We start from the raw sequence: 143,230 nt of genomic DNA on the forward strand, positions 1-143,230 counted from the left end.
GGGTCTCATTCTCCTAAATAGCCTTGAATATAATCTCAGGGTTAGGATGAAAGAGACGTTACTGGGGCCTGCTCGAGGCAATCGACGAATAACAGGATGATGAAATGAAAAAAAATGGCTTTAACATATGTCCACAACTTAGATGACACTTTTCTTGGCATGTCACTCCCCTCCTCTGTGTGGAGGTGGGCGTCGAGGCTCCTTTCTAATGAGAAGCATATGAAAAAGGGAGCATACAAAAGTAGCAGCTTGCGGTGACCAAGGTCACTCCCCAGTGACAGCATGCTGTTATGTCCTCATGGGAAAGGATTCTTCCCTCCCAGCCCTTCCTCCTCCAAGCCCACAGCAATAGGCTTCCCATGGAAAAATGTCAGAATCCCAAACTGCTGGCATTCTGCAAAGACCAAAGAGAACAGGGAAAGGGTTAGAGGCTGTTTCCATTTCAGGCTGACATAAGCACCATTTCAATTTATTTATTGCTTTTGGGGGTGTGGGAGCATTCAGCTGTGCTCAAGATTTCCTTCTGGCGCTGTGCTCAGGAATCACCCCAGAAGGGCTCGAGGAACTCTGCAGTGCCAGGGAATCAAACCGAGGTTGGCCTCGTGCAAGGTCTTAACCACTGTGCTCTCTTTCCGCCCAGCTGTATATATGTGATTCACAAGCTCCTGATAGAGTAGGGGGGAAAAAGAAAACTAATGGTATATTTTTCAAAAGTCAACATTTTAGTTGATAGTGCTCTGTCAATGTTAATTTTTTTTTCTTGTGAGCAATGTACCACGCTTACGTAAGACAGAAGCTTTGGGAGAAGCTGGGGAACAGCTTCTCCCCAAGAGCCTCCTGCGTAGTCTTTGGGGGCTGTGCTAGCAGAGGGCACAAAGGGCTGGAACTTCTGCATGCAGGGCCTCCAAGTTCGATCCCTGGCACCGCACGGTCCCCAGAGCCCCACCGGGAGCAGCCCCAAATCCACAACAGCAAATGTACCATCTCGGCAACTCTTCTGTAAATTATTTCAAAGTAAGCGTTTTAAAGCACGGGCGAAGCAAAGCTGGGAATGAAGCCATCCGCGCTCACCCCACCCACCTCCATGACCGAGCTTTCGCTCCTTCTCCTAAACTAAGGACAGAATATACAGTGTGCGTCCGCACTGCTCTTTTTGCCTGTTCTTTGCCCATGTTGTGTGTGAATGTGTATGTTCCGTCTCCCCCGTGACTCTACAATCACCTCACCTACTGCAAAATATCTTATTTTTTTTTTAAATTTTTATTAGTGAGACACCATGAGGTACAATTGTAGACTTACAAATTTTGTGTTAAGTCCTTTGTCTTCACCCATCTCCGAGCACCGGCCCAAGCCCAAGCAGATCAGTGAGAGTTGACGTCAGTTGACAGGATCTCAGCGTTTTAACACCAAAACATGTCAAGTAAGTTTTTTTTTTTCTTTTGTTCAGGAAGTGCCGCTCAGGCTTAAAGTTGATAACAGTGTAGATCCCACATTCTGAGTGCTGGGTGCACTCAAAATTTGTGGGCCTATAACTGTACCTCATGGTGTTTCACTAATAAAAAAAGAAAAAAAAAGTTCATAATAAGATAGAGGATAAAAAAAAAAACAAACCAGTGAGAGGGTCCGGGCTCACAGAGGGGTGCGGTGGGAATGAGTCCAACCCCCATCTGCCCTCCAGCCCACTCCCCCTCTGTTCCCGACGGGTGGGAAGTGGCAGGGTCACCTTGTGGAGTGTGCTCATCAAAAGAGAGGTCCTCTTCCACTCCCAGAGGTGGGTTCTCATCTCCTTCTGGAGAGTTCCTGAATCCCCAGGATCCAAGGAAAGGAAAGAGGGGAAGGGGGAAGGAGTGAGTGTGGCTGAACTGGAAGGAAGGCAGTAACCCCCAGACCACCACTGTCGGCCGTGGCTACAGAAAGGGCCCCAGTGCCAGGCAGCTCAGTGGTAGGGTAGTTTTATACAGCTCTGCATCCATAAAGAACTGGGTTTGAGTCCTGGGCACTCTTCAACGTGGTGCTGGGTGTGAAGCTGAGGTGGGCTCGTGGGTGAGCACTGCAGACCGAACCTATGTGTCCCTTCCACCTGCAAGTGTGAAAACTGAGCCTCAACATGAGAGTAATTTCATTTCCAGACTTTCTGTGTTATAGATAGATTTTTATCAGGTCTGAGCTATAGCACTGGCCTAATGTTAATAAATTAAACTAGGAGATCATGAGGAAGGTATCTTACTCAGAGACACACGTACAAAGGTTATACATTAATCTGCTGATGAAAATGCTGTGAACAGAAGCTTGCAGGACCCAATTCTAAACTGCCCTTGGTAGTAGTGGGATCCTAATTCAGAAGTGTGAATGGTTCTAAACTATAACTGAAATGGGCCCAAAAGGGATTAAGAGCTGGCCTAAAGGACAGGGCAGGGGGTGGAGGTGCTATAGCCCCAAGGGCTGGAGCACACACCTCACATATGTAAGGTCTAGGTTCTACCCTGGGCACTACATGATCTTCTAAGCACCCCTGGGTAGAACCTTGGCGACCTCATATACCACTGGGAGGCCCCTTAAAGGACAAAACAACATGTCAAGCTTCCAGAGGGCTGAAAACTAAAACTAGCAAACTTTCTCTGGGTTTGGGCTGATGAGAATGCCAAGAATGTTTGCTCAAGGCCTGAGTGATAATACAGTCGGTGGGGCAGATGCCTTCCGCCCAGCCATTCATATGGTCCCGCAAGCACCACCAGGAATAACTCCTGAGTGCAGAGTCAGGAGTAACCCCCTGAGTATTGCCGGGTGTGGCCCCAAAATTAAAAAAGAAAAGAATGTTTGCTTCCCCCAAAAAACCAAGCCAAGAAAGATAACAAGTAAGCTCAGGCCTTCATCAGAAGGTCATCAGAAATATTCTTTTCGATTTAAAGGTAGTTGGGGAATGGCTCAAAGCGCCTGTCCATAATGAAATTTACTGAGCACCTGAGACCCAGAGGTCTGCAACTTGCCCTTTCTAAAAATAGTTCTTCCTGTTTCCTTGCATGCAGTGCTTGCAACAGCGTGAGAAGCTTCTGCAACTTCTGTCACCTTGATGGTTTGGTTCCATATCACTTAAAGGCCAGTCAAGCAAGAGACATAGTACTGGGTCTAGAAATAGCCTAATGGCAACATGCCAACACGTTGAAGATGGCTGTTTTATTCTTGAAGCATTCATTTTGTCTAGCAGTCACAAGAAGCGTCTGTTGTTTGTTTAGTTGTTGGTTTGGTGGCCACACCAGGCAATGCCCAGGGCTGACTCCTGGCTCTGTGCTCAGGATCACTCAGGCTTGGGTGACTCTATTAGATGCTAGGATAGAACCCAAGTAGAACCCGGGTGATCATGTGTAACGCAAGTGCCCTACCACTATACTATCTTTGTGGCCCCAGAAGGGTGTTTTGTTTTTTGCATATTTATTTTGTTTTAGGGCCACATCTGGAGATGCTCAGGGATTACGTCTGGCTCCTCACTCAGGAATTATGCTTGATGGTGCTCAGGGAACCACATGGATGCCAGGGATTGAACCCAGGTCAGTTGCATGTAAGGCAAGTGCCCTACCCGCTATACTAATCTCTTCAGCACCAGGAGGGTTTTTTTTATAGGGAAAAATAAAGGGAAGGAAAGATGGGTTGCAAACCAGTGGGTGCCAGAACAATAAACCTCACTTTTGGACTGACCTCCACGGCATATCTCATCTTCTGTACAAACCTAAGCAAAGTTAAGACGGTATGAAAATTTTTTCCTAATATTTAGGTTTTAGAGCAGAGGGGAGAGTAAGACAAGAACAAGTGTCCTTGCACAGGGGCTGGAGCGATAGCACAGCGGGTAGGGCGTTTGCCTTGCACGCGGCCAATCCGAGTTCGATTCCTCTGCCCCTCTCGGAGAGCCCGGCAAGCTACCGAGAGTATCTAGCCCATACGGCAAAGCCTGGCAAGCTACCCGTGACATATTCGATATGCCAAACACAGTAAGAACAAGTCTCCCAATTTGTTGTGAGATGTTACTGGTGCCCGCTCGAGCAAATTGATGAGCAACAGGAAACTACAGTGCTACAGTCCTTGTCTAGGAGTTTGCTGTTTTGCTAATTTTCTTGAACCCATTTTAATCTTTTGCAATGCCAGCTTGTTTGCTAATAAAGCTTTTTGTACCTGTCACTTTCTCGCTTGATCAATTGAGCCAGTGGAACAGAATCTTAGAGGTCCCATAGCTATGGTGAAACACAAAAATAAATCATGCTTCATTCTTACATGAGTAGTAGAAATACTGCACAAAATTAACTCAATTTACTCATGGGTATTGTGTTTTTAGTAAGAAACTTAGACAGATATATGTACGTGTGTGTGTGTGTGTGTGCGTGTGGCTTTTATTTCTTTGTGCAAAGACTGTGGGCTTTTCCTAAGTGTGGAAAGTCACAAATGTCCCTTGTAGGCTGTGATGGTAACTCTTAGGCTGCCTGCTAGGAGAAAAATCTATATGAATAGAGAATTGGAGCTTACTTCTTTTCAGGGGAGGTGGGAAATTTGGGGGTGGGGAATACCTGGCGATTCTCAGGGCTTACTCCTGACTCTGTGCCTAGGCATCACTCCTGGCAGTGCTTGGGTGTACCATATGCATTTGTTGGGGATGGAATTGGGGTTGGTCACATGCCAGGTACCTTTGAAGCTTTCAGTCCCCTTATCTGACCTCTGGAGAAGGCAAAGTCGAATCTATCACCAACAGCCAATGAGGTCATCATCTCTGCCCCCGTAATGAAGCCCCCATAAAGTCCAAAGGCTTTTATAGAGCTTCCAGAAGTTGGTGAGCCAGAATGCTTCCAAGAGGACTGAAGTTCCTTCAGTTAGTTCCTTAGTGTTCTGCTTTAGTGAATTTTGTTTCGTTTTGTGTGCCACCCCTGACAATGCCCAGGCGCTACTCCCAGCTGTGTGCCCAGGGTACCATGTGGTGCTGGGGCTACAACCCAGGGCTCCTACCTACAAAGCATGGACTCCCGCCCTTCGAGATGCATCTCTGGTTCAACTCTTTTATTTGGGATCTTGCCTCACAGGTTCACGGTCCTCCCGTTGTTCATCGATTTGCTCAAGCAGGCCCAGCAACGACTCCATCATGAGACTTGTTGTTACTGTGTTTGGCATACCGAGTACGTCACGGGTAGCTTGCCAGGCTCTGCCGTGCGGGCGAGATACTCTTGGTAGCTTGCCGGGCTCTCCGAGATGGGCGGAGGAATCGAACTCGGGTTGGCCATGTTGGCTACGTGCAAGGCAAATGCCCTACTGCTGTGCTATCGCTCCAGTCCCTTGCCTCACAGATTTTTTTATATGGCTATTGTCTTATATTCTTTACCAATTGTAATCGGTCAGTGATCTAGTGAGTAAATTGGTTTATTGGGCCACTGATATAGTAATTCAGAAATGGAGCATTTGTCTTTTTGCATCTGTGAGATCCTGGGTTCAATCTCTGGCACCATACACACACACACAAAAATAGAAAGAAATAGATTTAGTGGTGGGGGCTGGAGAGATAGCACAGCGGGTGGGGTGTTTGCCTTGCACGCAGCCAACCCGGGTTCGATTCCCAGCATCCCATATGGTCCCCTGAGCACTGCCAGGAGTGACTCCTGAGTGCAGAGCCAGGAGTAACCCCTGTGAATTGCCGGGTGTGACCCAAAAAGTAGATTTAATGGGGGCTGGAGTGACAGTACAACAGGTAAGGCATTTGCCTTGTTCACAACCTAGATTCGATCCCTGGCATCCCATATGGTCCCCAAGCACTGCCAGGAGTAATTTCCTAGTTCAGAGTGAGGAGTAACCCCTGAGCATCAACTGGGAGTGACCCCCAAACAAGCAAAGAAATAGGTTTATTGAGCTACTCTCGCAAATTAACCAAAACCGAGGAGGATGTTATAGGAACCTCTGATTTCTAGACGCGCAAGTAACAAACTGGACTTGAAGTTGGCATCTGAAGTAGGTGGGGGCTCAGGGGCAGGTGTCTCTCTCCAGGTGGGGAATAAAAGAAAGAAGTTGAACTGCCTGACACCAGCTACTGTGTGAGAATTATCTCCCACCCACAAGTTGGAATGCAAATCAGAGCCTTAAACTCCTCTTCCTGGTACATTCCTGATACTCTCTTCACCCTTGAGTTATGAGTAAAAAAGACCAAGAGAAAACACACACACACACACACACACACACACACACACACATTGGGGTCAGAGAGGTAGCAGAGTGGGTCGGGCACTTGCCTCGCATGTAGCCAATCAGGGTTCGATCCCTAGCACCGGATATGGGATCCCCTCATCTTCTCAGGAGTAATCCCTGAAAGCAGTCAGGAGTAAACCCTGAGCACAGTTGGGTGTGGCCCCCACAAAGACAAAGGAATAAAGAGAACTACAGATTGTCTGTTTTCCCCTTTCTTGCTTCCTCATTGGTTGCAGCATAAGTAGTTAACAGTTTCCCTCATCTCTGATTTCACTTCCACAGTTCCAGTTTTTGACAGTGAAGTGTGGTCTGAAAATATTACAAACAAGAAGATTGTTGTTGATGATGAGGATGGGTTTTTTTTTTTTTTTGGTTTGGGGTGGTGTTGATTTTGGGGTTTTGTTTGGTTTTGGTTCACACCCCGTGATGCTCACAAGCTTGTTCCTGGCTCTGTACTCAGGGATTACTACCCAGCATCAAACCCAGGTCAGTGTGCGCAAGGCAAATGCCCACCCACTATACTCTTGCTCCAGCCCGTTGTTTCAAGGATTAAATCTAAGACCTCCACCTGTAAGGCATGTACTTTACCATTGAGCCACATTCTTGGGTACAATATTTTGAGAGTGATAAGCGGCGGGGAGGGGGGGGTATATTCACATATTCGCCGGGTGTGACCCAAAAAGTATAGATTTAATGGGGGCTGGAGTGACAGTACAACAGGTAAGGCATTTGCCTTGTTCACAACCTAGATTCGATCCCTGGCATCCCATATGGTCCCCAAGCACTGCCAGGAGTAATTTCCTAGTTCAGAGTGAGGAGTAACTCCTGAGCATCAACTGGGAGTGACCCCCAGACAAGCAAAGAAATAGGTTTATTGAGCTACTCTCGCAAATTAACCAAAACCAAGGAGGATGTTATAGGAACCTCTGATTTCTAGACGTGCAAGTAACAAACTGGACTTGAAGTTGGCATCTGAAGTAGGTGGGGGCTCAGGGGCAGGTGTCTCTCTCCAGGTGGGGAATAAAAGAAAGAAGTTGAACTGCCTGACACTTCTAGTATGTTTGCATTATTCTATCTTTTCTATTTTTGTTTGATAAATTAACCTTTATCACAGATGTAAGCTCGGTGACCCCAAAATCCAAACAGGCATTCTCTACCTCGGACATTTGCTCGCATCTTGACCTGAGATGTGTATTCCCAATCCTTTCTCTGTCTCTTTTCCTCTTCTCGTATTTGTCTAGATAAAAGTAATCTACCTTGCTTCCTCCTGAAATTCCTTTCTAGGAGGAAGCAAAAATCCTGGAAAACCCAGGCAGAGGTTAGGGCTGACTTTCCCTTTCCTGCCCAGAATCATTCCTTATTTCAGCCTGAGTCTGTGGTTCCCCAAGATCTCAAATGCTGGCAACTGGTTTCCTGTGGTGTATAGATCAAGTGGACTTAAGGCCCAGCTTGAGAGCTGCCACAGTGGGTCATCAGTAGCTATGCCATGCAGGTGGTTCCAGCAGAATTTTTTGTTTGTTTGTGGGCCACATCCAGCAGTGCTCAGGGCTCACTCCTAGCTCTAAACTCAGGAATCACACCTGCCAGGGGAATCGTGTGGGGGTCGAAGTCAGGTTGGCTGCATGCACAAGTGCCCTACTTGCTGTACTATGTCTCCAGCCCCCACAACCGACTGTTCCAGTCCTCACATCACCCAGGAATTTTTTTGGGTGACAAGTAGACAGTGGAAACACTCTTCTCTTGGGGCTACCTTCCTTACCGCCCATGTCACCTAAATCACGTGCAATGCATGGTCCACGGCCCCTTTATGACTTCAAAGCACATACCTCAACCTCTGACCCATGGTCACAATCCATGTCTGACCCATCACTCTCCTGTCATCTCCTGTGACTACATCAGGCCCACCCAGAGAATCGAAGTTAACATCCCCATCTCAAACCCCTTCCTTCATCACATTGCAAAGTTCTGGTTTCCATGTCAGAGAGCATGGAAGCAGGTCCCAAGGACTCAGATATGAACATCTTGGCAGGGTACTTTCTTTGGTCTGCCACAAGTACACATTTGAAGACAAATACACCTGATAATCTTGCAAGTCTTGTTATGAAATTCAGAAAAGTAGAAAGATATAAAGATGTGTACAAACACAGGGAAACGCAAGCCCAGCTGAGTTTCAAAAGGAGAAACGAGAGTGGAAGACTTTCAGGTCTGATACCTTTGCTGGTTTCCTAATAAACGGATTTAGATCACGTGCAAGATACAGTTTCTGTTTAGAGAAAGCACTTCCTTTCTCAGAAGTCACAGGAAACATTGAAGCTGAATGCAGTTCCCCATGAGGACCCCCAGTCCTCCAGGAGTTAGCGAACTTGCACATAAGAGAGGCCTCCAACTGGCCAGTTATACAAACTTGCTGAGTAACCCTCTCTCAGGTGCTAAATCTTGGACAAAAGGCTTGAATTTTGTCTCGTGTCCTGGACAGTCCCGGCTCTCTAAAAGAGGGTGCAATCCATTAGTAATAATTGCAGATCAAGACATGTCTTCAGGTATGATCTCCAATTGCAGAATCTGTCATGAAAAGAATTCAGTTCAATCCAATTAGAGGTCAAGTTGGTTGTTAATGTTGTCTGGGTTATCTTTTTGTTTTGTTTTGTTTTGGCCGGGGGTTTGAGCCACACCTGGCAGTGTTCAGGGATGACACCTGGTGGTGCTTGGGGGGACCATACGAGGTGCTAGGACTCAACCCAGAGCAGGCCCCACAGAAGGCGAGCACCCTCCTTGCTGTTCTATCCCTCCAGTCCCCCAAGTTACCTATATTCTTATAAACATTTGTTCCACTTCTCTATTAATGACTTAACAGAAGTCAAATATTACTATCTTTCTCTTCTTTCAGGTCTGCCCAATTGTCTTCCCATATTTTGAAATTATATTAGCTTTTTTCCTCATTTTTAGTTTTCTCTCTTGGTAATTATTACGATCTTGGTATTAACAAATATGCTCTTTATTGCCACTATTTTTTTCTTCGAAGCTTTTTTATATGACATTTAATATAACCACTAACCTTTCCTTCTATCCTGCCTGCCTTCCTTCTTTTCTTCGACTTAAAAATGTTGGGCAGGGGCTGGAGTGATAGTACAGTGGGTTGGGCACTTGCCTTGCTCGTGGCTGACCCGGTTTTGATCCCGGGCATCCCATACGGTCCCCCAAGCACTGCCAGGAGTAATTCCTGAGTGCAGTTGCCCAGGAGCAACCTGGGGGGTATCGCTGGGTGTGACCCAAAAAGCATAAAGTATAAAATGTTGGGCCACAGAGATAATATAGCAAGGAAGTCACTTGAATTGGATGTGGCCAGCCCACACTGTCCCCTAAGCACTTGCCAGGAGTGATCCCTGAGTGCAAGGCCAGGTACTTTTAACACTAATCACCACTAGGTATAGCCCAACAAATGAAAATGTTGAACTTTTTTTCACTTGTGGGGATTCCCAAGCCGTACTCGGGATCCTGGGGACTACTTCCAGCAAAACCTACCCCAGTTGTAAGGCACTGCGTGTAATTTGGAGGCTTGATGCTCTGGGGCACATGCAGTGCCAGACAGGACCAAGGACCTCACATTTGCCAGGCCTGTACTTTACCATTTGAACTGCATCCCCATCCCCACACAACAGACTTTGTTCTTCCTTCTCTTCCTTTTGCTCTTACTGTGATGGTACTGGGTTGAGTTGGACCAGAGAGGCGGGGCACAATATCACACATAGATGTTGAGTGTGATGCTCCCTGAAGTGAGCCATCTGGAGTGGTGATGCTCATGTACACTTGGCTGTGCTCCGGAGATTGGATCGGACTCTGGGTGACCCAAGAGGTCCAGACAGTTGGACCTCCGGGCTCGTCCCAACTAGGGGAATGGGGAATGGGAAATGACCAAGTAATGGCAAAGTTCTGGGCATAGCTAAACTAGCCCCTCTTCTTTTTGTTTTGGGGCCATATCAGGTGTTGCTCAGGGCTTCCTTTGTGGTCTGCTCTCAGGAATCACCCCTGGCAGGACTCTGGGGACTAGCTGGGGTATTGAGGACCAAACTCAGGTCAGACGCATGCAAGGCTAGCATCTTTCTATCCCCCTGGACCCTCTTTTCTTTTTTAGTGAGAAATAACTACTTGCTTTGACTGCTTTACAATCACTTCAAAACAAAGCAGGGTAATGATACTTAAATGGTTGACTTATGTGTGCATATAGACACAAGTATATATATAACTATGCGTAGATGCATATGTATGTTAGTGACGAATTTAACACATGACAAATGTTGACTCTCAAAATAATTCAATCAACCCAAAGTAAAAACAAAAATCACTTAGCAAATCACTTCTCAATTACACACTGTTGCACAAAGAACGCAAGAAAAACTACTTTCGCCAAGAATCACAAGAATCGCTCAGATATTCTGATACAGAGCAGCTGGTCAGCCTCCTTTCATTTGATGGCTTATTATAATCATGTCCAATGAAATTCAACAGCGTGGGAAGAATCACCAATGAAATTCAACAGCTGGTAGAGACCCGGATCAATTACAGGAAGAAAGATATAATCAGTTACAAGAAGAAAAACGTGGTCAATTACATAGGTCAGACCTCCTCACACCTGAAAACAGTCAATTACATGAGGACCTCCTCACACCTGGAAACATAGTCAATTACATAGGTCACACCTCCTCACACTTGAAAACATAGTCAATTACATCAGGACCTCCTCACACCTGGAAACATAGTCAATTACATAGGTCACGACCTCCTCACACCTGAAAACATAGTCAATTACATCTAAAGTTTAGCTAGGTCTGAAACATGTGAGAAGGGGAAGCTGCTGCTTTGTGCTGCAGGAGTTTGCTGGCCACAGAGGGTCAGTTTTGCCTTTTCCATATCAGACTCTCAAGCTTAGGCTCACCCACTTAGTGCAATTTGGGGTTCTGGTTCTGCTTCCTACTTGCAGAGCAGCGTTGAAGGACTCCTCTTCATGCTATGGTTGGGCACCAACAACACACCTATATATTTTTTCTACTTGGGGGGTAAGAGGTACATACCTGAAAGTGCGCAGTGGCTCTTCCTTGCTTGGTGCTCACAGAGCATACACTCAGCTCTTTGAGCTGTTCTCTCCCATCCACATCTATACTTCTTTAACCAAATACGGGACACTGCCATAGCAAAGAAGTCACCCACACAATGCGCCGCAGAGGACATTTCATTCAAATATCCTTGGTAGAAATAGTCACAGAACCTGCTATGGTAACTTTATAATGGGAAAATCCTGCCTGTGCAGGACTCAGCACGTCACACATCTGAAATTGCACCTACGCTACCACCTTCTCACATACTCTTTTTGCATATAATATGCAAAAAGGAAAGAAAGAGCAGATTGTTGGCATATCATGGTTTGAAAATGTGGGAAAGCAAAACGTTCTATGAAGAAAAGATATCAGCAACTTGAGAACACTTACATTTTTTACATTGTATAGGAATTCCATATCACGAATCTTGGGGGTTCTTAGGGTGGGGGCACATCCAGAGCTGTTCAGGGCTTATTCTTGGCTCTGGCTCAGAAATCACTCTTCGTGGTACTCAAGGGACCATATGCAGTGCTGGGGACTAAACCAAGGTAGGCTGCATGCAGAGCGAATGCCTTAACTCTCTTGCTCTGGTCCGAAATGTTTTTATATCGTTAAGGTCCTCAAAGCAATGCTGATCCTTAAACTCTCATCACCAGATTCAAGAAATGAAGAACTTCCCGAGTCCTATGTTTTATTTTACTTTTATTTTTTGGTGTGGGGGGATCCACACCTGGTGTTACTCAGGGCTTACTCCTGCTCTGCACTCAGGGATCACTCCTGGTGGTATTCGGGAGACCATCCGGGGTTCCAGGATTGGTCATAGGCAAGGCACTCCTGGTGGTATTCGGGATTCCATCTGGGGTTCCAGGATTGGTCATAGGCAAGGCAACCTGGGTTGGTCATAGGCAAGGCAACTGCCCAACCCTCTGTACTATCTCTCCAGCCCATAGAGTCCTACGCTTTAATAGCAAGTATTTATAAATTTAGATTCCCGGATGCATATTAACATTTTACTACTCTATGTATTTTTTTACAGCTTCCCCTTGCCTGCACTTCACTATTGCTGCTGCTCCTGCAAGGGTCACACACACTTGCTTGCCAGGGGCTCCCGCGTCAGCCCCCACACTTCGTTTGCAGGAAGGTCTGGCTGGAGGTGCACTTCGGAGGTGGTACTTGCAGGCGTGAGGTTGCAGAGCATCAACACTCTGGGGGCCCGAACAGCAGCGAAGCTCTGCAGGGGCTGCACCCAGGGATGTGGGACCCGACAGCATGTCTCACTCCCTAGGCGGGCGCTCTGCCACTGTGCCACCCTGGAGCCCGTTTCAATTTTTTCGGTTTTGTTTTTGTTTGTGGAAGGCCACATTTGGTGCTTCTCAAGGGCGATTCCTGAGCCGGAGAGATATTACAGCAGGTAAGGAGCTTGGCTTGTAATGAGGCCAATCTGAGTTCGATCCCCAGCACCGTATTATGGTCCTCAGAGCACCTCCCTGAGCACAGAGTGGGCACAGCTAAGCCCTGCTGGGTGTGCCCCACAAAAAGAGCTGCTCCTGGTTCAGTGCTCAAGGAGTTGCTCCCAGTGGTTCTCGGGACCATGCAGTGTCAGGAGTCCAACCTGGGTCTCCCATCTATCCAGAGCACTTAGTCAAACCTGTCCAGCTATCTGTAACACCCTCTTTAGTTTGGGTTTTGTAGGGAGGTCACACCCAAACTTCTTAAGGGGTATCGCTTATACAGATTCCTGGGGACCATGCAGTGCTGGGGATCAAACTCCCACACGCCTGACTAAACTTTGAGCTTCTGCATGAGGCTCAGACCTGGGGTTCTGCCCGAGCTCCAGCCACTTGGAGGCATCTCCCCCACCCCTTAAGTCCAGTTTTGGTGTCTGTTCCTTTGTACGTTTGTAGGCTTTGTCTTGCCACACCCAGCAGAGCTTCAGGGTAACTTCAGGCTCTGTGTTCTGGGGTGATCTGCGGAAGTGTTCAGAGGACCGTGTGATTAAACTCCAGCCTCCTGCATGCAGGGCACACACTCACCTAACTCATCCCACCCCCGCAGTTCCTCTATAAAAAACTTTTGGTTGTTGTTTGGGGGGAGGGGGAGCAGGAGGGATTTTATTTTGCGTGTGTGTGTGGGTGAAGACCATAATTTCGAGTAAAATCTCAATAGACTAACTTAAAGCTGATGCTTTATTTGCTTTATTTTCTTTTTGTTTATTCATTTATTTATGGTTTGGGGTTCATGTCCAGTGGTGTTCAAGGGACCCTATGCGGTGCCTGGTATTTAACTCAGAGCCAGCTCACACAAGACAAGCCTTTTAACCCTTGTATTGTCTCTCCAGGATTTGTGTTATTTTAAAAGAACCATTTATTAAAATGAAGTGAAATTCAAATGAGTTTAAGTTGCTCACTTTCAAAGCAAACAATTTAGTGGATTTTAGCACTATAATGTTTTGTATACTTCTCTTTATAATGAGGTCTGTTTAAAATCCAATATAAAATATGCATATTAGCATATTTAGGTGATTTACAGGTGATAAAGTAACTAGTATGGTTGTATTTAAAGTTACATTTTTAGTGCTTGTTTCTGCTTTTCCCTACTTTTATTTTTGTCTGCTTGCTTTTGGGTCACACCCAGTGGTGCTCAAGTCTTCCTCTTGGCTCTGTGCTCAGGGATCACTCCTGCTAAGGCTCAGGGGTCCACATGGGGTGCCAGGGATAGAACCAGGTTGGCCACGGGCAAGAAGACAAGTGTTCTATCCCCTGTACTATCCTTTCTCTTGATTTTTCTTTTTCTTTATTTCCTCTTTTATTTTTCTTTTGCTTTTGTGCCATCTTTTCTTTTTCTAATTTATTACTTTATTATTCATCTTAATGAATTCATTTTGTACTTTTGTATTATTAAGTATATTATTAGAGTTGCTCCAGGAACACATATATATTGACCTAACTTTTCACAGCATACTTGCTTACCATTCTGCTACCTGATGTAATATACAGAAGGTTTTCATCTTAGGCATCCTTATCCTTCCTCCCTAGTCACAATATGTCATATGTTATAAGGACATGGGAAACTTCAATGAACAACAGATAATTTTCTCTTTCAGTTATACAGATCAAAAAGAACTTGTGAGGAGAAATTTAAAGTTGTTTACATTTGGTTGGAGGAGGGTCTCCCAAGAGGTACTCAAGAATGGGGGGGGGTCACTCCTAACAATATTTGTTATTTTTTGAAACCACACATAGTGATTCTTACAGCTTACTCCTGGCTCTGTGCTCAGGTCACTCCTAGCGGGACCATATTGTATGCCAGAGACAGAATCGGGCAAGACGTGTGCAAGGCAAATGCCCTGTCAGCTGTTCTCTCTCTCTCTCTGGCCAACTCTTGGCAGTATTTGACCAGTCTTGCCTTGTTGTCTTGTAGTGGGAAAATTAGGAGCAGAAGTGGGAAACTGGAGGCAGGACCTCTGAGTGACCTATTCTAGGAGCTGGGCAAAGATGAATAGGCCGTAAATCATACAGTCATGACTACAACAGAGCAGAAGAGCCAGACCCATCTGGTTGCTTGAGCAGGAATGGAACAGGTCACAGAAATAATTAGTAAATGTTTATACAGACATTTCACTTGAGTGAATTAGTCACTGCACCAAGCACTATATACATTTAGCAAACTCTGTGTATGTTAGATGAGAGGCTTATTCTCAGACCATCAATGTATCCATATCGAATATATATAAGCTCCGTGTGCGCTGTGTCCATGGCTCAAACTGTTTTGGAGTTAGCCAGGTAGCCTCCTCCTGTTTTGACTTAAAGCTGGCTCTCCCTCTGATCTCTCAAGCATCTGAGCCTTGGTCCAGTTTCTGTAACAGATTCCATTCTTGGTACTGAGACTGTGGAGCCACTAGGTTCTTCGGTGCTAGGGGTAACCATGGCCCCCTGTCAGTGACCAGGACTTCCAGGCCTACAGCAGCCATGCTGAGGGGCCATGTGATGCGAGGGTCCAACCCAGTACAAACATATGCAAAGCAAGTTACCCTAATGCTGAGCTATTTCCCTGGTTCCACAAATTAGACTTTAGGACCACAGCAATAGTACAGAGGTTAAGGCACTTGCTTTGCATGTAGCAGACCCTGGTTTGATCCCTACTACCACATCTGGTCTCCAATCACACTGCCAGGAGTGACCCCTGAGCACAGAATCAGGAGTAAGCCCTGAGCAGAGTCAGGTGTGACCCAAAGTCCTACCCTCACCCCGTAAAATTAGACTTTTGTTACCAAAAAATGCAACACTTCATTGCATTACATTTCTTTTATTTGTGAAACTCTAGGTTTTCTTTAAAATTATTTCCCTTCAGACTGAAAAACTTTCTTTGGCATTTCTTTTAGAACAGGGCTATTGAAAGCAAATTCTCAGTTTTATTTTATTTATGAATATCTTTAACACCAGACACTGGTTCAATGGACTAATCACATGATTCACATGCAGAAGACCCAGGTTTGATTCCCAGTTCCACATGGTCCCCAGCACCATTAGGATTGACCCTTCCCCATTACCAAACCCCAAATAGTCCCTGAGCACCACCAGATATGCGCCCTCCCCAAAAAGAGTTCTTTATTTGGTCTTTCTGGCTGAAGAATTTTTTTCCCTTTTTGTTTTTTGGGTGGGGGGGGTCACATCTGGCGATGCACAGGGGTTACTCCTGGCTCAGACACTCAGGAATTACTCCTGGCAGTGCTTGGGGATGGGGGGCGCCACATGGGATGCTGGAAATCTAACCTGGGTCAGCCGCATGCAAGGCAAATGCCCTACCCACTGTGCTATTGCTCCAGGCCCCTGAAGAATGTTTTTTGTTGCTTAGAGAATTCTGGGTTGAGGAATTTTCTTTCACCACCTTAAAGATTTTCTTCCTTGTTCTGGCCTCCATAGGTCTTAATGAGAAATCTGCTGTTAATCTGTTATCCAGGGAGTTCACTTAACCATGCACAGGAAGAAAAAGATTTGGAAGGAAAACAAGGAGATTTTAATCCCCAACGTGCTGAGTCCAGACAGCCAGGGTGTCTGAGGACATCAGCAGAGAGCAGGGGTCTCACAAGCCATTTCATAGGGCATTTCTGCAAACTCATCCTTTGGATTCATGCTCAGCATTATTCGTTAGCAGTGTGGGGGTTCACTTCCATCATGGCATCAAGACAGCAATGACATAGGGGCTAGAGTATGGCAAGGACAATGTGAGGTAAGGGGCTAAAATCATGGTTACCTCAAGATCATTTAGAGAAAGAAAATATTGTGGTTTTGTAGTTAACAACATGTATGAGGAACTTCTTTTTTGGTTGTTTGGTGTGTGTGTGTGTGTGTGTGTGTGTGTGTGTGTGTAGGTGGGAGGAGCACACCTGGAAATTTTCAGGGGTTATTCCTGACTCTGCACTCAGGAATCACTCCTGGCAGGCTCAGGGGACCATAATGGATGCTGGGGCTCAAACCCAGGTTGGTCTTGTGCAAGGCAAATGCCCTCCCCACTATACTATCGCTCCAGCCCCTCCCTGTACAAACAAATCCTGAATCACATATGAGAATTCAAATTGCTGCCTGGTGGCTAAGTAAAGAGGTGAGGAGGGAGGTGGAGCTAGGAAAGAGTGCCCCACCTCTCTGTTTGACCCACCTTGGTCTGGAAATTCCCAGCTTGGGTCAGGGCTGGTGAGGTCCGGTATAAACATCTGCATTCTACCACGCCCACAAGGTAGCCGGCTACTTGGCTCTGCACCGCATGAGAGATGCCCTGCCACTCGGTTATTCGGGTTGTTGTGGACTCAGCCTAGAGTAAGGAATTGCTCTTTGTAGGAAAATCAGTCCTAATCTCGGCAGAGGTTTTTGGCTGTCACAGAAAAGAATTCCAGGCAGAGGCGAAATTGTGAAGAAAGATAGTTTGGTTTTTGTAGGAAACTTACTTAGAAAGACACAAGGGGAGAGAAGGAAAAGAATATATGTTCAAGAGGGAACATGAGATTCATGAATGGCCATAATCCAGAGACTCACAAATAAATCTCGCAAGAGAGCAACATGCTGCAGAGATGTCTCCTCATCCCAAAGTCACCATCGAGTTAAAAATTTAACTCCAGCTCTAGCACTGTGGCACTCTCCTCCCGTTGTTCATTGATTTGCTCAAGTGGGCCAGTAATGTCTGCATCATGAGACTTGTTACTGTGTTTTGGCATATTAAATATATCATGGGTAGCTTGCCAGGCTTTGCTGTGCGGGCGAGATATTCTCGGTAGCTTGCCAGCTCTAGCACCCTATTTAAAATTATAGAATTCCTGGAATTTAACTACTGATATACCAAGAGTACACACCACATTGGTTGGATGGGGTGTAAAGTAGAAGGCAACCGATCTTGATTACAAAAAATTTTATATATACATGTATATAAAATTACACAAGGCTCAACCTGTAACAACATGTTAGTGATCTTTTACACAGGGGATTAATGGTTCCAAGGTGAGATACAGTAATTTTCACACACTTTCATCTAAGAACATTTTTTGGATCATTTTTAGTGGATTGTTCATAATAACCAATATCTACCTTTGGGGTGGGGCTGGAGCGATAGCACAGCGGGTAGGGCATTTGCCTTGCACGAGGCCGACCCGGCTAACTCGAGTTCGATTCCGCTCTCCCTCTCGGAGAGTCCAGCAAGCTACCGAGAGTATCTTGCCCGCACGGCAAAGCCTGGCAAGCTATCCGTGACGTATTCCATATGCCAAACACAGTTACTGGACCTGCTTGAGCAAATCAATGAACAACGGGAGGACAGTGCTGCAGTGCTACCTTTGGGGCAGGCTTGGATGGTGATGGGAAATTTTGAAATAATGGTGGTGGAATTGGTGTTGAAATATTTTTTCTTTTTGGGTCACACCCAGCGATGCACAGGGGTTACTCCTGGCTCTGCACTCAGAAATTACTCCTGGTGGTGCTACATGGGATGCTGGGAATCAAACCCGGGTCAGCCGTGTGCAAGGTAAACAACCCTACCCGCTGTGCTATCTCTTCAGTCCCTGGTGTTGAAATAATGCAATAAATTATTGTGAACACCTTTATAAAATAAAATAATAAATATATAGGAAACATGAGCCTGAAAGAGCTAGAAAGCAAAGAGAGAAACACAAGTGTGATGTGTTTAAGAGAGAACACAGGTGTGAGTTCAAGTGTGGGTGCATGACACATTCGGTGGCCTCTCCAGCAGAGGAAGAAAGAGAAGGGGGACTCATGGATAGATGGTAAAAATGGCACATTTAATGCAGAGCTGTTAGCATACTTATAGAACATCTGAGGGAGTTCGAGGTATAGGACTGCAGATACATGTGATTGATCATTTACAAAGGTAAAATGACTTACTGAGGCAATTCTCTAGGGGGAATTAACTCAAGGAGACACTCTGTCTCCCAGGGACATCTATTTTGCTTTTCTCTTTCCCTTTAGTTGTACATGTTAAACAATTTCCCTTTAATTGTATAGATTAAACAGTTAAGTTTACTACTTCTTAATGCTTACACTTGTTTGAATAAATACCGTAAGAGATATAGGTTCAAAAACTTAGTTCTCTGCACTCCAAGGACAAGCAAGGCTTTTACCATAAACGCTAGACTAAGTCCTTAGGCTGGTTCAGCTTGTCCTTCCTTTTGGGGTCCTCTTTCAAGTCATAATGGCTTGCATCAAGACCATGCCTTTATGCTTTCTAGACTGTCTCATTTAGATGCCCAGGTAGCTTTGCGGCTCACCCCAGGTCCATTCAGGCCCCACAGAGGAAACCCCCCACCCACACACTTTGTGAGGTGTTAGGAACTACATCAACCGAAGACTGGGTTAAGTAATTATGATGGATGCCCAGGAGTAGATATATTTCAGAGCCAATCAACTCCCAAATATTAGAAGCATAACATTAACAGTCTTTCTGTGTTTAAGCAAAGAACTTCCGGTAAATATGAAAAAGCTATGGGGGAAATAGAGAATAAAGTAATTCACTACAAATACAAAGTCCAGAGTTACCAGAAAGTAACCAAGCCTGACTTGAGGAATCAGGTAGCTAACACAAAGGAAAAAGTAAAGATAAACTCAGGGGATTAGGGGTGCTCATAGGAGCACTGTAAGCTTCTCTGGGTGTGTGTGGGGTGGGGAGGGGCAGTTCACTGATGAAGCCGAAAACACTTAGGGTTAATATACAGCACACTGGCTTGAAGAGCAAGCCCTGAACGGCTTTCAGGAGAAGGTTCTATATAGTTCCTCCAGTTGGTGTTTTCCTGGTGTTCTCTGCACACATAGTTCATCAGAGCATTGTCACAGGAAAACTCTGCACTGTTGATTGTCTTCTCATAATCTTATTCCTTGCAAAATTGGTGCTCTTTTCATAATCTCATGGGTTCTTCTGTAGCTTTGCCTTTCCTGAGGGGTCCATCCTTCTCAGGGTAGGGGGCCTTGGATTTCTGCATCTGGATGGTGCCTCAGTTTCTCCTCTCCAAAGAGCTCAGGGATTGGTATTTCAGAAGGATGTGGACCTCATGTCTTTGGGCTATTTGGAGGGGCTAAAGAATCTCTTGTGTTTTATTATTTCCCCAAAGTACATGGCGGTGGGGGGTAGGCTAGGGGGAGCTATCTAGCTGCCTGCTGCAAAATAAAGGATGTAAAAGACAAAGTTCAGTGACCAGGCAGATAACTCAACGACTGGAGCATATTCTTGGATGCAGGAGCCCCAGGCTTGGGCCCTAGCACCTATGATCTCCCCAGCACTGGTGGGTGTAAACAGTGCACTGCACATTGAACAGGAAATAGTTCAGAGTAATTCCTGGGTGTGGTCCAAAAACAAACAGAAGGAAACGCAAAGTTCAGTAGATGAAATTTCTAACTTTGCCACATAGTCATTAAGTCCTGAGCCAGGGTGTAACTCAGTGGTCGATCACTTGCCTTGCGTGTGAAAGACCCCAGGTTTGAGCCTAGCACCACTCCTGGCCCCCAGAAAGGGCAAGCACACTGTCATCAAGTCTTGCTAGAGAATGTAGGCTAAGTGTCTATGCCCAGCTAAGACTTGGTGTTGAAACACCAGGGACAATTGTTTTTGGTTTTGAAAGATGATCGGGCCATGAGAATGTAGCTCTCCTGAATGGCCTGAGCACCTTTATAAGAGAGACGCCCCTTCAGACTTGAGAGAGAGATAGTACAGGAATTGAGGCACTTGCACTGTATCCTGCCAACTGTGGTTTGAATCCCCAGCACCACATATGGTCCCCTGAGCATTGAGCAAACTCCTGAGTATCACTGGTGAGATGCAAAACCAAAGAAAGAACCTCCTGGGAACCCCCTCCCCCGCCAAAAAAAAAATACTATTCCAAAATCTTTGATACTTAAAGTTCAGCCTTCCCTCACGGATGCTCAGGTCTTCAATCCCACCCCCTCCCCACCCCCTCACAGTTACCTTAACAGCAAACGTGATCTAGTACTGGGGGGGTTGAACATTATTAAAATGTTCATTCATTTGCTAAAAATGTCCTTCCAGATTGTGTACTGTGTGTGAGACATTCGCTAGGCCTTTGGGGTCAAACCGAGTTGTGGAGCAGGAGGCGGGAGTCAGCTGATCAACAAACAGGGTGATGACAGGTTGTGAGCAAGGCTTGTGTGCTGTGAAGAAAAGGAACTAAGCCAGTGCAACTGAAGAAGCCACTTTACACAGAGGGGCCAGAGGGGTCCTCTGTGAAGGCTGAACTTTGAACCAAGGCCTGAGGGTAAAAAAATTGCTGGTCAGGAAGAGCTTCCAGAAGGAATCACAAGTACTAAGAATCACAAGTACATAGACCCAAAGGCCGAAAGGGCCTGAGGAAGAGAGAGGTGGCCTGTGAGGGCTGGTGTGTGGGCAGGAGGAGAAAGGAGGGAGGAGATAAGGGCTGTCTGAGGTAGCACCTTTTAGGTCACACTGAAACTCAGGCTTTGGGTTTTATTTTATTTTATTTTGCTTTTTGGGTCAGTCATACCCGGTGATGCACAGGGGCTACCCCTGGCTCTGCACTCAGGACTTACTCCTCAAGGTGCTCAGGGAACCATATGGGATCCTGGGAATCGAACCCAGGTCGGCCGTGTGCAAGGCAAATGCCCTACTCGCTGTACTATTGCTCCGGCCCAATTTGGGTTTTATTCTAATTGCTCCAGGAGACACTTCATAGTTTTATGCAAGAGAGAGACGTGCCCAAAGCCCACTGGCACAGAGAACATCATGACGGGGGTCAGAGTGGAAGGAAGCAGTGGGCCAAGATGGCCTCCCGCAGAGACAGGGCGATGCTCGACCTGGGCCTGAGGCTGGGGACTGCAGAGGGGAGGAGAGGCTGAGGTGTATTCCAGAGGTGCAACTGACAGCAGGAATGATGCCTGGCTTTGCAGTCTCCGGGCATCTATGATGAGTAGAAGCCGCGTCATCACCTGGAAAGGGAAGAATGGAGAATCAGGTCTTGGCCCCAGCAATGATGAACTCTGCTCTGATGCATCAGTGAGATATCTGTGAGTCAAGTAGGGAGGCCAAAGAGATCGTTAAATGGCAAGTCTGGAATTTGGAGACTATGAGGGAGACACAGAGAGTTTAAAGTCATAGAACCAGGAGTTTCCCTAGTGACTGAATGAGAATGGCAGAAAGGGGAGTAGACAAGGTCTCAGCTATGAGGCTGAGATCATCAGAACTTGAAAACTGGAGGAAAGATCCAAGACTAGAGGTGCAATGATGGTGGGGAGACCCTCAGAGTACATAGTCCAAGAAGCCATGCGAAGGCCCCTCAGCCAGGGGGATGCTGAGTCTGTGGCCAGAGATGCTGAGAGGTTAGGTGGCCAGGACATGGGCATTTTCTTTTCCTATTTTTTTTCTTTTTGGGTCACACCCAGCAATGCTCAGGGGTTATTCCTGGCTCTGCACTCAGGAATTACTCCTGACGGTGCTTGGGGGACCATATGGGATGTCGAGGATCGAACCCAGGTCGGCCGCGTACAAGGCAAATGCCCTACCTGCTGTGCTATCGCTCCGGCCCCTCCTATTAGTTTTTGTTTGTTTGTTTGGGGTTTACACTGGCCTATGCTCAGGATTTACTCCACTCTACACTCAGGGATCACTCCAGGCACGCTCAGAAGGCCATATAGGGTGCCGAGGATCAGACCCAGGGCAGTCACATGCAAGGCAAGCTTCCTACCCACTGAACTATCTCCCCGGCCCCATGGTTATTTTATTGAGATATGCCAACATGAGAGTATAGTGACTTCAATTTCTCCATCTTTAAAATGGGTCATTGGAATGATTATAGATTATAGATTATACGACATCGTTAGTGTACTTTCACATTATTTACTTTTAGAGCGTGGAGATAGTTCGTCAGTAAGACACCTGCCTTGCATTCTGCTGGCCCTGCTTTCCTCCCCCATCCCCCATACGGTGCCCGAGTACAGTTCGGTGTGGCCCCAAACTCAAATTATTTTACCTTTTTAAAATTTTTCTTTTGGTTTTCTGGGCTCAGGAGTCACTCCCAGGGGTGTTCAGGGGACCATATCAGTGCTGGTTAATGAAGTGGGTTTATTTATTCTTAAGCCCATCCCTGAATTATACTGCAGTGTTACTGTAGTGTTCTCCAGTAGTAACACTATGAGTGAGACTGAACTTAAATACCTATTAGAAAAACCTGGACAGCAAGTTCAAATATGTGTTTTTCTGAATTAGCAGGTCTTAAAATTTGTATTCCTGTTATTCCTAATGGGCTGGAGCGATAGCACAGTGGATAGGGCATTTGCCCTGCACGCAGGCAACCCGAGTTCGATTCCTCTGTCCCTCTTGAGAGTATCCCGCCCACATGGCAGAGCCTGGCAAGCTCCCCGTGGCGTAGTCGATATACCAGAAACAGTAACAACAAGTCTCACAGTGCAGACGTTACTGGTGCCTGCTTGAGCAAATCGATGAACAACGGGAGGACAGTGCTACATTCCTAACAGCCTCTATCTGTTTGACAAATAGGAAATATCTGTCTTTGCCAGGCGTTCCCTTCTGCTCTTGCTTTTGAGAATGTCCAGAGCGCTGATGGCCACTTGCTTAACCAGTTCACTGTTGAAAAGTACATGAAATGCCCCTCAGAGGCACCCTTCCGATCGGATCACCCTGGCCCACTGGCTCTGCCCCTGCAGAGCTACCGACACCAGCTGCCATCACTGCTAAGGATAGTCCTTCAGACCCGTCCCTCCGCAGGGCTGGAAACCTAGCAAGGGCACTGCTGCCCGCTACTTGGATTAATCCCCTGCTATTCCGAGGAAATAAAAATCTCAATTACCAACATCCAAAGGCCTTGGTGGAGGTGACTGGAAAACTGAAAGAAACTTGCCCCATATCCATTAAAGCCAGGCAGGGTTGTTCCCTGATGAGGTGACCTGGCTCAACTTCAATTTTCTCTACATGAGATAGAGACAGAGATAGAGATAGAGATAGAGATAGAGATAATTTCTTTCTCTCCGCTTCATACCTCTCCCCGACCCTGCCCAACTGGCGGATCAGCCCCTCCACCTCTGCCACTCTCATTCACTCTCAAAGCACACTATATACACTCTATACACTGCTAAGGGGATTCCCCATTAGGCCTTTTTTCTATTTAATTCGTCCCCAATCCCGTTGGGTCTTTTTGTTTGTTTGTTGGTTGGTGAAGGGGGCCATACCTAGTGGTGCTCAGGGCTTACTCCTGGCTCTGTACTCAGGGACCATTCTTGGCAGGGCTCAGAGGACCTTAGGGATGCTGGGGATCAAACCCCAGTTTGGCCAGATGCAAATCAAATGCTTCCCTGCTGTGGTACCACTCCACCTCCCTAATCCTATTTTCTCTCATAGGCATTTTCTCCAGGGAGCTGTTGTTTCCTGATACCTCACTTTGTCTGGGCCTTTTGTCTTGACTTGGTAGCTTAAAACCTCAATGACTGAGAGTTCCTATTTCCTCACATTTGTGGGATGAGGCCATTTATAATTCAACTTCGGGCTGTGGTCAAAGATACACGATCAGTTTCAGGGAGCAGAGTGATAGTAATGTAGGTGGGGAACTTGCCTTGCCCTCAGCCGACCTGAGTTCAATTTCCAGCACCCTATATGATCCTCCAAGTCCTCTAGGAGTGATTCCTGAGCACAGAGTCAGAAGTAAGTCCTGAACAACGCCAGGTGAGTCCCAAAAACAAAACAGACAAAACCCCAAAGATACACAGATTCACCCAATTCACCATTCCTAGCAACTACACCACCTGAGCAGAGGCCTTCCTAGGTGGAGGGCGAGGATAAGGCTGCCTGGGTGCTCTGCCGGACCTGTGAAACATCATACCACAGTCCAGGTGTTTAATAAATGAGAGTTTCTGCTACTGTTGCCTGTTTCTCCCCTATAAACACGTTCTCCACTAACCAGTTTCCTGTCAGGCTTCTCCTCCCACCCTCGGACCACAGCCCTAATCTTGGCCTCATTCTTTATACCCAGGTTACTCCCGACCTCTGATACCGATTTGAATCACTCTCCCAAGCATCTCGCTTTGTCCCCCCCCCAGTCTTCCTCATGTTATTCCTGAGTACAAGAAACAATGGCTCCCTCTTTGGAACCATTCAGAGTTCTTTCCTGGCCCTCAAACCTCGCTTCCTTATGTACCACGATTAGCATGGACTCCCCCATATTTACGCAAGCAACTGCGTATTTAGCACTCTCAGACACTGGGGCCCTGAGGACTGCTCGTCTCCATGACCCTGTGCATACTAAAGGGGGCAAACGTGCCATAGGCTGGTTCCTAAACCACGTGACAGGGCATAGGCTTCTGGAACCAGCAGGAGGCTGGCTGAGGTTCGAGAAAAGGCATTTTAGGCAGAAACAAGACTTTCAGGATGCTGGAGAGATAGCACGGTGACTAAGGTGCTGGCCTTGAACACAGGTGAGCTGGGTTCAATCCCTGGCACCCCACAAGGTCCTCCGAACCCACCAGGAGTGAGCCCTGACCGGAGTCAGGAGTAAGCCCTGAGCACTGCTGGTGTGGTCCAAAAAAAAAAAAAAAAAAGAAACAACAAGGTGTTCAAAAACAAAATAATTGCAAACAGGGGGCTTGAGAAGTAGTATAACTCAGGTCACTGCAGGTCACCGGATCTGGAGATGAGAGCAAGAGTAAGAATTTTTAAATTAGTAGGTATAGGGGCTAGGGGTGTCCTTACAGGACTGGAGGGCATGCCTTGCTTGTGGGAGTCCTGGGGTCTGCCCTCTACTACTAGGAGCACCGCCAGGTGTGGCCCCTAAATGTGTGTGTGTGTGTGTGTGTGTGTGTGTGTGTGTTTACAATTTATCCTAACGGCAGAGGCTTCAGGGCCACACTTGGTGTTGTATCTCTGTTCTGTATTTTGGTGTCTTTCTTGGCTGTGCTCAGGGGAATCAAAGCCAGGCCTCCAATCCACAGAAAAGATCCAAGATCTTTGCTTGGATCTATGCTCCAGTCCATTAAGCTATTTCTCTGATCCATGGGGAAATATTTTCATTTCAGTTTTATTCATTCGTTTGTTTGGGGGCCACACCCAGATGTGCGCAGACCTCACTCCTAGCTTTCTGCTCAGAGATCAATTCTGTTAGGGCTCAGGGGACTGTATGGGGTGTTGGGGACTGAATTCAAATTGGTCACATACAAGGCAAGTGCCCTGCCCATTGTATTATCACTCCTGCCCCATCAATTTTATTTTAGTAAGCAGTTTTGTAATTGCTCTGATTCATAGGTAAGTCTAAATTAAGGGACTTAAACCTAAAATGTTTTAAATATGTTGCAATATAGAGGGATTACGTGTTCATGAATATGAAAATAAAAGCTTAAGAGGAGAGAACAGTATAGTTTAGATTACATTGGGTTGTCCCATATAGGATAATTTTCAACTATTCCATCAGAAGATGCCAGTCAAAAGCCATGAAGACTCTGGTCTGCTCTCTTAAGGAGAACGCCATGTATCTGCAAGAATTCATTGTAAACTCATTCAATGCTGACAATCTTGAGCAAGACTGTGTATGCTAGATGAGAAAGTTGTTCCCATAGAGAATTGATGTACCTTGTATCTAACCTCACGTGAATCTTGCTTCTTCTTGGTTTATGGTCTATACTGTTAGAGTTTTGTGTATTGAAAAACAGAGTAGATGAATACTTTTAAATATAGTCTGGGATATATAGCGAGATGTCCCCAGGAATAACCAAGCTTTAAGCTTAATCTCTTACTGTGTTCATACAAAATGACTAGAAATATTACAAGAAGTAAATTTACCATGATTGGTTAAATGGATTACTAGCTGAGGAAAGACGAAAGCAATATACCTTTGGCGGAATCTCGCCCTTAAGCGGATGTCCTAGTAATCTAGAGTGCTGAGATGAGATTTTGTCCTTGAGCTAATCTCCTAGAACTTCCCCTGACGGAATGGCTTTACATCTGTTTGTTGTTATGGCAATGTTCAACCCCACCTATGTGTACCCCCACCCTTTATGATTTATATATAACTATGCTGTAAGGGGAAAGAGGGGGCTACAGCTATGATGACTATGATGACTATTACTATGACAGACTATGATGGAAAAAAGAAGAGAGATTATTATGCTGCAAGGGAAGAGGTTGAACTATGCTAGGGAGAAAGGAAGAGAAATTACTATTCTCTGTTCCCCTGGCCCTTCATCTGTCTGTCCGTCCATTGCCGTCAGCTGGCTAGGGGAATGGTTCTCGGTCATCCAGTGCGCTCCGTCCTAGTGCCTATGCTTTTTTGAAACTCATACACACACACATATGTTTGGGTCACACCTAGTGGTACTCAGGCCTTACTCCTGGCTCTGTGCTCAGGCATCACTCCTAGCAGGACTTGGAGGTACTGAGGAATGGATCTAGATCAGCCCTGTGCAAAGCAAGCACCTTAGTCCTGTACTATCTCTCTGGCCCTTAAAAGGTATACAATTTAACCACAGTAAAAAGTACATTTCTTCCCATGTTATAGGAATCTGACCAAGAAACAGATTGGCACAAGACAGATAAGAGAGAGAGCACTGTAATTACACGTGACCTGGCTCACGCCCAAGTGAGCTCAGTTCACATAGAGTTTATATAGGTTCCATTCACATACATGGACTCTATGGGAACAATTCTCTCATCTATTTAACATAGTTACTTATATACTTCGCGATTGGTACATCAGTGATCAATACATTATTTCTGGTTCCATGGAGACTGTTACTAATTGCTTCTGTGACTCTGTTCCATTCCTGCTCAAGTAACCAGATCAGCGTGTTCTGTGCTGATCCTGACTTTATGATTTATGGCCTATTCGCTTCTGCCCAGCTCCTGAAATGGGTCACTCAGATGTCCTGCCTCTAGTTTCCTGCTTCTGCTCCTAATTTTCCCCACTACACCCATATAACCTACCAGCTCCCCAATCTCCCTACCCCACCCCACTGCAGAGACAACTTTTTCCAGGTTATTGGTGAATTCTCCCAGAGCTCCTCTATGAGAATCAAATGGGAGATTTTTATCACATTCTTTTGTTTGTTTTTGGACCACACCTAGCAATGCTCAGGGCCAACTCCTCACTCCTGAGCTCAGGAATTACTGCTGATGGTACTTGGGGGACCATATTGGATGCCAGGGATAGAACCCAGGTCAGCCTCATGCAAGGCAAAGGACCAACCCACTGTACTATCACTCAGGCCCTGTAACATTCTCTGCATGTCTGTATATATTAATACACAGAGGTGCCTAGAACAAAGCAAATCATTCTTTTTAGTGACAGAATGGAACTCCATAGGACATCTGTACTATTTTGTATCTTGCCATGAGAGTATTCTTGTCTCTGTGCCCTTTTGCTCATGTATAGTTTCAGATGAGAAATTCTCAGTCAAAGCAAAGAGATGTTTTAAGCATTTTTATTTTATTTAATTAATTAATTTTGCTTTTTGGGTCACATCTGTTGATGCACAGGGGTTAATCCTGGCTCTGCACTAAGTCACTCCTGGCGGTGCTTGGGGGACCATATGAGATGCTGGGAATCGAACCTGGGTCAGCCGCGTGCAAGGCAAACGCCCTACCCGCTGAAGCATTTTTAAAAGCAATTTTTTGTAAATAAAAGTTACACATCATGGGAGGGAACCTGGGACACTCGTACTGGGAAATGTACACTGGTGGAGGGATGGGTGTTGGAATACTGTATGACTGAAATCTAATCACGAACATCTTTGTAATGGTCTATCCCACAGTGATTCATTTAAAAAGTTAAAAATAAAAAAAAGTTATACATCATTCAGTGACAGTGACACTATCACACAAATCTGACCAAGAAATAGATTAGCACTTAGAGAGAGAAGGGAGATTGGGGATGGAGTTCCAGTTGAGTGACACATGCAGATTCTATCTGGCTACTGCCAAAAGGGTTGCCTTAAGTGCAAAGAACTTTTATGGGTCATTTACAGACTCCATGTTTCTAAGGGAACATATACAATGGTTGCTCCTAGACACAATAATTGGTACAATCAGTGATTAATACAATTTGCTTTACGTTCCACGCAGACATTTACTAATTGTTTCTGGGATCCCGTTCCTGTTCAAGCAACCTGATCAGACTTGCTCCCTGTTCTTGTCATAACTTTGTGATTTATAGCCTATGCATCCCGAGAACAGATGACTGGTTAAAGAAACTCTGGTACATTTACACAATAGAGTACTATCTAGCTGTTATAGCCTATGCATCTTTGCCCAGATTCTACAATAGGTCACTCATATGTCCTGCCTCTAAGTTTCCTGCTCAACATGTTCTTGAGAAATCAGTCACTGGTGATTTCATACTTGTACAAATGTCAGAGTGCATACGACCAAACCTACATGACAAAATCAACTCTGTACCTATGGTGAACTTTGGAGAGCACTATTTTTGAATGTTATCCATCATTGATCAAAATGTCATTAAATAACGCATGACTGTATAGTGAAACAAATTTCAATCAGTACCAAAAGTGAATGATGGAAGTCTCTTTTTGACCTCAGATATTCTGTGCTTAATTACTGAGGTTTTTTCAGAAATTTTTCAATTAAGTAAGCAAGTGTGCAAGTATACAGTGTTTCTATTATATAGTACGCCCCTTACCATGTTTTAATTTTTATTGTTCTGGGTGCTACACCCAGCGGTACTCAAGGCTTACTCCTTCTCTGTGTTCAGGGATCACTTCTGGTGGGCTCAGGGAAACATATAAAGTGCCAGGGATAGAACCGGGTGGGCCACCTGCAATGCAAATGTCCTACTCACTGTACCATCTTTCCGGCCCTGAGAGTTTTATTTTCTAAGATTCTTTTACTTTGGTCAATCACAATTTAAAAAGTATCGATTTGCTCGAGCAAGCCCGGTAACGTCTCCATTGTGAGACTTCTTGTTACTGTGTTTGGCATATCGAATATGTCAGGGGTAGCTTGCCAAGCTTTGCGCTGCCTGCGAGATACTCTCGGTAGATTGCTGGGCTCTCTGAGAGAGGGGTGGAGGAATCAAACCTTTTAAAATCTTATCTCGCCGAAGGTTGTGTGTTCACGGGCTCACTGGATGGCTCTCTCTCACTGCCTGCGTTTGGTGCTCTTGAGCCCTGTGTGTGGCCTGGATCAGGACGGATGTTCTTTCTCTCAAGTTTGAGCCCCTCTCACTCTGACTCTCTCCTCCCCAAGCTTACAGTCTTAGTTTATATAGCAATCACGTAAGGCAGTGACATAAAGGTGGGTTGAATATTGACAAATCAACAAAGAGAGGTAAGACCACTCCTCCAGGAGATTAACTCAAGGATAAAATCTCATCTAAAGAGATTACTCCAGATTACTAGGAGATCTGCTCAAGGGTGGGATCCCAACAAGGGTGTGTTCTTCCTTCAGTTAGTAATCTACTTAAATAGTTGTAATAAGTCTACTTCTAATATTTCTAGCAATGTCATTCTGTATGAGCACAGTAAGAGATATAAATTTAGTTTGGTTCTTCCTGAGAACATCTCACTATACATTCCGCAGTCCTCAGGCCAGGTTAATCTTCCTAGCTCCAGCAGGGTCCTAGTCTCGTCGTTACTTACTTTTGGATCATGACAGCATTTGTCCATGATCATGCCCTCAACTTATAGTTGAGTATCGTGGCGCTTTGGCTTGGCCCATTTCGATGCCAGGGTAGTTCACAGCTTGCCCTGGGTCCATTCCGTCCCTTGTTGGGACCCTGCTTTTGGAGTGCTAGGAACGAAGGGCAACTGAGTCAAGAAATCAGATGCCCAGGAGTAAATATTATTCGGAGTCAATCAACTCCCAAGTTACAGAGCATAATATTAACTGTCTTCATGTGTCCATACAGAAAGGACATTGCTTACAAACAAGTTCAGTGTCCTTAGATGGGTGTGACCCAATAAACCTAAGGTACCTGAGGAAAGACAAAACAGTGTTACCCTACAGAACCCGGCTCAGCCGGGCCAGCCACACACAAGGCAAACGCCCTACCACTGTGCTATTGCAGTAGGCTACATTATATTTTACTGCACTACATTATTACAGTAAAGTAAAGTAAAGGCCCTCCCACTGATCATCAATTTGCTCGAGCGGGCCCAGTAACGTTTCCATTGGAGACTTTGTTGTTACTGTGTCTGGCATATCCAATACTCTCGGTAGCTTGCCGGGCTCTCCAAGAGGGGCGGAGGAATCGAACTGGGGTTGGCCATGTTGGCTGCGTGCAAGGCAGATGCCCTACCCGCTGTGCTTTCGCTCCAGCCCACATTATTACATTATTATCTCACATTATTACATTTTAAAAATATTTTATTCTTTGTGTTTGGATGTGGTGCTGCGGATCAAACCCAGAGCCTGACACATGCAAGGTGATCAATCTTCCACTGAAGCTCATCCCCAGCTCTATTTTATTCTTAATTATTATTGTTTTGTTGTTGTTTGGGGGTCATGTCCAGCAATACTTGGGGCTGACGCCTGACTCTATGCTCAGGGATTGCTTCTGGTGGTGCTCCGGGGACCATATATGGTGCTGCCATAACCATGCAGTTAACTTCTTATACTTGTAGCACTTAGCTTGTCTCCTTTCAATGCGAGGAGAGCTTACAGTTTGCCCTGCGTCCATCCAATCCTTTTGTTAGGACCCTGCTTTTGGAGTGCTATGAACTAAGGGCAGCTGAAGCTTAAGTCAAGTAAATATGATGATGCCCAGGAATAAATATTATTTTGGAGTCAATTAACAAAATATTACAAAGCATAGCCTGAACTGTCTTCCTGTGTCTATACAAAAAGGACATTGCTAAACCATGCAAATGACATAAAGGCAAGAGAGAAGTGATATAGGATTATTAGTGCTTGATGGAATTAGGTGTGCCTCTGGAGCACTGTTGTGGGAGTAGCTCAATAACCTAAGCTCCCTGCAGGAGGAGCAAGGACAACCCAATGTTAATCCAACAGTGCTGGGGACTGAACCCAGGTTAGCTGCACGTAAGACAAGTGCCCTACTTGCTGCACTATCTCTCTGGTCCCAGTTATTAGTGTTAATGTGTCTGTTTCTGTGCTTCATTTCTGAATTAACCTTTACCAGAGTTAATTAAGAAATGACTCACAGGAACCTTTGGTAAATGGTAAACTAACCTTTACCACATATTGGGGAGAACAACAACGTACTGTCCCATTGAAAGCATCCTCTAAGGGTCTTGAAATGCCTCCCCTGCAGACAGCAAGGGATACTGTTCTTGTATTTTGGAAAGAGAAGTGTCATGGCAGACTGGAAGGCAGTCTAAAGAGAAGGCAAGACAGAAAGCCAACACACCAGGGAAGAGTCTGCGGCAGCAACTTGGAAAAAGCGCTGAAGCCGAAATTTAGCAGAAGCAATGGACTGAAAGAGAAAGTGTAGGCTGAGGTAATCTTTAGCCAATAGAGCCAGTAGGATTTCCTAAACACTTCGAGGTGGAAAGTGAGACAAGGGAAAACTCCTCATTAAATCCAAGGGTTCTTCAGTTGGGGCGGGGGTGTCCTAAGTGGTCCAGACAGTGCTCTGAGGTCCTGGGGTGGCAACAATGATTCTCAGACAACCAGGCCAGAGAATGTAGTGCGGTGCTGGCACACAGGGCGGGGGTATCCTGGCCACTCCACAGGACTGGGGGCCTCCAGGACCACCGCTGGTGGTGCTCAGCGACCTGGGGGTGTTGGGAACCCAGATTAGGAGCTTGCACCCTAACTCCCTTACTGCACTATCCAAGATTAAACTCCAAGATTTCTGATTTCAGTAGGGTGGATGCAGGATGCAGGGCCGTATCACCCACTAAGACAGAGGGTGCAGAGAAGGAGGGAATGTGTGGGAAAGGTGATAATTCCACACCTTGGAATATTGAGTTGTTGGGTTTTTTTACTGTTTGCTTTTGTTTGGGGGTCACACCTGGCAGTGCCTGCTAGAGGTTTCTCCTGGCTCTGCACTGAAGGATCACTCCTGTTGGGTTTGGGGAACCAGATGGGGTACCAGGAATTGAACCCGGGTAAAGTGCCTCTGGATGATCCCAGTGAAGATTGCTATAGATAGTTGTTGAATAACATTGGGTTGTCTGTACTCCCACAGGGAGCGTAGGTTTATTGAGTTACTCTCACAACAGTGCTCCTGAGGCACACCCAATTCCATCAGGCACTAATAATCCTATGCTTTTCTCTTTCCTTTGTCATTTTGCATGGTTTATTTAGCAATGTCCTTTCTGTATAGACACAAGAAGTTCATGCTATGCTTTGTAATATGGGAGTTAATTGACTAATATTTTCAAATATGGGCATTATCATATTTACTTAAGTCTCATTTGCCATTAGTTCCTAGCACTTCAAAAGCAGGGTCCTGATAAAGGGAATAGATGGACCCAGGGCAAGCTGAAAGCTACCCTGGCATCGAAAGGAGGCAAGCTAAGCACCATAAGTATAATAAGTTAAGAGCACGGTCATGGAGTAAACTGTCATGGCCCAAAAAGAAGTAAGTGAATAAGAACCCTGCCAGGATTAGGAAAGACTAACCTGGCCTGAGGACTGTGGTCTGAGATACATAGAGGGTTGTCTCCAGGAAAAGCCAACCTTTAAGCTTAATATATCCCTTACTATGTTCATACAAAATGACTAGAAATATTATAAGTAAATTTACTATGATGGTTTAAATGGATTACTGACTGAGAAAAGGAGGAAGTCACACACCTTAGATGGAATCCCATCCTTGAACAGATCTTCTAGTAATCTGGAGTGCTGAACCCTCAGATGAGATTTTGTCCTTGAGATAACCTCCTAGAACTTCCCCTGAAGGAGTGGCTTTACCTCTGTTTGTTGTAATGACAATGGTCGCACCCCCCTTCAAGATTTCTATAAAACGATGCTGTAAGGGGTAAGAGGGGACTAAAAAGAGAGGGACTTTGGGACTTTGAGGTCTCTGAGGACTAGAGGGAGTTTGAGGACTAGGAGGAGGACTAGGTGACGACTATGACTGGAAGTAGGGAACTAGGAGACCACGATGAGACGAGGAAGAAAATGTAATGGGGCAGAGGAGTTTGACGTCTATGAGGAGACTAGGATGATGGAGCTGTGATAATTGGGACTACGACCAAAACTACGACAATTGTGCTGTAAGGGAGAGATGACACTACATGGGGGAGGAGAGAGAAATAAACCAACTACCGACAAGCCTGGGGCCCGAGTACAGTTTCTCCATTCCCCCAGTCCTTGTCCATCTGTCCATCCATCACCGTGGGCCGGCCAGGGGAACGTGCCCACACGCCTATACTTTTTCTTGGAAACTCACAGATCGTTGGACAGAGAACTGGGTCAAAGATACAGATCAGATTGGAGAGTCACCACATAATAATTAATTCATGGTTGAAACCAAGGAAATGGTGGCAATCTCCCAGACAGTGTGTAAAGTAAGAAAGATGAAAGCTATTTCCCCAGCCCCTCAATTCCTTAATAGGTAAGAAAATCATATACATACTAAGTAACTAGAAAAGGACAAATTCTGAGGATAGGACTGAGGGGCCGAAGAGGTCATACAGGAAGAAAGGCATTTGCCTTGCTTGCAGGAGACCTGGGTTCAATCCCCGGCATCCCATAAAGTGCCCTGAACCCGCCAGGAGTAATTCCTGAGTGCAGAGCCAGGAGTCAGCCCTGAGCATCGCCAGGTGTGGAGTAAAAACAAAAAACAAAGAAGCGAACAAACAAAACACCCAAAACAAATACAGGACCGAGGAATGAGAGTACAAAGGTTAAGGCACTTGGCTTGCATGCAGCAGACCCTTGCTTGGTCCCAGCACAACCTGGCTTCCTGTGCACCTCTTGGTGTGGCCTCCAAAACAGACAGAATCTAAATATGTAAGCATGTATCGGCAGGTGGGTGTGTGAGTCCCAGCCACTGTCACGGCAACAGCAGTGAAGGGAAGAGAAGAGGCACATGTTTTCAAATCTCGATTTTTGCTTCTCTTGCAAATCAGAGAATGTAGGATTAACGGGCTGTGCATTCCCTCCTGATGAGAAAGAGCTGTTTGAGTGGGAGGGAACAAGGGTCACTCCTGACGGTGCTTGGGGTGGGTGGGGAGGGCATGCGGTATATGGAATAGAATCTGGGCTTCCTGCATGCAAGGCGTGTGCAATGACCCTTTGAGCCATTGCCCTGGTCTAGGGCATATACTTTTACACCTGGCTTGCCACATACATATACGTTTACTCCATAGGCAACGGAGTTTATAAACTTGGCTCTTTCTTTTTTTTGGGGGGGAGGGGTAGGTTTGGGAACACACCTGGTGATGCTCAGGGGTTATTTCTGGCTCCACACTCAAGACTTACTCCTGTCGGTACACGGGGGATCAGATGGGACGCCGGGGTTGAGCCCAGGTCAGCATATGCAAGGCACATACCCTACCCGCTGTGCTATGGCTCCAGCCCAGCAACCCCATTTCTAAGCGTGGCTTGACACTCGGTGCGCATTGCCTAGTTGTTTATCTTTGCACTTATCAAGCCTCTCAGAGCAGCTTCACATGCTTTCCTCCTTGGGATTCCCCACACGGACTAGCAGAGCCACCTTACAAGAAAGATCACTGAGTGTAAAGTAGGTGGTGATGACAATGGGAACTGACTGACTTCCCTGTTTTTGATTTTGTTTGCTTTGGGGCCACACTTGGTGGCCAGGAACTATTCCGAGCTCAATGCTTGGTCAATTGCTACCAGCGGTGCTTAGGGGACCAGATGGTGCCAGAGATCAAACCCAGACCTCCTGCATGCAAAGCATATGCTCCAGCCTCTTGAACTATTGCCCCAGATCTAGTCAGACTTCTCCTAACTAGCCCAACACCAAAACCGTAGCTACTCCATCCCAAAGTGAAAATCCAAGGGGGGCAAAAATCTACGAATTAAGTGAAACAGCATAAGAAAGCACTAGAAGAGTGGGTGTACTGCTTGATAGAATGTGTGCTTCTTGGCACATGTGATGCCGCAGGTTCAATTCCCTGCCCAAAGGGAGTGAAGGAGGGAGGAAGAAAAAAAATAGTAAATTATGTGAGCTGTGGGGGTGGGGGGAGGGAAATATACACACATATATACAAAAATACAAAGGAACTCTAATCATGATATCATCCAATTTCTCAGCAGAAATTATACAGGCTAGCAGAGAGTGGAAAGAAGAAAGTCTTCAGAGCTAGAGAGCTAGTACAGAGGTTTGAGCACTTGCCTTGCATGTAACCAACTCTGGTTCCATCCCCTGTACCCCAAGCACCGTCAGGAATGAACCCTGAGCACAGAGCTTAAGTAAGCTCTGAGCACTTCCAGGTGTGACCACAAAACAAAACAAATGATGGAAATAATAAATGCAGGCTTCATCTTCTCCTTTTTCTTTTGCCACACTCAGTGGCACTCAGGGTTTACTCCTGGCTCTTCACTCAGCCCAGAACGCACCTTTTTTTTTTTTTTTAAGATAAGGTAATACTCAGAGACTACTCCCAGTTCCTTGCTCAGGGGTTGCTCCCGGATCATGAGGTACTAGGGGTTGAACCCAGGTTCCCTATATGCAAAGCTTGTGTTTAGCCTGTTGAGTTTGCTTTGGCCCAGAAAGGGACTTTTTTCCTCTTTCTCTTTCTTTCTTTCTTTCTTTCTTTCTTTCTTTCTTTCTTTCTTTCTTTCTTTCTTTCTTTCTTTCTTTCACAGCCACACCCTCAGTGCTTAGTTGAGGGGTATTTGAAGTCAAGACTGAACTCAGGGCTTTGCATGCTTCTTGAGCCATCCTCCAGCAGAGAGAATAATTTTCGTAGTGTGAGGATGCTAGAACTTTGTTGGTGAGTGTAGGAGGCTTAGAAATGTACTCCCTAAAGAAAGGGATTCTCTTTCACTGCTGGTGGGAATGCTGACTGGTCCAGCCTTTTTAGAAAGGACATTATGTATGGACATTATGTATGTATGGACATTACTCAGAAAACTAGAAGTTGAGCTTCCAAACGATCCAGCAATACCGCTCCTGGGAATATACCTTGGATGCCCAAAAACACAATACAGAAAAGGCATCTGCACTCCTGTGTTCATTGCAACATACTCACAATTGCCAGAATCTGGAAATAAACCAAGCGCTCAAGAACAGAGGAGTGGATAAAGAAACCATGGTACAGCTATACAATGGAATACCACGCAGCCATTAGGGAAAATTAGGTCATGAAATTTGCTTACGCATGGATGGACGTAAAGAGTATTGTGTTGAGTGAAATGAGTCAGAGGAAGATGGACAGACGCAGAATGATCACACTCATTCAATCACGGAATATTAAAAACAAACAAACAAACATAGAAACACAGTATGAGTAATACTAAAGACAGTGAAAATGAGGGCCAGCAAGAACATTCTAAGGTAGAAAGCTTGCCACGTGTTGTGGGGGTAGTGCAGTTAGGGCACAGAAGGGACCGCTGTGACAATGATCGTTGGAAATGATCACTCTGGACAAGAACTGAGTGCTGAAAGGAGGTAAAGGGATATTATACATGGATGTGGGAGAGAGGGAGAGAGAAAGAGTAAGAGAGAAGTATATGCCATAGAGGCAGGCTGGGAGGGGAGGGTGGGGGAAGGAAACTGGGAACACTGGAGATGGGAAAAGTATACTGGTGAAGGGTTAGGTGTTGGAACATTTATGACAAACCCAGTCATGAACAACTTTATGACTGTGTATCTCAGGGCGATTCAATTAAAAAAAAGAGAGAGAGACGTACTCCCCACGTTTTATGGTGTTGAAGACCAATGGTAAATTAATGTGTATTTTAGAAAAGATACCAGGGCTGGAGAGAGAGCTCCATTTAGGAGGCTTGGGTTCAATCTCTGGTACCTCATGGTCTCAAAAGCATTGCTAGGTGTGCCCTCCCCCCATCCCACAAATGCCCAAAAGACTGATATACTTTTTGTCTTTATAAAAAAATAGCACCAAATTTTCATGTAAAGAGGCAACAGAAGATTACGCAGGCAAGTATAAAGAACATACTATAAAGTAGTAGTTTTCTCCCTTTTCATGCTTTGAAGACTGGTAACTGGTCATTGACAGGCACTTAAAAATCACTGTTTAAAGGTTAATAGAGGGAAATAGAGGGATTTCTTTTTTTTCTTTTTGGGTCACACCTGGTGATGCTCAGGGGTTACTCCTGGCTCTGCACTCAGGAATCACTCCTGGCGGTGCTCGGGGGACCATACGAGATGCTGGGAATCGAACCTGGGTTGACCGCGTGCAAGGCAAATGCCCTACCCGCTGTGCTATTGCTCCAGCCCCGGAATTTCTATTTATTGGCAAACAATATTATGACTTTTTTCTTTTTATTTCTGGGCCACATACAGCAATGTTCAGGGATTACTACTGATTCCGTGTTCAGGAATTATTCCTGGTGGGTTCAGGGACCATATGGGATGCCGGGGATGGAACCCAGTTGGCCATGTGCAAGGCAAATGCCCTACAAGCTATATTATTGTTCAATGCCCCTGACATTTAAAAATGTTTCTATAGGGAGGGCCAGGGTGACAGGACAGCGGGTAGGGCGCTTGTCTTGCACATTCAACCCGGGTTGGATCCCCGGTGCTGTATTATGGACCCCCAGCTCACCAGCCATGATCTCTTGAGCACAGACCCAGTGTGGCCCAAAAGCGAGAGCGAGAGAGAGAGAGAGAGAGAGAGAGAGAGGAGACCCAAATTTATTAATATTCACAATTTTAGCGTCTTATCTTGAAAATACTGTATTTCATTCTAAAAGACATACAGGGCTTTGGGTCTGTCTTGAAGGGCTGTGAAATGAGATGTGTCTGACAATACCTTAGACTTGATGTCATGTAACTGTATGTATATGATTCTACAGCATCTAACTAAGGATGCGGTTTGACCCAAGGCTAGAAACCCTTCAGCTCTCTGAAAAGTTCAAATGAAAACTCCAGATAGTGGTTGCTAGGAAGCTGCTGATGCAGTTTGGTTGACATGGCAACCAGAGCATTGTCAGGTCAGACAGGGGCTGAACCTAGCATTCTGGCTTCAGCCTTAGAAAGGAGCTGAAGGCTCAGGTAGGTGCTCTGACCTGATACTGACCCTGTCCTGAGATTGTTGGGACTCCTTCACCGGGAGTAGCTAGTGGATCTAGTGAATTGTGTCCAAGCAGAAGTAAAAGGTACCTGGAGGCCCATCTGCTTTACCGGTAGACGTAACCTTTTCTGAAATTCGGTAAAATGCCTCTAACCATCATCTGTTGAGCTTGGTTACACACTCAACCCGAAGGGATCTTGGCTCCTTCTACATATGGATAAATATTTAAGTATACTTGCATACTAAAAGGGCAGATTCTATGCCAAATTAATGGCCATATATACGTACATATATATTATCAGGTATGAGATGGAGATTTAAATTATTTCTGTAAATATATTTTAATAGGTCCAGTCTTGTGTATTTTGTAACGAGACGAAATATGGTAAACATCCAAATGAGAAAAGACAGGGCAACATCAACAACTAAGCGAGGGTGACAGTTGGTAGTTCTCCCTTATCCTCCCCCCAGCCCCCAACTCACTTTGGTTTTTTGGCCACATCCTGCTGTGGTCGGGGATCACTCCTGGTGATGCTCTGGAGATCATATGGAGTGCTAGGGTCAGCCACACGCAGGGCAAGTGCGCTGCCCGCCTTACTATCACTCCCGTCCCCACCTCACCAGCTTTCTAACGACTATAAATTATTTTCCCAATACAAAAACTGCTAATAGAAATAAATGAACCCCCAGTCTAATTCCACGTGCTTAAATAAGCGTAAAACGTTTTGGGGGAAAAAGTCATATACTTCGGAATTAAATCCATACACAGTATGGGGTGGCTTATTAAAAAAAAATATTTTAAATTTAAAAATTTAAAAAATTTAAAAAATTTATTAAAAATTTAAAAAAAAAATTGGGGTCACCGTGATTTACAATCCTGCAGACAGGCTTTCACGCACAGTGCCCCAACTGTGCCCCTTGGACGGTTTATTAAGCAAAGGCTTTGGCAGGGCTGGTCCTCGGGGCTCCCTTTCTTCCTCATTGGAGCCCGAAATATTTTTGTTTTGAAAAAAAAAAAAAAATCAAAGCCGATTCAAAGAAACCGGTGGCTTTCGAAACGCGTTCCACGTAGAGGCAGGGCGGGGCGCGCGGGCGGCCGTGGCCGAGCTCCGCCCCTCGCGCGCCGTGACCCGGAAGCCGCCATCTTAGGCCTCGCCTCCCCGAGGAAACTACATCTCCCAGGACGCCCCGCGGCGGCCGCGGCGCGCTGACACTTTCACTGGCCGGGGGTCGGAGCCGAGCCTGTCGCCGGGCGCCATCTTTGACGCTGGCAGTCCGCGGGATTCTGCGGGTTGCTGCTGCTGTGAGGACGGCGGGCGGCCGCGGCGGCTCCGAGAGAAGAAAGACGTGGCAGCCAGTGGGACTCGGGGTTCGGTAAAGTTTCTGTTCTCTGGTAACTAGACCCGCTTTTTTTTTTTTTTTTGGATCCCCGGGTGGCTCGGGGCCGGGGAGGTCGGGGGCGCGGGCGAGGGGAGTGGCTGCGGCCTCCCTCCCCTCGCCCCTGGGTCGCGGCCTAGCCCGGGGAGTCGGAGCCGGCGGCCCCGCGCGCGCGGCCTCCCCGCCCCCCGCGGGCCGCCCCAGGCCGCCGGGCACCCCGGCCCCCGCCCCCTCCCTTCCCCGCCGCGCCCCTCCCCCACTTCCGGTGCCGCCGCCGCGCGCCCGATTCACCGACTCTCGTTCCTCTCCAGGGTCCGCGCGGCCCGGGCCAGTTTGCTCAGCCTCCACGCCCAGACCGGCCTCCGACCCTCCTCTGGTATCCGACCCTCCCCCGCCCGCCCGCCCGCGCGCCCGCGGCCGCGGAGCCCAGAGCGCCTCGGGGGCCACCTCCCTGCCGGAGCGGGGCGGGGGGAGGGGGTCCGGGACCGAGCGCGCCCCCCAGTCGGGTGGGGGGAGCGCCCCCGCGTGCTGGGCATCCTCCCGGGGCGGGGGCGCCGGGGGCGGGGCGGGGCAGGGCAGGGCAGGGCAGGGGCCCGGCTGGCGGGACGAGGCGGAGCGGGGACGGGGCGGCTAGCGATGCGCTGGAGGGTTAGTGCCTGCAGGGCTGCTGGCGGGGCGGGGGGCAGCCGGCGTCCAGGGCCTGGCCCGCTTTCTGCGGCTCCCGGCGGGGTCCGTGCAGGAGTGGGGGGCTGGATGTAAGACGTCTCCCTCTTTGCAGAGAATGCCGGGGAAGCCGGGGCTAACTCTGGCTACAAACCGCAGGCGTTGTTGGGAAGTGTAACTTGCAACTTTGTGTTACCTTTGGACTCCCGTTGAGCGTTGCTTTGCTTTGCTTTTTTCTTTCTTTCTTCCTTTGTTTTTCTTTTTCTTTTTCTTTTTCTTTTTTCCAAAAGTACCAAGTTGTATTGCTTCTTGTAGTCTGAACTGTGAGGTGGCTCCAGTGAGGTGCCCTTCTTGTTTAAATGACCAGTATGCGGAGTCACGAGTTTTAGCTTCCCAGAATTGACTCTTTGGGTTGTATTTGGCGAATCACAGCCCTCCTAGATGGTGAATGTTTGAATGATGCACTATGTTTTTTTTTTTGTCTGTTTACATAAAATCTTTCTGGAAAAATGACTAATTTTCAGAGTTAAGGGAAATCAGCCTTGCTATCTCATGAGGTTTCCTAAGAAAATATTTTATAAGCTGAAGGCATTTCAAGCAGATACAGGATTCGATGAAGCAGAGAGAACATGGGCCTGGGATTTGGAAAGCCAAACCCTAGCTGCTGGTGACCCTGGGAAAGTGGACCTCAGTTCTGTTTTGTAGAACATGAGAAGATTGTACTGCGTGAGTTTAGAACTCAGAAAGTTGGAGGCGATCTACAAGCCCTCCAAGAAAGAGTTTGGGAATGTTCTTCATTGCTGTCACTTTTCCTCCAACAATATCCTGGTGTGGAAGTCATTGGTTCAAAAGGAATTTGACTCCGTACAGAAATTGGAGGAAAGTTAATGCAAGTAGAGAGAAACAACTGTATTTCTGCCTTAGTAATAAACCCATGAACGGATTCCGCTACAAGTTTTGGAGACAAAAAGAATGAGTATATGTACCTTAAGTGTACCCGTTTCTTCACTTTCTCCTGGCAGAAGATGCAGCACTTTTAGTGGTGCCGGGGTTTTGGGATGTATTTCTGTTAATTCTAATACGGACGAAGAAGATGTGGTAGAAGGAAAGATGGTGGCGGAAGGTATGGATAAAGAGGCAAAATTGCCTGCTAAAAAGAAAAGAAAGAAGGGTTTGCGAATTAAAGGGAAAAGGCGACGAAAAAAACTGATCCTGGCAAAAAAGTTCAGTAAGGATTTGGGATCAGGGAGGCCGGTTACAGACACGCCTGCTTTGTTGTCTTCCAACACCTCTGAGCAGGATGAAGAAAGCCTTTTTGAGAGCAATATAGAAAAACAGATCTACCTACCTAGTACCAGGGCTAAGACCTCCATCGTGTGGCACTTCTTTCACGTGGACCCTCAGTACACCTGGCGGGCTATTTGTAACCTCTGTGAGAAGAGTGTTAGCAGGGGTAAGCCGGGCAGCCATCTTGGGACATCCACTCTTCAGCGGCATCTGCAGGCAAGGCATTCACCTCATTGGACCAGGGCCAACAAGTTTGGAGTCACTAGTGGGGAGGACGATTTTACTTTGGATATGCCTTTGTCTCCCTCTTCTGCTGGAAGCAATGGAAGCTTTGAATATATCCCTACGGACCCACTGGATGATAATAGACTGGGTAAGAGATGTAATAAAGCAGTATCTGATGCCCTGCGGGCAGAAAGAGGGAGATTTCTCATCAAAAGTAACATTGTCAAGCATGCCTTAATTCCTGGAACTAGAGCCAAGACGTCTGCAGTTTGGAATTTTTTTTATACTGATCCTCAGCACATCTCAAGAGCTGTGTGCAATATATGTAAAAGAAGCGTGAGTCGGGGTAGGCCAGGTTCTCACTTAGGAACTTCAACACTTCAACGACACCTGCAGGCCACGCATCCCATTCACTGGGCTGTTGCCAACAAAGACAGTAGTGGTGCTCTTGGAAACGGGCTGGATGAGGTGGAAACTGAGAGAAATGATCTCTTGAGTGACACTTTGCATGGAGAAAAGTCTACAGGTAGCCAAGATTTAACAGTTGAGGACCTTAGTGAGACTGATTCAGAAGAACCTCCTTTGTTAGAGGTTGAGAATCAAAGATCTGAGAGTCCTGTTGGTGTTGCAGAGGAAGACGTTGTGGTACATGCGCAGGAGAGAGAACCAGCCTATTGTGGAAGTACTGTCTCAAGTCAAATAAGTCAGGCAATTATTCAGATGATTGTGGAGGATATGCATCCTTATAACTACTTTTCAACACCAGCCTTTCAGAGATTTATGCAGATTGTGGCTCCTGACTATAGGCTACCGTCTGAGACTTACTTTTTCACAAAGGCTGTACCTCAGTTGTACGATTGTGTCAGAGAAAAAATTTTCTTAACTCTGGAGAATGTTCAAAGCCAAAAGATTCATTTGACGGTAGACATATGGACCCATGACCCATCCACTGACTATTTTATTGTGACTGTACACTGGGTCTCTTTGGAAACGACACTGTCTTGCAGTGATGGCAGGGTCCCCAATTTTAGAAAGTGGGCAGTACTCTGTGTAACAGGTTTGGCTAAAGACTGTTTAATAACCAATATTTTACAAGAATTAAATGACCAGATTGGTCTTTGGCTTTCTCCTAATTTCCTCATCCCTAGCTTCATTGTTTCTGACAATTCCTCTAATGTGGTACATGCAATCAAAGATGGTGGTTTTACCCACGTGCCATGTCTCCTGCATTGCTTAAATATAGTCATTCAGGACTTTTTCTGTGAACACAAGAGCATTGAGAATATGTTAGTGGCCGCCAGGAAAACTTGTCACCATTTTAGTCACTCAGTCAAGGCCCGTCAGATACTGCAGGAGTTCCAAAATGATCACCAACTTCCATGGAAGAATTTGAAACAGGATGAAACTGGCCACTGGATTTCTACCTTTTATATGTTACAGTGGCTCTTGGAGCATTGCTACTCTGTCCATCACAGCCTGGGTAGAGCCAGTGGAGTTGTGCTTACCTCTCTTCAGTGGACTCTGATGACTTATGTTTGTGACATTTTGAAGCCATTTGAGGAAGCCATCCAGAAAGTGAGTGTGAAGACCACAGGATTGAATCAGGTGCTACCCCTAATCCATCATCTACTCCTTTCCCTGCAAAAACTCAGAGAAGATTTTCAAGTCCGAGGTATTACTCAGGCACTCAACCTGGTGGACAGTTTATCTCTGAAACTTGAAACTGATACCCTACTAAGTGCCATGCTCAAATCTAAGCCCTGTATCTTGGCTGCTTTGTTAGATCCTTGTTTTAAAAACAGTTTGGAGGACTTTTTCCCTCGAGGTGCTGATTTAGAAACTTACAAGCATATTCTTGCAGAAGAAGTTTGTAGTTATATGGAGTCTTCGCAGGAGGTCAGCCGTATTGCAACTTCAGAGTCTTCTGGTTCCTCAGTGGTAGTAGCAGCCGACTCGTTTACCTCTTCCTTAAGAGAAGGCGCCTCTAGCTCAGGATCTATTGATAGCTCAGCTGCAAATAATTTTGCCATGGGAAGCAAAAGCTTCATGTTTCCTTCAGCTGTAGCCGTAGTGGATGAGTATTTCAAAGAGAAGTATTCAGAGCTCTCAGGCGGTGGTGACCCTTTGATTTACTGGCAGAGGAAGGTGAGCATATGGCCTGCTTTGACCCAAGTTGCCATTCAGTATCTAAGCTGTCCCATGTGTAGTTGGCAATCTGAGTGTATCTTTACTTCAAATAGCCTCTTTCATCCAAAGCAAACCATGAGCCTGGACTTTGACAATATAGAACAGCTGATGTTTCTGAAAATGAACTTGAAAAATGTTAACTATGATTATTCTACGTTAGTCCTTAGCTGGGATTCCGAGAATGAAGTAGTTCAAAACAACGAGAAAGAAATATTATCTTAATTTCTTTTCCTCTCCATTTAAAATGAACAGTTTATTGCTATATTATTGGTCCTGATTGCTATAGTTGTTAAACATATTTTTACTAATTAATAAACAAATCTGGGGAAACCTAAAAACAAAAAGGGCTGTAAATTCCTCAGAGGCAATATAATGTTGGCAAAGTGAACATTAACTTTCAAGATTTCATATTAGTAATAACTGTCACTTAAAGTTTGGTTTATACCGAATGAGAAAAGCTTTTTTTTTTTTAATTTTAAAATATAGTGCAGCATTGAAAGGCCGCAGGCTATTTCTGGCTGATAGATTGAATTAGTAATTGGTTTTAAGTGAAAATTTCTTCCATCATGGGACATTTCATTGTTCTAAAACCAATGAGATAGAAAAAAGTAAACCAAGCTGGTATTCTTCCTCTCTCCCCATTTTCTGTTTCTTAAAAACCAAAAACCTAGTTTGTATTTATTACTAGGCAAAGATAATTATTTTATATTTGCAACTTGCCTCCTCATACTGGTCAGCTTTATAATTTCAGCTTCTTGAGTGTGATAGAGTTACTGTTTACATTTAATAGTGAATTTATATAAAAAGGAAATGTTCAGAAACATTAGGGGAAAAATTGGTCTTTGAAACATTGCCTTTAAAAGCTGCCTTTTTTAAGCCTTTATAAAATAGTGTAAACAGAATGTATAGGTACTTTTACATAATTCATGAGTAAATAACTTACTAAGAAGTTTACAAAAATTGAGAGTAAATGGGAATTGGAATGAACATGAGCCCCGTGAGCACACCTTGACAAACCAATACCCATTTCCCAAAGAATGCTTTTGTAATTTTGTGTCTTTTTGGATGTCTTTTTTAAAAATGCATGATGACTCATTTTCTTAATTTTGAAATTATTTTCACCACTACTGAAAATAAACAGCCAATATTTTCACGAACTAGGAATCATTGCCTCACTGGTAAAATGAGAAATTATCTCTGTGATCTTTCAGGTCTGTTTCCACTCTGAAACTAGGTTTTCGTGATTGAGTGAGAAACCAGAAAAATGACGACTTTTTAGTAAAAGTCTATTAAAAGTTCCAGACTGAATAACTAATGTAAGATCCCAATTTTTCCTTTTTTTCATTTTAGATTTGGGGATATTCCCTGCCCAAAAATTTCCTGGAAAATTGACTAGTATTAAGTGTGAGTAAAAGGTGTCCACTTTTTTTAAGTTTTAATTTTAGTTTTGTCTTGGATTAGTACTTGGCAAGGTTTAGCCTAGAAATTATGTAGCATTTATTAAATAAGAATCAAAATTGCATTGTTACTGGGCTGGTTTCAAAAATTAAAATTCATTTCTATGTACCAACATAGGTTATTTTTTTGTTTTTGAAATTCTTAAATGGTAAACGTACCATTGTAAAATGAAATTTCAACTCTGAAAGTTTACCCTTTTACTTACGGGTAAATAGATAATTACAACGTCTTTAGTTGTAGCTAACACTAGTAAAGATTTTGGAACGAGGCTGCAATAAGAAAGCCTTTGCAGGGCTGATATTGAATGTCATACCAGTGACCCTGGTATTTCTATAAAAGAAGAGTGAAACAAACTTCCCTTAGATAGAAGCTCTCTGTATTTGACAGTGCCAGTACAGGATGGCGATGCTGCTGCTCTCCCTTTTACAGCTTGCTGCACCCCTGTGTAGTTACTCTAGAACAATCCGTTTCTACCTTTTTTGGTTAAACACTCCCTGAGGATAAAGATGATGTTGCTATACATACATACCATACACATTGAGAGATTTGTAAGGGTTTCTCTTCACCTTTATTTTGTGGGCTGGGCAAAATTTACTATAACATTAATAAACTTCATATTTTTGGTATATGAGTAAGTTGACTATTTTTATAATGAACCAAAATCTAAAGACTTTTATAGTGTATTTTAAAAGGGAAAACTTACTCAAATGTTTTATTTCTACACATTTGTGTATATGTATGTGTATAAGCCAGTTAGTATATATGTGTATGTATGTTATATACATAAACACTATATTTTTACATGTAAGTGTGCTTTTATTTATACAGATAATAAAGATGGGGGAAGGTTTCTGTTTTTTTCTTAATAGGTGAAGAAATCTTGAAGACCAGACATTGGATCTTAATTTTGATCTTCTTTTTCTTTTTCTTCTTAAATTATATTGTTCGCCTATGGAAGATGGATTTTTTTTTTTTCCAAAGTAATCCTTTGAATCTCAAGTTCATCTTTAAGTGAACTTTTTTTTTTGTTATTTTGTTTTGTTTTTTTGTTTTTGAGGAGATAACTAGCTGTAGCTGTCTCCAATCTGACAAAGGTTATTGCAATGGACTTTATCTCCCAATAGTTGGGAGATGTTTTAAAAACACATCTTGTGTTTGAATTGTGGCTGAGAGGTTTCCTTGGCAATGTGAGGAGGAGGAAAATTCTTTCTGCCTCATTATTATTAATTCATGGATTGAGTGTTGGTTCGACCTACAGGCGTAATAGATTGGATCTGAGTGAAGACACAGACCTTCCTGTTGAGAGCAACCCGCTAATGTAAGTGTAGAAATGAAATTTTTTCATATATAAAGGAGTAGACATTTTTGTAATGTTAAGGTGTAATGTTCTGGATCAGTAAGAAGTTAAAAGTCATGGTCAACACATTTTTTTCTTGTAATTGTTTATGAACTTTCGGCATAGGAATGGAAATGTGTGTTTGTGTGAAGTTTGGTGGATTTTTTTTCTTTGTTTTTGGGTTAATACATACACATTGTTACCGCAATGGCATCTCCCTGTAATTTCAGCTCCTCAAAAGAAAGTGTCATTAGTAGCTTATCAATAGATAGTTCTCTGTTGATATACGTAACTCTTCCTTTTACCCCCTTTTTTAAAAGTGTTTGGGTTACACCCAGTGGTGCACAGGGCTTTCTCATAGCTGTGCACTCAGGGATTACCCTGTTTATACATTTTTAATTTTTGTTTGCTGCCTCACCCAGTGGTGTCCACGGCTTCTTTCTGGTTCTGTGCTTAGGAATCACTCCTGGTGGTACTCGGTACTCGGTACTCGGGAGTACCAGTGTCAGATTGGTGCAAGGCAAGTGCCCTACCCTTTGTATGATCGCTCCGGCTCCAGGGATCATTCCACAGTGTTTAGGAGACCATGTGTTGTGCCAGGGATTGAATCTCAGTCTGTAGGGCAGATGCCCTATCTGCTGTACTATTTTCCCATCTCTATTATTTTTTATTTTTTCATGACAACATACATAGGGTTCCTTTATGTGGCTGTGCTATAATTTAATTTAACCTCTGTTGATAAACGTTTGAGTTTTGCCTTTAGAAACAAGCCTGTGGACTGGAGAGATGGTATATTGGGTAGAGCACTTGCCTTGTGTGAGGCCAGCCCTGGTAATTCCCGAGTGCAGAGCTGGGAGTAACCCCTGAGCATTACCAGGTGTGGCCTTCCCCCACCCCCTAAACCCACTCCCCCAAAAAAGGTGGGGGGAAGTAACTTGGGGCTGGAGGATACAGTGGGTAGGAACTTGACTCATACGGTCTCAGAAGCCTCGCTATAAATGATCCCTGAGCACCACTGGGTGTATCCCCAAAGCAAAAAAAGCTGTTCTTAGTATAGCATAGCCTTTAGTGAGTGAGTCTCTTTGCTATGCTGGTTGATTAGTGGTGAGGGGTGGGGTGTGTTCAGTTTTGGGGGGGGGGTTCTTGGTCCACATTCAGCAGTACTTGGGGCTTAGTCCTGGCTCTGCTCTTAGGGATCACTCTGCAATTCAGGGGACCAATGGACAATGGGGTGCCTGGGGTTAAACCTGGGTTGATGCGTGTACAAACCAAACACCCTGCATACACTGCTCTCTCTTGGCCCTTCTTGAGCCTTTCATGGAACTTTTCTATGCAAAGTAGTGTTTTCCAAACTCAGTTTTGGACAGTTATTTCTGGGCTGGAGCAATAGCACAGCGGGTGGGGTGTTTGCCTTGCACGCGGCCAACCCGGCTGACCCAGGTTTGATTCTTCCACTCCTCTCGGAGAGCCCGGCAAGCTACCATGAGAGTATCTCGCCCCCACGGCAAAGCCTGGCAAGCAACTCATGACATATTCGATATGCCAGACACAGTAACAAGTGTCACAATGGAGAGGTTACGGGCCCGCTGGAGCAAATCGATGAACAACGGGAGGACAGTGACAGTTATAAATCATACTGATTTGTGAAGTCTTTTTATGTTAATCTGAATACTCATTTACATTTAGAAATTGTTATATTTCATTGCTTTTACATCTGTATTCGATTGAACATTACTCCTCTTAAAATTTTGTTTTCCGCAGTGTTCTAGGTGGTTTTACTATCTGTCAAGTTACAATAGAAAAGTCTTATTGGGATGTTGACTTGAATTGCTTTTGACGTATTCGTTATTTGGGGGAGAAGTAAGCTTCTTCAAGCTGCTGCTCATGTCTTTATCTGTTCCCTGATAGTAGTGGTCTTATTTTGTCATTTAATGTGAATCTTGTAGGCTTTTTGTTTTTGTGTTTTGGGGTGATCTCAGGGCTTATTCCTGGCTCTGTACTCTACTCCTGGCTGGCTTCGGGGACCACATGGGGTGCTGGGATCTAAACGCAGGTCAGCTGCATGCAAGACAAGCGCCCTACTGCTGTGCCCTTTGTTCTTATTTTCTATGTATTTCATATTTTTTTAGTCATGAATGAAAGTTAACCACCTGAAGAAATCCTGCTGATTTTTTCATAATATTTTGGCTGATTGTTAGATTTTGTGTTTTATAAGTGTATAATCTTCAAATGCTAAATTTTTGAGGTGTCCTTGTGGCCCTTAAACTCTCTTATTTGGTTGAGGCAGACCCATAAGTGCTCAGGACTTACTCCTGGCTCTGCGCTTGGGGATCACTCCTGGTGGTGGTGCGCAGGGTACCATATGGGGTGCAGGGGATTAAACTTGGGTCAGCTGTGTGCAAGGCAAGTGCCCTACCCATTGTACTATCTATCCCCCCAAGCCCCCTTAGACCTTTTTTACCTTGTTTACCCCTGAGCGGTATTAATGATAGTTGAGGGAATGTTTATTTTGTCTTCAGTGACCTTACCTCTAGGCTTTTACCCTGGTAGTTTGCTGATGGTTCCTGATGATGTGCACATGCGCCTAGGGGAGAAACCTTGTGTAATTCACTAAAATTTTTGTTGTTTTGTTTTAGGGCCACACCCAGTGGTGCTGAGGGCATACTTCAGGCTCTGTGTTCAGGGCTCATTCCTGGCAGTCTCTGGGTGCCATATATAGTTCAGTGTTCAAACTGGGAAGGTTGCATGCAAGGCAAGTCCTTCAACCCTATACTATCTGGCCCCAAGATTTAGAATTTTTAAAAAATATTTTTTATTTTAATGTAGAAAAAAGACAACTATTGATACAATCCTAGAATTAAAGTTAATTAGATAACAAAACTCCCAAAATTAAAAATCAGTGGGTATAAACAATTTATGTGAAAATTGTTACATCTGACCACAGGATTGTTATGTCCTTGTCTAAGAATTTATTAAGCTGTTTGTTTCAGGAGGTGTTCCTTGGCCACAACGGCCTCGCAGCCCAGAGACCTCAGGGTCTGTGGTCTACACCAATGGCTTGACATGGCGGTGGCTCTGGGCGATGGGTGTGGCTTTTGGGGCATCCGGAAGTATGGAGGGTTGTGGATGGATACTCACCCCAACTTAAGAAAGCACCAGAGTTCTCGACCTGAGCACCGGGTACCTGAAATTATTTGCAGGTTGGCATCTCTATGGAGAATACTTACGAAGCAGTGGAGTTGAGCCCTTGGCATGGCTGCAGTGGTGGGTTGTGGGTGATACTGCTGGAGCTTCTGTTAAAACATTGCCTGTGGCATGGCTTTATTCACCCCCCCCCCCCTTCTTTATTTAAATAAAAAATTTCATTTGAGGAAGAAAGCTCGCAAGCTGTGCTTGAGGGCCTGGGGGTCATGCCCAGTAGTACTCAGCCAACCAGATGGTTCAGTGGTAGGGCCCTAGATGCAGTGCTGTGTTGCCCGGGACCATTAGGTACACTCAACATCCCTGAGCCCCCCCGGCTATTCCCAGGTGGTGCTGGAGAGGAGCCGTACAGTACAGCCTTGCCTTTGCCCTCCTCACTTTTCATTGAACCTTTTTTGTGGGAGAGTTGGGTTTGGGGGTGGTACCTGGGCTGTTCTAGCTTATGCTCAGGAATGAACCCTGGGATAATTGGGGCATCGTAAATGGAGCTGGAGCTTGTTAGGGTTTTTGTAGAATGTAAAGGCAAGCACCCGGACCCCAGCTCTTGTGTCTCCAGCCCAGCTTTATTAAATTTGTCTTTCCAAATTCTTATTCTCAAAATTAGAATAACTTATTTATCAGTAACATAGCGTTATGAGTGTTTTACTTTTTGAAGTAAACCACTTCTTGAGATCTCCTAAAAATGAAGTATAAACAACTAAAATCTAAGATCACTTAAGTTCTTTATCTTTAGACATTTAGAGATTCAGCTGTGGTCTTCGTCAGATCGGAGTTTCTCTTCTGCTTTTTTTTGAGTTTGTAATTCTGTATTATTATTTTAGCATTTTTATCATCTGAGCGTAGTAGAGATGACTTTAAAGAAAATTTCTACGTGGCAGTTTCGAAGAGTGCCTTTTAGTCTAAAGACTAAAGGTCCATCCAGTTACTTTTATGTAGGTTTTTTTTTTTAATGTATAAAGTATTATCTGTACTAATGCCATTACTTTCTCCGTCTTTTAGAATTTCCATTGTAGGGCCAGGCATATGTGATTTGCATATGGGAGCCTCAGGATTGATACTCGCCACCACAAGTTGTTATTGAGTTTCAAGTGTACAGTGTTCCAATACCAAATGTCCCTCCGATCCCCCAGCCTGCCTTCATGGTCGGCAGTTTTTCCTTTTTCCCTTTTTCCACCCCCTCCTCCTAGGCACTGGTTTACAGTACTGTTGCTGATAGGGCATCATGCATATCGCTTTACCTCTTAACAGCCCAGTCCTGGTCCAGAGGGGCCACTTTTCTCTGTCATTGTTCCTTCTCTGACCTGTGCCCTCTCTCCCTCAGGGGAGTTTCCTACGAAGGACCTGTTCTCCTGCTCTTATTTTCTTAGCCTCTGGACATTAATTATCCCCCTATTATGTTTCTTTGAGTTTTGGAGTTTGGAGTTTATTTTCCATGAGTGAGTGGGATCATTCTGTGTTTGTTTCTCTCCCCAAGCTCATTTCATTAATAGCCCAGTAGTACTCCATTGTATACCTTCTCTATCCGGTCAACTGTTCTGGGTGCTTGAGTTATTTTCAGAAAAATAGTGCTGCAGTGAACCCAGGAGTGCACATGGCTTTTTCCCCCTGCTGCATGGTCTTTGGACCCTTGGTCTATATTCGCAGGAGTAGAATTGCTGGGTTGTATGGAAGTTCGAATCATAGCTTTTTAAAGAATGTCCATATAAAAAAGAATCTGGACCAGTCTACCTTCCTACCAGCAGTGAATGAGGATCCCTTTTTGCCCTGCATCCACTCCGACTGAGTTGTTATTTTTGGTGAGAGTCAGTCTCTGGTGTGAGGTGATGCGTGGTTTTGATTTTCATTTCCCTGAAGATTCCCTGTTTTTCATTTCCCTGAAGAAAAGTTACAGAGCACTTTTTCACATCCCTTTTGACCATTTGTATTTCTTCTTTGAGGAAGTTTCTGTTCATGTCCTCTCCCCATTTTTCAATGAGCAGTGTTTATATTTCTGGCAGCAGTTTGTCATACACTTTTCTCTGTCAAACTCTTGTAGTTTGTATGCATGGTACATTTTTAGAAATTCCACATTTTAGGTGTGTTTTTTTGGGGGGGGTTTATTTTATAGCAGCACCACATTTTAGTGCAGAATTTATAATGAGCATTGCATGTCCTCATGTGGAATATACCATAATTTTGTTAGAGACTCTACTCTTGTTTGTTTGGATTTTTGTTTCTATTTTTGGGCCACAGCCAGTGATGCTCAGAGGTTACTCCTCGCTGTGCGCTCAAGAATCACCCCTGACATTGCTAGGGGATCATATGGGATGCCAAAGATTGAACCCATATTGGCTGAATGAAAGGAAAGTGCCCTACCTGGTATATTTTCTCGCCAATCCCTATATTCTTTCTTTTTAAAATTATGAAAAAATAGATGATGAAGTTTCTTATGTAGTTTTAGGCAATCCTGCATATAGACCCAGGGTAAAATAGAATTGTCAAGGTAAAGGTCATGTAAATCTTAAAAATTCTAGTTTTTTGGCAGACTCTTCCTTCTAACCCTATACTGACATCAAATGTTTTTCATTATTGCCTGCTATCCTTATATTAGGAATTAGTAGGACATAAGGGATACATTAATAATTTTGAAACCTGATCTTCTAGGAACTGGAGTGATATAGTAGGTAGGGCACTTGTTATGCATCTGACCAGGATTTGATCCCTGGTACAGTGTATGAATCCTCTAATCCTCCAAGCGCCACCAAGAGTGGTCCCTGAGTTCAGATCCTGGAGTAAGCCCTGAGCACCACTGGGTGTGGCTGGGGAAAAAAAAACCTGCCTGATCTTCTGGTGTAAGAGTGTGTAAAAATTTCTTCCAGGTTTTTACTTCCATTAAGGTTTTCTTGAACACTTTATTGTGAGGACCAGGGTTAGCAAGGAAAGGAGAATAAATCCTTTTGAAAGAGCCTTGAGTACTTCTGCTTTCTATATATAACTTTGTCCATCATTGTATATAAGCTAGTTCTGCAGATGTTTTTAGAAGTCATTGTTTCTAGTGAAACAGTTTATCCTGTTTATATTGTATTTTGGATTTGGGTGTTTTTTTTTAATATTTTGGAGACTTAGCAGATATTGTGTATAAAATAATCTTGTTCATCTAAAATATAAATTGTTGAGTTAGCAATGCTTATTGATTTTTATGCTATAGCAGTGTAACAAGTACCATAGAGAACGCAAAAGAAAGAAGAACATGGCTATATATACCTAAAACAAGTTTTACATTACACATGAGAATATAAAATATCTACATAAGAATAAAATATGAGGCTGGAGTGATAAGTACAGCAGGTGGGGTCCCCAGAACCCCACCAGGAATGATCCCTAAGTGCATAGCCAGGAGTAAGCCCTGAGCACTGCCAGGTGTAGCCTACAGACCATAAATAAATAAAAATTTTGTTGGGTGGAGGCCACATCCTGTGTTGCTCAGGGCTTACTCCTCCCTCTGTACTGAGGATCACTCCTGGTGGGCCTCAGGGGATCATTTGGAGTGCTGGGGATCAAACCCCGGTCAGATGCGGGCAAGGCAAATGCCCTGCCCTCTGTATTATCGCTCTGGCTGAGTATAGGTTTTTGTTGTTGTTGTTGTTTTCTTTTTTAAAGAGTAAAATGCAAGGGACCAGGGAGATGGTGCAAATAACTGGATTGTATTCGTTGCTGTGGGACTCACGGTTCAGTCCCTAACACTGCGTGGCTCCCAGCCCATCCCTTCCCAGCACCAAGCAGGATTTGAGCCAAAAAACAATAGTACACACATTCGGGTATATGAGTAAACGTTCCCATGACCATAGACACTGGCACACATTCAGAAGGACAAGAACAACGAGTGCTGGTGGGGATGTGGGGAGAAAGGGACTCACCTTTGCTTGTGGGAATGCTGACTGGTCCAGCCTTTTTGGAAGACAATATGGACATTCCTGAAAAAACTAGAAATTTGAGCTTCTGTAATGACCCAGCAGTACTGCTCTTGGGAATATACCCAAAACCGCAATATAGAAAAGGCATCTGTACTTACTTGTTCACTGCAACACTATTCATTCACAAGAACCAGAATACTATGCAATTGTTAGGAAAAATGAAGTTGGGGAGTGCAGTCAGGACAAAGGCGGAGACCAATGTGGCAATAATTGGAAATGATCACCCTGGATAAGAACTGGAAGGTGAAAGGGGGAGATTGATATGCTTGATAACCCTTCAGTAACAGTGTTGCAAACCACAGAGCCTAAAAGGAAAAGGGAGGAGGGAGAAAAAGAAGAGAAGTGTCTACTACAGTCAGGCTGGGGGTGTGGGTTGGGGCAGAGAAATGCACACGGTGGAGGGATGGGTGTTGGAACGTTGTACGAATGAACTCAGTCATAAATAACTTCATAACTATCTTGCAGTGGTTCAGTTTTTTTTAAAAAATGTACTGTCACTCTGGTATAAACTAGTATCTAATATTTTGGCAATTAAAATTTGGTTTTAACAGTGCCATCTCGTTAAGACGATATGAAGGAAGAATTTGTCTGAAATTCTTTGTCTCATTTTAGGATTGCATTTTAAAGACGATTTCTGTGGTTGAATTGTCTATTGGAAGATTAACCCATTTCAAGAGGTCCTCATCTTGAAGCAGTGGCTTGTTTTCAAGAAGCCACTTCCGGTCTGAGGATCTACCCAGCATGCCTAATCAAGGAGAAGACTGCTACTTTTTTTTCTATTCCACGTGTACCAAAGTAAGAATTAGTATCTCTATATACTTTCTACTATCTTCTTAATAAAACTGGTTGAGATTTTTTTTTCCCAAGATGGATAGAGAATTGTTTTTGTGTTTTGCTCATTTATTATTTGCTTTTTTTTGTTGTTGTTGTTGTTTTTGTTTTAGTGAAAATATTTTTGGGGTCGAGGGTTATGGCTCAGAGTGGTCAAGCACATGCCTAACATGTTGGAGGCCCTGGGTTCCTTCCGCGGCACTTCCCCGGTTTCCTTGGTCACCATTGGTGTGAGACTGGTGGCTCAAGAGCCTTGCCAGCTTGGGACATCGCATTGCCAGGCCTCCAGGCTAGACTGGGCCCTATATACCCTACCGCAGTCCAGCACTGCTGCTGGTGGCCCCTATTAACAAAACATTATTGGGGTTGGAAAGATACCGTCCAGGGCTTAAGGCACTTGCCTTGCATGTGGCCGGCCCCAGTTCAGTCCCTGGCAATGCATATGGCACTCTTGGCGCCACCTGGAGTGACCTTTGTACAGAACCAGGAGTAAGCCCTGAATACAGTTGGATAAAGGTAAAGCTAAAAGCCCTCCCCCGTTGTTTGTCGATTTGCTCGAGCGGGCCCAGTAACGTCTCCATTGGAGACTTTGTTGTTACTGTGTCTGGCATATCGAACATGTCACGGGGAGCTTGCCAGGCTCTGCCGTGCGGGCGAGATACTCTCGATAGCTTGCCGGGCTCTCCGACGGGTCGGCCATGTTGGCTGCGTGCAAGGCAAACGCCCTACCGCTGTGCTATCGCTCCAGCCCAGTTGGATGAGAATTCAATTATTTATTCATTTTGCTTTTTTGGGCCATATCCAGGTTACTCATGACTCTGCATTCAGGAATCACTCCTCGCGGTGGTGGTCCTGGGATGCTGGGAATTGAACCCTGGGTTGGCTGCATGCAAAGCGAGCACTCTGCCTGCTGTACTATCACTCTGGCCCCAAGAACTCAATTTTCCCCCAATCATTTTTTGTTTTAAAAATGTTTTACAAAAGTGAAGTGGTTATAGTTAATGTTGTTTAGTGTTCTCTTATCTAGAATTTATATAGGGTGCCTTTAGAATTAAGAATACTTGGATCACTTGCTTGAGTGAATGGAAGTATTGTATTATCATTGAGTTGAATTTAAACTATTTCACATTTCTTTCTTAATATTATGCACGATATTGTGAAATGTTTTTAGAGGTTTTTTGCTTTGTCAAAAGTGTGTTTTTTTTTTAAACTATATTTATTTATTTATCTTTTGCTTTTTGGGTCACACCTGGCGATGCACAGTGGTTCCTCCTGGCTCTGCACTCAGGAGTTACTCCTGGCGGTGCTCAGGGGACCATATGGGATGCTGGGAATCGAACCCGGGTCGGCCACGTGCAAGGCAAACGCCCTACCCGCTGTGCTATCTCTCCAGCCCCAAAAGTGTGTGTTTTTAAAGCATGATTCTTGTGTAACTATTGAGTTAACCTGGTCTTATTATTTTATGAGTATCGTTCTTTTCTTTTTTTTTCTGGGACCATACCCGGCAATCAGTGGTCAGGGAGAGTCTTGACTCTGCACTCAAAAATTACTCTTGGGGGGCTGGAGCAATAGCACAGCGGGTAGGGCATTTGCCTTGCACACGGCCGACCTGGGTTCGATTCCCAGTATCCCATATGGTCCCGCTAGCACCGCCAGGAGTAATTCCTGAGTGCAGAGCCAGGAGTAACCCCTGTGCATTGCCGGGTGTAACCCAAAACGCAACAACAACAAAAATATTACTCTTGGAGAATTACTCTCGGTGGGAACTATATGAGATGCTGGGCTTGAACCCGGGACAGCCGTATGCAAGGCAAACACCCTACCCACTATACTGTTTCTCTAACCCCTGAGTACTGCCCTGTAGCACTGTCCTCCCGTTGTTCATCGATTTGCTCGAGCGGGCACCAGTAACGTCTCACCACAAATTGTGAGACTTGTTATTACTGTTTTTGGCATATCGAATACATCACAGTTAGCTTGCCAGGCTTTGCTGTGTGGGTGGGATACTTTCAGTAGCTTGCTGGGCTCTCTGAGAGGAGCGGAGGAATCAAACCCCGGAACCCTGAGCATTTTGTACAAATTTTCTTTGAAACTTCATATTTAAAATAGTGATGCTGTGTTTTTAAAAATTTGCTCTAAAATAGGCTCTAATCTTGAATTCGTTAATCAAACTACTTGAACAATTTGGGTTATATAAAAATTTTGAGGATCAAGTTAAAAAATATTTTCGAGGGATATTTAATGCTTCCATTTTCCATATTTCAATCCTGTACCGCTCTTGTACTGAAGTTGAAAGGTATTACTAAACAGAAGTGGGAAATTAAGAATTTGTTGACTAGAGTATTCATATAGCCCACCTTTTCTACCTTGTCTATTTCTCTTGTATTTCTCCTGTACTAATCATTGTACCTGGGATCTCTTTTGCTATGCCATAGTGCCTTTCTGTTTCGTTTTCTTTGTTTCAGGGTGACAGCTGTCCCTTCCGTCACTGTGAAGCTGCACTCGGAAATGAAACTGTTTGCACATTATGGCAGGAAGGCCGCTGTTTTCGACAGGTGTGCAGATTTCGGCACATGGAGATTGATGTAAGTGCCAATGTGTAATATTCTAAGTAGCCTGCTGAATTTCTGTTCAGTGAATGCTCCTGGCTCTTGACTGGAACATCACTTCTGGCGGTACTCGGGGACTATCTGGGATGCCCGGGATTGAACCTGCGTCCGCCATGTGCAAGGAGGCCCTACCCACTGTACTATCGCTCTGGCCCACAGATTTCCGAAAATTTTAAAATGAGTCATCTCATTGTGAGATGTCTAATGTAATGCAGGTTGATCAAAGGTTCATTTCTTTTTATTTGACACCTGGTTTGACTTTCTGAGTATTTGTCAGACCACAGGCCAGATAGTCCGTGGGTAGGACGCTTGGCTTGAATGTGGCCTGCCCAGGTTTAGTCCCTAGCACCCCAGAGTCCCCTGAGCCATGCCAGGAATGTTCTCTGAGCATAGTCAGGAGTAAGTCTTGAGTGTTGCCAGATGTGGCCCATACAGTTTACGTGTGTGTGTATGTATATACATATATATGCACACATACATATATACATACACATCACATGTACACACATATACATATATACCCATGAAAAGCCCTAACATTTCCAGCTTTTCATTCTAAGCCCTTCATCTTATCAGTGTCACTATCCACACCCCTCTAAGATACTGGTAACAGTCATCATCCTAACTGTCATAGAGAAGTTTTTTTAAGTTTGACTCCCCTGGCATTTAGAAATGGCATCATACAGTATGATAACTTTATATGTCTGGTTTTTTACATAACTAGTATTAAATGTAATAATTATTTTCCCATTATTGGATAACATTCTATATGTGAATATACTACAGTGTATGTCTATTCCAATGTTGATACACATTTGTGTTTTTGTTGGGGCATTATGCAGATTAGCTTTGAACATTCTTTTCGCATCTACTGTTTATGTTAGCATAGATGTATTTGTTTCTGTTGATCATGTATCTTTTGGGCAAGCAGTTTATTCTAGATGAGCATATATGTACTTCTTGTGTGGGTTGGGGATTCTGGGGATCCACGCATGGCAGTGATCAGGGTTTACTCTTGGTTCTGTACTCAGGCATCACTCCTAGTGGGCTCGGGACCATATGGGATACCAGGAATCGAACTCTGGTTGGCTGCATGCAGGGCAAGCAAACTTCCTACCCATTGTACTATCTCTGGCCACCTGTCTTTTTTTTTTTTTTAACTACCTTTCATGAGACTTAAAGTCTACTGAAATGGAAAAGTATTGGTGGTGGTGTGTTGGTTTAAAAGTTGAATAGGGGGAAAAATTCTCAGAACCTTAAGCTGCAGTTATTGAGTCCTTGATATCCTTGATGTGCTGAGTGTTTCTTGTGTGTTATTTCACCCAAATGCCCTTCAAAAGCTCTTGGGAAACTAGTATTTTGGAGATAACATATTGTCTAGGCATTGGGAGATAGCCCAGTGGTCAGAAAACTTGCATTGAATTCAGATGGATTTGAATTTGGTCCCTGCGCTACATGATCCTTCAGCACTGCCCTGTTGGTTTCTGACCCTCCCAGGTGTGGTCCTGGTATCCTCCTGCAACTGAATTGCTGGGACCAAGCAATAGGGTAATCTGGCCCAGTAGGAATATCGCTGAGAGTGACCTTTGGGCCTCCTAAGAGGTGGTTCCTCACCGCCACCCAGAACTGCTCAACTTCACGGTTGCTTATATGTAGATGTCATAATTTTAACTATCATATATTATCCAGCTTAAGTGTAGATATTTGAGGACATATGGTAATGGCAAGAATAGTAAATCAGCTATTCTTTTATTTCTCCATTGAGCTTAAAATATGCCACTTTCAGTATCCCTTCTTTCTCTCATCCTACATTTCTCAATTCTATGAACCCTCTAAGTACTTATCTATAAAAGAAATGACCAGAGGAATACAGGTTACATTTTCAGTTGAATTTGTTTCTCCTATTACAGAAAAAACGCAGTGAGATTCCCTGTTACTGGGAAAATCAGCCAATGGGATGTCAGAAACTCAATTGTGCTTTCCATCACAACAGAGGACGTTATGTTGATGGACTATTCCTACCTCCAAGCAAAAGTAAGGTCTACTTCTGATTTTAGAAGAGTAGTTGTGGGAACTAGAGAGATCCTACAGGGTGGAGGTGGTTGGTCTTACAAACTGCCAACTGTGGTTCAGTCCCCCGCACCATGTATGAACACTACCAGATGTGGACACAAACCCTCTGTAAATAAAAGCCACGTCTAGGGGGAGTTGGCTCAAATGGCTGGAGCACCTGCTTTGCATGGGGGAGTTTTTGGTTTAATCCCCAAAGACACGTGGTTCCCAAGCATCCAAGTATATGCTGCCGCTTCTTGTCGTCAAAATGTGGTGGCTACATGTATTCAGCTTTATTTAAAGAATAAATAAATAAAATATTTAAAAAGTACTACCTGCTACTTTGATGAGCAAAAAATATAGACTATTAGTATTAAAATTAAATGTCTAGAATTTGCGGTAACTGTGCATCTAGCTTCCCTTTTATGTGGACCCCTTCTAGTTGATGGACTTAAAGTGATAGCTACTGGCTAAAAGTCACGTTATCTCTTCATGAGAATATGGAACCTTATATGGACAAGTAATGTAGAAAGACGTGTCCGTAGGAAATGCACCAAACTTTCTTTAACTGTCCCCTCTTACTCTGTGTCTGGTTTGTGTAGCTGTATTGCCCACTGTACCTGAGACAGCGGAGGAGGAAGTGAAAACTAACCAGCTCACAGCTCAGCAGAACAAGCTGTCTGTCCAGTCTAATCCCTCGCCCCAGCTGCGGAGTGTTATGAAAGTAGAAAGCTCAGAAAATGTTCCGAGCCCAACACATCCTCCAGTTGTGATAAATGCTGCAGATGACGATGAAGATGATGATGGTAAGATTTAGCTCTCCTCTTTCTTTTTTCTTTTTTTTTTTAAGGCAAAAAAGTGATCAGAATCACTAGACAAAATCAGGGTTAAAACTGAGCATGTTCATGATTGTAAATTTGCCTTAAATGTTGATGCGTAGATCAATATTCTGAAGAAGGTGATGAAACCAAAGCCCCTCTCTTGCAACCGACTCCTGAAGTTCATAATGGATTACGTGTGACTTCCGTCCGGAAACCTGGGGTCAATTTAAAACAAGGTAAGGGGTGGGGGAGGTGCTTATTGTTGCTTGTTCCTATGCAAAAACAGTCTTTAATGTTATTGAATGTGTCTAAACCTTTAAAAAAATTTAAATTTTTTAATCACTGCCACTTTCCTGCCCACACTTTGCCCACCACCTGCTTTCTTTGCATTCGGAAACATTTGAAAGATTGTTGTAGTAAATGCAAACCTCATCCCTCGCATTATTTTTGTGTTTATCAGGTGAATGTTTGAATTTTGGAATCAAAACTCTTGAAGAAATCAAGTCAAAGAAAATGAAGGAAAAATTGAAGAAGCAAGGTGGTAAGTCAGTGGGAATTTGTGTGGAGGAGTCATTGGGCCATACCCAGGAGTGCTCAGGGCTTACTCCTGGCTCTGCTCAAAAATCACTCCTGGTACTGCTCAGGGGACTCTGAGGTACTAAGGGATCACCCCTGGGTCAGCATGTACAAGGCAAAGCACCTTACTCACTGTACTATCTGTACTTGGGAATTTAGACACAAATATGTGAATCTAGATAGGAATAACACTTCCGTTCGTAAAGATGCTTGATAAAGCTAAAATGACCAGATAGGTATTTCTGTGACTTATTTGAACTAAAATACTTTCTGGCTTTTGGGGCATACTTGGTGATAAGGCTTAAGGGTTACTCCTGGCTGTGCTCAGGGGACTACACGAGATGCCAGAGTTTGAACTTGGTTCGGCTGTGTGTAAGTCAAGTGCCTTATCTGCAGTACTGTCTTTCTGGCTTCCAGAATTAAAACACTTTAAATGATGGTTGCTTTCTAAAACTCATGTTTTAGTTCTTAGCTATTGAGAGCTAAACACATTTTAAAGAGCATAAAAAAATTCTTTTGGTGTGGGTGCACATCCTGCAGTGCTCAGGGCTTACTCCCGGTTCTGCACTCGAGGGTCGCTCCTGGCTGGCTTGGGGGATCATATAGAGTGCCAGGGATCAAAGCCAGGTCAGCTGTGTGTACAGCCTGCTCCCTGCCCACTGTATTATCTTTTTGGCCCTCTCAACTACCATCTTGCTAGAGTTTGTTCTATTAGAGATGATGGGATTATATTTGCAAATGATTGAATATAGGTGAAAAATGCCTATTTAGTTTTAGAATCTTCACTCTGTTTGCAACGGAAGTAGATTAAGTGCCTGTTAGGTATGTGACTTAATGTTACGAGCATGTGCCTCACATGTGTGAGGTCCTGAATGGGTTCACTCCCTGGCATTGCTTTTTTTTTTTAATTATCTTTACATTGTACCCAGGAGAGATAAAAAATGGGGAGTATATTCTCTTTCCCCTACTACCCAGGAACAGAAACTGATTGACTAACTTAGAGGGACCAGCGGTGTGTATTGGACTTGTCATAGAAACAAAGTTGGCTTGCATTAGCTGTATTTTCCATATATGATTCACTGATCTTTGACTTGGTTTGTTCAGAAGGTTCTTCAGGAGTTTCCGGTCTTTTACTACAACCGCAACCCGTTCCAGGACCTGAGAAAGAGAATGTCCGGACTGTGGTGAGGACAGTAACTCTGTCCAACAAACAAGGTGAGATGCAGGGAGTTCCTCAGCATTGTCACTCTAGGAGGGAGGTGGGAGACAGTAGGGTTGGGGTTGGGAACAGGGACTGGGGCTGCGGTTGAGGGAAGAGGATCTCTGGAGGGTGTGATGCCCAACCCTCCTGTTAACAGCATTGTAAACCGCAGAGCTGCAGATGAAATAACATTTGAAAAGTTTCACTTTACCTTTAAATAACTGATGGGCAAAATTCTTGGGCATATTTTACTTTGGAATTGCAGGGTGATTTTTGGGTTTTGTACTATTTGGAGAATTAGAGGGAAAATTTACTTCTTCCTGGTGGTCAAGGAGACATGACAGTGGAGTAGAATTGTCTTTTATCTGACAGACCAAAGTGCTCAGATTAAGAGCATCGTGCAGCTCTCATAGCCAGTGGTTGGAACATTGTTGCGATACTAATTGATAATAATCAGGACTATACCTTCTCTGTGATCTGTACATTTGTCTGAAAATTGTTTAATAGGTTAAGAGCTTTGTTTGTCATAGTCTTCCTTAGGATTGGACTGTTGTCTCTCCAGACTGACTGGGTGGACTCAGTACCAAAGCATACTTTGGTAGCCCTGAGAATTTACTGAATACATAAAATTGACTGATGGTAAAATCTTTTTTTGCTATTTCAGAAGAGCCGTTGGTAAGACTGAGTCTCACTGAGAGACTAGGGAAACGAAAATGTTCTATTGGTAAGTAGTTTTGTGTTTAATTCTCTTGCACATGCAGTAACGTACCTCCTCTAAAACTCGTCACACAAGTGCCCCGTGGGTGTGAGTTTGCTAGTGCCCCTCTGTTTGTGGTATGCTCTGCCTCTGAAGTTGTAAAAGTGCAGTGTTACATTTTAATTCAGTAATAGCAGAAGAGGGCTTTTTGTTTTTGTTTTTTTCTTTTCAGAAAACACTGAAAAGAATTGGAAAGGAAGACAGGGAAGCTCCCATGTATGGGAGACAGATACCCGGAAAGTTTTGTTGTTGCTTTGGGGTGGGGGTACATCTGATGGTGGTCAGGACTTTTTACTCCTGGCTCTGCACTCAGGAATCACTCTTGGCGGGGCTCAGGGGACGCAGGGGATCGAGCCCAAGTCACCATGCACAAAGCAGGCACCTTAACCCACTGCACCATTGCTCTGGCCCCAGAAAGATTTCTTAAAAGTCGGAACGATCACCTGTTTCAGTGGACAAATAGATTGGGGTAGGAATGGACCACACTTGGCAGTGCTCTGGGACCCTTGAGAGTTGCTCCTTGTGGTGCCCCAGGAACTGTGGGATGCTGGAGAGCTAAAAGATCTAACTGGCATTGGTCATGTTCAGCTAACCATGTGCTGTTTGTCTGACCAGAAATTGAAATCTTAATAGAGGGGGAAATGTACCCTCTTAATAAAAATTTGGTTTTTAGGGGCTGGAGTGATAGCGTAGGGGGTAGGGTGTTTGCCTTGCACATGGCCGACCCAGGTTTGATTCCCCGATTCCCAGCATCCCATATGGTCCCCCAAGCACCGCCAGGAGTAATTCCTGAGTGCATGAGCCAGAAGTAACCCCTGAGCATCATCGGGTATGACCCAAAAAGCAAAAAAAAAAAATGGCTTTTAATGCCACTTCTTTCGTATTTAGTGCAAAGTATTTTTACTATATTACTGAATTGTGGTGATATTTCTTGCCTAGTATATCTGTTTCAAAAGAATTACTTTGACAAACCTTCAGAGGGTTGTTTTTTTCTTTTTCTTTTTTATTGACTCACTGAGCTACAGGAACAAAATTTTCACGTTTGAGTTTCAGTCATAGAATGATTGAACACCCATTCCTCCACCAGTGTATATTTTCCACCACCAATATCCCCTGTGAGGACTGTTTTTTTTGTTTGTTTTTGGTTTTTTTGTTTTTTTAAAGAAAAAAAGACCTCTTGGTTTTTTGAACCACACCTAGTGGAACTCAGGACTTACTCGGGGCTCTGTAATCAGGAATCACTCCCAGGAGGCCATATGGAATGCTGGGTATGGAGCCTGGGACAATGGCTGTAAGGCAGTGCCCTCCCCGCTGTACTCTCTCTCTGGCCCCATTTACTTTGTGAGTGTGTTTGTCTGAGCCACAGCCTAGCCCACTAGACTGTCTGTTCCCCATGCCAGTGCCCGGCTCCACCCTGGCCCTGATCTCCTGAGCACATAGCACAGCCAACACTAGTACTTGGAAGTAGGAAAACTGGTCTGGAGTGAGTTGAAAGTGAGAAATACAGAGATAAGGTTCCATTGGTCTGTGTGTTTTTGTTTTTTTTAACTTATTTTTTTTTTAATTTTACTGGATCACTGTGAGATACAGTTACAAGTTTTCATGATTACGTTTTTTTAGTCATACAGTGATCGAGCACCCATCCCTCTTCTGGTGCACATTTTCCACCACCATCACCGTTGGTCTGTTTTGTTTTAACTTGTGCCCTGCCCAGGATGCTCCACCCCTCTTGTTTTCCTTGAAATAAGATACCTTAATATCAGCACACATGAACTTTGGATTTTTTAGGTTTTGGCTCACCCTCGACAGTGCTCAAGACTTACTCCTAGTTCTACACACAGTCCTTATGGGGTGCCAGGGATTGAACCTGTGTCAGCCATGTGTAGGGCAAGCAACCTACCTACTCTACTAGGGCGCTAGCCCCTCATAATAAATTATAAATGGGAGAGTCATATGACCCTTCCTTGTGATGAGGGTTTTTCAAGTTATTAACGAGACTGCAAAGATAAGAACTTGGACCCAACAGTGCTAAGAGTTGAAACAACTGTGAGCAGTTGAGCAACTTGTGTTACATAGTGTAAAACAGTAACCAAGAGTTAGGGCTGGAGATAGTACAGAGCTCTTGCACACAGCTGACCCGGGTTTCAACCCCAGCATTTCATGGGGTCTCCAAAATCCCCTCGGGAGCGATCCGAGTCCAGACCCAGGAGTAAGCCCTGAGTATCACTGGGTGTGGCTCAAACTCTCCCCCAAGAGTCAGGAAACTTGGCTCAAGTTTCAACTTTATCACTAAGTGGTGACTTGGGTAAAATAATCTTTCTTGACTTTAGAGTCCTTCCCTGAAATTGATCTTCAGATCATCTTGTGCAAAAAAAGTTTAAGTGTTGTTTTGCTTTTATCCTGGTCACCTGGGTGCATTTAACCATAAGTTTAATTAGTATCTAGCAGGTAGCCAGTTAAGATTTATTTTGTATATGAGAGTTATGGGTTTTTTTTACTCTTAATTTCTAGTGAATTTCTATCTCAATCCAGACGTACAATCCTACTATTATTTGTCATTTTACTTAGTTACTTGGTAAATGTTGATTATGTGTTCTAATTTTTTGTCCCTATTTCTGTCTTTTATGAGATTTTGATTATTGAGATTTAAGGACTGTCTTGAACGACCACACCATATCAATATAGAAAATTAAGAAAATTAGTTTACATTATCTCTTTTCACTTGTATTTCTTGACTTAAGCTCTTCAGCTAAGTTACCTCTGTTTGTAGGTGGTGACTGCGACCTTCCCTTGAAACGCAGCCTTGCACAAAGGCTAGGGAAGAAAGTGGAAACTCCAGAAACTAATATTGACAAAGCACCAAAGAAAGGTACTTCTCTGTTCATGCGCTGTGTTACATGATAAGACTTGTCTCATAATAGTGGTTGGTCTCTTAATACTGTTTTGTTTGGCATTTTTGTTCTTTTTTTTGTTTGTTTTGAGGGCCACATCCCCTGGTACTTGATTCTGTCTCTGCATCAGAGATCATTTCCCTGAGGGTCAACAAACAAAATGGGGTATGAGTGTGGGGTGGTGTTCAGCAAGTGCCTTTTACCTGCTGCACTAATTTCTCTGACTCCTAGAGACTAATGTGTAGAAGTTCGTTCTTGGGGACACTGTTGTATTTTCAAAGCAGGAAAGAGTTTACTCTGAAAACCAGCTTGTCTTTCTCTGCCTGTGAATCATATTGAAGACTAATAAAATCATATTGAAGACTAATAAAACTAAAGAGTGTATTTCAAATGAGCCAGAAAGAGAGGGACAGACATAGAAAGAGTGCACTCATCTGGGGAATATAAAGTAACAGAATGGGAGACGAACACCCAAGAATAGTTGAGATAAGTACCAGGAGGTCTGCTCCACAGCTTAGAAGCCGGCAGCACATGCTGGGGGAAGAGGCAGCTCAGATAGAGAAGGGAACACCAAGTAAAGGATGATGCGAGGTGCATGCTGAAAGTAGACTATAGACTGAACACGATGGCCACTCAATACCTCTATCGCAAACCACAACACCCTAAAGGAAAGGGAAAGCAAAAGGGAATGCCCTGCCACAAAGGCGGGGTAGTAGGGCTACTGGGATCATTGGTGGTGGAGGGATGGGTAACTGATTATCGTATAACTGAAACCCAAGCATGAAAGTTTGTAAGTCTACAACTGTACCTCATGGTGTTTTCATTAATAAAAAATAAGTTATATATTTTTAAAAAGTATTTCAAGTAGATTCGGGGAGCAGGTGGAGCCTTTTAATGCTGATCTGATTTCAGAAGGTTGTATGGTAACAAAATTAATTTCCTAGCTATTTTAGTTTTTGCTTTTTAGATAAACAGATTATTTAGAGCTTTCCAGATGCCCTAAGGAATCAGTGCTTCTATGAAAAATTTAAGACCTTGAGATTATTCAAAGGGCAAGGATGTGACTCAGTGGTGGAATGCCGGCCTTGCATGTGTGTGTCTTGGGTTCCATTCTTGAAACTGCACACCCACCAAACTGCTGGATTTGACCAACTTGATACCAAAATATATACAAATGTTCAGTTTTTTTTCTAGGGTATTTGCGTTTGAAGATAGTATAATTTGTTAAAAACAGTAGTTGAGGGGCTGGAGAGATAGCACAGCGGGTAGGGCATTTGCCTTGCATGCGGCCGACCCGGGTTCGATTCCCAGCATCCCATATGGTCCCCTGAGCACCGCCAGGAGTAATTCCTGAGTGCAGAGCCAGGAGTGACCCCTGTGCATGGCCAGGTGTGACCCAAAAAGCAAAAAAAAAAAAAAAGAAAAAGATAGTTGAAAGGCAAAGATAGTAATAGCGGGTTGCCTTGCACACGGCCGAGTTAGGTTGATCCCTGGCATCCTATATGATCCCCCAACATAGCCAGGAGTGATCCGTGAGCACAGAGTCAGGAGTAAGCTGTGACCACCCGTGCATGTGGTCAAAAATAAATAAAAGGTATTGACTTCAAAAAAGTTTGTTTCTCTTGACTTTTTGTTTTAATCTTTTTTTTTTTAAGCTCAAGTTTACAAGTCTCTAAAGGAGCGATTAGACTTGTCAGCGTGTCCAAACAGTGAGGAGACAGCAGGTAGGTAAAAGGCCAGCTTCTACCGCAATCTTTTCTTGCCTGAAAAATGTTTACCTTTTTTTTTTTTAAGCTTTACATGTAGGACATCCAAATTCAATCCCAGAACCACATGGTACCCTCAGCACTACAACAGTCAAAGTCTTTATTTTCTCTTAAATTTACGTATTATCCAAAACAAATTTTTTTTATTAAAAAAATTTTTTAATAGTGAGACTTAATGAGGTACAGTTGCAGACTTACACATTTTTGTGCTTGGGTTTCAATTATACAATGATCAAATACCCATCCCTCCACCAGTGCCCATTTCCCACCACCACGGATCCCAGTATCCCTCCCACCCTCCACCTCCCCCATCCCACCCTGTCTCTGTGGCAGGGCATTCCCCTCTGTTCTCTCTCTCCTTAAAACAAAAATTTTTTTTAATTTGCCAATTGCAGTGGGTTTAGGGTTTTATTTTTTTGCTGTTAAAGATTGTAAAGTGATTGTTGACGACAGTTCTTAGGAAATTAGAAATTGCAAGTATCCAACAAAAAAAATCTGATTATCAAAATAAAGGTCATTTGTGTACTATAATGACTGCTTTTATTAAAAATAATTCTGGAGGGTGGGAGTGATAGGATAGCAGGAGGGAGTTGCCTTGCACATGACTGATCCAGGTTTGAGTCCCAGCATCCCATATGGTCCCCTGAGCACCACTAGGAGTGATTCCTGAGTGCAGAATCAGGAGTATGCCGAGTATAGCCAGGTGTGACCCCCCCCCCAAATTTTTTTAATTAAAATAGTCATTCTGGACATTAATGATGAGGAAAATTTCTCCTGCAAAAGAAAAGTCACTTTTGATTTAGGGCAACCTTAGAATCTCATTAGGAATGAACTTTATTATAGAAACTTTGTATTCCAGTTTTGTTTTGGGGGGGGGCGGGGACTATACTTAGCAGTGCTCAGGGGCTGCTCCTAGCTCTGCACTCAGGAAGCACTCTTGTAGGTGCTCGGGGGACCATCCGTGCTGCTAAGGGTCAGACAGCGCACACTTTGCTGTGCTGTCATTCTACCCCGATTCCAGTTTTGTAAAGATGATTCTAATTTTGTAAAGATGATACATTTCTGGGCTTGAGTGATAGCACAGCGGGTAGGGTATTTGCCTTGCATGCAGCCAACATGGTCGAACTGAGTTTGATTCCTCCGCCCCTCTTGGAGAGCCCAGCAAGCTACCGAGAGTATCTCGCCCGCACAGCAAAGCCTGGCAAGCTACCCATGGTGTATTTGATATGCCAAACACAGTAACAAGTCTCATGATGGAGATGTTACTACTGCAAATGGATGAACAACAGGAGGACAGTGATACAGTTGATACATTCCTAGAAAAAGAAGTTGCCAAAAGCCCTCCAAAATATAAACATAGACTTTGAGTACTGATATTATATTTTTATTCTTTATGTTATTTCTATACTTCGTGGTTTTTGGTGTTTAGGTCATACCAGCTGTGCTCATACCATACTCTTGGCTCTGTGCTTAGGAATCATTCCTAGCAGGTTTGGAACATACGCTGTGTGCCAGGACTGGAGACATAGTGCAGTGGACAAGGCATTGCCCTTGCATGGGACTGACGTGGTTTGAGCCCTGGCATAATTCTTGTTTCCTGAGTATCATTTGGTTTGACCCAAAACCTGTCCCCCACCCTTCCCCCCACCCCAAGAAAAAAAAGTCCAGGGAGATAGCACATGCTTTGTATGCAGGGGCCTTACTATAGTACCCCCACTGCCCCCTAGCCCCAAAGCTGAAGCCCCCAAGCATCACCAAGTGTGGCGCCAATTTTTTTTTTTGTAAATGTTCTTTAAGGGCATGCATGCACACACACATACTTCTTCCCCCACCCTCCCCTCAATCAGAGATAGGGGGTAACGGGCTGAGCACATGCTTTGGAGGAGGCCTGGATTTGATCCCCCACACCACATGGTCCTACTCTGGAGCTCCTAGCCAGAAGTGGTGGCCTCCAACCCAAAGAGTTCTCAGTAGCATGCTAGTTCTGAACATTTTTCTTGTTTTATCAGGTATACTCCTTTTCCTCTAAGTATTACTTATGTACAGAGCATCTTGGAGCCGATTTCCTTATCCAGTGCCTGAACAGAGAGTAGTGTTTTTGCTAGAAACTTGCTTTTTATAGCAAAATGTCTAATCAAAACTGATATCATTACCATACTTTTCTGTTGCTTGATTTTAGTCCTTTAGAGGTGGTGGAATTTTTGTTGTTTTGGGGGCCACAACTAGTGGTGCTCAGGTTACTCCTTGCTGGATGCTCTGGAATCATTCCCATGTTGCCTAGAGGACCATGCTGTGCTGAACATCCAGCCTGAGCCGCTGTGTGCAGCGATAACCCGCCAGCTTTCTGTGCTGGCTCCCCAGCCCTAGAGGTTGGGTTTTTGTGGTGGTGGTGGTGGTGGTGGGTTTTTTTTTTTTTTTTTATTGAATATCTGTGAGACAGACCATTACAAAGTTGTTCATGATTGGGTTTCAGTCATACAGTGATGCAACACTCATCCCTTCAGTGTGTATTTCCTACCATATTTTCCCCCTTTTCCCCCCCACCACTCCCCACTGCTCCCACACCCCAACCTGACAGGCACTTTTCTTTGTCTCTGTCCTTTTGTGCATTACCCTTTGCAATACAAGTACTAAGAAGTCATCATGTTTGTTCAGGGTGTTCAGTATTTTTATCGGGAAGGTAAGGCTAAAGTAGCTCTTTTAACTGGGTGGCAGCTTTAGGGTGTGAATGTGACTGCTGAGGCTTCTGCAAGTACAGGAAGGTGGGGGGAGGTAGTCCATCCTGACCCTGAGAAAGCCTGGAGATTTCAGTCACAAAACCGCACACCCGAATTTTCAGCAGATTATATCTCAGTGAAGTCCATCCCCGCTGGGGGCATGTCCGCGATTTTGAATTGTGGAAGCAAGTGGCTATCAGGGACTCTGCTTCGGCAGGCACCAGGCTGACCTGTCTCCCTTCCTATTTACTCTGTTCAGCCTTGTGCGGTGTCCAAGATTAACTGCAGCTTTTAATGACTGTTAATCTCTTTCAAGATTTATTTCTGAGTCCCTGAAGTAAAGCCGATAAATAAGCTTGTATAGCTGAGCCGGAGGTGGTGTGTGGGCATGGCTCCCACATAACTTTCGGCAATCTAATTTCTCAGGCGACTTAGTCCTGAGTTGTTGAGGTCAGGCCAGAGACACAGCGGCAGTTTTTGAGGTATCAGGAAGCCTAAAGGCACCATCAAGGATGCTAATGTACTTGCCACATGGGTGCAGGTTGACCTGGTAGCATCGCATCCCGACATAGAGCTGTAATTATCAGTATGCTTTATAATGACATATTTCCCAAATTTAAAAAGCTTTCAGACTCCTTGAGAATAAGCTTTTGAATTGAAGTTTGGATCAGTAATTCTTGACTTTTAAGTGTTCCCCTCCCCTCTTCTTACTCCTTAGTGCCCCGATCCACTGAGGTCAGAATGTGTAAATTTTGGGGGCCGGGTGGGAGGATGCCATGCTAAGTGGCGCTGAGGGCTTAGTTCTGGCTCTGTACTCAGTGATGGATCACTGCTGGCAGGACTCAGGGAACCACATATGGTCTTGGGAATCAAACCCAGATCAGCCACGTGGAAGGCAGTGCCTTACCTGTTGTACTGTAGCTCTGGTCCAGAATTAATATATACTCGTGTGTGTGTGTGTGTGTGTGTGTGTGTGTGTGTGTGTGTGTGTGTTTGTCACACCTAGAGATGTCCCTGTTCTAAATCAGGAATTACTCCTGGCATTGCTTCGGGGGGACCACATGGGATGCTGGGGATTGAACCTGAATTATCTGTGCAAGGCAAACATCTGCCCACTGTACTATCAGCTTGGCCCCAGAATTAATATACTCATAACTTCTGCCTAATGATGCTACTCTACTGGACTGTTCTTATCCAAAAATAGATCCTTAGTCACTAAGAGATGAGCTCCAAGTACAGTGACTTTTCCCCCCCCTCTCATGAAACAGAAAGAGTTCATAAGGTTGGTGAGATCCATGTGAAGACACTGGAAGAAATACTTCTTGAAAGAGCCCACCAGAAACGTGGAGAATTTCAAACTAAACTCAAAACGGAAGCACCTTCAAAAGTTGAGGATTCTGCTTCTGGACCAAGAAGCTCCTCCACCATCCGAATCAAAACCTTCTCTGAGGTCCTAGCTGAGAAGAAACACCGGCAGCAGGAGGCAGAGAGACAAAAAAGCAAAAAGGATGGAGCGTCCATTAAGCTGAAGACTGATAACGAAATGAAAAAAACTGTGGTTTTCCCTGCTACTGTTGCCAGCAGAGGACAGCCGGAGGAGCCTTCAGGGAGGAGCAGGTCCATCCAGGAGGTACGCATCAAGACCCTGGAGGAGATCAGGATGGAGAAGGCGCTCCGCGTCCAGCAGGGCCCAGAGAGCTCCACCAGCTCCCCGCTCCAGCCCGAGGCCACCCAGGGCACACGGCGGATGCTTCGGATCACCAAAAAAACAGGTAACCAAAGAAATGGTAAATATTTCTTCAAAGAGCGGTCAGTGTACACAGGATGTTTGTAGGATTTCTCAGAGTTTTTCTTTCACTGGGATCAGTTTGAAAATCACTGGCATAAATCAAGCCCATTCTTTACAGCAGTATTATCTAGATTTTTGATACATAAGTAAATACATAACGTTCTGATACATAAGTAAATACATAACGTACTTGTTTGTGGTACAAGGAAATTGAATTCTGGCCTCATTCATACAAGGTAAATTGTCACTGTCTGACCCCTGAGTTACACCTCCGCTCTTAGGTCACTGCGATTTTGATGTGCATTTGGAAACACTTGGAGGACCAGCAGGCTTTTTTGTTTTTCCTGTTTTATCATTACTTTCATTCAGGAACATTTGGTTTGTGCAGGAGTTATAAGGGTCTGAATGATGCTTTGCATGTGGGACGCTCTAGTTTGGCCAGGTGCGAACCAAAACCAAACAAGTTGTGTTTTACCTATCATAAAATTGCAGTCCTTAAAGAAATAATTGGTGTGTTTAATGTGAATAGGTTTAAAAGAGGAAAAGAAACTTCAGGAAGAAAGTGAAGTTGCTTCTCAGAGCAGTGTAACTAGAACAGAGGCGAAAGAGGTAAGTTTATGAAAAAATCACTTAATAATTTTGTTCCTGGCAGGCAAAAGCTGAGATGAATGATAAAATATGCTTTGTATTTTCAGCTTATAGTAATTATTTTGACATTTCACTCATTTGTTAGGTAAAAGAATATCTCATACTATGAACTTCCATTATACTTTCTATATGAGTTTATCATTGTTCACTGCCTGAAGTAGTGGAGTTTTATGTTTGTTTGAGGGGACCATACCTGGCGGTGCTTAGGGAGTACTCTTGACAGGACCTGGGAGGCCAAATTGGGTGCTGGCAGTTAAACCTGGGTTAGCCACATGCAAGGAAACACCTGTTGTTCTATTGGTCCTGCCTCTAAAGTTGTTGTTCTAATTGGCCATTTATATTTATTAAAATATTACTGAGGTTTTTCCTCAAGCCTTTGAGAGTAATTCCACTCGTTATACAAAACTTGTAATTCTTTTTAAAAGAGTTAAATCTGTCCGTTAGTTTTCTCATAAATTCATTTAACTTTCATTTATACACCTGTGTACATAAGCTTATTGTTTAACTCTGTTCAGAGTATAAGTGAGTACTCTATGGTGCATTACTTTGAATCCTACTTTAACTTTATAATGTTAATTCTTAGATTTTTACATTTTTACTAGCGTCCTGTTATACAAATTTAGTCTTGTTGACATTTAGGTTTTGTATTACACAGTAGATTTAATATTTTGGGGGAGTTGGTGAGATAGTACTGTGATTTGGGTACTTGCTGATTCCCCAGAATTCCTTATGGTCCCTTGAGCATCTCCAGATGTCGCCCAAAAACAAAAAAACACTTTTGTACGTAAATAGTCACGCCAGTGAGGGTGGGTAAGATAGAGAGGATAGAGAAGAGACCACTATGACAAGAATACCTGGGAATGATCACGCTGGACAAGCTCTGTGTTCTGTATCATATGAGCTCGGCTTGATTATATGTTAGCCTAGTAATAATTGTACAGATTATTAAATATGCTAGATTTCAATTCTCATTTAAATTTTTCCTTAGACTTCAGATGAGTCCACAGAAATTGGCATCAGTAAAATTCAAGCCAAGAGATGTGAGACCACGAGAGAGAAATACATGCCGAAGCAGCCAGAGAAGGGAACTTCACAGGAGGAGTTGGCAGTTTTGACACCCCTTCAGGGAGACATCAGCAATACCCCAGCGGCTGAGAAACCTGTCCTCGCTCCTGTGGCCGGCCCCATGCGGCACCCGGCAAAGCGACCTCCCGTAAAGTCATCCCAGAAGGCGGAGGTGGAAACCTCAGGGATCGGCGACTCTATACTGAATGTGAAAACTGCGGCACAGGCCTTGGAGAAAAGGGGTAAAGGTAAGAGTTCTTGGCAGCACGTCTTGTTTTAGAACTTCTTAGGCTTTGGTGGCATTCTGGCGTTAAGTCCATTGTGTTAAATTTTATTTGTCTCATATATTTGTTAAATATATGTGTCATATATATGATAATTCTATTTTGAAAAACAAAACTAGGTTCAATCCCTGATACCTCATTGTCCCACCAAACCCACCAGGAGTGATCCCTGAGCACAGAATAAGGAATAAGGTGTGAGCACAGCCTGGTGTGGCCCCAAAACTACAAACGACACTAGATGAGTTTCTTTCTCAGAATTGAAATTGCTTTTAAAAAAAAATCTGTCTTGAGGGCCATAGAGATAGTCCAGTGGGTATGGAATTTGCCTTTTTACATGTCTGACCCATGTTCCTGAATCTCAGAGGGCCCACTGAGCCCCGCCAACAGTGATCCCCCAATCCTCCCAAATGCATAGGTCGTGTTCTCCCCCCAGCCCCCACAAATTCTTAATTTGGGACTGGGTGTGGTTCATCTTTACTCTCCTTGTGAAGAAGAAAAACACTGGAGAGGGGGTAAGAGACGATAGTACAGTGGGTAAGACGCTTGCTTGCATACTAATATCCAGGTTAGTTTCTGACACGCCATGAAATTCCCTGAGTCCTCCAAGAGTGAGCCCTGAGCACATCTGGATGTGGCCCAGATGCCAAAAAACAAAAGAAAAACAGTAGAAAAATACGTAATTCCCCACCTCTGGTGGGATATATAGTTGTTTATGCTAGTGTACAGCGCGGGTTGCTTATGGTCACTTCGCTTTTGTGTGTTGTTTTAAATTTACGGTATTGGTAGTACTGTGAAGAAATCTCAAAACCTATTATTAACGATGCAAAATGTCAATTATTCCAGCTATTAATCCCATATCTCCTGTTGATTGTAGCTAAACCCAAAGTGAATGTGAAGCCATCTGTGGTTAAGGCTGGTTCCTCTCCTAAAGTCGCCCCGAAACGCAAGGCTTCGGAGACCCACCCTGCTGCTGTGGCAGCTGTGCGGCCACTCAGCTCCGGCAGCGCCGTAGGCGGAAGCCCAGCCAAGAAGGCAGCCTTGGTGAGTCAGCGCAGCTTGGTGGGGCTGCGTCTCTGGCAGGAAAAGTGGCAGATTCCGCCCGGTAGCTCTGTCTTTCCATTATGCTTCCTGCATGTTTAAGGATTTCAGTTGTCAGTTTCTTATTGTCTTTGACATTTCCTGCTAGACATCTACAAAGTGATAGGGCAGGATTTTTAAAAAGTTAACTTTGAGATGGCAAGATACTTTTCATATCATACACTTCAGACTTTCGGCATCCATGATTCTGAGAAGATAGCAGAAAAAAGTAATTATGCTCAAGCCTGACTCCCAGTGAATTACTCTCTATTTTTTTTTTTTCAGGCTGTTGTTCCAATTCTTTCTGAGGATCAGTCAGTCACTGTGCATGAGACAGAAAAATCCAGAGACAGGTAATGCCTTGTGATTCTTTTTAACCAGACTTGGGGCCACTATACTGTTTATAGCTCTGCTAAAAAGCTTTTACCGTTTAGCGGCATCCAGATCTGCAAATTTAATTTTAAGCAAGCATATTACTTAGGGTAGTTCTCCTTGATGCCATTCTTTTTAATTTTGCCTGTATTTTAATAATACCTGTGTGAAGAATTTCGTTTTAAAGGATGAACACGCCTTTTTCCCAAGTATTTATCTGTATTCCTAAGAAACTTTTTTTCCCCTTCTGAACAGTCCTGTGCTGCCGCCCATCCAGTCCTCTTCAGTTCCCTCCCCGCCGCCGGAAGTATCTGGTTCTTCTTCATCCCAGATGGCCACGAAAACCCGCCGACTCAGCTCTGCCTCAACAGGAAAACCTCCGCTCTCTGTGGAGGATGATTTTGAAAAACTGATATGGGAGATTTCCGGAGGCAAATTAGAAGCAGAGATTGACCTAGATCCTGGGAAAGATGAAGATGACCTCCTCCTTGAGCTGTCAGAAATGATTGACAGCTGAAGATGGCGGGAGAATAACAAACGAGAAAGGAAAAGAAAACTCGCCAAAAAAACTGGACCTACTTTAATCTATTATTATAACACTTACCCAAGATGATTGTTTTAGTCTAGAATTTGCCCCAAACCAGAAGTATACCTCTGAATAATTTTATATGTGTCCTGGATTCCTTGGGGTCAGATTTCTTAAATCCCTTAACAACCATTTTACCCATTTGATGCCATTGTTTAGCATCTGTGAGGGGGGAGGGGGGAAAAAAGTCTTATCCCTCTTGCTACAAAAGGACTGAGGAGGGAGATCCAAGTGAAAGGGTGCAAGAGAATTTAGTGACTCCTTGAGGTGTTTGTCGGTTTTAGCTTTTTCCCTTATGTTATTTGATTTCTTTCCTTATTATTGTACTTGATGTTTCCTGAGTTTCAAAAGGATGAAGACAGCTGCTACCATTGAGGACCAAATTTATCACTACCACTAAGCATCACCAACAAAAAAAAAAAATCCACCCAGTCTGTGTTAAACTGTATGTCTTTTTAGAGGTATTTGGAGAGCCAGCTAAGCTTTAGACAGGGCCCCGCAGTCAGGAGCCCAGTAGTTAGACTTAACTTTATGAATCTGATTTTCATGCTCCCACTGCTCTGTGTGTCTCTGAAGAGCAATAGCTAATTTATTATTACTGTAATTTTTAAAAGGCTTTAAAGTGCCTCAGGGGTCCTCTGAAACTAATTTTCTATTTCTGGGATTCCCTGGACTCTGGAGAGAGTTGACCTAATGAGTGGAATTCTCACTTCAGTGTGAAAAGTTGTCCCTTCTCCTCAGTACTTGCCTCCTCCTAACATTGAATTATCCAAGGAATAAAAAAAAAATGGTTTTAATCTTTTATTTCTAATTCGCCCAGCAAACTCCTCTTGCCCAGTATTTATTTGGTGCCCATCTCCCACCTACGGGGAAAAAAAACTCATGCAAGCTGCCAGTATTTGTGGGCGGTCACAGTACACTGGCTTGTACTGTTTCTGGGAATGGCCGAGTGCTCTGGGGGTGTATTGTATACCTTCCAGGGGTCCTCATTTCTGAACTGGAGTTTTTCCTTGATGTCGGTGTCCTTTATATCACCACAAGGTTTAGACTTGTAAAGAAACAAGTTATGATGGAAATAGTAGTCTTAAAAGGAGATTTCATTGTACATAATTAGAAGGAAGGGGAAAGAAGGACTTGTCCTTTTCGATACTTTGCTGTAGGTGGCCAGTTTTGTTTCTTATAGGGAAATCTGACCCACCTGTCATGTTGGCTCCTAAGGAACTGCTGTTATAAGCGGCTCATCAAGAGTTGAACTTCATGTAGCCTTGTTGGGAATACAGAAAAGGAAGAAAGCCACAGGACTGCCATTCAGTCTTGGGAAGTTCTGGATGATTCTGCACAAGCAAAATGACTTGAAGTTTATGTACAGACACCTCTACCAGTCCAGTCCATCTTCAGCTGACTGAATGTTGTATAATAACCCTTCTCCAAAGCAGGGTGGAATGTTCTGGTTTCACCACAGATTTTCTACTCACTTCATGTTTGGAATTGGCTTCAAGATTCCAAATCCCTTTTGTATATAATCGTATTTTGCTTTTTTAAAAGTAATTTTGTTTCATATTTAAAACCCTTGTATTAGTGATTTATGTTCAGCATTGTTTGATCCATTTGCCATTTCAGAAAGAGAAATACTTATTTGTGTTTTAAATAAAAATGGCATAGGAAAGTCTTGATGTTGTGAGTCAAGTAGTTGTGCATCTCTTCAGCCTAAGGTTTGCTGCTGAAATAGAGGCCCTGATCCTAATGTTGTCCTTCTGTAGAAGTCTTGCAGTTTCACAGACACTTGGCTTTAGAAACCTTCCTCCAGAACATGATGCTAGGGACCGGGGAGAGAGTACAGTGGGTGGGGCACTTGCCTTGTGTGCAGCCGCCTTCTCCCCGCAGCACCAGGGATGGTACCCTGAGCGCTATTTGAAGTGATCCCTGAGTACGACTGAGTGTGGCAAACATAATGCAGAATTTGCCCACAAGTGTGCTCGATGTAGATCACATAAGCTTTATATAAGAATAAGGATCATAGGGCTGGAGCTATAGTAGAGCATGTCAGGCCTTGGGTTCAGTCGCCAGCATCCCCTGTGGGCAACCTCTCAAGCACTGCCAGGAGTGATTCCAGAGTGCAGAGTCAGGAATAACCTCTAAACGCCACTCGGTGGGCCCAAAAAAAATTTTAAAAAGAACGTGGACTATAACTGCTTCCTGTGGATGCCATTCCAGGTGTTGCTCGGGAGATAACTCAGTGCTTGAAGGTACCACCTGGCAGTCCTTGGAACCATGCACTGCCAGGTATTGAACCCATGGCTTCTGCATGCAAAGCAGGTAGCTCCAGCTATCTCTCTAGCCCAGTTTCCCCCTCCCCCTCCCAAGCCACACCTGGTGGCGCTCAGGGTTTATTCCTGGCTCTGTGCTCAAGGATCTTCTCGGGATTGTATGTGGTGCCGGGAACTGAACCACAATCAGCTGCACGCAAAGGCAAGTACTAACCTCTACTCTTGTCTCCTGCCCCTAACCTAACCATATTGTTCAATGATTTTGCATATCCATTTTGACGTAGTCTATACTGTGATGGCAGGTCACTGGGTTTTTCTTGTTCTGTTTTCCCTGCCCGTGCCAGAAATGTGCACTAGTAACAAGGGCCTGTTTTTCAGTCTCTGCTGCAGTGTCAAATTCAGTGTGCTCAAAAAAAGAGAAGAAAGTACATTCTGAGGTGCGATTGGACTTAATTCAGAGTCTTTTAAGAGCTCTTTTCAGTTCTGATCGCAGGAAGCTGCTCCATACCACTGAGTGTTCTTATGCATCTGACTGCATTCAGAATTTATTATAGGTTGCTTTGATTTAGTTAGCAAAATAAGGGTTTGAGGGACTGGAGTGATAGCACAGCAGGTAGGGCATTTGCCTTGCACGCGGCCGACCCGGGTTCGATTCCCAGCATCCCATATGGTCCCCCAAGCACGGCCAGGAGTAATTCCTGGGTGCATGAACCAGGAGTAACCCCTGTGCATTGCTGGGTGTGACCCAAAAAAGCAAAAAAAAAAAAAAAGGGTTTGAGCACAACTCTATATATAGATAAGAATAAATATATATTAGATATAGAGTGGAGATGAAGATATTGTGAGAGATGTTGTTTGGGTTATACCTGACTCCTCAGTGGGCACCCCTTAGGACCACATAGATGCTTTGCCATGAATCAAATGGGTGAAGCACCTCAACCTCTATACTTCCTAGCCATAAGAGTTTATATTTTGAGAGATTAATTTAGATGCCAGATTTATTGAGACTTGTTTTCAATTGGATCGTTTGCTAGATTATAGAATCTTGAATCTGTGATGGTGCATAAAAAGCAGATTAATTTATTAATTGCTGGGAGCCAAGAGAGCTCTATGGGCGAGGCACCCTGCATCATATGGGATTCCAGGATTCTTTTCTGAACACCACATGCCTCCGACCCCCAGCACCCCTGGGAGCAACCTCCAAGTGCTTGCTGGGTGTGGCCCCAAAACTTAAGAAAACCAAACATGTTGGCCTGTCCATCGGCTTGGGGTCTTAAGACTCCATGACTGATTTGTCCTTGGGCGTAAGGACAAATCAGAGAGTTGTGTGAATGAGCAGCCAAGATGCAGAGACTGAAGAACTTAACAATGAAGGTAAGATGTTTAGATTAAAAACTATTTTGGGGTTGGAGCAATAGCACAGCGGGTCGGGCGTTTGCATTGCACGCGGCCGACCCGGGCTCGATTTCCAACATCCCATATGGTCGTCTGAGCACCGCCAGGAGGAATTCCTGAGTGCAGAGCCAGGAGTAACCTCTGTGCAGTGCCAGGTGTGACCCAAAAAGCAAAATAAATAAAAACTCCCGTTTGTTGAATAACAAGTGGAATAGGGAATGGGATAAATCAAAAACTGGGAAACAGGAAGAGAAATTTCAAGAGAAAGATGTGTATGGTTAGAACCTCACTTGTCTGAGTTCAGAGCACAAGGAGGGTGGTTGGTCCTATTTACAAAGCTACTGAGGGTCCAGCAGGTAGGGTACAGTGGGCCTTGGATGCAGCTGTCCCCAGGTTTAATCCAGAGCCCTGCCGATAATGATCCCTTAGTACAGCCAGTTGTGGCCACAAAACAAAAACTGGTATTTATACAAAACGGTATTTATATAGAATGGTAAATAGCTATAGAACTGTAAGAAAGGATGGAATCTTTCAATTTACTGCAACTCTGATGGAACTGGAGTATCTCACGTTAAGCATAGAGGGATAAGGACAAATAACACATGATCATTCTCTTCTGTGGTATATCAAGAAACTAACAAAGGAATAGATGGTATCAAGCGATGGCAAATCCTAGGTCCTGGATCACAAAACGGAAATTCAACATGGGGGGGGGAGCGTGGGGGCGGCAGGGAGGGGGGGATGAAGGTCTGGACAGGAAGTGACATGAGCTCATTGGAGGGGGCTATTGGGGGTGCTCCACTGTGGCCGTAAATGTCTCAGCCATAAATATTAACACTATTGTAAATAATATTAACAATTTTTTAATCTAGTGCCTTTAAAGTCCCTGCATGGTATGAGCCGGGGGACTGGGGGCGACTAAAACCTCATGGGAAGGGGGGCGTTTCGGTCCGCCCTTCACGCCCTACCGAGGCCACCAGTTGCCCCCCACTAGCGGCTCTCCAGCACGGCCACGACTCCAGAGCACAGAAACCAATTTCTTAACTATCTGACTTTCAGTAGAAATACTTCCAGGGTCAATAAGTAAAATAGCAGAAATCCAAAACCAACATATAATTCTTGAACCCAGCTGTAGACAGCAAATCACTTCACAATGCTTTGTCAGCATGTCTGACTTGGGGGGGTTGGTAAACTCTAAATAATAGTGGTGAATCTTTTATTGAAACAATGAATCTAATCAAAGCAGATAGAGTGTTAACTAGAATTCATCTGCCCCACAGGGACTGGGAGGGGTGGGGGGCGGGGTTTTATTGGGGTTCTTCATGGTAAAAAATAAGTTTTGGTAAAGGGAAATGTGCTTGATATTTGCATGACTGAGACCTAAACCTGAAAGCTTTGTAACCTTTCCCATGGTGATTCAATAAATAAAAAAAAAAGATAAAAAAAAAATAAAATAAAGTCCCTGCATTCAAAATTTAAGTACAGGGACAGGAAGATAGCTCAAAGGGCTTCCAGCATGTGCTTAGCATGCCCAAGGCTGTGCCCAGAACTGCATGGTGCCCCCGCACTAAGAAAGTGGTAGTTTCTGAACACTGTCAGAAATGGTCCAAAAACACCAAAAAAAAAAAAAAAAAGAGCCAAACATGGCCCAAAGGTCTGGGATACATGTTTTGTGAGCATAAGTTTTCCCTTCACCCCAGTTTTTAGCAAGTACCACTAGAAGTGGTCAAAAAAAATTCATGCACATTAATTTTTCTCTCTTCCAAGCCTGACCCTTTGCGTATATCATACTGAGTCTCCCTCCTGCTAATTCCCACACATTCTGAACTCCAGCAGCCATTTCCAGCACCCTTCGAGTTTTCTGTTCGCCCCATTTTAAAATATGGACCTGTTCAGCTTTCTCAGCTTGAGACGCTCTTTGATAAAATTCTTACTCATCTACATGTTGTCACACAGGCCTGGACATGGCTTTCATAGAACTGTAACAAAATACCTGTTCCATCTGGGTGGCTTCAACAGTCACTGCTGAAGGCCAGACCCACAAGATCATACTCACTTGTTTCCTTCTTCTGAGGCCTTTCTCTGCAAAATGACCACTCGTTTAAAAAAATGTGGGGACTATTGGATCACACCTGGTTGTGCTCAGGGCTTACTCCTGGCTCTGCACTCAGGGATCACCCCTGGTGGGACTTGTGGTGTCAGGAACCAAACCTGGGTTGACTGCATGCAAGGCAGGCACCCTACCCACTACTTCCTGGCCTGACCACTTTCTTGCGATGTCATCACATGGGCACACACATGTCTTCATCCTTTTATAAGAAAGCCAGCTGCCTTCAACTTCATTTAGTGACCTCTTTAAGCCCCACTTCCATATTCAGTCTGAAATCCTGGGGGGCTGAAACTTCCAACATAGGAATATGGGGGGGGGTGCGGTGAAATCATACAAGGGGTAAGAGGTACTTGCCTGCAGCTGACCCAGGTTCAATCCCTGACATCCCAATATGAGCACTGCCAGGAGTGATTCCTGGAGCCAGGAGTAACCTCTGAGGATGGCCAGTGTGTGCCCCCCAGACACTCCAGCCTCTAATTGAGGACCGTTACTTGCTGAATGAAAAGTTCCTGTCCCATTTCTCAGCAGTGACTCTGCCACCCAGCCCAGCCTTGTCTCTTCCCCACCCCATTTCTGCACATGCTTCTCATCACAGCCATTCAGCAAAATGTGAGGCTTCTGGCCAAGATGAAATGAACTGCAAACAAGGGATGTTCTTCAGTAACTGGAGGCCTGGAGGTGACCTTTGCCATGGTGTGTCTCTTTGGATCAGTTATTCTCAGACCAATCTGGGGGCGTCAGGAGTATCTCAAACATTTCCAAGAAGGGCTTGCCCTTCCACCCATGTTCCCCCTTGAACACATATTCTCGCTTGTTTGTCTTTTTTTTCTTACTTCCTCTCTGGAAAAGCCTGTGTTCTCTCGCATACATACCTCTCTTTTTCCCTTCCCTCACATCTTTCTAAATAAGTTTCAACTAAAAAACTAGCTGGGGGGCTGGAGCGATAGCACAGCGAGTAGGGCGTTTGCTTTGCACGCGGAGGACCTGGGTTCGACTCCCAGCATCCCATATGGTCCTCCGAGCACCGCCGGGAGTAATTCCTGAGTGCATGAGCCAGGAGTAACCCTGTGCACCGCCGGTGTGACCCAAAAAGCAAAAATAAAATAATAAAATAAAAAACTAGCTTGTTTCACTTGCAAGAAGGCTTGGATGGGTGATTCAGCCGCTAACCACTGGAGGCAAAAGGCCTGAGTTCAGTCCCTACCATATGGTCCCCTGAACACACCCCAAAACAGAGAGCCTGTCCCCCGGTCACACACCGCAAGAGCCGGGCTGCGGACCCTTCGCCGCGACTCCCCACCCGCGAGTTCCGGATGGCCCCAAGGCCGCCCTGCCCGCCGCTCCCGCCGCCCTCCAGGTGGCGCTGTGGGACCGAGCGGCGGAGCCGAGCGCGGGTGCCTCGCTCCAGCCTCTCCCGGATGCAGAGCATAGAGAAAAGCCCGCCCTGCTGACTAGAGCGGCGCTTCCCAGCAGCCGCCCGGGTCGTCGGCCAGGCAGCACGCGCTTCCGCTTCCGGTTCATTACTCCGGAAGTTGCCTCGGAGCCAGCGTGCGGGTCTGTGCGGTCTTTGTGATCTCGCACCATGGCGTACCGCGGCCAGGGCCAGAAAGTGCAGAAGGTGATGGTGCAGCCCATCGTATCCTGCGGAGGGTCTGGGCCGGGCGGGCCGGGCGAGGCGGCGGGCGGCGGGCGCGCGTGCCGTGAGCCCCGCGGCGGGAACCTGGGCGAAAGCGCGGGGAACCGGGGTTGGGCGCAGGGCTGCGGGGGCCTGGGTGGCCGCTGGGGGGTCGGGTGGGCGCCGGGGCTCCGGGGTGGACGCAGGGTTACGGGGGCCTGGGATGGCCGCTGGGGGGCCGGGTGGGCGCCGAGGGACCCTGGGTGGGCGCAGGGGTGCGGGGCGCTGGGGTGGCCGCTGGGGTCCAAGGTAGCCGCCAGGGGACCGGCGCGGACGCAGGGGGCGGAGTCTGGGGTGACCGTTGGGACGCGGGGTGGGCGCAGGGGTGCGGGGAGTTGAGGTGACCGCTGGGGTACCGGGATGGGTGCCGGGGGACCGGGGTGGGCGCAGGGGTGGGAGCGGGGGCGGGGCGGGATGGGTGCAGTGGTGCGGGGGTGGCCGCCAGTGTCCCCGGACTGGGGTCGGGACTGGCTGCTCTCGGGGCAGAGTGTGCGTGCGCGTGTTTTCTGTTTTCCTTCACCGCTGGTGCAGAACCTCATCTTCAGATACTTGCAAAATGTAAGTGGCTCGCCGCTCCCTCATTGATTTTTAAGTATATGGTCGGGGGGTTTTGCTTTTGGTTTTTATTTTGACTGTTGTTGCGTTCTTGTGTCTGGTCACTCTGTTCTTGGGTTTAAAAAATAAATAAACTGTAGAGATTTGGGGGGTTTTGAGCGAAAGGGATGATGCGAAGAAAGGACTAGTGTGAAGAAATGGTGTGTAATGGTGCTGTTTGCAAGCGTGCGAAGAATTGTGCCATTATTTGCAAGACCAGAAATACTGAATTGCAAAAAATTAACAGTTGGCTCGCAAAGGCAGTGGGATTTGGGCATTGGCACATTGGTAGTGGTTGTGGCGAGAACATTGGAGGCACCCCCTCTTCCTGCTAAGCATGTCGTCAGTGGCAGGGAGAGGGCAGTTTAAATACAGAGAAGGTGGAAAAGGAGTGAAGGGACCAGCGCAGAAAATTTAGTGACAACCCCCTTTCTCCTTTCTCCTGGGAATTTGGATTAGCAGTCCAGATGTTGAGTTCAGATTACCTCTAAAAGAAAAAGTAGTAGGGCAGGAGAGACAGTACAGAGGGTAGGGCACTTGCTTGCAAGCGAAGGACCATCACCACCCAAGTCCCACCCACCAGGAGTGATTTTTAAGCACAGATCCAGGAATGAGCTGTATGGCCAGGTGTGGCCTGAAACCAAACCGAAAACATGTAGCTTGTTGCTCTGACAAATTAACAGTATGTAACACACGAATTGGGAAACATTACATGGAGGACACTGATTTTTTTGGTCACTAGACTTGAGGGTCCTTTCCTTGGTTGGTAGGTGTGAAACTTGGAAACTGAGAATCAGAGAAAACTGTTTTGGAGCAGAGTTTTGCTCTGGCAAGTAAGAAAAAAAGCTTTGGTCACTGAGCTCTATTGTCCGTGGATTTCATTCTAAATGTTTTGACTGGGGCTGGAGCAATAGTACAGCAGGTAGGGCGTTTGCCTTGCACGCAGCCGACCTAGGTTCGATTCCCAGCATCCCATATGGTCCCCCGAGCACTGCCAGGAGTAATTCCTGAGTGCATGAACCAGGAGTAACTCCTGTGCATCGCCGGGTGTGACCCAAAAAGCAAAGAAAAAAAAATGTTTTGACTGGAAACAGCAAGAAATAGAACTGAGACCCAAAGTGATGGGAGAAAGTATTAACTTGGACAGTTCGAGTATAATGAAATGAAAGTGCCAAATAACTAGCCTTGTTTTCCAGCATGACTTTCATTAATGTTTTTTGTAGGTTCTGTATTGCTTCTGTTGATTTAAAACATTTTTTTAAAGTAACACTTTCTGATAATTTCTATTTTTAAAAAAATGGTTTTTTTTTCCAGAGATCTCGAATTCAGGTGTGGCTTTATGAGCAAGTGAATATGCGGATAGAGGGCTGCATCATTGTGAGTACCCCGTATATTTCCTCTCAGAGCAATTTGTTCATTCAGAAAGATTTCACAGAAAATGACCAGGGTGCCAAAGAGATAGTAAATGAGCTAATGCTCTAGCTCGCTGGAAAACCTGTTCAATGTCCAACATCATAGTCTCCAGAGAACAGAGCCAGGAGTAGCTCATAAGAACTGCTTGGTGCGGCCCAAAAGCCAACAAAGGGAGGAAAGGTGTCCAACCAGAGCAATGTACAAACTTACGTGTGTGTGTGTGTGTGTGTGTTTCTTCAAGGTTAGCACAGCGGGTAGGGCTTGCTCACGGCCAACCCGGTTTCGATTCCTCCGTCCCTCTCGGAGAGCCCAGCAAACTACCAAGAGTATCCCGCCTGCATGGCAGAGCCAGGCAAGCTCCCCGTGGCATATTCGATATGCCAAAAAACAGTAACAAGTCTCACAATGGAGATGTTACTGGTGCACACTCGAGCAAATCAGTGAACAAGGAGAGGACAGTGCTATCTCCAAGGCCCGGTGGTCTCCCAAGCACCACCAAGACTAACCCCTCCCAGGAACAGGAGTAAGCCCCAAATACCATCGAGTATGCACACCCCCCTTCCCCAACAAAACCTCTAGTGCTCCAACCCAGGGAAAGTCTCAGGGTCCACTATCCCTTTTCTTCAGAGTAAGGAGGGGAGGGTGGGCTGTATTGTTTGGTGCTCGGGCACCTCCCACCTATGTTGGAGATCACTTGGGTGATGCTTAGAGGTCACATTTGGTCAGCCACACACAAGGTCTTTCACGACAAGCTTCTTAATGCCTTGACACTGCACTGCAATTTATGTTAATCAGGCCACATCCCAGTGTGAACTAGCACTGGTGTCAACCTGGTAATTTACCTCTCCAGACCTTGTGGTTGGATGGTTCAAGAGAGTGGTCTTTAGCAGCTGGTCTGCAAGCATGGAGGGGTGCAGGGCATTGGTTAATGCTGGGGAAATAATAAGGCTTGTATACAAGTAATGCCAGTTTAAATCCCCAGCACCATGTAATTCCCCTGAGCACTGCCAACGGTCATTTCAGGAATAGCCTCAGCACCGATGTTAGCAGAGAAGACCTTTTTTTTTTTTAACTTCAAAAAAAAAAGTTTTCTCTGCTTTGGTCATTGAACTCTACTGTCAGTGGATTTCATTCTAAATGTATTGACTGGAAACAGCAAGAAATAGAACTGAGACCCAAAATGATGGGGGAAAGTATTAACTTGGACAGTTCGAGTATAATGAAATGAAAGTGCCAGATAACTAGCCTTGTTTTCCAGCATGACTTTCATTAATGTTTTTTGTAAGTTCTGTATTGCCTCTATTGATTTAAAACATTTTTTAAAAGTAACACTTTCTGATAATTTCTATTTTTAAAAAAAATGTTGTTTTCCAGAGATCAAAAACAAAGAAAGAAAAACAGTGGTCTGCCCCAGTAGCACATAGACTGGTTATGCGGACAGGTGTTGGTCTGCATTTGTGAAAGGTTAAAGAACGCTTATTTAAACAGCATGAAAGGAGGTGGGGGAAAAAATTGGAGGTGAATTGACTTTCAGGAAAGCAGACTACTCTAAATCTAAATAGTGAGATTCCTGCCCCCCCCCCCCCGCCCCCGTATTAGTTTTTACTAAGGTATTGAAGTTTCAGGTGTTCCCAAGTACTCTTTTGTTTGTAATTTGGCCCACCTCTAGCACTACTCATGGCTTACAACCCGGCTCTGTGCTTAGGAATCCTTCCTGATGGTGCTCGGGGGACCATATAACATGCCAGGGATTGAACCTGGGTCAGCTTCACGTCAAGCAAGCAACCCTACCCACTGTGCTATCACTCTTGATTCCCTGAACAGTCTTTGTGTATGTTGGAAGGGCCACACCTGGTTCCCGGGGATTGAACCTGATTTGGCCTCTTTTAAGGCAGGCACCGTCCCCGCTGTCCAGTGGCTCTGGCCCCTGAAAAACTGGGTTTATGTGTGTTCCGGGAAGAACATCTAGTTCCTGGGTGGCCATGTGATGCCCAGGCTCTGAATGTTGACCTCTCGCAGGCCAGGCATGTGCAGTAGCCCACTGAGCTGTCTCTCTGGCCCCCAAATACTATTCCAAACAGAGATAAACACAGAAGGTATCAGCTGTTCTGTTCAGAGGTGTGTTACGTCAGTAATCGCTTCCTTAGCAGTCAGAACACAGGTTAGCAGTGATGGCGTTTGTGGGAGACCCAGTGAGAGGTGGAAGATGGTGCCTTGTCTCCACATACAAAGTCTGTCAGCGGGTCGTGGAAGGCAGGAAGAATGGCTCTTCAGTGTAGCTGATGAAACCTTAAGCCTGAGGTTTCAGGCATAATTAGGAGCACATTCTGGCTTATTTTGGGAATTTCTGAATTGAGTTGGTTTTGTATTTAAGGTAACTGTCAAATGGCTTATTTTTCTAGGGCTTTGATGAGTATATGAACCTCGTGTTAGATGACGCAGAAGAGATTCACTCAAAAACAAAGTCAAGAAAACAACTGGGTAAGCCTAAATGGCCTGAGAGGACGGTGGACACGGAGTCACATAAAGAATTGAATGAGTTGCCATTTAATTTGCTTTTAGTTTTCATTTGAAAAGTTATTGGGGGAGAATAACTTTGAACACTTTCTTTGTTTTTACTCCTTTTCCTGTGCTCAGATCACTCCTAGTGCTTAGCGGCATATAGGTAATTGTGATAAACGTGGGTTGGCCACGTGCAAGGCAAGTGCCCTGCCCACTGAATCTGACTCCTCTGTCTCTCTAATTCCAACTTTTAAAACATTTTAGAGTTAGAAGTAGCAGAGAAAACTCTTTATTTTTTTTAAAGAAAGGTCTTCTCTGCTACTAATTTGTTTTCTTACTCCATTTCTTCTTTTTGTTTGGTTTTGGGCTCACCTGATGACACTCAGAGGTTATTACTTGTTCAGCATTCAGGAGTCATTCCTGGTGGTGCTTAGGGAACCATGGTGCTGGGTGGTGCCAGGCAAGTGCCCTGCTGGCTTGCTGTACCTGGGCTCCCTAGAGCTCCCTGAATGTTTCCTGCTTTACTGAATGACACCAGTCAATCTGGGGCTGGGTTGATGGGTCAAAGGGGTGAAGCATATTTTGCATGTCGGAGTCTTTAGTCTCTTCTGAGCGAGCACCAAGCTGGAGGTCCCCCACGCCACCCCAAACAAGACTATTCTGACCTCACCCTTGCTTGCAATCCTTTTCAGTGGCTTCCTGTTGATTGTAAGATAAGGAAACAGTGCACCCTGCGAAGCCCTTAACTCTGTTCTTGGCTTAATCTCTCCCTGTTCATTTTGTATCACAGCCTCATTTTCCAAACGCTTTCGTTCTTCCAGTTCTTTGGGGGGGGGGGGGGCACAGCACTGCTGGGGGGCCTCTCCTGCACGGTGATCAGGTGTCACCCAGGCGGTGCCAGGGATTAAATCTGGACTCCCACATGCTCAGCATGAGCTCCAGGCCTTTACCCGCCATCTCCCCCCCTCCCCCATCCTCTTTCAGTCCTTGGAGTGAGTTCGTGAATGCCACCCTGTCTTGTGTGTACTGTTTCCTGTGTCCTTAAGCCTCAGATCAGTTTCTCTTCCTTGCGGGCTTGGGGTTTGTTCTGCTTGTGGCGGGTGAGGTGCTCTGCTCTCTCTGGGTTTATAGTAAAACGTCATTGTTTTTTCATCTCATTCTCTTGTCTTGCCCAGGGCCAGGAAAATGGTTTAAACGGTTAGAACACATGCCTATTTGCAACCCCAGTACTAGTGCCCACCCCACCCCACCCCACTACCCCCACCAGGAGTGCCCAGGCTTCTTTACAGACAACAGGGAGAGGGGCCCTGAGAGGTGGTACAGTGAAAAGCGATTTGCTCTGCATACCGCCGACCCGGGCTTGATCCCCTGCACCCCTCCAGGAGTGATCCTGAACACTGCCAGGTGTGGTCCAAAACCAAAATGAAGAGTTGCAGTGAGGAAAGGTCCGGGGCCCCACATGATCCCCTCCGCACTACAGGGCTGACCCTGGTTTCCCCCGGCACTGGGGAGCTGCATATCACCTGGTTGAATATTACTGGGGGCCCTGAGCACTGCTTGGAGATCCCCTGAAACTGAGATAATAGTGCCGTATGATGGTTTCTGCAGTTAGACTACGTGCTCAGTTGCATGAGTTCTGCTTTTTGCCTCCCTAGTATGCTCAGTTTCCACCAGAAGCCTGCCTTGAGTAGAAACTGAGATCGCTCAAAATAAACATGGACTAGGGCTGGAGCCATAGCACAGGGGGTAGGGAGTTTGTTTTGCACGCGCCGAGCCCGGTTCAATCTCAGGCATCCCATATGGTCCCACGAGCACTGCCAGGAGGAATTCCTGAGTGCAGAGCCAGGAGTAAGCCTTGAGCATCACCAGGTGTGATTCCCTGATTTGAAAAATAAACATGCGATATAATTGGGGGGTGGGGGTGTGTTTGGCCACACTGTTATGTGTCCAGGACCTGTTGCTGGCTCTGCTTAGGTGCTCAGGAAACCTTGGGTGGTGCCCAGGGAGTTAGAATCAGGGTTGATCATTGTCCTAGAGAGATAGAATTTTTTTTTCTTTTTTTTCAAGTTACTATGCTTGGGAGCTATGGTGCAGCAGGGAGGGCACTTGTCTTACATGCGGCCTACCCGGGTTCAATCCCCGCATTGCATGTGGGCCCCCAAGCTCACTGTGATGATACCTGTGCATGGAGCCAGGAGTAAGCCCCGAGCATTGGCAGGTGTGGCCCCAGAACCAGAAAATTAATGTCCTTGTGCTTTAGGATTCTGTATTCTCAGTGTCGGGGGCTCATGCACACAGCATTCCAGCACACGTGCTCAGTGTGTCCGTGCCCCTCCACCGCTGACCCTGAACCGTCGGGCCCTCCTCGAGTCTCATACCATGGGAACCTCCTTTCCAGGGCTTCTTTGTTTTGTTTCATTGTGTTTTCCTTGAGATAAAAGTAGCCAGAGTGTTTTACCCATGCAATTTCACTCCTACTTCTGTCCGTATCTTATCAACTTGCATTTTATTTGGGTATTTTCTCTTTATCTAATGCATAGCATACTGTAAGGTATATAAAACTCAAAACTTTTTATTGGTTGTGGGTGCCACACACATGCTTGGGGAACTGAGCAGTGCCAGGAGCAGAGTCCGGGCAGGCATGTCCTGTCCTTCCGCCACATCCCAGGCTTACACTTATTAATGGGGGGCTTGGGGCTTAGGGGTGGGGTGCCCCTCCCCCTCCCAGACAGTTCCCTGGAGCCTCTGCAAGATTTATGGAAATTAGATTCTGAGAAGTGGTATGAATGTTTTACTATGCGTTTTCTTGCTTAGACTGTTTTTTGTGAAAGTCTTTTTTTTCTTCTTCTTCAAATCTGAGCTAGTCTTACATTGCGGTGTTCTTGAATGCCTAGTGTTGAATTCCATATAGTATCCATTCTGGTGTAGAAACCTAATAAACAGTTTGCTCATACTTGGGGCTGATTAACTTTTCTGAAACTTTATTGAACACCAGTGTTCTGAAGTAAAGGGAAAAGTCCTCTTCTGGGTAAATATTGGGTAAAACATAATATTTATTGCAGGATTCCATTTCTAGGATTGTTCATTGCAGGTTTTCAGTATACGAAGTTTTATAAGAATGGGATTATAGTTCGCTGTTTACTATTTCTAATGTAGAACTCATCTCCAGATGTCTCCAAATTCAGGACACTGGGAAATGTGGGGCTGAGACCATCTATCCAGTTGTCTTAACGTACAGAAGCCTTTTCACAAAACCACATGTCTCAGCCTTCCTTAGGTTATTAAAGGGGGGCGAGGGGGTGGGCTACTCTAATGTAAAAGTGTACATACCTTCACAGGAGAAAAGGCATTTCCAGTGTAGTGCTCAGAAATTGTCAAAACTTCAGAGGCTAAGAGGTGGTTGCACAGTTGTCTGGGTCGCTATTAATAGTTTTGTGTTTTAATTTTTGTGTTGCAGGTCGGATCATGCTGAAAGGAGATAATATCACTCTGCTCCAGAGTGTCTCCAACTAGAAACCATGGGTGAACTGAGAAGTTGTTGAGAAGGCGCTGCAGTTTGTTTTCTAGGTGTTTCTTTGGGGAAAGTAGTTTTAAAACATTTGTTCATATTGTTTGGATCACTGTTGTGTTAATATTCGATGACAATAAATGCTGGGGGATTGTTTCTATTTAAAGCTTTACATTGTTCTTTCATCAGGATCTGCCTTGTTGCTTTCAGGGTTGCTTGGCCACAGACTGCAGTATTTCTCCTCCCGTAGAAACCTGCGAGCCTCCATCAACTGTTGGTGTTCATTTAAGTTTTTTTTCCTGTTTGGGGCCATACCCTACCATGCTCAGGGCACACTCCTGACTGCTCAGGGATGACTGTTGGCCAGGTTCCCGGCATTGAACTCAGCTGGCAAACTTCCGCTCCCACCCCAAATTAGAGATTTTTTTCCCCCCTTTTTGGGTCACACAGTGGTGCTGTGTGATGATGGGGACTGAACCCAGGCTGGCTGCGTGCAAGGCAAAGCTCTCCCCGTCGAACTGTCACTCTGGCCCCCAAACTAGAGATTCTAAAGACAGAAAATATTTCATATGATAGGAAAGCTTCAAATATAGGTGACAGAAAAGGAGAGAGGTCATAATCAAAGCTGATGCTCCAATGAGCTTCTTCATGTTTTGGAACCTGGGTTTTCATTCTAGTGTTTCTGTCCACGGGAGATGGGAAGCATTTGATGACTTGAACGTTCGCTTGGCATCTCGTAGAGTCACGCTGAGGAAAGAATCTGAGGATTCTTTCTCAGATCAGTATGAAAGAGAATGACCTTGGTGTAGGCAGAGTAAAATGCCTTAAAGGTATACTGCAGGGCTAGAGGGATAATGTAGAGGGTTCTGACTCCACATACCATCTCCTGAGTACCTCCAAATGTGACTCCTGAGCACACAGCAAGGAGTGAGCTCAAAATACAGCTGAGTGAACCCCACCTCCACCACCAAAAGATACACCCTTTTAAAATGATCTGTGTTGAGACTTACTGGCATATATCAGGAGCAAGCACTGCCAAGTGAAGTGTCACCCTCCCAAAAGTAAAAGTTTGTGAGATAAAGAGAAGGAGACTGAGATTGGCAATAAGAAAGAATTGTTGCTCAGTTGTCAGGGAGAATTCATTGGTAAAGCACTTGTCTCTTTGGGTCACATCCGATGATGCTCAAGGATTACTCTTGACTGCACTCAGGAATTACTCTTGGTGATGCTCAGGGGACCATGTTTGTACATATATGTACAGAGCTCTCCCAGAGCTCTGCCCCACTTGTCTCTTATTCTCTGGGTTTCAGTTGCTCCCATGTTTGCGTGTGTGCCGGGGATCAAACGTGGGAACTCACAGAAGGCACCTGTTCTGTTGGCTACATCCGGGACCCCAATTATTTTATTCTGTGGCCAAATCTCCCTTAAATTGGTCATTTAAGAGTTAAGAATTCTGGGGGTTGAGAGTAAGGTACTTGCTTTGCACAGCGCATCCCATCCCATGAAGTTTATCATCTCTGTCCCTGTCCCTCCATCCCCCTCTCGCACAGAGCCAGGTGTGACCCGAAACCAAAAAGAGTCCAATTCTTTGGACCTGAATAATAGGGTAGGAGGGTTAGGGGCATTTGCATTTCACACGAGTAACTCAGGTTTGATGCTCAGCACCCCCCTATGGCTCCCAAGCGCAGAGCCAGGCTTAAACTCTGAGCACGAAAAACAGACAAAAAGTCAGGAATGCTCTAAAAATGATTGGTAAGCCCTTGCGCTGGGCACAAAGTTGAATAAACTCAGTGAAGCAGATGGACGCACAGCTTCAGTACCACATGCTGAGGGGTGATTGCAATAGATCTTGCAATATAGAGAAGGGCTTACCCTAAGTTCTGCCGATAAACAGTATCTGAGGAGGGACTAAAGCCCAGGACTATGAGGGAGGAAGCACCGTCCTTTCAGCGAGCAACAGAGGGCGCAACAGTGGTGATCAATTCAAGTTAGAGGGTGGCACTCCAGCTGTTCTTTGGAGCTTTTTGTTTCCTGTTGTTTTAAAGTAAAGGGCCTTCAGTTTTGGGTCACACCCGGTGATGCTCAGGGGTAACTCCTGGCTCTGCACTCAGGAATTACTCCTGGCGGTGCTTGGGGGACCATATGGGATGCCGGGGATTGAACCCGGGTCGGCCATGTGCAAAGCAAAATGCCCTACCCCCTGTACTGTCATGCTGGCCCCTCTTTTCAGTTCTTTGGGCATGTTTGGGTTTGAGATTCATCCCCGCTCCAGCCTGTAAAGAGAACACTGGGCAGCAGAGGGAGTCTCAGCTCTGAGCCGGCGTCAGCTTCCTGAGGAAAAGATCTCAGCCGTTCGTTCTCAGAGCAGAGCCAGACCTCCCTGCAGCGCGCTTGGCACCAGAATAGCTGGGAAGAAGGATGAAAGCTGGGGCAGTATAATCCCCAAGAAAACCTGCCGGCTGGTCTCTCCCTCTGCGGCCCTCTGCCCCGTGGAAGCAAGGCTCCCCCGCCGCAGCGCGCTCTGAACGGATCAAGACATGCTTCTCTTTCGGATAGCAAACGGTGGTAGTGAGAAATAAGGTCTAGGGAACTCTCACAATTGAGTTCCGTATTTAGAAATCCCAACTGGCTGGCTCGCTCTCGGGGAACCTGCGGCGTGTGCTTGCTTTTTTTTCCAAGTTGTACTTTTCCACAATCTGGAAGCTCTGCCTCCGCCCAGCATCTGAATTACAGGAGGCGTTGCTCTCTGCTTCATTAAGGTCATTAAAGCAACGCTGCTGGGAAGCGGCTCTTGTTGGCAGCCCTTGGAATGCGAGCAATTATGTTTCCTGAAGGGTGGTTGGTTTCAGAGGGGGTCCTGCTCACCACCCACTAACTCCTGACGTTCTTGAAATTGTGCGGGGTGGGCAGAGAATTAGGGGGCGGGAAAGAAAAGCCAGTGCGATGCGGGGCTGGTGTTAGTAGCCCGTAGGGAGAAAGAAGGGCAAGAACAATTCCTGGGGTGAGTTTTGTGTCTGCCAGCCTGAGCTCTTGGCGTCGTTTCTTACTGGCCAGGCTTAGGGATCCAGCGTTGATCTCTTTCTAATGAGGGTCAAGTTCCTGAGCAGGACGCAGTTTGGGCAATTCCTGGGGTGAGCCCTAACATCTTGTGTTAACTGGGTAATACAGGGGCCTTTCCTGAATTGCTCATTTTTAGAATGTTAGCTAAAGGTAGGCTTTTGTGAGGAAATGGTAAAGCTTTCAAGATCAAACTGGAGTGAGAGTAGAGGGTACAGCGCCCACTTTTGTGCCGGGGCTTCACGTATCAAGCGTGTGTTACAGCAGCGCTCCACGCAGCCCCCGGCACCATCCCGAGTGGCTGGGCATCTCTCTCCCGTCTCCCCACCCCCACCCCCCCAGATCACAGCAGATGCCTTCAAGATGTCTGGAGAACTTAAATACCTACCGATTTAAAAATTATTTCCAGTAGGATTTAAAAGTTTTATAAAATATATAACCCCTATTTCTGCTGAACACGCAAACACGGGCTGAGTGCTTCTTTGTGTACAGGAGCCCCAAGTGGTCTTGGGCAACGAACGGATGGTCCCCTGGACACAGCTGGGCGTAGCCCTGAAACAAAACACAAAAACAGAAGTGGCCTCTTTTCCCGGGAGTATTCGCTGCAGATCACCACTAATAAGAAGTGCTTATTTTTCTGAATTTTATAAATAGGTAGAGTTTGCGTCTCATTTTGGTTATTTTTTTTTTCTTTGTAAGGCTAAACTTATTGTGCCTTGGGCTCTGTGACTCAGTGCAAGTGTCTGCCTTGAAGGTATGATGTGCCGAGTTTGATCCTTGATAATCACGCACATACACACCTGAAATGAAAGTTTTAATTTTCAAACTGGACCATTGGAGCTTGTCCACACATCTTCCCCTGTAGCTGGGGCATCCCCACCCCTGGTGCTATGAAACCAATATAAGTCCTTTACTAAGGAGTATCTGCAGGGTCACCCTGGTCAGGCACCCCCAAATACTCACCCTGTCAGACACAGTTGTGGGAGTTAGAAGCTTATAGCTGGGAACTTCCTTGCAGAATTTGCTGATCTTGACCTGAACTTCCCCTTTGGAAGACCGGACCACATCTTTCTGACATTGCCCCCTGATTTGTTCTCTGGGTCTTTTTTTTTTTTTGTCCAACTTTCTGGCATCTTTTTCTTGCCCGTGGGAAGCAGCCTAGAGTTCAGAGGGCAACATCCTCAACAAGGTATCAGATGGGGAAAAAATGGCTGAATCATCAGGGGTTTTTTTTTTGTTTTGTTTTGTTTGTTACACCTGGCGGTGCTCAGGGTTTACTCCTGGTTCTGGGTTCGGGGATCACTCCTGGCTCGGAGCTCAGGGGACTATACGGGGTGCTGGGAATTGAACCTAGGTCAGCCGCATGCAAGGCAAGCACCCTACCTGTTACACTATTTCTCCACCCCCGCATTGGTTTTAAAGAAAAATTTATTTCCCAGATGACCCAGCAATCTCACTCCTTGACATCTACCATCAAAATACAAGAGTTAGGGAGGAGCCAGGCTCGAGTGATAGCACAGCGGTAGGGCGTTTGCCTTGCACGCAGCCAACATGGCCGACCTGAGTTCGATTCCTCCGCCCCCCGGCAAGCTACCGAGAGTATCTTGCCCGCACGGCAGAGCCTGGCAAGCTCCCCGTGACGTATTCGATATGCCAAACACAGTAACAACAAAGTCTCCCGATGGAGACGTTACTGGGCCCGCTCGAGCAAATCGATGAACAACGGGAGGGCCTTTACCTTTACCTTTACCTAGGGAGGAGCCAGGATGTCTGCGGGACGAACACAGCTGCCAGGATGCGTGAAGAAGTGGCGGCTTTCGAAACTGAACTGCCAGGTGCGATGGCACAGAAACTCCATAATTTTGCGAGAATGAATGGAAGTGTCATTCTTAAAAAAGGCACTTTTTCAGGGTCAGCCTGGTGCCCGCTCAAATAGCGCCTGGCACCTGGAACTGTGTGGCACCCCAGATTTCTGCCATGAGCAACCTGCTTGGGCAGCTGGGCAGAAACTCATGGCTGGCCGGGCTCCTGCCCTGGGCCCAGAAACTGCACCAAGACTAAAATGCATCTCTGCTTCCGTGGCTCAGCCACCAGACTAGCTCACACCACCTGCAGTATATATTATGAAAGAAAATCTCCCTGAGTGCCAGCTGTCTAACGACCCAGGATGGGGATGTGTGCCCCCCGACTCAAGCTGCTGGACTGGTGGCTGTAGCCCGCCCAGGATGCCCACATAATGAGTGGTAGTAGTCCTGCTCCTGGTCCTGGTCCCTGCTGGTCAACTCCAAATTCACCACTATGCCTCTGGCTGGATTCCAACAATTCAGCACCAACTTTCCCAAGAAGTTAAACTGCCAAGTTAGGTATATGGGAGCCTCACCCACAAACCACCTCCAGCTCAGCCATACAAGCTTTTTTTATCAGCCTTGTTTCAGAGGCCCATAAATAAATCTCAAAAGAGATCAAAAGCTGCAGTTAATCTCAGACCTGTTCAAGGTTGAACAGACCAGGGTAGATGAAGGTGAGTGGGTCAGCCTGGTGCCCGCTCAAATAGCACCTTTGGCAGCCACTTGCTCCCACAACTCAAAATTGCCACCATGCCCCTTGCCACACGTCATCATCTCGGGATGGACCTCTCTGAGATACTCACAATTTGGGAATGGGGGCTTTGTGAATTTTGTGCCTGAAATCTTCAGGCTTTCTCAGAGTTGGGATGGCCTATCTCCCCCGACTTCCCTATACTTATGAAACACCGGCAGTCACCCCCATGAACCAACTCCAGAACCACAATGTAAACTCTTCTACCAGCCTCACTTCAGAGACCCATAAATCTCAAAAGCCTCAGTTAATATCAGACTTGTGCAGCTTCTTGCCCTGCAGAGACCCATGAGTTACCCCCCCACAAGCAGTTCTCCGGCATGGCCATGACCCCAGAGGCACACGGACCTAATTCGGAACCCAGCAGCTTCAGGCAGAAATGTGAATTGACTATGCAGTAAGCTATGGCGCCATGCCCCGCCCCCCCCCCCCCCCCCCCAGGGAAACGGTGTCTTTCTCTTCCATCATTTCCCCCCCAGGGCATGGTGGCCGATGCCTCAGAGCTTAATGGACAGCCAGGTATGATCCTGCAGTGACAGGGCAACTGCGGTGTCATGGGATGGGGAGGCGGAACCGGCACATCCTTTTTGCCCTGCCGAGACCACTAGTTGCCCCCCACGAGCAGCTGCCATGGACCCCGAGGCACACAAACCAATCTCGGAACTATTCGGCTTTTGGCAGAAATCCCTCCAGACTTAATTAGTAAAATATCAGAAATCTAAATCTAGTGGCCACACGACGTCATGTGGTCTTCATAACCAGCAATAGAAAACAAATTATTTCGTGATGGGGAAAATTCCAAATAATAATGGTGCATCTTTTGCCGAAGTAATGAATGTAATCAAAGTAGAGAGTTAAGTGGAAATCATCTGCCTCACAGGCACAGGGAGGGGTGGCATGGGGGGTATATTGGGGTTCTTGGTGGTGGAAAATACGCAGTGGTGAAGGGATGGGTGATTGATCATTGTATGACGGAGACTTATACCTGAAAGCTTTGTAACTGTTCTCACATTGATTCAATAAGTAAATTCAAAAATAATAAATAAATAAAAACCAGTGGAACTAAAAAAAAAAATCAGACTTGTGCAAATCTCAGCAGACTGGGGTCAATGTAGCCAGGTGCCTGCCAAAATAGCCCCTGGCAACCACTTGCTCTCACAATCCAAAATCGCCACCATTCCCTTGGCTGGACTCCACCATCTCTGGGCAGAAATCACTGATCTGAAATCTCCAGGTTTTCTTGGGGTCAGGATGGGCCACCTCCCCCACCTCCCTGTACCCCTGGAAGCCTCGGGAGTCACATCCACACCCCAAAGATTCCACCCAGTTTAAAAAAAAAAGCTACTCTAGCTGTACCTTCCCAATAAAAATAATACCCTGAACAAACGATGACTCTTAATGCCTGTATTGCAAACCATAATGCCCAAAAAAAAAACAGAGAAGAGAGGGGTGGGGGGAGAGAGAGAGAGAGAGAGAGAGAGAGAGAGAGAGAGAGAGAGAGAGAGAGAGAAAGAGAGAAGGAAAGTCCATGCCATAGAGGCAGATAAGGGGGTGGAGGTCGGAAGGAAACTGAGGACATTGGTATTGGTGGTGGGAAATGTACACTGATAGAGGGATGGGTGTTGGAACATTGTGTGACTAAAACTCAATCATGAATAGCTTTGTAATGATATATCTCACGGTGATTCAAAAACCTATATATAGAGAAAAAAATACAAAACATAATTCTAAAAGATGAATTTTTATGTTCATTACAGCACTTAGTACAATAGTCATAATATGGAAACAACCAAGCAGATAAAAAAAAAAGTTGAGTATCACCACATACGGTCCGTTGAACTTTGTCAAGAGTGAACCCTGAGTCCTAGGCACAGCTTGGTGTGGCTCCAAAAACTGAAAGTTGCAATTATGTATGGAATACTACTAAACTGTAAGAAAAGATGAAATCCTGCAATTTGCTACAAAGTGGATGAGACTGGAGGGTATCATGTCAGTGGAATAAATTGGAGGGGATTAATGGGTGATCTCACGCTGTGTATATGGAGAAAACAAAATAAGGGAAGAGATAATATTGAACAATAACAAACCGTTGGCCTTGGATTAGAAACCCAGATGACCAAACAGTGAAGGGATGGGGCAAGTAGGGGTATGAAGAGGTGGAGGAGAGGTGACGGTGGTGGGAAGTCTCGGGCATGTTGTTGGTGATGGGTGCAGTAACTTGGAACATCAGTAGCATATTCAGGAACACTGTTGTCACCGTGTTGCATAAACTCATAATAAATTATTAAAGTTAATACCTGGGTCAAGAGAGATAGTGCAGGGCTAAGGGGTTTGCATTTCATGTGCCCAAACTGAGTTCAAATCCCTAAGCATTTCTGGGTGTGGCACAAAACTAAAATTTAATTACAGAGCAATAGCTCAATACACCACATGATTTGCATGTGAGCCTGGGTTTGAGCCCTAGTGCTACCTGGTACTGTGAGCACTGCTGAGTGAGTACCCCAAAGCAAAAAAAAAAGGGTAAAATACACATATTAACTATCTTAACCTTTTTTTTTTTTGTGGTGGCTGAGGTGGACTCCTGGCTCTGCTTTGGTGCATTTGGTCTTTTTACTTCCTTGTACACATTCTCTGCAGCATGATTCATCAACAAAACTTGGACAATGTTGAATACTTGTGATATCTCATTGCATTAGGCTCTCAGTTTAACCCACTGTTGATCAGTCTTTTATTTTTTGAATGAAATTAGTTTTAATCAAAATGATAAATATATGTGCATCAAAAGAAACTAAGAAATTGGGGCTGGAGCGATAATACAGCATGCAGGAATTTGCCTTGCACGTGGCCTACCCGGGTTCGATTCCCAGCATCCCATATGGTCCCCTGAGCACTGCCAGGAGTAACTCTTGAGTGCAAAGCCAGTAGTAACCCCTGTGCATCTCTGGGTGTGACCCCAAAATGTAAAAAAAATGAAAGAAAGAAGAAAGAAAGAAAAGAAAGAAAGAAAGAAAGAAAGACAGAAAAGAAAGAAAGAAAGAAAGAAAGAAAGAAAGAAAGAAAGAAAGAAAGAAAGAAGGAAAGAAAAAACAGAAATGAATGTAAAACAATACTTGCAAGGTAGATACAATAGGGATAGAGTATTCGGAGCTGTGTAAAGATAGAGTATTCCGAACTGAGTATAGGGAACACATACAATTCAGCAGTAAAAATTTAACTTAATGTCTATTTTTGCTGGGGGGGGGGGAGGTGCTATACCCAGCAGTGCTGAAGGCTTACTGCTCCCTGGCTTTGTGCTCAGGGATCACGCCTGGATTTGCTGGGGGTGGGGGCATACATGGTGGCTGGGATCAAAGCAGCTGCATGCCAGGTGAGCGCCCTCCCCACTGCACCATCGCCCCTCCTGTATGACTGTTGAGTCCCTGAAATGAATCTACTCTGGATCTTCTACCGCAGCATTGTTAGGTGATGAATAAATGCACTGGTTGTTTATTTCAGCAAACTAAAGCACTGCAACTAAGAAGACCATCAGAACTGGGCAGCCTGTCGAATACTGCAGCCTCAGAAGATCTGCTCTGGAGAATGCTTAAAATGCCACGCCTGATAAAGCTGCCTGTAGAAGTGACAAAAAGTTTCAGGCTGTACAGGGATAATACAAATAAAAAATGATGTGACTCATTATTCAATAAAAAAGCAAACTGTATTTGCTTTCCTAGTTAGGAAAATAATTCCTGAGAAAGATGATCTTGGATCACCATCCCATGTCCATAGAAACTGCCGTCTCTGGAGTCTTTACGGATTAGCCTCGTCCCCAGGGCCGTTCTGAATTAGAGATGTTTTGCTGGGCTGGGAAATTGCAGAGGGTAACGGGAGAATAAAAAAATGAATGCCTTTTCCTGAGTGCCTGGCTAAACCAGAGAGGTGGGCCACAGGAGTTGAGCTGGGGAAGGGAGCGTTTTCCCTAGAAATTCAGTCACCAAAAGATTCTGAATTTTTATCATGTACATATATTATTATTATTGTTTGGCTACACCAGGCGGTACTCAGGGATTACTCCTGCCTCTGCACTCAGGGATCATTCTTGATGGGGCTTTGGGGACCATATGGGTTTGGATTGGAACGAGGATTGAACCCAGGTCAGCCATATATAAGGCAAGTGCTCTACCCACTTACTCTGTCTCGCCCAAATCCTGAATTTTCAAGTGTACCCAGTCTGGGAGTGTTTCTTTCTTTTCTTTCTTTCTTTCTTTCTTTCTTTCTTTCTTTCTTTCTTTCTTTCTTTTTACCTTTCTTCCTTCCTTCCTTCCTTCCTTCCTTCCTTCCTTCCTTCCTTCCTTCCTTCCTTCCTTCTTCCTTCCACCTTTCTTTCTTTCTTTCTTTCTTTCTTTCTTTCTTTCTTTCTTTCTTTCTTTCTTTCTTTCTCTCTACCTTTCTTTTTACCTTCCTTCCTTCCTTTCTTTTTTTCTTTCTCTCTATTTTATTTTATTTTAATGAATTGCCATGAGTTACAGTTACAGACTTACAAACTTTCGTGATTATGTTTCAGTCATACAGTGTTCAAGTACCCATCCCTCCACCAATGTCCATTCTCCCACCAATGTTCCCAGTATCCCTCCCGCCACCCCCACCCCTTCCCACCCCCTGCCTCTGTGGCAGGCACATTACCTCTTTCTCTCCTTTTGGGTGTTATAGTTTGCAGTACAGATACTAAGTGACCATCATGTTTAGTCCATAGTATACTTTCAGCACACATCTCCCATCCCAAGTGAGCCCTCCAACCATCCTTTACTTAGTGGTCCCTTCTCTATCCCAGCTGCCTTTTCCCCACAGCATATGAGACCAGCTTCCAAGCCATGGGGCAATCCCTGGGAGTGTATTTTATTTTCTATGAAGATCAAGGTTTACTGGATGCATACTAGAATACAAAACCTGTTTATTTGGAGAATTTCTCTTTCCCTGGGGGTGGTGGACTGGGGAGGAGCTGGGGATCCCAGACTATGGGGCTGCTAGGATTGCCTGAGCTCATGTAATGCCCCAAGGATTGAGCTCACAGCTCCGTGCTTGCTCTGATCAAGGTTGTCTCGGCACTAGAACAGCACCAGAGGCAGTGAGTTACACATGGCCCCGGAAGTACAACATACCTGAGTTCAAATTCCAACTTTAGTGTTGCCCAGATCTTTACTTCTTTTCCATGGTGATGGTGGGTCACTATAAATGACTTTATAGTGAGATCAGGCTCTATAAAGCACGTCCGGAATGAGCAGGAAGTACTAATTGTCTAACAATTATTAATTATTTGGAATTTGTTTGGGGTTCGTAAACTCATTCCACACAGTGTAAGATGCTGACTTCAAGACTTTCCCCCCCAGTACTGGAAACAAACACATTTAGGCATGTGCTCTGCTTTTGATCTACTTCACTATCTTGAGGAAGTTCTTGTTTCTTTGGTAATGGGGCCACAGCTGGGAGTCCTCGAGGCACTCTGAGCTCAGTGCTCAGGGGATCACACAGTGTGTACAGCAAGTGTTTCAGCCCTTTGAGTTGATTCCCCAGCCCAGAATCTTTTTTCAAGTTTACTGAGGTATATGATTTACAGATACCAGAAATTATACCTATCACAGTTCGATACTCTTTAACAGATACATAGTCATGTAATCATTACTATAGTCAAAGCCTATAGAATTTCCCTGATGCAAAATTTATCCTTGATCCCTTTGCATTAAACCTGCTTCACTCACCTAAATTCTTGGTAATCAGTTTTACTTACAGTTTTACTCTTTTTCAAAATGTCATATACTAGAAATTTACAGTTTGTCATCTTTTTGTGTCTGTTTTTTGAGATTGATTTGGTTTTCTATGTATCAATCACCGGCAAGCTACCGAGAGTATCTCGCCTGCACAGCAGAGCCTGGCAAGCTCCCCGTGACGTATTCGATATGCCAGACACAGTAACAACAAAGTCTCCAATGGAGACGTTACTGGGTCCGCTCGAGCAAATCGATGAACAACGGGAGGGCCTGTATCAATAGTTCCTTTTTTTTTGCTGAGTAATATTCCTTCATATGGTTGTTCCAAATGTGTTTATCCATTACATTTGCATTTCTACTTTTGGGCAGTTTTTTAATACACACATTACTGTAAAATTCTTGATCCAGCCTTGGGGCAGACTTCTGTTTTAACTTTCTTGAATAAATCACCTAGATTTATTTAAACCCAAGAATGTGACTGGTGGAGCACCATCTGCCTGCCATGGTACCACCAGAGATCACACGTCTGAGTGATCTGTCACAGAGCCAGTCTGATCCTTAGTGCCACAATCTAGTGGTGAACCTGACACATGACAAAAACAAAGGAAATGGAAAGGAAGGAAAAAAGAATCCAGGAGTTAGGGTGCATGTGAAAGATGTTGAGTGTATGTTTGTTTAACTAAATCTCTTTCTCTTTTTGGAGGGCACTTTCATTAAAAAAATATGAAAGCTGATCTGCAGCTATTCCAGCAATTGATAAACTGATATTGTCTGTCTTTCTTTCTTTCTTTCTTTCTTTCTTTCTTTCTTTCTTTCTTTCTTTCTCTTTCTTTCTTTCTCTTCCTTCCTTCTTTCCTTTCTTCCTTTCTTTCTGTCTTTATCTCTCTCTTTGTCTCTCCTTCCTTTTTGCTCTTTATCTCTTTCCTTCTTTCTTCCCCTTCCTCCTTTCCTTCCTTTCTCTTTTCTTTCTTTCTTTCCCCTCCCTCCTTTCTCTCTGTCTCCTTCCTTCTTTTTTCTCTTTCTTTCTCTTCCTTTTTTCTTTCCTTCTTTCCTTCTCTCTTTCTCTTTCTTTCTTTCTTTCTTTCTTTCTTTCTTTCTTTCTTTCTTTCTTTCTTTCTTTCTTTCTTTCTTTTTCTTCCCCTCCCTCCCTTCTTGCTTTCTCTTTTCTTTCTCTTCTTTTCACCCTCCCTCCCTCCTTTCTCTCTCTCTCTCTCTCTCTCTGCTTTTTTTGATTTATTTTGCAGTGTTCAAGGTTTACTCCTAGTTCTATGCTCAGGGAACTATCTTGTTTCTTTGGTAATGGGGCCACAGCTGGGAGTCCTCGAGACACTCTCAGCTCAGTGGATCACGCGGTGCGTACAGCGAGTGTTTCAGCCCTTTGAGTTGATTCCCCAGCCCAGAATCTTTTTTTTTGTTAAGTTTACTGAGGGATAAGATTTACAGATACCAAAAATATTTGTATTTTGTCGTATTTGGAAGGACCATATTATGGTGCCAGGATTCAAACCAGGGTTAACAGCATGCATGGCAAGTGACTTGACCCTTGGCACTGTAGGAGCAGGGCAGCATTGCATCCTTGGGCCCTGGAGCCGTACCACTGGCCCAGCTGGTTGAGAATTGTGGGAGGGGTCCCCAGGTCCTCTGGGCACCGCTTGGGAGGCAACACACACCCCATATTAAAAGCTGCAGTTTCCGTTCTGCTGTGCTCGTGATACCGAGTGTTGGAGCCAGAGCCGTTTGAATGCCAGGCATGTGTTCTACCATGGAATTGTATCATAGCCACACAGGCTATTTTTTTTTGAGAGAGAGAGAATTATCAGAATTTGGGGCTCATTAAACAGTACAGGGGTCAAGGCACTTGTCTTAACATGTGGCCAACTCTGGTTTGATACCAGGGATCACCCTGAGTACCACTAGGAGTGATCCCTTAGTACAGAGCACTGCTGGGTGTGCCCCAAAGTCACAAAAGTAAAAAAAAAAAAACTAACTAAAAAAGAGTTGGTTTTGGAGCCTTCATAAGCTGCCAAATCATTAAAACTCAACAAACCACCAAACCATTCCATCAGTCTCTAAAAACTCAGATCTTTTGGGAACTGAAGCAGGCCAATTCCCTTCCCTTCTGACAGTGGCTGCCACACCCAACCTCCTCCCACATAGAACGAGGAGTTTCCGAGCTCCTGCATCTCAGCACTCTGCCAAACCTTGCCAAACCTTTCCAGGAACATCCATCGCTGGGTGGGAACTTGTGAGGCCTTTTCAGAACGGGTGCGGGCAGATTCCTCTCCTTTCTGGCTAGACCAGGCAGCCACCACCACCAGCCTCCTCTGCCGCTGAAACCGCCCCGGCTCTACTGCTGCCCCTCCGAGTTCACGGTACTAAGCCCAGTAGGACACGGCAGACTTGGGGAAGATGCATAGAAGCCCACCTCGCCCAAGGACTAGTAACACAAAGGGTTCAACTGGCCCAGTAATTCCTCCGACAGTGACTTTAGTCCACGCTGTTGGGATATTTAATAATCACCATTAATTGATTTTTAGCGACTTGCCTTCTGATAATTTCATCTAACATTTTGTTGTAGTAAGCAATGTGAAATAAATTTGCTACGTTCCTGCTAAGGAGGCAGGCTGGAGAGGAGGGAGAAAAACTGGGGACATGGATGCAGGGAAAGTCACACGGCGGCGGGTGGGATTGATGTTTAGAACGTTGTTCTGAAACACCTGTATATGAACAACTTTGTAAATCACGGTGTTATAACTTTAAAAATAAAAGAGAGGAAGAGATAAAATTTGTTTTTATATTCTGGGTTTAAAAAATCCTTATTCAATAGGGGTTTGCCAGTATTTTCTGCTTGCGTGTGGCTTGCCTTTTCTCTACAGTGTCTTTATATATTTATTTATTTATTTATTGCTTTTGGGTCACACCCGGTGATGCACAGGGGTTACTCCTGGCTCTGCACTCAGGAGTTACTCCTGGCGGTGCTCGGGGGACCATATGGGATGCTGGGAATCGAACCCAGGTTGGCCGTGTGCAAGGCAAACATCCTACCGGCTGTGCTATCACTCCAGTCCCCCATATAATGTCTTTAAAAAGCATATTTTTTCCTTTTTTCATTTCAAGATTTTATCAACTTTTTTTAAAGATTTATGCTTTTTTTGCTTCAAAAATTGACAAACTGAAGTTCTCAAAGTTTTTTTTTTTAATGGTTTCTAGAATTGGTAGGTTTTTTGTTTGTTTGTTTGTTTTGGGGAGATTTTGTTTGGTGGCCAAACCTGGTTGTACTTAGGGCTTACTCCTGACTCTGTGCTCAGGGGTCACTCCTTGCAGTTCCCAGAGAACCATATGTGGTACCAAGGATCAAATAGACCATTTGCAAGACAAGTGTTTTTGCAGCTTCAGCATATATTTTTTACACATTTTATTGTATTTATTCCTTTCGAAGTATTTCATGTTGTACATTTAAAAAACTTTTTATTTCCAGTTGTTTATTTCTAGTATATATAAATACAACTGGGGTTTTCCTAAAAGACCTTGTGTCTTAACTTAGTTATTAAATAAAAAGCTTTTTTTTTCACCTTGATTTCTTGGCATCTTCTACCTAGATGGTCATTTTTGTCTGGAAATGTAAGGAATAAAAAAAATTATATAAAAAAGAGTTCCTCATCACACATCAAAAAATGCAAAATCAGGAAATCAGAACAACAATGATATACCACCTCACATCAGTGAGATGGGCACCTATCCAAAAGAGTAGAGCTAATCAGTGTTGGCAGGACTGTGGGGGAAAGAGGCCTCACCTACTGCTGGTGAGAATGGCATCTAGTTCAGCCTCTGAACAAAACAGTATGGAGACTAATTTTAAAAACTAAGAATTGGGCTTACGTGTGATCCAGCGTTTTTACTTCTTGGCATTTACCCAAAGGGCTCCAAAACTATATGTATCACGATCAGATCATCCTGTTGTTCGTCGATTTCCTTGAGCAGGCACCAGTAACGTCTCCTTCTTCCTAGCCCTGAGATTTTAAAAGAGTCATTTCAATGCTCTTTCAGGATTAGGAGAATGAGACCCATCATTGTTACTGGTATTTGGCATATTGAGTACGACACGGGAAGTTTGCCAGACTCTGCCATGCGGGTAGGATACTTTTGGTAGCCTGCCAGGTTCTCCAAAGAAAAAATAAGATAATAAGATGTCGTGCGGCCACATTTGCGGCCGCGCACTTCTGGGAGCTGGGTTTTATAGTCTCTGCCGTTGATGGAAACAACCTGGCGTTGACAGCAGCTGGTGGGTGTGACACCTACCTACTGGAAGATGGGGGATCTGGGTGGAGAAGGCCAAGTCCCAATCCGAGTAGGCTTGGAGACCTCAGCCCCGGGACTCGCATGCCTGGGTTCCTCTGCCAGTTCTTTCATGCATGGGACCCGTCTGGACGTGTGGAGAGTCATCCCAGCATGGCTGTGGCTGGCTCCGGAGGTCCTCAGCTGCTGGGGCTCTGCTCGGGGCGGGAGGCGGGGGGGGGGGGGGGAGAGAAACTCAACCCTTCCCCCTCCAAGGGGCCCCGGTGAGGACAGCCAGGCACGGGGGCAGGAGACTCTGTATATCTATATGTATATTCATGAATATTTTATTTTCCTTTTTTTTTTAATGAAACAAGATGTTTTTGGTTTTCGTTGGGTTGGGTTTGGAGGCCATCCCGGTTGTGCTCATGGCTTACTGCTATCTCTGTGGTCAAGGGTCACTCCTGACAGGGATTTGGGGGACAAATCTAGGGATCAAATCTAGGCCAGCTGCCTATAAGGCAAGTGCCCCACTTGCTGTACTATTATACTATAGCTCTGACCCTAGAGCAAGTTAGGCTTTATTGAACAAAATTTACTTAGGCATGAGGGGAGATTTGAAAGAACTCTGATGGCTTCTCAGTGTTGCAAACTATGATGTCCAAAATAGAGAGTAAGAAGGAAAGTGTCTGCCACAGAGGCAGGGGGTGAGATGGGGTGGAGGTGGCAGGTAGGATACTGGGGACATTGATGGTGGAAAATGGCGCACTGTTTGATCATTGTATGACTGAAAATCAAAAAAGCTTTGTAACTATCTCATGGTGATTCAATTTTAAAAATAAATTAAAAAAAAGAGCATAGACTTCTCCAAAGTGAAAAAAGGAAGCAAGTATAGGGGCCAGAGTGATAGTACAGTGGGTAGGGCACTTTCCCTGCACTCGGCAGATCAGGGTTTTGATCCCCAGCATCCCTATGGTCCCCCAAATCTTTCAGGAGGAATTCCTGAGCACTGAGCCAGCACTGACCCCTGAGCATTGCCAAGTGTGGCCCCAAAGCCAATAATCAAATAATTAAAAATAAAAACGATTGGGGAGGGGTGATGGGTGAGTTTTGGACCTCACAGGTGTGCTCAGGAACAACTCTTAGCTCTGTGCTCAGAGATTAGTTCTGGCAGTGCTCAGGGGACTATATTTGACTGTGTTGACTGCAGGCAGGGTCAGCTCCTTAACCCCTGTCCTATCTCTGACACTAATTTTAAAGAATTTGACAAATTTTTATACTGGAAATCATCTTCCACGTCATTTCCTTTCAGAAAAGTATGAGATTTTTGTTGTTGTATTTGTTGTTTTGGTAATTTTTTGTTTGTTTTTGATCAGATGGACCATTTCTCAGCTTTGACTTGACATTTTCCCATGTATAACTGTGCCACCATGTCCCGCTTAGAAACCTGAGGGCTGATTCAACTTCAGTGCAGGCAGCTTTGCAAATGTTGGCGAGGGTTCAGCTTCGGGGATTGAGCAACGAGAAAGACGCCAGGGGAGGTCAAACACGAGCATTTCCTTTTTCCCTCTTATTGTTCATTTCCTCCACGCAGCAAAGAACAAGAAAAAGCACATTGTTTCAACCTTATAGAGATTCTTTCCTTTTTTCAGATTGCTTTGTTAAAGCAATCCATTATGACTTTCAGACATTAGAAAAATAATTGCTAATCCTGCTACCTCGAACTTCCTCTTACCTCTCGCTGTTGTTTCCTGCTATCCTTCAAGCTCTGTGCATAGTAGTATTCCATTGAGTTCCAAAAAACCCATAAGTTTGGAAATATTTTGTCATGCAGTTTCAGTTATACGTTATGCCACTGCAAATGCTTGGGGTGCTTGAGGACCACTGTGCACCAGGGATTGAATTTGGGTTTGTTGCTTGCAAGGAAAATTCCTTAATCCCTGTACTCTCTCTGTCTCTGTCTGTCTCTCTGTCTCTGTCTGTCTGTCTCTTTGTCTCTGTCTCTGTCTCTCTCTCTCTTTCTCTCTGACCCCCTACATCTTTTTTTTTATTTTAATTCATCTTTTCCGCGCATTTCCATGAATGGGTTTCTCTGTTTCAGAACTAATATTTTTATAGCGATTGTATTTTACAATAGTATCTATTAGAAAGGGGAGGGAATTGGGAACATAAATAATCAGTGGGGACAGGGAAGCTGGGAATCCTGTCTAGGGAAAAGCAGGTTAATCAGATAGATTGTATAGGCCGTTGGAGGCAGGCTCTTGCACGGAAAATTCCAAGTTTGGTGATGGATCTTTACAGCTCTTTTCAAGATTAGTAACTGGGGTTTCAGTGCATTTTGATTCTTTGAGTTATTCTTTCATAAAGAATGTTTTGGGGGTTATTTCCTCAGTGGTCCCCTGCACGTCAGAGACCCTCCCTCATATCTGACAGTTCACTGCTCAGCCTGGTGATGCTGGGGACACTAGGCCACGGGCAAAGATGTCAGGGACTGAACTCAGGCTTTGCATATGCAAGGCATGCTCCACCCTTTTGAGTTATCTCCAGGACTTAAATTTTTTTTCCTTTTTTTCCTTTTATTGAATCATCGTGAGATATAGTTACAAAGCTTTCATGTTTGAGTTTCAGTCATACAATGATCTAACACCCATCCCTCCATCAGTGCACCACCAATGTCCCCAGTATTCCTCCCCCTGCCTCTATGGCAATTTCCTCATTTTCTCTCTCTCTCTCTCTCTCTCTCTCTCTCTCTCTCTCTCTCTCTCTCTCTTTCTCTCTCGGAGCATTATGGTTTGCAATATAGATACTAAGAGGCTATCATGTTAGGAGGGTCTACATTTTTTGGTTTATTTTTTTTTCTTGTATGTTTTTAGGGATACACCTGGCAGTGCTGAAGGCTAACTCCTGGCTCTGTACTCAGGGATTACTCCTGGCAGTGCTTGGGGACCATTGGGGACCAGGGATTGAATTTGGGTCTGTTGCTTGCAAGGAAAATGCATTAATCCCTGTACTCTCTCTGTCTCTGTCTCTGTCTCTCTTTCTCTCTGGCCCCCTACATCTTGTTTGTTTGTTTGTTTGTTTTAATTTTAATTAATCTTTTGTCATGGTTGTGATGACTAGGGGTCACAAATTTGGTGGTTAGTCTTTAATTGTAATATTCATCAGGAGTAACATACTTGGTTGCAATGGTCCCAGGTTTCCGTCTTTGTTTTGTTATGTTTGGTTCTGGGGTCACACGCGGCCATGCTCAGAATTTTCTTCTGGCTCTGCACTAGGAATTACTCTTACTGGTGCTTGGAGGACCATATGGGATGCCAGGAATTCCCATATAGGATGCTGGGGATTGAACCTGAATGGGCCGCGTGCAAGGCAAACACCCTATCTGCTGTGCTATCGCTCTGGCTCTGGGAATTCTATTTTTAATTTTGGGGGGAACTGTCATGCTGTTTTCCATTGTTATTGAACCATTTTACTTTTTACAACCAGAATACGAGGGTTTTAACTTCTCTGTATTTTTGTCAGTATTTCTTATATTTTTGTAGTCATTAACATAGTGTGTGTGAGATAGTATTTTGTAATTGTTTTTTGAGGGGCACACTTGGTTTAGGGGCCACGCCTGGCTGTGCTTTGGGGACCTTATTCCGTGCTGAGGTTTGAACCATGTCTTAATAATTGTACTACTCTCTAGCTCCGTTCATTGTTTATTTTAAATTGTATTTCCCAAATAGTAATGCTTAACACCCTTTGAAGAGATTATTGATCACTAATCTTTGGAAAAATGTCTATTTCAAGACCTTTTTATGGAGTTGTTTATTTTTGTGTTAATTTTAGCAGAACACTATTCAGTGTATTAATATCTTATGAGGTACTTGATTTGCAAATATTTTCTTCCATTTGGTAGGTTGTCTTTCACTCTGTAATGACAGAGAATTTCACTGTCACAAATTTAAGTTTTTTTTATGAAGCCTACTTATCTGTTTTTTCTTTTGTTGCCTGTACCTTCGGTGTCATATACCGGAAATTATTGTCTACTCCAAAACACAGCTTTTGGCTCTGGGGATTTTTTTCCTGAGAATTTTTTAGTTTTAGAGCTTAGATTTAAGTCTTCAAGCCATTTTTGTTTAATTTTTTTATATGGTGTTAGATAAAGGCCCAACCTAATCCTTTTGTATGTGGATATACGAATTTTTCAGCATCATTTATTGAAAAAACTATTCTTTTTTTCCATTGAGTGGTTTGACATCATGTCAAGAATTATTTTATTATATGTGTGAAGCTTTTAATTCTGGGCTCTCTATTCTATGCCATTTTTCTGTATGCCATTCAATTTATTTTTCCTTTTTTGTTTTTTGGGCCATACCTGGTGATGCTCAGGCATTACTCCTCACTTTGCACTCAGGAATCATTTCTAGTGGTGCTCTGGGGATCATATGAGGTGCCACAGATCGAACCCGGGTCAGCCTCATACAAGGCAATCACCCTACCTGCTCTACTATCTCTCTGGCCTCATCTATTGATTGCTTTGGATGGTGCTGATATCTTAGCAATCTTAGTTTCCAATCAACGAACATGGGAGTGTCTCCTTTCATTTCTTTCAGTAATTATTTGTGGGTTTTCACTGTACAAGTCTTTCACCATTTTGAATGAGCTAATTCCTAAATATTTAAAGATTTTTATGTGATTGTAAATGGAGTTGTTCTTAGATTTCAAATTTCTTTTTCAAAGTATTCATTATTAGTGTAGAGAACTAAGAATGATTTTTTTTGTGTGTGTGTGTTAATTTTTTGTTTTGTTTTATTTTGTTTTGGGGGCAGCACCTGATGGTGCTTGGAGCTTACTCCTGGCTCTGTGCTCAGGAATCACTCCTGGTAGCCTTGAGGGACAATATGGGGTGCTGAGTATTGAATCTGGGTTGACCACGTGCAGGGCAAGCATCCTACCCATTGTACTATCTCTCTTGCCCCCTTGGGTATTGATTTCGTATCCTGATATTGAATTAACTTGTTGGTTCTAACATTATTTTCAAGGGCAGGTAGTTATATCTATTGTTCTCTGGGCTTACTCCTGGCTCTGTGCTCAGGGATCATTCCTGAGGTCTTCAGGGAACCCTGTATCAGCTGTTAGGGATACCAGCAACACGTAAAGCAAGCATTTTACTGCCTGTAAGTTTTCTGATGGGTCTCTTAGGGTTTTCAATATATAGTATTACATATGTGAACAGAAATAATCTTACTCTTTATAATTTGGATGCTTAAATTGGCTATAGAGCTGGAGTGATAGTATAGTGGGAAGGGCACTTGCCTTGCACACAGCCAACCCAGGTTCAATCCCGGATATTACATATGGTCCTGTGAACCCTGAGTGCAGAACCAGGAGTGACCTCTGAGCACCGTCTGTGTGGCCTAAAAACAAAACAAACAAATAAAATATTTTGACTTCAGTTATACATATTATGTGGAATAAAAGTGAGGAAAACATTGCTCCTGGACTTGCTTCTCATTTTAGATAAAAAAATATTTTGTCCTTCTCACTAGTTTTCCTCCACTCTTCAGTATAATATTTGCTGTGGGGTTTTCACATATGGCTTTTCTCTTCTTTGTTTGTTTATTTTGGGAAGGGTCTCCCAGCCATGCTCAGGGTTTACTCCTGGTTCTGTGCTCAGGGATCCCTCACAGTGAGTTCGGGGACCACATGGGATGCTGGGGATTGAACCCAAGTTCAATGCAATGCAAGGCAAGCACCCTACCAGCTACACCATTGCTCCTCTATTTTTCCTTCTTCTCACTTTACATAAACACTGTGATTTACAAAGTTGTTCATGTTGATTTCTTACAGGCATTTAATGTTCCCACACCATTTCCCTCCATCATTGTCTCCAAGTTCCCAACCACCACTCAAGCCTGTCTCGTAGCAGGCTCAACGGCTGGAGCGATAGCCCATCAGGTAGGGGGTTTGCCTTTCACACGGCCGACCCAGGTTCGATTCCTCTGCCCTCCTCGGAGAGCCTGGCAAGCTACTGACAAGCTACCCTGACGTATTCAATATGCCAAACACAGTAACAACAAGTCTCACAATGTTACTGGGCCTGCTCAAGCAAATCGATGAATAATGGGAGGACAGTGCACAGTGCACAGTGCTTGTTATCACTAAATAGCTGTTTATTTTGTGTGTGCGAAGCAAAGTTTATTTATTTATTTATTTAGGGTGGTTCCAGGAATTGAAACAGATCCCAGAGAACCTCTCTCCAAAAAAAATAAATAAATAAAAAAAAGCTACGTTCTAAGAACTGCATCATTAAGTGATTTCATCAGTGTGCAGAGGTCTTAGCGTGCACTCCCACAGAACTTAATGCAGAGTTGACTAACACAGGAAGTCCACTGTGCATCTGGACTGTCACTGAGCAGGGCAGTTCTGCGACATAGCCTGTGCCGGGGAGCTGGGTCCTGGGAAGTGTCTGCCGCTAGTGATCACAGCCTTGCCTTGTGCACCTCCACCCACTGTTGCTGACCTTCCCCTCCCGCCGAAGTGACTTTCAAAGCGTCCTTGGCCAGTGCTTGTAGCTTCTGCCCTTTCATTTCTATTTTTTTCCCTTTTGGGAGCAAGACTTTAAAAGACTAGGGCATTCAAAACCAACTGCAGGGGGCCAGGAGATGCTCAGTGGCTGAAGAGCCTGCCTTGCAAGTGTGAGGAAGTGAGTTCACTCCCTGGTGATACCCATATGCATTGAACTTATTAAAAACTAACAAGAGTGTGACCCCCCAGCAGGCACCGCAGCCAAGTCTGAACACCATAATCTGCTGTGTGAGTTCTGGTAAGCAACAGAACGAAACATGTGAGCACCACAAATGTGTGTGTGTGTGTGTGTGTGTGTGTGTGTGTGTGACCCTGGATCATCACAGCATCAACAGAGGGAAGGGAAGGGAAGGGGAGACATCCAATAGCATTCAAGGACTCCTAATGTAAAGGAGGTAGTGAAGAGAAAGGGACCAGATCATCAATAATGCGGATCAGCTCCTCATTTGCATATGCAATCCAATTGGTCAGTGTCACCAAATTTCCTTTCACAGGTCATACGCAATCTGATTGGTCATCCACAAAACCGCAGACTTTGAGAGACTTTGCACTCAGGAATTACTCCTGAGACCATATGGGGAGCCTGGGATCAAATCTAGGTTGACCCTGCTGCTGTTCTATCATTCTGGCCCCTAGAAGTTGAAGCCTATAATAGACCCCCATAACTCCCAGAGTTCCAAAAGAGTCACATTAGACGAATTTTGCCGGTATAACAGTCTTTTAGCTGAGGAGAGAATAGTGATGCTTCTTATAATTCTCTCCTACTTTTTAAAGCTAGTAGGTCATTTCTTTAAAAAAAAAAATGTTGCAAGCCTATTCCTGAGTTGAATTGCCTCTTCCAGTTGTGAAATTTGTAACAAAGATTTAGCTAAGGTTTTTATTTATTTATTTTGTGAAGCAAGATAGTTTTTATTGAAACTTAATGAGGGGAGAGAAAGAGAGGAAGTAGTTGTTCAAAAGAGAACAGGGTTTCTCCAGAGCAGAAAAAGCAAGCAAAGAGACATAGGGGCAAACACGCAGGGAATGTGTTCAAGGGAGAGCATGGGCTTGAAGGCAACCCAGATGGGTCTTGTAATATGAGTCTGTGTTTTTGGAGAGGGAGAACCATGGAGATTTGATCATATAAATTCTTTCATAAAAGCCTAGACCCGGACATCCAATACAGTAACTACTTGAGACGAAACTATTGGGAACCAACATTTAATTCCTTCATACATATTTGCAAAAACTTCAGTAAAGGAACCCACTCTTTTAGCTAAGCATTTAAAGAAGCCCAAATATAGATCAGATCTGAGGAAAACTTTGCATCCCAAATGAACATACTAGGGCCAGAGCAATAGTATAGCAGGTAAGGCTCTTGCCTTGTACACAATCAACCTGGAGTCGATCCTTGATGTCCTGGTTCTCTGAGTACCACTGGGAATGATTCCTAAGTGCAGAGCCAGGAGTAACTCCCTGAGAATGACTGGGTATGCCTCCCAAACAAAAGCCCAAATAAATATACCATGAAAATACTCCCCATAAATTTTGAGGGGTTGAAGGAGAAGGGGTTTGGCCATATTCAGCAGTGCTCAGGGGCTATTGCTGGCTCTGTGCTCAGGAGTGGGTCCTGGTGACACTCAGGGACCATGTGTGGTAATAGGTGCTCGAACCTGGTTTGCAACCTCAAGAAATGCAAGTACCTTACCTCTTGAACTATCTCTCCAGTTCTAAAGCCTAGAATTTGAAGATGAAATATCTCCAAAGTCCAATAATGAGGATATTCCTTCCCTGATAACATGTGGAAAATTTAATATTCTGCATCAAATAAGGAAACTTAAAAATTACTTTGTCAAATAATTTTTTGTTTGCAAAAAAATCACAACAGATAGAAAAGAAAAAAAACAAGAAACAATTAGAAGCTGCTTACAGGAAGATCATATTAAAGACACAAATGAGTGGTACGTAAAGGATAAAAAAGATGCTCTTCTACCACTGCTAGAATGCTGAAGAGATGATACAAATAACACTTGGAGTAGACTTTAAGATAAAGTGTATTATTCTGGAAAAAAGGCAAGCATTTCAAAAGAGCAGAGGATCAATTCAATAAGAGTCCATAAGAATTCTACAAATTCACATACTCACCAACAGACATAGAGAGGAGCGATTCTCACAATTATCGTAGCTCCTCACATATCTCAATAAACAATAATACAAATAGAAAATCAGTAAGAATATAACAAATCTGTACCAGTCTATCAACCAAATTAATTCCATAGACATTTATGTATCATTGAGCAGCAATATAAGTCTTTAGTTGCATGAGATAGATCATGGTGGGTTAGTAAAACCAGTAACAGTATACTTTGAAAGGATTAAAATTCTAGAAAGTATGTTCACCGGGGCCCCTTGGAGGGGGGTGGGTTGAGCTTCCCTCTCTTCTCCCATGCAGAGCCCTGGCAGCTGAAGATTTTTAGAACCAGCCACAGCCATGCTTAAGACCACTATTCACACGCTCACATGAAGGAACCGGCAGAGGAACCCAGGCGTGCGGGACCCAGGGCTGAGATCTCCAAGCCTGCTCGGATGGGGACTGGGCCTCCTCCACCCAGATCCCACTTTCCAGTAGCTAGGCGTTACACCCACCAACTGCCCCCAGCGCCGTGTAATCCCATCAATGGCCAAGACCCAGAGACTATAAAATCAAGTTCCCAGAAGCTCTCTTATTGTCTAGTTCTTGCTCTCAGAGAACCCGGCAGGCTACCGAGAGTATCCTGCCCACACGGCAGAGTCTGAAAAGCTCCCCGTGGCGTATTCGATATGCCAAAACCTAATAATAATAATAGGTCTCATTCCCCTGACCCTGAAAGAGCCTCCAGTGTGGCACTTGCTAAAATCTCAAGGCTAGGGGGAATGGAGACGTTACTGGTGCCTGCTCGAGGAAATCGATGAAAAACAGGATGACAGTGATGTTCTTTGCTGTCAATAAAATTAAATTAGAAATTGATACCAGAACAGTCTCTGGGAAATATCCAAATATATGGGAACTGAATGACACATCTGCATGGCTCACTAATCAACAATGAAGTCAAAAGAAACCAGGATTTATTTTTAAATGAATTGAAAGTGAACGCATTAAATTTTGGACATAAAACTAAAATACATCTAAAGCAGGAGGGAAGAAACTTTGCAGTGCAAATACCTATATTTTTAAAGAAGAAAATATCACAAATCTGTCTCAAACTGAAAAGACTAAGTGAAACCCAAAATAATCAAAGAATGGAAATAATAGAGAAGAGTGGAAATCAATGAAACAGAAAAGCAAAAAACAAATCAAAAGAAAGCTCAATGGAAACAAAATTTAATCTTTGAGATCAATAAAATTGATAAACCTCTAGGTGGATTAATCAGGATACGTGAGATGACAAAAATAACATATCAGAAATGTCATCAACTACAGATATTATATACAATTGAAAAATAAATACGAGACATTAAAACATTTGACAATTCTGAGAGGCAAATACCTAGGCCAAGCATTCCTGGAACTGGAGTTTCATGTGAAATGAAATAAATCCGAAGGAAAAGACAAATACCCAGTGACCTCACTTGGATGCGCTATCTAAAGAAACAGAGCCAGGGACCGGACCACGTCCAAAGAAAATAGTCCCTTGGGCATGACCACAGACCTGAAGTTACCAAGGGCAGTGGAGGAACGGACAGTGGGAGGGATATTGGACAGTGGTGGTGGGTGCGGTGTGGTAACATTGTGCCCCTAAAACATAAAATATTTGCACTCTTGTAAGTCATTGTCACCTCAATTTAAAAAAATACAATTTTACTTACCAAACCTCACTAAAAGAAAAAAGCTTTCTTCAATAGTTTTATAATTATTCAATAAATTAGGTATTTAGTTAGAATCCATATAAATAAGATGTGAAATCCACATGATTTAACTAGTGAGTTCTACTTTCCACTTAAAGAAGGAAAAGAAAAATTCCTCACAAAGTTGTTTTTTTTTCCCAGAACATTCCCTGGGTTTAATTCTCCGTATTTATAATAGTCTGTAAAAACAACAACAACAACAACAAAAAAAACATGATCTCAATACTGTGCATACAAACACACACACACAAACACACACACAAACATCAGCATTGACAAAATAGAAGTCCATTTCTAATAAACTTTCAGCAAATTAGAAATAGCCTTTTATGAAAAACTTGGATTGTACATTGTGTCTAATGTTGAAGTTGAATGCTTTGTACAACCAGGAAGCAGGCGTCGATGTCTGCGCTCACCTCTTTTGTTCAACATTGTACTGAATGTTCTAACTAGAGCAATGAGGCAAGAAAAAGAAATAGCACGCCAAGATAAAGTAATAGGAAATGGATTTACTCTCCTGCCTGTAATAACGGAAAAGTTAAAGCAAATATCAGAAGCAAGGGTTTTCAAGACGTTGGTCTCAGGCAGCTAAGTTACAGTGAGGCTTGATTGATGAGAAACAAACAAATATGACCCAGCTTAGCGCCTGGAAGTCATTGCCAGGATGCAGGAACGGAAAGCTGAGGTATAGTGCAGATATCACCGAGTGTTGAAATGGAAGGGGGTTACTGAGAGGCTGTGGCAGCTGGATTTCTCAGGGCTGAGTCCCGACAGGAGAGAGCTGTGTAGAGAAGGGACTTGCTGCTGAATAGGCATCTGGAAAACAAAAGAAGGAAGGAAGAAAGAACCTTAGAAAAATGCAAAGGAAAGCATAGTCTGTCTTTCTGGTTTTTCGCTGCAGCCAAATTTCACAGCCCCTATAAGGATTACAGACTTCTTTAGGAGAGTCTACCTGTGTTTAATCTCATTATCTGTACAGTCAAAATGCTGAAGTTAGATCGTATCCTGAAAAGCACTTACTAGTTTGTATATTATGAACATATTAGATATATGTATGTATATATTTGGGGGTCACACCCAGCAGTGTCCAGGGCTTACTCCTGGCTCTGCTCTCCGGGATCACTTGTGGAAAGACTCAGGGGACCAAATGGGATGCTGGGGGTTGATCCCGGGTCAGCTGCATGCAAGGCAAGCACCCTGCCTGCTGTACTCTCTCTCTAATAACCCAGCAACATTAATCTATTGTTATTATTACTCTTTGGGGGGGGGTGTTAGAGCACACCTGGCAGTGCTCACGGCTGACCCCTGGGAGACCTATGGTGGCAAGGATTGAACCCAGATCGGCCTTACCTGCTGTAGTATCTCTCTGGCCCTACCACGCTTCTCTAAAGGTAGTAAATCTATTATTTTAAAAAACAATAATCTGGGGCTGGAGCCTTTGCACAGTGAGGAGGGCATTTGCCATGCATGTGGCCGGCTCGGGTTCGATTCCCAGCATTCCATATGGTCCCCTGAGTATTGCCAGGAGTAAGTCCTGAGTGTAGAATCAGGAGTAACACCTGCGCATGACCAGATGTGACCCAGCATGCAAAAAAATTTAAAAAATAAGGTTTAAAAACCCCAATAATCCTACAATAACCATTAATAATTAATATAAACACAATAATTATTTAAAAAACAATGTACCCGTGATTATATTCGTTATTATATTGAAACCAGATATTCCATCTATGTTTATGGTTCCATAGTTTTTTTGGGTTATTTTCCTTTTGTTTGGAGGCCTGGTGGTTCTCGGGGGCTACTCCTGGTTCTGTGGGGGGTCGGTCTTGGTGGTTCTGACCCTGGGCCTCCAACATGCAAAGCCAGAGGTGAACCCATGGAGCCCTCTGACCCTTGTGGTTTCATAATTAATGAAAAATACAATTTTACAGAACATCCTACTCTATCTTTATGAAAACTATATTTTAAGTGTTTTGGAATATTCTATTTTGTCATGATTTCACTGAGATGCCCAAACAGACTTTCCTGCAGACCCTGTTAAAGAGCATCAGAAACTTGCCACACGAGTGCCCCCACCTTGCTAGGGTGACTCCAGTGGAAATAGCACTTCGGCAGTTGTGGGTCCTTCAATGGAACCTAGGCCTTACACATCAAGGCAAGTGCTCTCTCAATAAGCCCATCCCTAACCCCTAGTTATTCTTTTTACCCAATTTTATTTGTATGGGGACACACCCAGCAGTGCTCAGGGTTTACTCCTGGCTCTGTGCTCAAGGACCACTCCTGGAGGACTTGATGGACCATACAGGGATTGACCCTGGGGTGGCCACATGAAAGGCTTTCCCTACTGTATTTCCAGCCCCGTATTTATTCTTTTAAATAACTTTTTTTGTTGTTTAAACACGGATTTACAATCTGTTCCTGATAGGCTTTCAAGAAACAAACCACAGCACCCAAAAGGAGAGAGAGAACAAAAGGGAATGCCCTGCCACAGAGGCAGGATGGGATGAGGGGGATGAGGGTGGGAGGGATACTGGAATCAGTGGTGGTGGAGAATGGGCACTGGTGGAGGGATGGGTACTCAATCATTGTATAACTGAAACCCAAGCACAAAAATTTGTAAGTCTACAACTGTACCTCATGGTGTTTCACTAATAAAAAATAAAAAAAAAAGAATGCAGTATTCCAACACCACACCCTCTGTCCACACTTCCTTCCACCCAGTGACCCACTCCACCCACTCCCCTCTCCACCCTGTTATTCTTTTTTAACTAAAAATTCAAAAACTTGAATCAAGCTCAAGTTTGATTCTGAAAGACACTTCCGAAAGTTCTGCTCCTCCTATCACATGCCAGGCAAGTGCCTCCACTGGCTTCCAGGCCCCATCTGGAAGCTCACGACAAGTCTCCCACAAAAGTGGGCCTGGGCAGAGTTTGGGCGAACCCTGGTTAGTGCTCAGAGGCTGTTCCTGGCTCTGTGCTCAGGAGTGACCTCTGGTGATGCTCAGGGAGTATATGTGGTGCCGGGAGTAGAGCTGGGGTTGGCATAGAGAAGGCAAGCTCCATACTCCCTGTAGGAGCTCTTCCACGCTCTCTGACGCTTTCATTAGTATACAAAAAGAAACATCAATTTGCTGTGGGTAGAGCTGGGGATAAATGACATAAATCACAATATGTATATTTCCTATTTAGTCACACTGCTCTTTTTTTGAAATATAATATATATGTATATATATATTTTCTTTTTGGGTCACACCAGGTGATGCACAGGGGTTACTCCTAGTTCATACACTCAAGAATTACTCCTGGCGGTGCTCAGGGGACCATATGGGATGTTGGGAATTAAACCCGGGTTGGCCACGTGCAAGGCAAATGCCCTACCTGCTATGCTACTGCTCCAGCCCCTATAAAATATATTTTTAACAAATAAAACCCATCACAACTTTTATAACTTTACAAATGATCCCCCCTCCTCCCACTTTTTTCTCCCTGATTTACCTTAGCTCTATTGTTATTGTCAGTTGCTTTGTGAGTTGTCAGAACTGAACTGAGATTACTGACAGTCATAAGAATTAAACTTAGTTCTGTGGTAACTGTCAAATGGCTTTATTTTGCTTCTTCCTCAATTTTATGTATTTATACTGCTCATGTGATACTTATCTTTTTGTTAGTAGCTTATTTTGCTTTATGTGATTACCTCAAACTCCTCTCATTTTCTTAAAATAACAAAATTTTATCTTTTTAAAAAATAGCCAAGGATGGGAGGTGTAACTGGCCTTTCTCTCTGCCCCAAAGAGACCCTGAGTTGCCAACCACAAACGGCTCCTCCAGCTACTTATTGAGCTCCTTAACGGCCATGATCCCAGAGGCACACAAACCAATCTCGGAACCCAGCGGCTTTTGGCAGAAATCCCTTCGGACTTAATTACTAAAATATCACTATCACTATCACTGTCCTCCTGTTGTTCATCAATTTGCTTGAGCGGGGCCAGTAACATTGTGAGACTTGTTTTAACTGTGTTTGGCATATCGAATACGTCACGGGTAGGTTGCCAGGCTTTGCCATGCGGACGAGATACTCTCGGTAGGTTGCCAGGCTCTCCAAGAGGGGCTGAGGAGTTGAACTTGGGTCAGCCCGGTTGGCTGCATGCAAGGCAAACACCCTACCTGCTGTGCTATTGCTCCAGCCCTACCAAAATATCAGAATTTCAAAATCAGCAATAGAAAACAAATTATCTAATAATGCTTTTTCGGCAGGTCTGATTGTTGGGGGAAAATTCCAGATAATAATGGTGGGTATTTTGTCAAAATACTGACTGTAATCAAAGTAGAGAGAGAGTAAAGGGGAAATCATCTGGTAGGGGGAGGGGTGGGATGGGGGTATACTAGGGTTCTTGGTGGTGGAAAATGTGCATTGGTGAAGGGATGGGTGTTTGATCATTGTATGACTGAGACTTAAATCCAAAAGCTTTGTAACTGTTCTCATGGTGATTCAATAATAAAAAAAAAAAGAATAGCTGAGAAGGGCCTGGAGAAATAGTACAGCAGGTAGGGCATTTGTCTTGCATGGAGCTGACCTGGGTTCAATTCCCAGCATCCTATTGGTTCCCTGAGCACTGCCAGGAGTCATTCCTGACTGTAAAGCCAAGAGTAACCCCTGTGCATTGCTGGATGTGACCCAAAAAGATAAAAAAATATAGCCGAGTGCTGGAGAGATTATATAGTGGGTAGAGCAATTGCCTTGCATGAGGCCAAACCGGGTCCAATCCTCAGCATCCTTTATGGCCCCCTAAACCCACCAGGAGTGATTTCCGAACAGAGGCAGGAGTCAGCTCTGAGCACAGTGGGTTGGCCCAAAACAAAAAATAGGCAAATAGTATTTCATTTTATAAATGTGCAACAGAGGGCAGAGTAATAATACAGTGGGTAGGCACTTATTTTGCATGTGACTGATCTGGGAGCGATCCCTGAGACCTCATAGAATCTGCCAATGCCTGCCAGGAGCAATCCTGAGTGCAGAACCAGGAGCATTCCATGAATACCACCAGATAGACCCAAAAAACTAATAAATAAGTAAATAATCATAAGTGTACCACATTTTTTCCCCAAACATCTATCAACAGGGAACATATTTTGCTGCCATAGTTCAACTATTCTGAATAACAATGGAGCAAACATAGGGGTGGATTTAACTATTCTGTAACTGTCTTGAATTCTTCAACCACCGGCGGTGGCAGCACAACTAGACTCCAGCGATAGCACAGTGGGTAGGGCGTTTGCATTGCAAACGGCCAATATGGCCAACCCAAGTTCGATTCCTCCGCCGCTCTTGGAGAGCGACCGAGCGTATCTCGCCCGCGTGGCAAAGCCTGGCAAGCTCCCCATGACGTATTCGATGTGCCAAATACAGTAACAATTCTCACGATGGAGACGTTACTGGGTCCGCTCGAGCAAATCGATGAACAACGGGAGGACAGTGACAGTGACAGTGATTCTTCAGCCAGATCCTCAGAATTCTTCGACTTGCTGGGTGGTGTTGTTAGTGCAGGTGGTTAAGTGGGTTGAACGTTCAAGCCTGAGCTGAGGGGTGGAGGCTCCCCAAATCACGGTACTACCTGGGCCCCTCAGCAGCGAGGGCTCAGCTGAGGAAACTGCACAGCACCAACGCATCTCAGGTCCTGGGGTGCTGGCGTCCAGGCACTGACCCAGGATCGCTGTAGATCCGCGCGTGGGGTGTGGCACTGTGACACGCCCTGCTGGGGCTTGGGATGGTGGGCTTTCCCACCTACGGGAGCAGTGTTGTAGCGGGAATATCATAGGGTCACCCCAAATCTGCAACAGAGAAAGAGGAGGTCAGCTAACAGCCCATGGAGAGCTTGATCCTGTCCCGGCTCTCAGAGGCAACTTCGGGGCACTATCCTCCTTACTCCCTTTGTCCATGCCTGCAGACTGTACCGTTTCCTTTCTTGGTTTTCTTCCTGGAGAAGTGGGGGCAGGGGCAAGGTTGGGAGAATAGCCCCTGAGCATACCCAGTGGTTCTTAGGGCCTACTCCTGGCTCTGTGCTCAGGAGTAACTCTTGGCAATACTCAAGGGACCATGTGCAGTGCCAGGATTGAACCAGAGTTGGCTGTATGCAGTGGCAAGTGTCTTCATCCATGAGCTCAAGCTCTCTCTCTGGTCTCTCTCCCTCTCTCCCTCCCTCCTTCTTTCCTTTCTTCCTTCCTTCCTCCCTTCCCTCCCTCCCCCTCCCTCTCTTCTTCCTTCCTTCCTTCCTTCCTTCCTTCCTTCCTTCCTTCCTTCCTTCCTTCCTTCCTCCCTTAATTGTGTGTGTGTGTGTGTGTGTGTGTGTGTGTGTGTGTGTGTGTGTGTAGACTACACCCAGCAATGCTCAGGGCTTACTCCTGGCTCTGCAATTCCTGGCTCTGCACTCAGGAATTATCCTGGCAGTGCTTGGTGAGCCCGATGGGGTGCCAGGAATCGAACCTGGATCGGCCACGTCAAGGCAAGAGCCCTGCCCCCTGTACTATCTTTCCTGTCTCTCTCCTTTGTTTCTTAACGTACTTTCTGTCACTCTCCTGTTTTAGGTCTCCTGACTGAACTTTCTCTTGGGAGAGAACTGAGACACACAGGTTTTCCTGGTAACATCTAGAGTTCCTGGTAATAATAGGGCAACTCTTGCTTTAGCTTCTTGGCAAAGTTTCTATACCATTGTCTCAAATGGTGGCATCAGGAGTAGGGGAGATAGTCCACAAAAAGGTCCACACTGGCTCCTGGATTTTAATATCAGATTTTCTTATAGGTGTGCAGTGCAGACTATCTCTTTGGCTCTTAACATGTATTTTCTTATTTCCAGTGATATGAGCATATTTTTCACATGCCTATCTGCCACCTGTATATATGCTTCTTGGAAAGGTTTTTGTTGAAGTCTTCTGCTCATTTTTAAAAAATTGAATCATCGTGAGATACACAGTTCTTGGTTGGGTTTTAGTCATAGAATGTTCCAACACCCATCCCTTAACCAATGCACATTTCTCGCCCCCAATGCCCCCAGTTTTCCTCCTGCCTCCCACCCTCAGCCTGCTTCTATGGCAGACACTTCTCTCTCTCTCTCTCTCTCTCTCTCTCTCTCTCTCATTTTCCTTTTAGGCATTGTGGTTTGCAATACAGGTACTGAAAGATTATCATGAATATCCCTTTGCATCATTTCAGCACTCAGTTCTTGTCCAGAGTGATCGTTTCCAACTATCATTGTCATGGTGGTCCCTTCTGTCCTAACTGCCCCCCTCCCCCTGCTTTGTGGAAGCTTCCTACCGTGAACTCGTCCTCCTGGCCCTTGTTTCTATTGTCTTTGGGTATTGTTCATGTACTATTTTTTTATATCCCGTAAATGAGTACATTCTGTTTTCCCCCTCTCCCTCTGACTTATGTCACTCAACATGATACTCTCCATATCTATCTATGCATAAGTAAATTGCATGATTTTAATTTTCCTAACAGCTGCATAGTATTCCATTCTGTAGATGTACCATAGTTTCTTTAGCCAGTCATCTGTTCTCAGGCACTCAGGTTGTTTCCAGATTCTGGCTATTGTGAATAGAGCTGCAATGAACATAGGAGTGTAGATGACTTTTTTGCTCTGTGTTTTTCATCCCCTAGAATATATTCCCAGGAGCGGTATTGATGAGTCATATGAAAGCTCAGTTTCTAGTTTCTTGAGGAATGTCCATATTGGTTTATAGTTGGTTTTCAGAATGGCTGGACAAGTCAGCAGTTAGCATTGCCACCAATAATGAATAAGAGTCCCTTTCTCTCCACATCCATCCCAGCACTGGTCGTTCTTTTACGGTGTGTGCCAGTCTCTGTGGCATGAGATGATATCTCCTTGTTGTCTTATCTGTCCATTTTTGAATTAGCTTGTTTTGTTGTAAAATTGTTTGGGTTCTTTGTAGACCTTGGATCTGAGCCTATTTTCAAATGGAGGATGTGCAAATACCTTTTCTATTCTGTAAGTTGGTTTTTCATTCTGTTAAATTATTTTTTTAACTTTTTGGTGGAGGGGGGCTCCCAAGAAATATTCAGGGGGTCCAGAGGCCACTCACAGCAGTCAGCCAACTGGAACAGATGGTTCAGTGCTTGGGACCTGTGGTATTAAGCCTTTCCCCCGGACCACACCCCATGGCGGTCAGGACCCCACCTGATACTCCTGGTGTGCTTGGAAAACATCTTGGGTGTTGGGGTTGAACTTGAGACCTCACTCACATCATGCATGTCCTTCAGCCCTAGTCTTTTCTTCTGTTATTGCAGTAGCTTTCCCATATCATGTAATGAAGATAATAATTCAATTATCCCTGCTTTCATTTCCCTTGGTGTGGCTAAGTCCCCAAAGATGTTCTTAACACGGATGTCTTGAAATGTTCACATGGATTATCTTCTATGTATTTTATAGTAAGTGATTGGGTTGGGGAGGGTCCTCCCAAGTGCCAGGAATCCCTCCTATTAATTCTCTCAGCCAAATGGGTTGGCAATTCAATGTGGGAGCCCAAGAATTGATTCCGCATTGCTTTCGTCCTTCTGTGTCAAGGATTACCAGGGGTCTCTGGGGCTGCCTGGGGGCCCATGTAGTGCCAGGAATTGATCCAATGTTGGCAGCATGCAAGGCAAGTACCTTAACCCCTGTGCCATCTCTCTGATCCCTTTCACTTGTGGTGAGGGGTTGTTTTGGTTTTTGGTTTTGCACCATGCCTGGCTATGTTCAGGGTTTACTCCTGGCTCTGTGTTCAGGGATTGTGGGGTTGGGTTAAACTTGAGACCTCTCACATACCAGGTCAATTCTGGGGAGAGGGGGGCATGAAAGAACGTATGGGGTTCTGGGAACTGAATCCAAGTCGGCTGCATGCGAGGAGAGTACCTTACCCACTATATTTTCTCTCTGGTGCCTCTTTAATTAATTTTGAATTATTTGCATATGACCACAGATAATAGTCCAGTTCTGTTCTTTTGCATGTGACTGTCTGGTTTTCTATACACCATTTTGGGGGATAATTTTAAAAATTGTAATCACAGTGGATTGCAGAGCGTATTCATTATTAAGTTTTGGACATACAGTGTTCCAACGCCAAGCCCATCACCAGTGTCCCCTTCCCTCCACCAAGGTCCCCAGGTTTCTCCCACCCCTGAGCAGGCGCTCCCCCCCACCTTTGTCCTAGTATTCCCTTTTCTAATTTATCCTCCCCCACCCCCTCCAATCCAAGCTTCCTACTGACAAACAGTTCTCCTGCTCTTCATTTCTTTTGTCTTTTGGACTTTATTACTTTCTTACCTTATCCGCATGGCAGAGCCTGGCAAGCTCCCCGTGACGTATTCGATATGCCAAACACAGTAACAACAAAGTCTCCAATGGAGACGTTACTGGGCCCGCTCGAGCAAATCGACGATCAACGGGAGGGCCTTTACCTTTTACCTTTACTTTCTTACAAAAATTTCTTTATATCCCACATATAAGAAAGATCATTCTGTGTCTATCCCTCTCCCTCTTACTAACTCCACTCAATACGATATTTTCCAGACCCATTCACATAGCAGCAAGCAACACGGTTTTTTTTTTTCTTTTCTTACTGCCCAGTAGTACTTCGTTGTATACACCATTTCTTGGAAAGACTCCCTTTTCTCTCTCCTTTCTCGATTGCATCCTTTATCATAAATATTGATTTATGTGTGAATATCCCTTCTGGGGCTTTCAATTCTGTCCCATTAATTTGTGGGTTTGTGTGTGTTTGCTTTAGGGCCACACTAAGGGTGGGGTCCTCTGCACATTAATCCTGAATCAGTACTTGGGAAACCGCCCTGGTCATGTTCAGGGGATCTTGCCGTGCTGGAATCAAACCTGGGCCTCCCACAAGCAAATCATGAGCTCCATCCTGTTGCACTATCTGCCTAGCCCTGCGTGTCTATATTTATCCCAATACCTTACTGTAATTTTAATTACGATCGCTTTGTGATATAGTTTACGTTGCATATATTGTGGGGTGTTTTGCTTTGCTTGGTTTTGTTTTGCCACACCTGGTGGTGTTTAGGGCTTACTCCTGGCTCTGTGTTCAGGGATCACTCCTGGTGGTGCTCAGAGGACCACACATAGTGGTGGAAATTGAACCTGGGTTGGCTGCAGGCAAGGCAAGCACCCCCTGCCCATTGTACTCTCTTTTCAGCCCGTTGAGTTTTGCTTTGTTTTTGTTTTTCCTTTCCTTTCTTATTCTGATGGCAGGAGGGCGGTGCATCACACATGCTAGTTGTAGTGTCAGCACAGGTTGGTGCAGTGTTCACACGGTCGGCCATGCAGCCTACCGGGAACTTGGGGTTGCTCACTTTACATGTGATGTTCCACATAATGCATGCCAAGGATCATGCATCAGGCCTCAGTGCTGGCGTCTTTTGGGATTGTGCTCACGTACACCTGATTGGGGTGTGCCTGAGATCACACACTTGCCATGCTGTGGGTCCCAAACAGCAGAGTTGCCAGGTTTTTACTATGGGCATGTGGAGTAGTGTCAGACATGGAACTCACAGCCTCATGCTTGCAAGGCAATTTTTTTTTTTTTTGCTTCCGAGCTATCCCTCAGAAACTGTCTAGTATAGTTTGAATTCAGGTAAATGCGGGGATGATTCCATTTTTCTTTTCTTCCTCAGGATTGCCATACCTATTTGAGGTCTTCCATAATTAAAAAAAAAAGTGTTGGGTGGGGATGGTTCTTTTTCTTAAAAATTATAATTTGGGAACAGAGAGTTAGAGTGGTGAGTTGAGACACTTGCCTTGCACTGAACTGACCTGGGTTCAACCCCCAGCACCACCTAGGGTCCCCGAGTCCCGCCAGAAGTGATGCCTGAGTGAGAGCCAGGAGTAAGCCCCAGACACTGCCAAGTACCATTTTGTTCTATTCTTTAGAAACTGGAATATGCTCAAAGGGGTAAACACTTGCCTGACATGTGTTGGGCCCCAAGTACTATTTTGTGGATGAGGTGTTTGGGTCGTACTTAGAAGTGCTCAGATGCTATTCTGGGCTCTATGCTCAGGAGTCACCCCTGGTGCTGTTCGGGAATCAGATGCAGGGATCACACTGGATCAAACCTTGTGCTTACCTGCTGGACTCTGTCCAGCCCCAAAGTCCTAAGTTCTATCTCTAACACCACATGACATCACCTCAAAATGTACCAGGTGTGATACTGTGACTTATTAGTGCCACAACAGCGGCCTGGAAGGCCCCAGAATAGGCCCCAAGCAGTGAGCCATCAATACCTTATCTCTGGGCTCAGGGTCACAGGAGCGGCCCCTCACCCACAGCCATAATAGAGGTGGCCCCTGTTCCCAAAACTTCTATATCTACATAAATAGTTACACATATAATTAGTGACTTGGCTGGCATGGCATTAACTCTGTATATTTGTTTTAGTAAATAAACATTCTGACTGTATTTTTTCCATCTACGTATGGGGAATGTCTTATATCTCTGTGTCCTCTTCCTTATCCTTTCACAATGTCTAACAGTTTTTGTTATATTTAGGTCTTTCACCTCCTTTGTTTTAAATGTATTCCCAGGTATTTAATTCTTTGGGATGCAATTGCAAATGGGATTGCTTTCTTAATTTCTTTTTCCCCTCATTTGTTATTTGCACATAGGAATGCAATAGTTTCTTCTATGTTGATTTCATAATCAGCCACTTTGCTCCAGTCATTGTTTCTAATAGGTTTTTAATGGAGTCCTTGGGGTTTTCTATATACAATATCTGATCATCTGCAAACAATGATATTTCACTTATTTCTTCTGGCTCCTTTCTTTTATGCCTTCTTGTTGTCTAATTCCTCTAGCTAAGACCTCTAAATTCAATGGAAGTTGTGACAGTCAATGGCCTTGCCTTGTTCCTGATTTTAAACATCTTTTAAATTTTAAGCGCTGTGATTTACAATACTGCTAATGAAAGGGTTTCTTGCAGACAATGTCCCAACCCCACGCCCTCCACCAGAGTCCACTTCCTCACCCCTGATTTTCAAGAGAAAGGTCTCAGTTTTTGGTCACGAAGCATATCAGCTGTGGGTTTATAGTACAAAGCCTTTATTTATTTTGAAGTCAAATAGTTTCGTTTAGGGAAATATGAAGGAGAAAAGGAGAAAGATTTATGCATTCCAGAGAGACTGGAGGTTTTTCCAGAGGGGAGAGAGTCCACATCTGGCGGTGGTGCAGGAGCACCACAGCCTTTAAAAAATTTCTTTAGAATTTACCAGTAAGGTTTAGGTAACATTGTTGCGATCGGTGGTAACACTTATGGTTGAGATGTACACAGTTACTGCATCTCACCACCACAGGAATACCCAAGATCCTCCATCATAAAACATCATCAAGTCACTTCTGCTCTATCCCCTACCCTGCCCCCAAACCCCACAACTGCTTGGTAATCTGTTGTTGTAATTCTAGGTCAAGGTTTGTCATCATTTGATTGCCTTATTTTGTTTCTCTGGAATTGTCGTACCATATTTGATAGGATTCAAATATGGTAACACCTACAAGGGTGATTAGAGGTCGCCCCAAAAGCCTCTATCCCTCTCGGAAAGGCTGGCAAGCTACCGAGAGTATTCCGCCCGCACGGAAGAGCCTGGCAAGCTATCCGTTGTGTATTCGATATGCCAAAACCAGTAACTACAACTGGTCTCATTCACCTGCCCCTGAAGGCTTCACCGACATGGCAGCACTGAGAAGGATGAGAAAGGAGAGGCCGACAAAATCTCAAGGCCGACCTAGGCTGCCACAACGAAGGAAGACAAAAATGATCGTCTGTACTTTCAATGCACGTACGCTAGCATCAGATGCATCCATCGAGGACCTGATGGTACAAGCGCGAATGATCAAGTACGACATCATTGGTCTGACCGAGACAAGAAGGCACGAATCTCACCATGCCGTTTTCGACACTGGAGAAGAATTGTTCCTCGGAACATGCGATAAAAGAGGTGTTGGAGGCGTCGGTGTCCTTGTCAACACAAACTTGGCCAAGAGCATTGATTAATTCGAATGCCTAACAACCTGAATCGGACGTTTACATTTGAATAGATGTGGCTCACTGCCTGCAGTTTCTGTCTTCCTTGTCTATGCACCAACATCTCATTATGATCACTTAATCACTTAATCACTTAACTTCCCGTTAGTCGTCGATTTGCTCGAGCGGGCGCCAGTAACGTCTCCATTTGTCCCTGTCGCGTGCTAGTGTAGCCCAATGGCATCTGTTCGCTCCGGGAACATGAAGGGCCTCAAACCGATCTTTCATGATCTTGACGAAGAAGTCTGACCATCTGGTAGGTGGGCGGCCACGCGGTCTTTTGACATCCCGTGGAATCCAGTCAGTAACAGCTCTAGTCCAATGGTTGTCTTTAAATCTCATTACGTGACCAGCCCATCTGATTTTTGACACCTTGGCAAATGAGACAGCGTCCCTGATCCTTGATCGTCGATGAATGTCAGAACTCCGGATTCTTTCTCTCATTTGAGTGAAACGTGATATTCCAAGCATAGCTCTTTCTATTCTTCTTTGGGAGACCTGAATAGCGTTCTCATCCTGTTTGTGTAGGGCCTAGGTCTCTGAGGCATATGTTAATGCAGGAAGAACAGTGGAATCAAAGAGATGTGCCCGGAGCCGGAGGTTCTTCGTCCTCTTAGCTATTTCTTCGACGTTCTTGAAGGCGTTCCAAGCTGCTCTCTTCCTCCTGCGCAGCTCGGGTGCCAGGTCATTTGTCATGTTGACCTCTCGACCTAGGTACACATAGCTGTTGCATTCGGAGATGGTCGTTCCATTGAGAGCGAATGGGGCGTCAGGAACAAGGCTGTTTCTCATAAACATTGTCTTCGTAAGATTCAGCTGTAGTCCTACCTTTCCACACTCACGGTCAAAGTCGGCCAGCATTTGTGCCGCTTGGCTGATGTTTGGTGTTATTAAAACAATGTCATCAGCAAAGCGGAGTTGGTGTAGTTGCCGACCATCTATCTTCACTCTCATTCCTTCCCATTCCAGTCGTCGCATGATGTTCTCGAGGGTGGCACTGAAGAGTTTCGGTGAAATGGTATCACCCTGCCGCACCCCTCTCTTGACATCAACGATCACTTCTTTGTAGAATGGTGAGATCCTGGTAGTGAATCCGCAATACAGCTCACGGAGGATCCTGATGTATTGGGCTTGAATGCCCTGATTGGCTAGGGCTTCAATGACCGCTTCCATCTCTACAGAATCAAAGGCCTTCTTTAAATCAATGAACGTTAAATAGAGCGGCATCTTGAACTCCGGGGAGAAAGGGCTGCAAAGTTCAAAAAGAGAACTCCCAGAAGGACCACCAACTGGGAACTCTTTGGTACTATTGCGGCAACATGGGAAGATGCCATTGTTGACAACATTGACAAGGAATACGATCGACTGGTTTAGCACCTTCATGAATGTGCGAGGAACGCCAAGAGAGAGATAGCCACAAAAAATCGCCTATCTTCGAAAACTCTTGAGCTAATTCACCAGCGTGGTTTGGCGCATGCCTCAGGCAACCGCAAGCTAACGTCTGAGCTCGCAAAGCAGTGCAGAGATGCGATCAAGGAAGACCTCAAAGAGAGAAGAGCAGAAGTACTGGTAGATGCGACAGAAGCCGGGAAAAGTATTCGTAACGCCCGCCTGTCCTTCGCCAACTATAAGACCAAGATGACTGCCCTCCAACGTCCTGATGGATCCATCACATCCTCCAGAATGGCAATGGAGAAGATTATCCATAACTTCTACTCAAATCTCTTCGATAGCCATGTCCACTTGCCGACATACCAAATTCCACAGGATGGATATGTCGTTCCCAATGTTCTCCCTTCCGAAATCCGACACGCCATTTCATCGGTAAAGAAACAAACAGCACCCGGCCCAGACAAGGTTAGACCTGAACACCTGAAGAACCTGCCGTCAGTACTCATCAGTACACTGGCTCGGCTCTTCACTCGCTACCTATCTGAATGCAAGGTTCCATCCCAATGGAAAACCAGCAGGACCGTACTACTGTTCAAGAAGGGAGACATCCATGACATTGGCAACTATCGCCCGATCTGCCTATTGTCTGTCGTCTACAAGTTGTTCACTCGAGTCATCCTAAATAGGATTGGCAGAACACTAGATGAAGGACAACCATGCGAGCAAGCAGGGTTCTGCAAAGGATTCAGCACCATCGACCATACCCACACGATAACCAAGCTCATTGAGGTTTCTCGGGAGTTCAAGATACTGCTCTGTTTAACGTTCATTGATCTCATTATGATGAAAGAGAAATCGAGAAGTTCTACATGGAGCTGGAGAAGTTCTATAAAGAAGACCACACCTTCTACAAGATCATTGTGGGTGATTTTAATGCCAAGATAGGACCGAGAAGATCAACTGAAGAACTTCACATCGGGACCCATGACCTAGAATGGAACGAACAGGGTGAGAGACTGTCTGAGTTCATCATGTCGACCAAGACCATCCATGGTAACTTACAGTTCCAGAAGGCAGAATCTAAACGTTGGACATGGGAGTCTCCCGGTGGACGATTCCACAACGAAATAGACCACATCATATTCAATCGACGGTTTTGCCTGACCGATGTCGCTGTTGTCCCAAAATTTTGAACAGGATCGGACCACCGTCTCCTTCGTGCAAAATTCTACTTCACAGAGCGGGGAGAAAGGGCTGCAAAGTTCAAAAAGAGAACTCCCAGAAGGACCACCAACTGGGAACTCTTTGGTACTATTGCGGCAACATGGGAAGATGCCATTGTTGACAACATTGACAAGGAATATGATCGACTGGTTCAGTACCTCCATGAATGTGCGAGGAACGCCAAGAGAGAGATAGCCACAAAAAATCGCCTATCTTCGAAAACTCTTGAGCTAATTCGCCAGCGTGGTTTGTCGCATGCCTCAGGCAACCGCAAGCTAAAGTCTGAGCTCGCAAAGCAGTGCAGAGATGCGATCAAGGAAGACCTCAAAGAGAGAAGAGCAGAAGTACTGGTAGATGCGGCAGAAGCCGGGAAAAGTATTCGTAACGCCCGCCTGTCCTTCGCCAACTACAAGACCAAGATGACTGCCCTCCGATGTCCTGATGGATCCATCACATCCTCCAGAATGGCAATGGAGAAGATTATCCATAACTTCTACTCAAATCTCTTCGATAGCCATGTCCACTTGCCGACATACCAAATTCCACAGGATGGATATGTCGTTCCCAATGTTCTCCCTTCCGAAATCTGACACGCCATTTCGTCGGTAAAGAAACAAACAGCACCCGACCCAGACAAGGTTAGACCTGAACACCTGAAGAACCTGCCATCAGTACTCATCAATACACTGGCTCGGCTCTTCACTCGCTACCTGTCTGAATGCAAGATTCCGTCCCAATGGAAAACCAGCAGGACCGTACTACTGTTCAAGAAGGGAGACATCCATGACATTGGCAACTATCGCCCGATCTGCCTATTGTCTGTCATCTACAAGTTGTTCACTCGAGTCATCCTAAATAGGATTGGCAGAATACTAGATGAAGGACAACCATGCGAGCAAGCCGGGTTCCGCAAAGGATTCAGCACCATCGACCATACATCCACACGATAACCAAGCTCATTGAGGTTTCTCGGTAGTTCAAGATGCCGCTCTGTTTAACGTTCATTGATTTAAAGAAGGCCTTTGATTCTGTTGAGACAGAAGCGGTCATTGAAGCCCTAGCCAATCAGGGCATTCAAGCCCAATACATCAAGATCCTCCGTGAGCTGTATTGCGGATTCACTACCAGGATCTCACCATTCTACAAAGAAGTGATCGTTGATGTCAGGAGAGGAGTTCGGCAGGGTGATACCATTTCACCGAAACTCTTCAGTGCCACCCTCGAGAACATCATGCGACGACTGGAATGGGAAGGAATGGGAGTGAAGATAGATGGTCGGCAACTACACCAACTCCGCTTTGCTGATGACATTGTTTTAATAACACCAAACATCAGCCAAGCGGCACAAATGCTGGCCGACTTTGACCGTGAGTGTGGAAAGGTAGGGCTACAGCTGAAACTTACGAAGACAATGTTTATGAGAAACAGCCTCGTTCCTGATGCCCCATTCGCTCTCAACGGAACGACCATCTCCGAATGTAACAGCTATGTGTACCTAGGTTGAGAAGTCAACATGAGAAATGACCTGGCACCCGAGCTGCGCAGGAGGAAGAGAGCGGCTTGGAACGCCTTCAAGAACGTCGAAGAAATAGCTAAGAGGGCGAAGAACCTCCGGCTCCGGGCACATCTCTTTGATTCCACTGTTCTTCCTGCATTAACATATGCCTCAGAGACCTAGGCCCTACACAAACAGGATGAGAACGCTATTCAGGTCTCCCAAAGAAGAATAGAAAGAGCTATGCTTGGAATATCACGTTTCACTCAAATGAGAGAAAAAATCCAGAGTTCTGACATCCGTTGATGATCAAGAATCAGGGACGCTGTCTCATTTGCCAAGGTGTCGAAAATCAGATGGGCTCGTCACGTAATGAGATTTAAAGATGACCACTGGACTAGAGCTGTTACTGACTGGATTCCACGGGATGTCAAAAGACCACGTGGCCGCCCACCTACCAGATGGTCAGACTTCTTCGTGCAGATCATGAATGATCGGTTTGGGGCTCTTCATGATCCCAGAGCGAACAGATGCCATTGGGCTACACTAGCACGCGACAGGGACAAATGGAGACGTTACTGGTGCCCGCTCGAGCAAATCTACGACTAACGGGAAGTTAAGTGATTAAGTGAAGTTATTTTGTTTCTCTGTATACAATAGATAAGTGATATCAGCTGGTCTTTGTTCTCTGCCTAATTTTGCCTAACATAATCTTTTCTTTTCTTTATTCTTTGTATTTATTTGGAGAGTGGGTTGTGGGGAGTTCAGGAACTACACTGACTCTGCTCAGGAGTGACCACTGGTGGTGTTCAGGGGACCATACATGGTGGTGAGGATTTGAACCAGGGTTACAAACACAGCCTTGATCTCCTATACTATCTCAACAACACTCAACAACACTCTTTGGGAAGCAGGGACGGGGTGGAGTTGTCACACCCAGTGGTGTTCGGAGGTTTCCTAGCTCTCTTCCCTGGGATCACTCCTGGTAGTGCTCTGGATAGGTGATGCTGGGGATTGAACCTAGGTTGACTGCATTCAAGTCAGGTGTTGTGCCCTCTATATTATCTCTCCAGCCCTCCACTTTTCTCATAGCTGCATAGTATTCCATTTACACATACCACAACTTCTCTATACATTCATCTGTCTTTGGGCACCAGGCTCATTTTCATAACCTGGCTATTGTGTTGATCACTGCAATGAACATAGATATGCATATATCTTTTCAAATTAATGTTTTTGTGTTTGTGGGTGGATCCTAAGAAACAGTATTGCTGGGTCATATGGGAGTTCTGTTATTTTTTGAGAAATCTCCATACTGTTTTCCATAGAGGCTGAACTAGGGTACATTCCACCAACAGTGAGTGAGGGTTCCTTTTTCACCACATCCCTCCTCCACTGTATTTTCCCCCACTCTTTCTTGTATACATTATTCTCACTGTGAGATGATCTCTCATTGTTGTTGACTGACATTTCCCTGATCATTCATGGCAGTATGCACTTTTTCATATGTCTACTGGCCACCTGTATGTCATCCTCAGGGAAGTGTCTGTTGACCTACCAGCATTTTCTGAAGGGGTAGTTGTTTTTATGGTTGTTGCTGAGCTTTGTGAAAACTTTTATATATCTTGGATATTAGCCAAGATATTAGATTATTTTTAATATCTTATATATGGGATGGAGCAATAGCACAGTGGGTAGGGTGTTTGCCTGGGTTCGATTCCTCCGTCCCTTTCGAAGAGCCCGGCAAGCTACCGAGAGTATCCCGCCCGTATGGCTGAGCCTGGCAAGCTCCCCGTGGCGTATTCAATATGCCAAAAACAATAATAACAAGTCTCACAATGGAGATGTCACTGGTGTGCACTCGAACAAATCAATGAACAGGAGGACAGTGCTACCGTGCTATGTATGGTGTGCAAATATTTTCTCCCATTCAGTCCACTATCTTGTAACTTTAGCCAATTTTCCTTTGCTGTGCAAGACTTAAAAAACATTTGTTTTTTTCCATGCAGTACCACTTGTATGTAAATTTTATGACTTCATCTTTTCTAACAGCTACATAGTACTCCATTGTGTAAATGTACCAAAGTTTCTTTAACCAGTCATCTGTTCTCGGGCACTCAGGTTTTTTCCAGATTCTGGCTATTGTAAAGAGTGCTACAACTGTACCTCATAGTGTCTCACTAATAAAAATAAAAAATAATTAAAAAAAAGACACTTGTTTTTAAATGTAGTCCCATTTGTTTACTTTTGTTTTTGTTATCTTTGCCACTGTGAGTACAGCCACTGAGGAAAACTCTCTGGTCCCTGTCCTGGGTAGGTCTGCCTATATTTTCTTTCATGCATATTATAGATTCTGGTCTAATCTCAAGGTTTTTAATCCACTTTGAATAATTCCTGTGATGTGAAGTGTGGGTCTGGTTTTGGTTTTATTTTTTAAACGTGGCTACTTACTGTTAGTTTTCTCAGCACTGTTGCTTTGGTAGGTGGGAAGGTTTCTGTGCCATTTGGTGAAGAGACTTTCCTTTTTTCACATCACAAAGCATCCCGCTCTTTTATCAGAGGTTAACTGCCTGTATATCTGAGGGTTTATCTCTGGGCTCTCATTGGTCCGAGATTCTATCTTTATCCCAGTTCAATAAAGTTTTGATTATTTAGCTTTATCGGACAAATTGAAATCTGGTAATGCAATATCCAGCCCCACCCCCCTCACACACACACACACATTTTTTTTCTTATCAGAATAGATTTGGATATTCAGGAAGTTTTATGATTTTTGTAAAAATTTTGGTAACATTTGATCTGTGTTCTTAAAGAGTGTCATCAGTATTTTAATTGAAATTGTATTTAATCTATATATTGCTTTGGGATAGTATGATCATTTTGATGATGTTACTTCTTCCAGTTCACAAATATGGAATATTTGTTTTTCAGATGCATTAGTTGTAATTTCTCCCCTTTCATTTCTAATCCAAGTTATTTGAGTTTTCTCATCTTATTTTCCTTATGAGTCTAGCTAAGGTTTTGTCAGTATTGCTTTTTCTTTTGAAAAATCTGCTCTTTGGGGCTGCATTGATAGCATAGTGGGCAGGGCACTTACCTTGTATGTGGCTGATCTGGGTTCAGTCTCCCGGGATCACGTGTGGTCTCCTGAGCCTGCCAAGAGTGATTCCTGAGTTCAGAGACAGGAGTAAACTCTGAGCACTGTTGGTTGTGGTCCCAAAGCAAAAACCATCTCTTCGTTTCGTTTACCCTTTGTGTTGCCTTCTTGATTTCTACATCATTAATTTCTGCTCTATTTTTTCTTCCGTCTACTTATTTTGGGGTCCAGTTGTTGTTTTGCTAGTTTCTCTATCTGTAAGGTCAGATTCTTTATCTGATTTTTTCTTGCTTTCTGATGTAAGTCTGTACTACTGTGAACAATATTGCTTTTGATAGTAGGTTCTGATAATTTGTGTCTTCATTCTAGTACATTTCAAGGAATCTTTTTATTTCTTCTTTGATTTCCTTTTACCCAGTGACTGTTTAACAGTATGCTATACAGTTTAGAAATGTTAAAACTTTCCCCAACTTCCTCTTTTGGACAAGGGTGGGGAGTGGGTTTGGGACCACACTTTTGTTGGTCAGGAATTGCTCCTGACTCTGTGCCTGGGGGTTATGTTATCCCTGCTGTTGCTTGGGGGACCATAAGTGTGCACCAGGGATAGACTGAGTTCAGCCACATGCAAAGCAAATGACGTTACCCCTCTTCTATCTCTCCAGCTCACAACTTCCTTTTTATGGTTAATTTCTACCTTTGTGGCATTGCGGTCTGAAAATATACTTGATAGGATTTCTAATTTTTATGACTTTATGAACACTAGAGTTGTGATGTCACAGGTGGCCAGTTCTGGAGAATGTTCCATATTGGGTAAGAATGTGTTTTCAGCTTTCTGAGGATGGAGGAGTCCTGGCCATGTCTACTAATCTCAGTCCTTCCAATTCCTCACTTAGGGCTCTTGTTTCCTCACTGATGCTCTGATTGATCTGTCCAATGACAAGAGCAGGGTGTGAAATTCTTCCACTACTTTTACTGTAAAGACTCAGGTTTATAATCAGTTGCTTTATAAACTTAGATGCACTCTCATTTGGTACATATATATTAATAAGATTTAAATACTCTCACTCTATTAAATTCTTCTTTCCTTCCCTCCCTCCCTCCCTCCCTTCCTCCCTGTCTTCCTCCCTGTCTTCCTTCCTTCCTTCCTTCCTTCCTTCCTTCCTTCCTTCCTTCCTTCCTCCCTCCCTCCCTCCCTCCCTCCCTCCCTCCCTCCCTCCCTCCCTTCCTCTCTGTCTTCCTTCCTTCCTTCCTTCCTTCCTTCCTTCCTTCCCTTATTTCTTTTTTTGCCACACCCAGCAATTCTCAGAGATTACACCTAGCTCTGCACTCAGGAATTACTCCTGGCGGTGCTCAGGGACCATATGGGATGCTGGGGATTGAACCCAAGTCAGCTGCGTGCAAGGCAAGAGCCTTCCCTGCTCTACTACTATCTCTCTGCTCCCTATATCCATCTCTTTCTCTTATTACTTTTTTTAGCTTGAATACCACTTGAACTGATACAAAAATGGTCATTCCTGAATTTGTAAATCTTCCTTTAGTGTGTATGATTGTTTTCCAAACTTTTACTCTGAGTCTGTTGTCATGAGACTTAAGTGGGGTTTCCCCCGCTTTGGGGGCAGAGGGCTGGGGCTATACTCAGCAGTGCTTAGGGCTTACCCTTGATTCTGTGTTCAGGGATCACTCACAGCAGATATGGGGACCATATGGGATGCCGGGGATCAAACCCAAGTTGGCCAGGTGCAAGGCAAAAGTTCTTCCACTATGTTATCACTCCTACCCACGTGTGTTTTTTAGCACTGTCTGTAGCACTGTCCTCCTGTTGTTCATCGATTTGCTCGAGCAGGCCCAGTAACATCTCCATTGTGAGACTTGTTGTTACTGTTTGGCATATCGAATACGTCACGGGTAGCTTGCCAGGCTTTGCCGTGGGGGCAAGATACTTTCAGTAGCTTGCTGGGCTCTCCGAGAAGGGTGGGGGAATTGAACATAGGTTGGCCAGGTCTGCTGCGTGCAGGGCAAATGCCTTACCCACTGTGTTATCTCTCCAGCCCGTGTTTCTTAAAACATCAAAAAATTGGTTTTTATTTATTTATTTTTTATTTTCTCATCCATCCAATCACTCTATGCATTTTGGTGGAAAAATTCAGTCTACTGACTGAGAAATTATTATTTTTTCCGTGAATTTTATTTTATTAAGGCACTGTGACTTGTCTGTCACTGTCCTCTTATTGTTCATTGATTTGCTTGAGTGGGCCAATAATGTCTCCATTTTGAGACTTTTTGTTACTGTGTTTGGCATATTGAATACGTCATGGGTACCTTGCTAGGCTTTGCTGCGCGGGCGAGATACTCTTGGTAGCTTGCCGGGCTCTCTAAGAGGAGTGGAGGAATCGAACCCGGCTTGGCCAGGCTGTCTGCGCTCAAGGCAAACGCCCTATGGCTGTGCTACTGGCACCATGATTTACAAAGATATTTATAGTTGGGTTTTAAATGTACAACGTTCCATCACCACCACCACCACCAGTGTCAACTTCTCTCCACTAGCGTTCTCAGGCTCCCTGTCCCATCCTCTCCCCAGCCTGCCATCTTGGCAGGCACCTTTTTAAGTTTGGTTATTAATGTTTGGGTCTCATGATTTCAGTATCGTTGACTCTGTGGTTTGGGTATTTAGCTCTGTCATTTCTTCACATCCCCGATGGCCCTTGCCCTTGTGCCTGCTGATTCTCGTCTGTCTCTCCCACCCAGCCCCTTCCTGCCCCCTTTCTCACTGTCTTCCTTTCTCCTCCCTATGCTTTGGGACCAAGGATGATCTAGGCATCCCCCTTTCAACCATTGGATTTCCTTTCAAGTTACTCTAAATCTCTAAATACCACATATATGTAATATCATCCTTTTGAGAAATTATTGATATGAAGAATTTTGTTGCCATTTTTTAATGAGGATTTTGGTAGTTTTTGCCATTTGCCTTTTTTTTTTTGCCACACCCTGCAATGCTCAGAGGTCACTCCTGGTTCTGCACTTACTGTTTACACCTGGCGGTGCTCCAGGGAGATCATATGAGATGCTGGTGATCGAACCTGGATTGGCCATGTGCAAGGCAAATGCCCTAGCCACTCTACTATTGCTTGGGTCCATTTGTTTTTATAGACCATTCAGTATTCCTTGCAGAGCTGGTTTAAATGCAATAATTATCTTTAACTGTTGTTTTCCTGAGAACTTTTTCCTACTCCGTCAAATCTGAGTGATAACCTTGTAGGGAAGATTCTTGGTTAGAGATTCTTTTCATACAGCGCCTCAGTGTAACATTCCTTCCCCATCTTGCTCGTAGCTTCTCTTAAGAAATCTGATGAGAACTTGATGTTGTTTCTCTTGTTTTTGAGGCTTGGTTTTTTTCTTGCTGCTTTAACTCACCCATTTCTCCATGGTTCTTGTCATTTTGATTACGATGTATCTGGGAAATGTTCTGTTTGAGTTTATTTTGTTGGAACCCTTTGCACTTCCTGTATCAGTGCAGAAGTCTCCTTCCTCTGACTGCAGAAGTTTTTAGCTAGTATTTTTTTCACTAGCCATTCTTTCCCTTTCTTTCCATTTCTTCTGGAATCCCTGTGGTTCGGAGATGGTTCCTCTTGTTCCTGTCCACTAAACATCTTTAAATTTCTTCATGTGAAAAAAGAAATCTGTCCTGTCTTACTCCTCCTTTATTGATGTCAAGTTCCTTCTCTTCAAGGTCGCTGATCCCATTTTCTTCTATTTTGTCGCTGAGTCTGGCTACTGTATGCTTCAGTTCTCTCATTTCTATTTGAACTCGCTCCTTAATTTTTTCCATCAATCTTTCTTCAAGTTTGTTGAATCTCTCTTCTAGTGATTCCCTCAATTCTGTGAACATCAAGAGGTTTGTTGCTCTGAAGTCATCCTCAGGCGGTCTCAAAAGATACGGTGTAGGGGCTGGAGAGATAGCGCAGCGGGTAGGGTGTTTGTCTTGCATGCAGCCGACCCGGGTTCGATTCCCAGCATCTCATATGGTCCCTGGAGCACTGCCAGGAGTAATTCCTGAGTGCAGAGCAAGGAGTAACCCCTGTGCATCACGAGGTGTGACCCAAAAAGAAAAAAAAAGTAAGATATAGGGCTGGAGCCATAGCATAGCGGGTAAAGTGCTTGGCATCTACTCGGCCAACCTGAGCTCAATCCCCGGCTCCAAGCTCTGCCAGGAGCGATTTCTGAGTGCAGAGCCAGAAGTTAGCCCTGAGCACTACTGCGTGTGGCCCCGCAAACAACAAAATAAAACAAAATTAAAATTTCAGATGAACGTGAGGATTTTCCTGGGCCTCTGCCCCTTACCTTGATGTGGATACATTCCTTCATTCCCCCCCACCTCCGCCCCCCGTTATTCCTGGAGCTTTGTGGGACCTGAGCTCCCAGTACCAGAGGATCAGGCTGGTACCCATGACTCGACTTGTTTTCTGGCAGGAGGATTTCCTAAATGCTGGTGAGATCAAACTGGAGTCTGAGAGTCTGAATCGTGTACACTTGGATGACAACAGAGGATCTGTGGCTCTAGTGACCGGTGGCTGCTATAGCACCAAGGTCTAGCTGCCCCAGGTTGGGGCTCAGGTTCACCGTTGCCAGTGTCCTGCACTTAAGTTGGCAGTGGTGAAGGTTGTGATCACTTGTACCTAATAATGGTGGTCCAGGAAGCTGATCTTTGTAGCTGTGGGGGGGGATTT

General features: G+C 44.7%; 4 protein-coding genes across 7 annotated transcripts; all 4 read left to right on the forward strand.

Moving 5' to 3' along the window:
• The first annotated feature begins 33,818 nt into the window (after nt 1–33,818).
• On the forward strand, nt 33,819–44,875 carry ZBED6 (zinc finger BED-type containing 6). The gene is made up of 4 exons (XM_056118811.1): nt 33,819–33,868; nt 40,097–40,288; nt 41,977–44,611; nt 44,723–44,875. The coding sequence occupies exons 1-4, from the start codon at nt 33,819–33,821 to the stop codon at nt 44,873–44,875; spliced, it is 3,030 nt and encodes a 1,009-aa protein (XP_055974786.1).
• ZC3H11A (zinc finger CCCH-type containing 11A) lies at nt 40,218–78,314 on the forward strand. 3 transcript variants are annotated; one of them, XM_056119202.1, is made up of 19 exons: nt 40,218–40,307; nt 46,004–46,057; nt 47,370–47,429; nt 55,214–55,396; nt 57,898–58,017; nt 59,952–60,075; nt 60,696–60,899; nt 61,034–61,150; nt 61,375–61,455; nt 62,595–62,705; nt 63,356–63,415; nt 66,219–66,317; nt 67,995–68,063; nt 72,091–72,594; nt 73,141–73,220; nt 74,248–74,572; nt 75,483–75,649; nt 75,971–76,038; nt 76,313–78,314. In XM_056119202.1, the coding sequence occupies exons 4-19, from the start codon at nt 55,343–55,345 to the stop codon at nt 76,572–76,574; spliced, it is 2,445 nt and encodes an 814-aa protein (XP_055975177.1). In that variant the 5' UTR covers nt 40,218–40,307; nt 46,004–46,057; nt 47,370–47,429; nt 55,214–55,342; the 3' UTR covers nt 76,575–78,314. The 3 variants fall into 3 exon arrangements, with proteins under 3 accessions (XP_055975177.1, XP_055975178.1, XP_055975179.1); XM_056119203.1 differs by lacking the exon at nt 46,004–46,057 and having other exon boundaries at nt 40,227–40,307; XM_056119204.1 differs by lacking the exon at nt 46,004–46,057 and having other exon boundaries at nt 40,229–40,288.
• On the forward strand, nt 46,504–46,611 carry LOC130028430 (uncharacterized). The gene has a single exon (XM_056119205.1). The coding sequence runs from the start codon at nt 46,511–46,513 to the stop codon at nt 46,607–46,609; it is 99 nt and encodes a 32-aa protein (XP_055975180.1). The 5' UTR covers nt 46,504–46,510; the 3' UTR covers nt 46,610–46,611.
• A 5,612-nt stretch (nt 78,315–83,926) lies between the features above and the next one.
• SNRPE (small nuclear ribonucleoprotein polypeptide E) lies at nt 83,927–92,267 on the forward strand. Of its 2 annotated transcripts, XM_056119120.1 has the most exons (5): nt 83,927–84,051; nt 84,622–84,648; nt 85,999–86,061; nt 88,500–88,578; nt 92,057–92,267. In XM_056119120.1, exons 1-5 carry the CDS (start codon nt 83,998–84,000, stop codon nt 92,110–92,112), a joined length of 279 nt encoding a protein of 92 aa, XP_055975095.1. In that variant the 5' UTR covers nt 83,927–83,997; the 3' UTR covers nt 92,113–92,267. The 2 variants fall into 2 exon arrangements, with proteins under 2 accessions (XP_055975095.1, XP_055975096.1); XM_056119121.1 differs by lacking the exon at nt 84,622–84,648 and having other exon boundaries at nt 83,960–84,033.
• The last annotated feature ends 50,963 nt before the right edge of the window (nt 92,268–143,230 follow it).

This window comes from Sorex fumeus, unplaced genomic scaffold (genome assembly GCF_029834395.1).
Source record: "Sorex fumeus unplaced genomic scaffold, SorFum_2.1 ptg000039l, whole genome shotgun sequence".
NCBI lineage: Eukaryota > Metazoa > Chordata > Mammalia > Eulipotyphla > Soricidae > Sorex > Sorex fumeus.

Bases quoted from the DNA above. Each gene is read 5' to 3' on its own strand.
- ZC3H11A (XM_056119202.1), top strand. From the start codon at position 55,343: ATGCCTAATCAAGGAGAAGACTGCTACTTTTTTTTCTATTCCACGTGT. The intron at 66,318-67,994 runs GTACTTCTCTGT...TTTTTTTTTAAG, and splicing joins TGACAAAGCACCAAAGAAAG to CTCAAGTTTACAAGTCTCTA. The intron at 76,039-76,312 runs GTAATGCCTTGT...CCTTCTGAACAG, and splicing joins ACAGAAAAATCCAGAGACAG to TCCTGTGCTGCCGCCCATCC.
- LOC130028430 (XM_056119205.1), top strand. From the start codon at position 46,511: ATGGCGATGCTGCTGCTCTCCCTTTTACAGCTTGCTGCACCCCTGTGT.
- ZBED6 (XM_056118811.1), top strand. From the start codon at position 33,819: ATGACTGGAAGTAGGGAACTAGGAGACCACGATGAGACGAGGAAGAAA. The intron at 33,869-40,096 runs GTAATGGGGCAG...TACATCTCCCAG, and splicing joins GATGAGACGAGGAAGAAAAT to GACGCCCCGCGGCGGCCGCG. The intron at 44,612-44,722 runs GTGAGCATATGG...TTTCATCCAAAG, and splicing joins TGATTTACTGGCAGAGGAAG to CAAACCATGAGCCTGGACTT.
- SNRPE (XM_056119120.1), top strand. From the start codon at position 83,998: ATGGCGTACCGCGGCCAGGGCCAGAAAGTGCAGAAGGTGATGGTGCAG. The intron at 84,052-84,621 runs GTATCCTGCGGA...CCGCTGGTGCAG, and splicing joins AGGTGATGGTGCAGCCCATC to AACCTCATCTTCAGATACTT. The intron at 84,649-85,998 runs GTAAGTGGCTCG...TTTTTTTTCCAG, and splicing joins TCTTCAGATACTTGCAAAAT to AGATCTCGAATTCAGGTGTG.